The sequence below is a fragment of the Neolamprologus multifasciatus genome, chromosome 7, assembly GCF_963576455.1.
Source record: "Neolamprologus multifasciatus chromosome 7, fNeoMul1.2, whole genome shotgun sequence".
Taxonomy (NCBI): domain Eukaryota; kingdom Metazoa; phylum Chordata; class Actinopteri; order Cichliformes; family Cichlidae; genus Neolamprologus; species Neolamprologus multifasciatus.
In genome coordinates this window covers 40605380-40744852 of record NC_140445.1, presented here as the reverse complement: position 1 = coordinate 40744852, position 139473 = coordinate 40605380, and the positions used below count along the sequence as shown (strand labels likewise).

The 139473-nt window shown below is 40.7% G+C and overlaps 1 protein-coding gene across 3 annotated transcripts; it reads left to right on the top strand.

The window, feature by feature from the left end:
• The first annotated feature begins 43967 nt into the window (after positions 1-43967).
• Positions 43968-135884, top strand: LOC146514913 (receptor-type tyrosine-protein phosphatase zeta-like). Of its 3 annotated transcripts, XM_085169037.1 has the most exons (31): positions 43969-44237; positions 64032-64094; positions 72925-73104; positions 75424-75575; positions 76197-76292; positions 77819-77885; positions 77966-78123; positions 82236-82386; positions 90989-91173; positions 98857-98983; positions 101687-101727; positions 101819-102686; positions 103638-104156; positions 108498-108636; positions 114927-115009; positions 117943-118028; positions 118755-118775; positions 119783-119879; positions 122486-122568; positions 124598-124732; positions 124992-125126; positions 125516-125691; positions 125780-125915; positions 128325-128471; positions 128639-128732; positions 128825-128898; positions 129009-129125; positions 129496-129651; positions 129804-129946; positions 132315-132450; positions 134974-135884. In XM_085169037.1, the coding sequence occupies exons 1-31, from the start codon at positions 44177-44179 to the stop codon at positions 135124-135126; spliced, it is 4779 nt and encodes a 1592-aa protein (XP_085025163.1). In that variant the 5' UTR covers positions 43969-44176; the 3' UTR covers positions 135127-135884. The 3 variants fall into 3 exon arrangements, with proteins under 3 accessions (XP_085025162.1, XP_085025161.1, XP_085025163.1); XM_085169036.1 differs by having other exon boundaries at positions 43968-44237; positions 101819-104156; positions 124992-125117; XM_085169035.1 differs by having other exon boundaries at positions 43968-44237; positions 101819-104156.
• The last annotated feature ends 3589 nt before the right edge of the window (positions 135885-139473 follow it).

The following is a 139473-nucleotide window of genomic DNA, read 5'->3' as shown; positions in this document are numbered from 1 at the left end:
ACGGACAGAACTTGAACCAACAGTCTTTGCCTTTGACTTTTTTGGAGAGTGATAATGGTCTTTTATCCTTCCCTGCTCAGAGGGAGCAAAAAGGTTTTCCCAGTCCACATCATCATCCAGTAGAGAAACACAAAACCTATCTGTGCTGAGTCTATTGCTTGTTTTGTTTGTGGACTCAGGAGCAGAGTGTGAAAAACAGTCATAATCACCCACCACCAGGAGTTGCTCAGCGGAGTCCGTACGGCGACGGCATGAACGCTGCTTTCTCCGGGAAGTGGAAGCGAGCGGGGTAAACAGCTGAGCCTCTGGCGCGCAGAATGGTGACGCTGAGGCTGGAGCGTGAACATCCGAAGAAAGGCGGAGAATTCCTACAGCTTGGTGGGGGCTTTCGGTAGCTCTGGGGGACCACTCTGGGGGGCGCCAAGAGCCAGTCGAATTCCTCTGGAGTGCGCCACGGCCTCAAGTGGAGCTCCTCCTCCAGCTGGGCGATGGCTGCCTCCTGCCGCTCGTACAGCCTGCGGTCTGCTGGGTCCATGTTATTGTCAGAGGGTACTGTCACAGTTTGCAAGAAAAACAGAGTGTAGATTGAGAGGGATGTAGACAATGATGCAGGAGAGAATGTTTCGAACTGAAAACTTTATTTGTGACTGAAAAGAAACACTACAAAATGCCTGTGAAGGTTCTCAGTCATCCAGGTCATCGTAGTCTAAGGATCTTGGAAAGAAAAGCATGTGGACTTCTTTAAGTTGCTTGAAGACGTTTCACCTCTCATCCGAGAAGTCCCAGATTTAAGCCCTGTGGGAGTATCCCCCCAAGAGGGACAATGGACTCCCTGATGATCCCCTAATCACATGAGCCAAGGTGTGAAAACTGGTGTAGGTCACAATCAGCCAAGTTTTGTGTGAGTTCATTGTGAAACCTAGCCCCACCCCATCATGTGATTTCCTGAGGTAACACTGACTTGAAACTACACAGGGGAGATGGAGTACGAGAACCAAAACCTAAGAACTAGAGAAACAAAAACAGAAACCATCACAATAGGAATCAGATAACAACAAAGATCAATAATAATACAGAAACCAAAACACTGGGTCACCATCCCAGGACATTGACAGATGAGGACTAAGGCACGCAAGGCTTGGAGATGAGAGTAACTAAAGGAGAAATGTGGAACATAGGTAAGAAAACTAAAGACCAGCAATTATAAATATAACATGAGCAGAAAACAATTAGGAAAACCAAAATCATGAATGATACTAAATCTGAGAATATTAACAAAATCCCAAAACACATGAACACTGTACAAAAAAACGCTTGGACACTGCTAGCACGGGCGCCTACACAAACGCAAAGCAGGAGATGAAGCATCGCTGAATATGTTTCCAAACCAACTTCATTCTAAGCCAAAGACTAGAAAATATGGTGAAGCATATCTTCCCTTTGGCTTCACCTGCACATGTGCAAAGGTAGGTCTCCCCTGCAGAATTGGTTTTCCCTTCCTCGGGAGCAGCGCTGGGCTGTTGAAATCACAAACAAACAGTATCCCACATTCTTGATTTTTAGTTCATTACTTGTTGTAATGACTAACTACTCCTGACATTTTGGAGATGTTAGCTCTTTATACAGTAAAGTTACAGTGGGATACAAATAACATCAGGCTGATCCTGCCACAATTTGTTCCCCCTGCCTAAACCACGGACCAACAGTATCCCACAGCTGTTTATGTTTTTAAACCCATTTTGCACAGAGAGGCATTTTTTGATGTAATGTATGTATTGATAGCAATATCAAATATTATTACACAGGAAAAAACACAACTACATGTAAAATAATTACACCGTGACGCCTCTGCCTTTCTAAATGGAGGGACAGTAACTGCGTGTGTAAATGTAAGAGTGTAAAACCTGAAGATAGAGACAAAATACTGTTAATCTGACTATCTGCCATTATGCAATTCATCTCATGTAAACAATAACGTGGCGCACAGCGTGACATGTAAAAAGGCACATACCTTTGATGTTGCCTGATGAACTCTGTATTCCTCGTCCACACGTAAACGCAAAAAAGGAGTTTTAAAAAATCTCAGTTTTCGGTGATTCGAAACGCCGTTTACATGTGGACGAAACAGCTGCGTTTTCAAAAATACCCGTGTAGGTGTGGACGTAGCATAAAAGAGTTAGTAGTTTATTTTCTTACAACCTGTAATTTATTGCAGATTACGTGTATTTGCTCAATTGTTTACTAATGTTTGAGGTGTGAAATAAACTGCAATGGAGCAAAATATGGGTGTGTGTGTGGTTAAAGGATGTGTTTGTGCGCGTCCATGCACGCGCAGGGGGGGGGAACATTTTTCTTGTAAAACAATGAGGGGCCTTGCAAAAAAAGTTTGGGAACCACTGGTTTAATGAATAATGTGAATGTATGTAGCACAAATTCATAGGAACCCTTTTATTTAGTTATTAATTTTTATCGATAATTACTTGAGAGAGATTTAGGACATTGCTCTGCAGAATGGAAGATAGATCTTGCGTTTTCTGACATTAAACCTAAGACATAGAACGTTACTTGTGTAAACCCAAAACAGACTTATTTCTTCCACTGAAATCAGAATTTTATATATAGCCATTTTTTGCATTATTTCTGAAAGCTAATTGGTTCATGTTGATGACTGACTGCAGTAGCAAATAATGGCCATTTTACTTTTCACTTTTCTATGTCTCAATTTCTCTAGTAGGATCTGAGAGGATTACCAGAATAAGTTTATCTTGTGAAGCCTTGTGAAACGTGCTGACTCATTTAATTTATTCAGTCTCTTTCTTGTAAAGATGATGCTAATATCAAAACAAACACTGGTCCCCTGCTTTCAAAATCAGCTAGGTCTGATTTTAACAGCTGCCCTTCTGTTCCTTGTCTGGAGCCATTTCACATGACAAAATAGGAGTTTCTGCTTTTCCTTGAGTGGACAAGAGCAAAGTGAGCACTATGAAAGGCCCAGAGAGCTTCCATTTGATGACTGGCAGCCTCAGGTCTTGTATCTGGGTAATACTATGGGCCACTTTAAAAGCCGGCCTTTTTTCCTGCTGCAGAATAACACAGAGTAAAGAAGAGGTGGGACATGAAGAGAGGAGGGGGGATTTAGTGGAAAAACAGGGCCAGGGGGCCTAGCTTTTGAAATAAGACTGCTGCAGATGTCTGAGCAGAAGGATTAGGCTGCAGGCTTTGGCTATATTGTCCAGCTTCACTCGTCTTCAGTTGTGGCCCCTTGTAGCTCCTAGCAGCCTCGGGGTGGTAAGCTGTTGGTCAGAGTGCCAGCTGGCCTCACCGTGTACCCCAACAATGGTCGAGCAAGTCCCTCCAACTCACAATTCACTCATCCTCACTCTCTGTAACTCAACACATAGAGTATGTAATGCCAGTCAGATAACCATCTTGGTGTTGTTGGTCAGAATGTGTGTCAGTGGGGCCATAATCGTGTGAGAGCAACGGGGCTCTACACTCTATGAGGTCCATCAGTTTATTTTTCCCCCTTATCCAGTTCAACGTCTGGAGTCTATCATAGCTGTCATAGGGCAAGTGGCGCGATACATATTATATACTTCACTTCATTTTTTATTCACTTTATGCAGTCTCTCAATTAAATTTCTCCTCAGGCCATCCTCACATGAACATCTCTTTTACTCCATGAATACCTTTCTTTCATTAAATCATACATTTAAAAAGTAAGCTCACTCACTCATATCCTTCCTCACACAGAGCCTTCAAAGTCATTTCTACATGGGCCTCTTTGACAGAGGCCTATTTTCTAGTATAATTTCATCGATTATATTTTCTTATCAATCTCCTTGTGTTTCACCTTTTGTCTCCCTGTTTATCCCTGTTTCTCTGTCAAGGTCTTGTGTTTGTGTACTTTCTGTTTTACTTTGGCAGTCTTTAATCCCATGTTCAGTGTGCTTGTTTTTTCTTCCCTGTTCCGTCAGGTCTAATTTGTCCCAGCTGTGTTCCCATTTGTTTCCTCTTCCCAAATCACCCTTGTGTATTGTGTCAGTTTCCCCTTGTCCCTTGCTGGTGCGTCTGCAATCCCTCCTTGTGTCTCCAAGTTTCCTCATGTACAGGTTTTCTTATTACTTGAGTTTTAGCTTCTAAGTGAAGCAGGCTAAAAGATCTCAAGCAACACATCGTCCCACAATCTAAACTCCTTCCCTGCAAGGCTACTTTCCTTCCTTACCTGCAGCGTACAATACACCATGTTAGTTTCTATGTGCAATATTTCTCATATGCAATATTAGTTCTTGTCAATCCTTGTCACTACATTGCATGCCTGTCCATAATTACATATACACAGAGTTGTACATACATTTATATAGCCACACCTTACATAATATGCATAAAGTCTAGTTATACACACACACATCTATATCTACATATATATATATATATATATATATATGTATATATATGTGTGTGTGTGTATACACACACCAATATTTTTGAATACACGTGTCCATATTCATGTTTCCAGATTGTTTGTATAGTGCACTTTCTATGCCGTGCTCTTTGTACAGTTTTTATTTAGCTGCTTTTGTCTTGCACTGTCCACTTTTTTGCAATGACGATGCAGATTTTCCACTTGTGGGACAAATAAATGCAGATTTGCTGTGTGTGTATGTGTGTGTGTGTGTGTGTGTGTGTGTGTGTGTGTGTGTGTGTGTGTGTGTGTGTGCGCGCGTGCGTGCGTGTGTGTGTGTGCGTGCGTGTGTGTGTGTTTGTGCAACATTGGCATTTGTTTACTCAGATCCAAGGCAGGCCAAACCTCTGTGTTACAACCTACATACAAAAGACACACATTCACAATATATGGGTACACAAGTCTGTTTTATTTCAAAGTGTTTCAGACTTTACAGCGTTTGCAGACCCAGTGTCCATCATCCCTGCATTTGGTACAGGTGAATTTCTGACATGTTGCACAGGTAAACCTGCTGCGATTCCTGTTGCAGCTCTCTTGCACCTGGCTCTGCGTTGTCTTTACAGTCCCTGGCACAGCAGCTGCAGCAGCTTCAGCAGCCTGCCTCTGTGCTAATATTTCCTTGTGCTGCATGAATCGGCAACAAAGTTCCTTGGCTAGAAGACTCAGAAACAATCTTCTTTTGCCTGTCCACCCTGTACATGCCTTGTACAAAATGTAGGCATTCACCACCGCCAGGTCCAGCATATTGTAGAAAACCGCTACTAGCCACCTGCGTGTTGCTGCTCTTACGGAATACATCCACGCCATTTGGTCCAACACATCTACACCACACTGTAAAAGCAGAGAGAGAGAGAGTCATGAGTATGTTTTTTTTTCTATAGGCCTGTATAGCACACATCAGAAAACATTGTAGCACTGGTGTAAAATTGTACACACATCCACATACCTTCATGTGGTTATCGTCTCTTATCGTGTTGGGTTTCCTCTTTCTGTCGTCACCGATCATCACGTCTTGTTGCATGGAACTTAGAACACACACAGTCTTGTTTTTTTTAGGTGCATAAATTGTCAAGGAGACACTGCCACTTCTAAGCACTGAAGTGGAGAATACCTCTCGATTTGCAGTATCTTTTGCAAGTTGAGGAAGTTCACGCTGGACTTTATTCACCGTGCCCAGTAACTTGTTTTGCACTGCAGCAGTCTGTGCGACAGTAACAGTGAAGTAAACAAAGTAAATTGTCCGTTGTGACATTTCTCCCATCATCCAAAAACGGCTCCATCAGTTTCATGACCACGTTCTCTGCCTGCCTCTCTCCCTTCTGACGACTGGGGTCCTTTCCCAAGTAAGGAGATGCACTGCAGACATATTTGGTGTCCAAATCTGTGGCCATCCAGAACTTGATCCCAAATTTGTCTGGCTTGGCTGCAATATACTGTGTGAATGGACAGTGAAGTGAAGCACGAACAATTTGCTACTGCACTGGGCATTCCTCTTCTGTGGAGGCATGTTGGGTTCTTGTTCCGTCTCCTTTTCAGATTCTTCTGAGGAGGTATCAGTGGCCTGCTGGACAAATGAAACCTCTCCTCCATCAGAATCTGCTTCGTCCATTTTCTGAAGCAAGGCCAAAGCCTGTTGCGCGGAGAGGTTCTTCCTGCGTGGCAGTGATACGGAGGCCATCCTGATGTGCGTTCTCAGAAATGCGAACAAGAAATGATTCTCCCGTCTGGGTCGGTCTGCTTTTATGCACAGCACTGTGCTGTAGTCAAGCAATGCCACTTCCTCACATACACAGTGACAATGGAACAATGGAAGATCTGTGCTGAGAGTCAAGGAAGGTGTGAATGTGTGCCTTTTATATTTGCAGGTCAGTCAATGTGTGGGATATTTTGTATAGGTACGGCAGGCATTTCTGAAAGATGTAACACAGAGGTTTGGCCTGACTTGGATCTGAGCAACTCTGAGTGAGCAAATGCAAATGTGCCAGGCCTCAAGGATAATGGGTGGTTTGCACAACAAAAGTTGGAGGAGAAACGAGCTGATGACCTGTGAAAATCTCAGCAGGGGTGCTTAACACCTCAGGACTTGCACCAGAAAATAAAAAAGCCAGTAATTCTAGGGGGTGTTGGGTTTAGGGAAGTTACGCAAATTTGCGCAGGTTTAGTAAATCTAGTGCTAAAGATGGGAACCACCACCCCGGTCTGCCAATCCAGAGGTACTGCCTCTAGTCTCCACGCAACATTGTAGAGCCGGTTCAACCAAGAGTTCAACCAAGACAGCCCTACAACATCGAGAGCCTTCAGGAACTCAGGGCGGACCTCATCCACCCCCGGGTTTCTGCCATCAAGGAGTTGTTTAACTGCCTCAGTGACCTCTTTGACGGAAGACATGCCAGTGTGATTAAGGAGGTCCTCAAAGTATTCCTCTCACCCTCACGCACTAACTCACTCTCCTTCCCCACCAGAGAGGTGACATTCCTGCCATGAACTGTGTGTGGCAGGCAGGAATGGAGGACCCAAATGCACACTCCAGGTAAGAAAAAGTAAGAAAAGTAAATCAAAGCAGCTTTATTGCTGGACACAAGGGAAATTAACTAAACTGAGGATACAAAATAAGATAGGCAGGCTGGCAGGCAGAACACACAGCAGGGAACAAGGGAGATCGCGACACAGGACCAAGGGAGACGGTGACATAAATACGAGGGATAACAAGGTAATTGAGAACAGACGGGGAACACAGCTGACACGAATTAACATGACGCCACAGGGGAAGCATACCTAACATGGAAACACAAGACTTTCACAATAAAACAGGAAACGGGGGAAATAACCAGTGTTGGGCAAGTTACTATTAATTATAGTTACTAGTTACTAGGGATGGATATCGAAACCCGATTCTTGTTGAGAACCGGTTCCCACTGTTTCAATTCCTTGGAATTGTTTGCCATTTTTGCAAACGATTCCCTTATCGATTCCAGTCGCCCCGAATGACGTCACCACGTTGCGGAGCGTCATTTACCTGGCAGGAAACATGGCGGCTCAAACGCTCAAAAGTTTGGTTATACTTTACAAGAACAGATGACAACAGGGCAACTTGCAATACTTGCAAAGTAGATATTTCATTTAAGGGAGGAAACACTACGAATATGCAAAAGCATTTGCTCACAAAACACGCGAAAACCTTAAATGAATGTCGTGTTTTTAATTCCACTCCGGACTCGTGAATCTCAACCCAGCAGCAGCGGTAACGTTTGCCCGTCCTCTCCCGTTAATGCGGCAGATAAATAATCAACTAACAGTGCATATTATGTTAGCGCGATCTGCCTTATTACAAAACCTGCCATTACTGTGCATTTAGGTGACCATGATGAGAGAGACAGGCTGGCTGGCTCAGATGCTGGCAGTTGTCGCTGCAGTCTACCGGTAGCGTCTCCTTTCAGGCCAGGAATGACGAATGTCACCGAGCAGTGACTAAGTTTGTGGTCAAAGGCTTGCACCCATTTGCCACAGCAGATGCCCCCGATTTTCGGTAAGTGAATGTGTTCAATTGTAGGCAGGGAGATTACTGGATATTCTTGTGTAATTGCTACAGAATAATTTATGTTATACTTTGTTATTGCTACAGAAGAATATTTATTTTATTATTTTACATTTACAATTTTTTTTCCTGTGGACCCCGTGACACCCCATTGAAGAGTCGTAGGCTGTGGATCTCTTAAGTTCTGTAAGGCCATGTTACTCCTAAATTTCTATCTTGTTCAAAGAGAAGATATAAAACAAAGTTTTAAGCTATTCGACCTGAGTGTCCTCCTTTTTTTTAAAAAAGAATCAATAAGAGAATCAATAAAGAATTGAATTGTTAAACAGAATCGAAAATGGAATAGAAATCGTGAAAATCTTATCAATACCCATCCCTACTAGTTACTTTTTCAAAAAAGTAACTGAGTTAGTAACCGAGTTACAAGCTTCTAAAAGTTATTAATTACTTGAAAAGTAACTATTGCGTTACTTAAAAAAATGTTTAACCCTCTGGGGTCCAGGGTATAATTGGCCATTTTTAACTACTTTTGATTTTCAGTCTACATTTCACCTTTAAAAACAGTTTATTTGCCTTGTTTGGTATCATTCTTTTCAGCACAACTTCACGTGTCTGAATTTACAGTTATGTTTTCTTTTTGACATACTGTATTAACACAGTTGATGTAAAATCAGACAAAAAACATAAAATCAGAGTAGGAAAAGTTTTTATGAATCATACTTCATAACTTTAAATGCAAATATAAATTGTCAATTTTAAAATCATATGCACAAGTGGTACAATGGTGCATTTTTCCACCAACACGAAAGGGGTGTTTTTTTGGTTTTTTGGTCATAAGCAGAGAGTGCTTGCTAGCGCTGTCCTTAGAAAGTAAACGTGACGAAACTATTGAGGAAAAAAACGCTGCGTATATATTGTTTATCATAACTCTGGTTTTACGTTGCCTATCAACACAATTTAAAAACTGGTATATATCACCTTGTTGCTTTGTCATCTTGAAGTGGTCATGTGATTGGCTTACCACGCCTACTTTATTCTTCCTCAGTCAAACAGCAGCACTCATGCAATCGTTTTGCTCCCTTAGCTCCAGGTGTTGTGCCAAAAAGTGATCGTCAGGCAGAAAGTGATTGCAGTCCGTGGGAACGCGCGCAGCTGCTTTAAGCTGTAGTGGCAGGTGGCAGGTGGTCACGGCTCACAGGTGGCTGGGCCGATGTAGGATCAACTTGGCGGGGCCGTCACACAGCTCGCCCTCCGTCAAGCAGGCTCCCCTGGCATGGGGACCTTGGCCTTCTCTGGGCTGCTCCCAGCTGAAGCAGCCCCTCCACCTCCTGCAGGCACGGACCTTCACGCGTCTCCTTCACTACCGGCTGGAACAGCCCGTCACACACCTCTAGCAACAGCTTTGCAGGTTCCTCCCACACTCTCCGTGTGCTGACCTCCGGCCCGGGCTGAGCAGGTGGGTGAGCTGGTGGCGGGCCCAGCAGTTGCTCCACAGCCCTCCTCTGGCGAGCAGGGATGGGCGCAAGCCCCCACCGGGCACAGCCGCTCCCACCCAGCTGGTCGCAACCTGGGGGCCGGCACGGGCGCTGGAACAGTCGAGATCTCCTCCAACCCAGCGCCGTCAGGGAACGCCAGTGGGGGTGGCGGCGGTGTCAGCCAGGACCGGATTAGAGCTGCCAGGTGGTCCTCTGCAGGTGGTCCTCAGTCTGGTCCTGCAGCTCTTCCCGCCCGCGGCACCACACCCCCGCCTGCTACCACTGCGTGGCCGCCAGCTCATCCACCATTTGCGCCAGCTCCTACCTTTGCTGGTCCAGTCCTGGTTCTGCCATGTCTCCCCTCCTGGGTTTCGGCACCACTGTGAATGACCACGACAGACCTGGACACATTTTGATGAGCTTTATTAATACACACGGCCAGTTGGTCTGTAGAGCTGCAGCTCTCACACTGCCAGCTATACAGACCAACAACAACCCCAACCACCAGACCCAGTGCAATACTTAAGTCGGCAGGGCATGACCGTGGACACCCCGCCAAACAGGTCTTGGTAGCCAGGCCTCCGCTCCAAGCTGCCACCCGACAAACACTGCACCAGAGCGCCTCCTGCAGGTTGTGGGCCTACAGGAGGATGAGCCCATGTTCCTTTTTTGGGCTGTGCCCAGCCAGCAGACACTCGCCCTTGGACAAAAATACCCGACAACATAGCCCCTGGGATCCCTGGGACCCACAAAACCCCTCCACCACGAAAGGTAGTGATTCAAGCTTTATGCACTAGTGTGTGGTCATCTTGGAAAAGCAAGGAATAGGAACAGTTTACAACACAGTGCAGTCAGACAAGGATTGTTTTCTTTGCAACCATCAAACCCAGACTCATCCATCAAACTGCCAGACGCACAAGCGTCAGTAGTCACTTCAAAGAAGACATCTTCACTGCTCATTCCAGTGCCAATGTGCTTTACGCCACCGCATCCAGCACTTTGCATTCAGCCTGATGATGCAAGGTTTGGACGCAGTTGCTTGGCTGTGGAGACCCATTCCATAAAGCTTTCTACATGCTGTTCATGAGGTAATCTGAAGGCCACATAAAGTCTGTAGTGACTGTATCTGCCAAAAGCTTTTAACCTCTGCCTTAGCATCCACTGACCCTGCTCTGTGATTTTACGTGGTCTACCACTAAATGGTTGAGTTTCTGTCATTCCCAGTTGTTTCCACTTTGTTATAATATCAGTAAGAGTGGACTGTGGAACATTTAGTACTGAAGAAATTATATGACTCTTGCACAGGTGGCACTCTATCATGGTACCATGCTGGAATTCCCTTAGCTCCCAAAAGCTTTTTGTAGAAGCAGTCTGCATGCCTAGGTGCTTGATTTTTTTAACACTTTTTATACACCATATTGTTAATATGGTAAATGTGGTAATATCATAAATAGCTATATTTTTTTTTTTTATGACCACGGGCTGTAGGCCAGCAATACAACAACCACAACTTAAATTATACTCTGCTTTATCATCTGTTTTTGTTTAAGTACAACTATTTTTTATTAAATTAATATCATTCTATTAGACTTAAATTGACTAAAACCGCAAAATCAGTCAAATCAAGTCTTTTCTGATGTCAATAATCAAGTGAGCAGTAGTGTAATTTTTCTATAGAGTATCCAATCAAGAAACTTAACTTACTGAAAAAGCTTCAGCTGATCCAAAATGCCGCAGCAAGAGTACTGACAGGGACTAGAAAAAGAGCATATATTTCTCCCGTATTGGCTTTTCTTGATTGGATCTCTAGATTTGATTCTCCAGAATCAAATTTTAAATCCTTCTTCTCACATACACATAACCATTAGTTATAATTAATCGCTGGCTCTCTTTCACAGTGTGTCTTTTGTCCTCTCTTCCTCCCCTCACCATCAGTCAGTCATGACAGAGGGCTGCCCCTCCCTGAGCCTGGTTCTGCTGAAGAATTCTTCCGGTTAAAATGGAGCATTTCCTTCCCACTGTTGCTAAGTGCTTTTTGTATTATCGTACAGTCTTTACCTTACAACATAAAATGCCTTGAATTGACTGTTGTTGTGTCTTGATGTTATAAAGGTTCCTTTTTACTTGGCATGAGAATGAAAGGAGGGCAAGGCATTTCTGCACTGGTCTCACTTTTCAGGCTGTTAATTTTTTACATACAGTCTAGATTTATACAATTTTGTTTTTGTTTTTTTAAATCACTTCCTGGTCCTCACATTTCATCTTAATACATCACTGAAAGAAAAAGAGGGAAAGAGGGGAGGCACGTATTCTCAGAGTGAATTGTGGACAAGAATGCCATTGAATTTGGGTGTTTTTTCATGCAGCAGCCTCTTTTGTGTGCAGGCTAAGGAAGTCTATTGTGTGGGCAGACACTCTGGGAAAAAGGCGAGCTTGGAGCTGTTGTCTGCTGGTGCTTCTGCAGCGCCCAGGCCCTGAAAGGATCTGAATGAATCTTTGCCATTGGAAGCAGCCGGCCCATAACCAAGAGACAATACCACCAGAAAACTTTGAAGACCAGCAACAATTAAAAATGCTTCACTATATTAATTATGCATTCATGCTTTTGTCTTCATTCTTTTTTTTTCCTTTGGGAGACCAGAATAGGGGCGCTGTAAGGTTTAACATTCAACAGGTCTGAGTCTGAGAGAGCTTACAGTGAAGAAATTACACATGCAAACTGTGCTTCAAATGCTTCAGTTGAAAATTCAGTGAGAAAGAAAATTATGTTGCAGCATGCGAATTTCAAGTGATTATACTATGATGTTCACCTAATAAAATCAAGCTTCGGTAAAAACACAACAAAACAGGAGTGAAAAACAAAGATCAAGAAAGTTTGGTTCAGCTTCATCTTGCAGAGCATGTTGCTAGGAAACTCTGAGTTACAGCTTGGAGTTCCACTTTGCAGACTCTTTTTCTTTAGGGCCTTTCTACACTCTCCTTCTTGGTAGCCTGCAGAACACACATAAAGCAACTTTCTGAAAGCACTGAGGTGAAGTTCTACTGGCTGGCAGTCCTGTCAGGTGGCTCTGTTGTGCTCAAACATGCCAACACATAGCTCCATTTTCACCATTGGGAAGTTTTGTTTAGAAACAGCTTTGAAAAATCATTCTGTCATACTGAAAACTAAAGGACATGAAATCACAGTCACCCCCTGGTGGTCAAGATTTCTCTTTACTGGTGATTGTTACATTTTATACTAGAGGTGGGAATCACCATACATCCCACGATACAATATTATCACAATACTTAACGCACGATACGATATTATTGCAATTTTTTAAAATATTTTGCAATATTCAGATTCTGTACATAAAGGTAAACTTTATCAATATTCATTTTATCTAATATCAAAGTCTCACACTCAGTCTTTCTCTCATTTCAGTCAGTTTTATAAACTGAACGGTTTGTATTACAGTCTAGTCCAACTTAACTGAATGCAACCATCTGGTACATTTATATCTATTCTGAACTATGCAATTTATGAAAACTATGCAGCCCCTTCAGCAACTGAAGAATTTGAAAGTAAATTAAAACAAAATATAATTTTACATTAAATAAAAAAGTTTTAAACTTAATTAAAATAAAACATGTCTTAGATTAAAATAAGTAAACTGTCATGTTTATTGCTGCCATAAAAAAGTTAAACACATTTGGACAGTGAAGGAATGTCAGGATTCTTGCTCAGAAAAAGGATCAACATGCTCTGAAGTCAGAGCACAAAAACTTTTGTTGTAACAAAATATCGATTTCTGCTGTCCCTGTATTGATACATTATTAGCAAACAAAATATCACGATACTACACAGTATCGATTTTTCCCCCCACCCCTATTTTATACCCAAATTTCAGGTGGCACACTGGGGATCTCTGAGATATAAAAAAAAAATATTCAAGTATAATATTTGATCACTGAAACAAAAATTTTCTATTCAGAATGCAAGTCAATAACTGTAATTTGACATCTTAATCAAAGAATTATCCAAAGGTTGGATGTATGTTACATTTTTTTTCTGCCTTACTGTAAAAGAGAACTCAATTGTATTGTAAAAGAGAATTCATGGATAACATCAATAATTATATCTCAGTGTTAAAAATACATTTTAGATTAATGAGCTTGCGTTTAGTGGAGGATTACCTTTTACAAAAACAGAGTGGGTTGTCCCCATGAAAAACATATTATACCTTTTCTGCTGATGCTAAAAAGCTTATTATCCTATGAATCTTCTTTTGAGCTTTTGGTTACACAGGAGACGACACATCATGGTAATTGCTGCAACAGTAGAGTAACAGCTTTTGGTGGAGGCAGTATGATGGTGTGGGGTTGGATCTCACTCACTTGAAAAACAAGGCTTGTCATCATTGGAGGTAATCTCAGTACAGAGAGATCTTAAGATGACATTCTGCAACCAGTGGCAATCTCGAGATACTTGGTTTGGTCTGGGACCAAACTCCTTGTAGGATCAGTTTGGGCATGCTGTTCATGCCAGTGTGACCAACACAGCCACACTTGCTTACTTGATGAAAAATTGTATGCCATTCCACAGCAGTGTGTGACAAAGCTAGTTACCAGCCATTGAGCTACCAGGCTGCTTGTCATGGTCCTAGGTTTTTCTGGGTATTTTTGTTGTCTTTTCTCACTCCCTGCCACCAGGGCACAGTCAGAGTCTCATCCTCGCCTCAGTCCTCACCTGTGCAGCATCACTCACCTGCCGTCCATCACGTGTGATTACTTTTGTCCTACTTAAGGCCTTGGCGGAGTCTGATTCTTTGCTGGATCGTTTTGCTAACCATGGTATTCCTCTGTTTGTTGTCAGATTGTGTGTTCATCAACCCCTGTGAATCTCCCCCTGCGCTCCCATGTTTGCAGGTTTCAGGTTTTTCTAGTTCTTTGTCTCAGGTTTCAGGTTTTGTGTTTAGCTTTTCCAGGTGAGGTTTGTCTTTGTATTTCTCAGTTCCCCATTTGCCTCTTGTTTTGTAGTGTTTGTGCAGCCAATTCACTAGCTGGGCCCACGTCCTCATTTTATGTTTGACAGCGTTTTAGTAGGGTTAGGTTAAAGGTGAATGGCTTGGACATGAATTGAGCTGCAGTTTGGGAAAGGCCTCGAAGGAGACTGGCAACGGCTCCCAGGCCTGGAAGATCCCCATGTACTAAATAGAAGTGAAGAAGTTAAAGAATTGAAAAGGGGAGGGAGGGTGTGGCACGTGAGTGAGAATGAACAGCTTGTAGGACTGGGGAAGCTATATAGATGAGAACCGGAAGGAGCGTGTTTGGAGGTGTGGTCCCGCTCCTGAAATTCCGATACTTAAGCTCCAACAATAAAGGCTCGCGTTTTGTTAGACATTCACTTCCGTTTTGTGTGTCTGCATTTGGGTCCGCTCTCTTTCATCTCCAGTGGTAGTGCACAATGAAATCTTTCCCCAAGGTTATATATTAATTGAGGAGTTATCTTAGCCAAAAATGAACATCAAGTTGAAGGATCACCATTTTCACACACTGGAGGTGATACAGTACACATTACAAAGGCAAGAATACGACAGATATAATTGGACTAACAGTCAGAACGAAAAGGACCCAGAAATGCACAGCTAGATGATTTTGATCATGAGATTAGTCAAATTTAAATTGGGCAAGGGTTTTGATTTTTCCAGAACCCAGCATTTATTCATCCCTCCTTATAGATAATTTACCTCAGACACTCCCCTTTCTGGTCCTCATCATTGTCATCATAGATTGATCAGCATTTCATGGCAGCCATATACCGACCTTATTTCCAGTCAGCCCGTTCTCACTCCCGAGGCGTAACATGCCGACGTTTTGTCACGTCCCGCGGCGTTCCTGAAGAACGCAAAAGGAGACCTTCGGCGTTCTTATGGTACGCAGCGGGTTATGGCCGAAATCCAGTGCAATGACGCTCCCGCGGTAATAGACGTCCCAGCCCTGTATTCCAGCCCTAAACCTAACCTTATCCCTAGCCCTAACCATAACATTTTTCCTGAGGTTAACCAGGACTTTAATGATGTTAAATAGCGTGTTTGTAAGCGATTTGAAGAAAAAGAGCGAACATGTGTAGATTGAGTCCATACGGTTCTCATATTTCCTCGTCTTTCTGAGGTCGTCATTTAGGAACGTGGTGGGTAGCCGAAAACTAATATGTTGACGATTTGTCACCTAGCGTAAAATGTTACGCTTTGGGAGTGAGAACGTGTTGTTCCAGTGATGGATTTCTCCTAAAAACTCCATAGTAAACCATGCCATTTCCTTTGTAAAACTCACTGGCAGAGGTGCCTGGCTTTCAAAAGCTGACATTAGAAGTGCTTTCAAAGTCCTGCTAAGTCACCCTGACTTCTGGTGCTTGTTTGGAGTCAAGTAGAAGGATGCCTATTATTTTGCATTTTGGCTAACTTTTGATTGCAAAAGCAGCGCTAAACTGTTTGACTTACTCTCTGAAGCCTTGTGTTGAGTTCAATTCAATTCAATTCAATTTTATTTATATAGCGCCAAATCACAACAAATGTCACCTCAAGGCGCTTCATAGATACAGAGAAAAGCCCAACAATCATATGACCCCCTATGAGCAAGCACTTTGGCGACAGTGGGAAGGAAAAACTCCCTTTTAACAGGAAGAAACCTCCGGCAGAACCAGGCTCAGGGAGGGGCGGCCATCTGCTGCGACCGGTTGGGGTGAGAGAAGGAAGACAGGATAAAGACATGCTGTGGAAGAGAGACAGAGATTAATAACAGATACGATTCAATACAGAGAGGTCTGTTAATACATAGTGAGTGAGAAAGGTGACTGGAAAGGAAAAACTCAATGCATCATGGGAATCCCCCGGCAGCCTACATCTATTGCAGCATAACTAAGGGAGGATTTAGGGTCACCTGGTCCAGCCCTAACTATATGCTTTAGCAAAAAGGAAGGTTTTAAGCCTAATCTTAAAAGTAGAGATAGTGTCTGTCTCCTGAATCCAAACTGGAAGCTGGTTCCACAGAAGAGGGGCCTGAAAACTGAAGGCTCTCCCTCCCATTCTACTTTTAAATACTCTAGGAACAACAAGTAGGCCTGCAGAGCGAGAGCGAAGTGCTCTAATAGGGTAATATGGTACTACAAGGTCATTAAGATAAGATGGGGCCTGATTATTTAAGACCTTGTATGTGAGGAGCAGGATTTTGAATTCAATTCTGGATTTAACAGGAAGCCAATGAAGGGAAGCCAAAACAGGAGAAATATGCTCTCTCTTTCTAGTCCCTGTCAGTACTCTTGCTGCAGCATTTTGGATTAACTGAAGGCTTTTCAGTGAGTTTTTTGGACATCCTGATAATAATGAATTGCAGTAGTCTAGCCTGGAAGTAATAAATGCATGAACTAGTTTTTCAGCGTCACTCTGAGACAGGATATTTCTAATTTTAGAGATGTTGCGCAAATGGAATTTTAGAGATGTTGCGCAAATGGAGTCAATGGTTATTCTCTCCAATAACCATTGACTGCCATATCTGGTCCATCTTCTTGATGATTTTCTGGTCATATCTCCTCCCACATCACCTCCGAACTGAATAGGATCACTTTCTTGTATGATGATCAGCTACCCCCCCCGACGACGTTCATCTCTACACAGATGCTGCTCCTTCTGCTGACTTTGAGTGTTATTATTGCCGACGGTGGTTCTCTGCAGCAATTTCTCCTGGATTTTTCCAGTTCCAGTAGTCATTGCAGGCTTATTACTGGGCCATGAAAGATCAAAAAGACCATTCTCATCCACTCTGACAACTTGCTGTAGTATACATAATTAACAAACGCTGAAGCAATTCCCCTTCTATCATGCCTTTTGTGCGTCATCTCACATGGCTGTCAGTCACCCACCAGTTTTTACTCAGAGCAGAAGATATCCCAGACCATTATAATGCCATTGCTAACTCCCTGTGTTGTCTTGACCATTAAACAGTCAGAGCCTTTGCCCCTCATGCAGAGGTGCCCTGACACCAGTTCCTTGTCTTTGACACAGGCACCCATTCAACCCCACAACATCTGCCCCTAAATCTGGATCTTTTATCCTTCTGCATTTTCACACCCAGGCAGAAGTATGGTCACTACTACCTGCCACATTGCTACCAGAGCCTGGTTTCTGTCATGGTTCTCAAGATCTGGACAGGTCGTGGTGTGTGTGTTTTTTGTCTTCGCCTCTCCACCAGGGCAGAACTGGACCTTGATTCCCTGCCTCTGAACCCGCCCTGAACACACACCTGTGACTCATTCACACTGATCCTGGCAGACTACTTAAGATGGCAAGAGCGGCTGCTTCCTCGCTGGATCCTTACATTACCTAGCGTCAGTGTAGCGTAGCCTTTGGAAGTATTCCTTGTGATCACCTAGAGTTATCTCCTAACGTTGTTTTTCTCTGTGTACAGGCCTTCTAGATTCCCTGCCTGTCTTCCCTGCCGTCTGGATTTCTGTGGATGTGTGTGAGTGAGCGTGAGCATTTTGGAGTGGACATTCAGAGTGAGTTGTGGATTAAGTTGAAGAGGAGTGTATGAACCCCGCCTTGGACCTTCCCCTCAGACCCCCCTCCACCCCGTGAAGCCCCGTGTTATCTGTCTTACTGTATATATGTAGATATTCTCACTTGGTGCCACACTGTAAATAAATCCTCACCTTCTCTCTAAATTTCAGAGTCCTGCGAGTGAGTCCTCTGCCTAATAATCTGTGACAGATTCTTTCACATTTTCATCAAGTTCTCTAATTTTTCTGAATTTCTCCTAATCTTTTGTCTGGCCATTCCTTCCACATCCGTGCGGCAGCATCCACTTCTCGCAAAAGAATCCCTGACCGCTTAATCAAGCTCATGGGCCACTGGTCATCATAAGCCTACCAGTTATACATTTGCAACAATCTCCAAGACCTCTGCCATGCTCAATCAGTACTACTTCTAGGGGATGTTTTGATGCATGCTCAATCACCCAGCTAAGGATATCCCAAAAAGCTGATTCTGTCCATCTAGACGTAGCGTTTTCAGTGTGTACTGGAAATTTCTTTAGTTGATGTATTAATCACATCACTTTAGCAATAGTAGTAACACTTTCTGTACTCAGTATAGAAAGCTCAGTCTTGACATCAGTTGTATGCATGTGGAATGTGATCACAAGTGGGCCCAAGTTTTATTGCACCTTCACAGCAGACTCATTTTCCTCTTGAAGGCTGTAGACATCCTGTTGCAGAGGAGATGACAGTTGGTCTGAACCTTTCCTAGACTGAAAAGATAAGGATCTGCTAATAATTGATCTGCTGTGGAATGTTCTTTGTTTGGGAGGTATTAAAGGGCTCAGGGTGATGTCTTTCCCTCAGAAAAATGGGTTAGGTGTGTGATCTGAACATTTTCAGTGTTTTTCCTTTCTTTTTTAATAAACCTCACTTCAAAAGACAAGCTCGCCTGTTGGTTGCATTTTTATTCAAGATTTTCCATAACACGTGAAATTGGGAAATGTTTCATCACTCATCTAAGTGTCTTTTTCAGTCCAGGGTATGCACATCCTCATTATTGAAAGTATGGCCACTGATCTGTAGGTGTGAATAGACAGCAGAGTCTGTTGAGTTGTGCCATCTGCTTAGCCAGTGGATATTTGGTTTCCTCTCTGTATAAATCATGGTAAGTGTCCTGGCACTTAACAGTGTACACTATATTACTCTGTTTGTGTTGGCTGAACCAATCCTTGGGGATGGACCTATTTTTGGCATAGTGTTTTTTGGGGTTTAAAACCCACAGAGAAGCAGTGTTTAAAGAAAATGCATCTCTACTGTTCCAATACTCCTGACACATACAGGTTCACTAAGGGTTTTTGCTAAGACAGCAGTTGTCCTTCTCTCCTGTATCGGTTGGAGCTTTCTTTAGGTGCGTTCCCAGCTTTGATAAATGTCCAGCTGGGATAACCACATTCACTCAGGACCTTCTTGATATGATGTTCTTGATGATCAGTGGTCATGACAATTTGCATATTAATGATCAAGAAACGGACCTCACAGCCCATTGTTCTTCAGTGGAGCTGGTTTCAGTCATTATTCAAATGTGCTGTTTATAAGCGTGGGGAAACCTGCAGTCAGCTGAGACTGAAGAAGTCACTTGGATGAGTGACAAAATGTTTCTCCCACTGAAAACTTTACGTCCAGATGAACAGAATCAACTTTTTGGGTACTTCTAGAGGATGTTTCTCTCTTGTGATCTGCCTGCACCTGGAGCTACTGCCAGTCCCTGCAGCATCAGTTCATGATTCTCCATTCACCATTTTCAAATCTAAATAAGGATGTGGTCCCAGCTAATAAATTTTCCTTTTATTGCTTGGGAACTTCCATTCTCAAAAGAATTACACCTTAGGGTTAAATAATTATGCTTTTTGGGGTGGGAGATGAGTAAATGTACAGAAGTTCAAATTTACAACAAATCTCAACTCCCCAGCGGAAAATAAGCAAACAAAAAATACTAAACTTTCCAACCTTCCTGTCCCCAGTCACTTTCATTCAAACAGTTATGGTGCTGTGAAACTATGTGAAGTTATATGTTCACTTATGGCTTTTATTTAGACAAGAATTTGGTTTTTCGTATCAATTTGCTGCTGCAATTTTTCTCTTCCACAAAACAGATAAATCCCAGCAGTTATGCCAATGTTTTTTGGAGTTCAAAACAGGTCAGATTTCTTGTCTGTTGGCAGAGCCATATGTTTCAAATACAAGCTGGGTTATTGATTGCAAAGCTCATTGTTGCTGCAGGAGATGTTATGAGGAAAATCAGAGATTGTGTAGTTGGAGTGAATGCAGAAGTACCTCAACATGCTTCTGCCTCTTTAATAATGTCATCTGTGACCTAGGCTAGCACAAAATAGAAAGTTTTTCCATTGTGTTTCTGATAATGTGTGTGGTGGTCCCAGCCAATACATAACATATCAGCCCTCTTCTCTCCTAAAAAGGATCTTGTTGTCAGTTAAGAGACCACTTAGCGCTCTTATAATCTCATCAGAGTGCAGATAAAAGCAGATCAGACCTGCTGTTTCCTGAAGCCTCCTTCACTGGAGAGGCTGGAGAGGAGCGTTTTGTTTGCCTGTTGGTATGCAGAGAGCAGCCGAGGTGCACAAAAACGCTGGTAATAACAGTACATCTTTGTAAAGGTTCAAAGGCTGCCAAACAACCAGTCAACCCAACCAACTAACTGAGATTCAAATCTGTTGCAACAATGGCAGAGAAACATCAAAGTTGAAGGCAGAGCAAAGTGGCCAGTTCCCATCACCTAAATCAATAAAGACTGGGCACAAAGTAAACACAAAGTTAACAGAGGAAGCCACATTCACATGTTACTAACTGCTTGTTTGGAGTCAGGATGAAATGTATTTAATCAAACGCTTAGTAACTGTTTCGTGTAGGGGCTTGGATGGGCTTGGCTGACTTAGGGTGGCTGTAGCTCAGGAGGTAGAGCAGGTCATTAACAAATCTTTGGTGGTTGGTGGTTTGATCCCTGGCTGCTCCAGTCTGAATTCAAAATATCCAGATTAACCAGTCTAAAAGCAGAAAGAAAACAAATTAAACACAGAGAGTGAGAACAAAACATGGGATACAGAAGAGCTGCCTCAGGAAGTGTGATAGCAATGGCACAGATTAGAGGATGGAAGGGTAATAATCCATTTAATCTTGAAATAATGATAAGAAGTAAACTCACACAGAAAGTTGGGATCATATTATATGTGTAATTATATGGATGTACATGATCTGCAACAATGCTTAGGAAGATGCATCTCAGAGTAGCATCCACATGGATGGCAGAACCCAAGGTTTCAAGCAAAACAATGACCAAACATGAGACTGACTTCTTCCCATACTCGTGCTATGGGTGCTATGGGCCAGCCATGTAAAAAAATATGTGATTCATCAGACCAGACCACCTACTTCCACTGCTCTGTGGTTCAGTTCTGGTGCACAGGAAGAGGAACCCCCACACCGTCAATAACAATGTGCCAGAGGGACCAAGGCTTGGCAAGCCCCAGACCCAGGCCAAGACACACACAAGATCCCAGATCACCGGCCCCAGACAAGTTGTAGGAAACGGAGATGTAAGAAGACCCGCCTGCTCCCCTTACTGCTTATCAGTGTTAAATGTGAGTGTATGAGGTATAAAAAGTGAGAGGTGAAAACTAGAGTACCATTCAAACTGAGGGGACAGATGCAACACAAACACTAAAGCCCTGTGTATTTTGACCGCTTACTATATTTCCTTATGGGACTATTATGTGTGTGTGTGTGTGTGTGTGTGTGTGTGTGTGTGTGTGTGTGTGAGAGAGAGAGAGAGAGAGAGAGAGAGAGATTAGTTGACCTCACAAACACTTGTGATTTTGACCTGGCAAAATCAAAAGATCAAAATCTACAGGATGCTGCAAGTTCTATGTACATTCTCCACGTTTGTCCTTTAATATATTTGTTTAAATGTAAACATATGAGCTCTAACACTGAGTGTGCTCTGGTTTAAACTTTACCTCTGCGAATAAGCATAATTTTCAATACTGTAGTTCAAGGAAGATCACTACCTTTTAACCTGCATTCAGACTGCTACCAGCCACCGACCGACTTTTTCAAATGTAGTGTGAAACAAAGAATGACTGATCCCTCAGTTAGGAAAGGCTGGGGTAGGGGGGTTTACACAGTGAGTGGGGTTATACAGAAGGGGGGAGTATAATGACACCCAGTCTGGTTTGTGTGGCATGACCTATTTACCTCAATCCATGTATTCACTATAATTCAACTTCTGCTGTTGTTTGTCATTTTTAAAGCATCTGTACACTACAATTACAAATTCATTTAGGGAAGATTGCCTTTTCCCTTTCTGCCTTCTCAAGAAATATTTTCTATCACCATCTTATTTTCTTCCTTCTTCATCATTACAAATGTAATGTAGAATGAAACAGTTAAGACTGTGAACTAATCCAGGTGGACAAACAGCAAAAGTAACTGTATTGACCTGAATTAACCCGAGGTTAGGTGCAGGGGCAGAACAGTACAATGCTTGGATGAATTTCTATGCAACAGTAAAGCTTAAATACACATCAATAAAAACTGGATGAGCTTATCTGATGTCCTGAAAAAAGGACTGGAGAACCTTATCTCAAGAGATTCATTCAGTGACTGGTGCTTTTTCCCATGTAACATCATCTGTGGGTGGAACATTCCAGTAAATATGAAAAAAAAAAGCTCGAACAGATGACCTGGTCTGATTCAATCCCTAGACATCCCTAGACAATCCCTAGACATACCTACCTTCTACCTCACCCAGGTCTAGGTTGTGGGGCAGCAGTTTAAGCAGAGATGCCCGATGTTTAGCATCTGCTTGATGAAACCAACGGGACCACATCATCTGCAAAAAGCAGTTTCTGTTTCAGTAGTCTCAGACTGAAGCAAAAACCTGACAGAAGACATTCCTGTTGCATTCCAGTACCTACATAGTACACCAGTTTGACTCATCTGGGAATGCGACATAAAAAAATCTTGTATAAATCACCTTTTTCGAGGACAAGTCATCAAGTGAATGCAGAAAGAGATCTTTATAATCTAACTTTGTGCTTTCCTGTAAATTCACCGCAATGCTGCAGGCTAAGGTTATCACTTACATACTTCATTTTGTTTTGCAGGACTTTTCACAATATAAAAAACAGATTGCAAATGAAAATTTCCACTTCATTGAATGCCACTGAGCAGTCCTTACCTTTAAATAGAATCTCTCTTCTTCCTCTCCTGTATGGTCTTTCTTACATCTTTTTCCATCTCTGAATGCATCTTGCTCGCTTTTCTTTTCCCGGAAAATACAGCAGCTGTACCTTTTGCTGGCATACACACTGTGTGACAAAAAGTTTGTGTGTTTGCTGATATTTGTTAGGCTGGCTCACGTTGGAGGGGAAAAAATCACTCCCAGCAAATGCAGATTGCAGGAAAGTCACTGAAAAAGCACCCAAAAAATCCCTGAATGGTTGCTCTGCGGGGGTACAACTAATTTTATTAGCCTCCTTGGAAACATTCAGCCTAAGAAATGGAAAGAAGGTTCTGCATAAATCAAAGGTAATCCAGAGTAAATTATGCAAATATAATCAATGAGATAAAGAGGGGGTAGTGTGCTCATTTGTTGTGAGGTTAAAAAAAACAGTCAGTGGTTGAAACTGAATTGAGAAAACTTAAATGCTTTTAGGGGCTCAGCATTTTAGGAAACAACAGGGTGGTGTTGCATCGATTTTAACTCACTGAGACAATAACAAAAGAAAATCTGGTGAGAAAAAGCATACATAACAGGTGGGGTTTGTTGAAGTTATCCCACCTCTTTCTTTTCTTTTCTTTTTTTTAACACATATCCAGCAGTTTCAGTTCATTTCAAACAAAACTAACAATGCTTAGATTGTTTATGAGCTTTGTTAACTGATTAAAGTACATTTAAAAGTTCTATATAATTTATTTATTTAATATCGTTGTTATATTGCAGCTTCAATAATGATCATTAATTTTTTTTAACTTCAGGTCAGCTGAGAGAAGTAATGGATGGAGGGAATTTTATTTCAGTCATAGAAATACTAAACAAGGAGGAGGTCAGGTGTTAGACTGAAATGGCAGGTAAAACAAAAAAAATAAGATGTATTTAATTTTATACACTATGGGACAGATTTATTAAGCTGGCCAAATTATTGTCATGCTACAATCAGAAAATGATCTATCTGTAGTTCTACATGACTTTAGAGCTACTGGGACACACCCACGTAGGCAAAAGCAGAACTGCATTCCTTTGCCCTAAAGCCATCCTTTGAATGAGCTTAACTTGCACTTGCACCGGTTGTTTACATGGAGTATAGAAACAACATATGAGCACACCTCCTGCCCTTACAGGTCAAATTGCACTAATCCCTCCCTTTCCACAGCAACCCTGGCTGTCTGTGGTGGCTTCTTTAAACTATAGGGATGATTTACCTGACATCGGAAAAATACTTCAACTTTTTATTTATGATACAACATTAATGTGACAAATCATTACTACCAGAACTTTTCTGGCACTACACTGTAAATGCCCAAGTCAACTACATGGAAGAGTTACATGTGGTAGTTCGTTTAAGCTAGCTAGCTAGCTGATTCAGCTTTGCTTTAATGTTTAACAATTTCTTGTTCTTCATTAAATGATAATGCCAGTTTCTGAAATTTGTTCTGGAATTGTTATTTACATCTTTCAAAGTTTAACAGAATTTATATTCTAGTTCCCAAGTATGTTATTTTCTAGTATCTAGTTTGGTATTCATAGTTCTTGATTTCTGGCTTATTTATGTTTGCTCCCATTGAGTCTAGCCTGCCTCTGTCTCATCTCTGTCTCCAGTCATTAGTGTCCCAATTTTTCTTTACCCTCAATCTCCCCAGTAATGTACCCATGTCTGTCTGGTCTATCTGAGTTCTATCTCTGCAAATGCTTTTGTAGTCCTGTCCCTCTGTTTTCTCCCTGCCTGTTTCCATGTTCATCTCTCTGTGTTTTGTCCCTTTGCCCCCTCAGCCTGTCATGTTTCCATGTCTGTCTATCTCGAGTTCCAGTATCAGTTTCACGTGTGGTAGTCTGAGTATGAGTTTGAGAGCAGAGAGCATTGGGGAGGAGAGCGTGGGAGTATAGCCAGCGAGACTCGAGTTGGGCCTGGTAGAGTATGAAGCTTGAAATTTGAACGTTGCTAAAAGGGAGTTTTTCCTTCCCACTGTTGCCAAGTCCTTGCTCATACGGGGTTGTCTGATTGTTGGGAATCTTCTGTCTTTTATTCAACGGTCAATATAGAGGGCGTAGAGGTGAATGTTGTTGTGATTTGACCCTATATAAATAAAACTGAGTTGAAATAAACAAAAATGGGCTACACATAGTTCTGTATTTTCAGAGTGAAGTGGGATTTCTTTGTCATGTTAATGTTTTGGTCTCCATTTCAGTGCAAGGTGGAAGCATATTTCAGCAGTCAGGGGGACAGCAGCCCTGAGAACTCCGCCATCACACGATCAGCCATTCCAGTCAATTACTTATCACATTGTGTAAATGATTCTGTACCACTAAGTAACCACAAAGTGTCTCAACACACATGTGGAATATGATTCACTTTGCTCGTTCATTTACACTTGCTTTCACAGCACAGGCCTTTGTCTTTCAGACAAAGCTGCTCAGTTCAGCAAACTTCCAGCTGGCTCTAAAAACACCAGGGTCCCAGCGTATTATTGTGTAAAACAAGAGAGACACGATTAAATCCTGGCCTTGCCCTTAAACCCTATGCTCAAACCCTCATGCAATGGAGCCACTGCACTACTGCGTGGTCTGAACAGAGGGTGAATAATCATCCCAGAAGGTAACAGTGGAGAGAGTCAACAGTCTGCTGAATGGCCTGGCACTCCTCCACAGTGTTGTAGTGAGCATCTTGCTCGGACAGCTTACGAGTGATGTACAAAATCAGTTTTTCCTTCCCACTGTTGCCAAGTCCTTGCTCATTTGTCTGCAAAACAGAAGAGAGAGAAAAGTGTGATGGAGGTTTGTGTCTCCTGAATCCAAAGAGGGAGCTAGTTCCACATAAGAGAGGCCTGAAAGGTGAAAGCTCTGCTTCCTATTTTACTACTTATTGTAGGAACCACTACAGGTCAAATGTACAAGGCAGCAGCCTAAGAGAGCAAAGTGATCTATTGCGGGGATATGGTACTCTGAGCTCTGATGACGATGAATGGATTATGACACCATCCAGGTAACCAATCACAGCTTAGCATCCCTCTGGCAGGTCCAACCTAACATCAGCACCCTGGTCGAACAAACTGGATTTAACAACATGTGGGATTCCAGCAGCTGTGCTGCAAAGTAGGTTGATCTGGTGGTGATTAGTTAACTACAACACTTCAACAGCTGATTTAAGAAGCCTTGTTAAAAAGGAAATAAGGAAAGAACAGGTGAGGTGAGGAAAGCAGAGAAGGCGTTGCCTACTGTTGCTACTGCAGCAAACACAGAGCACGAGATAGCCAATAGCTTAGAAACTCAGGTGAATCAGAGGCTCTTGGCGCTTCTAAAGTGTTTACTGTTACTGCTGCCATCTCTGATAAACTAAGCTAGAGATTCACAAACTTCGCACACTCTGTCACACTACCATTTTCTTGATGAAACAAATTCACCTCTTATAACAAAGTTATCAAGAACATCAGCAGGACAGCGTCACAGATCTGTGACATTATAAGCATGAAACTATGCAGCTGCAGGATGGTTGCTCTCCTTTTCTTCTCTCAGATAGTCAACCAGGGCATGCACAATGGTGAGTAAGCATGGTTACAGGGGGGCACTCAGAAACTCTCATGATCCCCAGTAAAAGATCTCAGGTTATAATAGCCATGCAAAATTAATTATGTACCCAAAGACTAAAACCTAAAGACATATACTGTGAATATAGAGACATTTTAACAAGGGCAGTCCATCATTCCCTCCAGGTCTCACTGTCATTCCCCACATGAGCCTTGAAGTCTGTACACATCCTTACCAACAAGCTCAGCTCCATCAACTTTAGGAAGCCACTGTCCGCTGACAGCCTTGTCATAGTTGGATACTCAGGCTATGGTGGACTTGGGATGCAGTAGACTATGGTCCATGGTCCACCAAACTGTGGTTTGTCTGGGGGGCACTGCTGGAGGAACAGTAGGTGGAGGTCAGGTGTGTGTATTGGGACATTCATAAACATGAGAACGTGGAAGGTCATCTTTCACGTTCCTCAGGAACAGTGTTGGTCAAGTTACTTGAAAAAGTAATCAGTAACTAATTACTGATTACTTCCCCAAAAAAGTAATCCTGTTACTTTACTGATTACTTATTTTCAAAAGTAATTACTTAGTTACTTAGTTACTTTTTAAAAACACGATTTACAACCTGAATAGGTGATAAAGCGATAGATCTTTCAGCCCAATTCTACTTTTTCTACATAATCCATCATACAAAATGTAATCAAATGGAAAGGTCTCTTTTTAAAACTTGTTTTATTAGTTTTAATCTTTTAACTTAATGCATCAAGCAAAAATTTAATTATATGCAACATTCTCTGACTGGAATAAATTTTTTTAATATTTAAACCTATTTTCTGCACATTCCAGCACCTAAAATTTTTTTTGTGTGTGTTTACACTCACACTTTCAAATAGATGCAAGTAAAACACAGCACAAAATAAATAAAGTCAAAGACTAGCGGTCCTGTTACTCTATTTTCACCTGTAAAGCAAGAGTAGGGTAGGCGGAGGTTTACGCTGGTGCAGGTGTGCCACAGCAGTCAGTGGAAGAATCCGCGAGTTTCTCTGTGAATTTCCCATTACGTCGTTGCGCACTTGGTGCTTGCTTGGAAGTTTAGGGGTTTTTTTTCACTGTAAAAATAAGTTTTCTTCCCACGCACAACGGACGCTAATGTTTTTGTCACTTTTTATGGAATCAAACTCAAAATAAGGTCAGTACTTCCACGCTGCACACTCATACTCTCTCCTGCTGTCAGGAGTGTCGTGTGTGGAGGCGAGGAAGTGACCCAAACGCAGGACTCGTGGATAGTGACGAACTGAAGATGGTTTATTATGAATCGTGGATGAACAGGGCAGGAACGAAGGACTGACTGGCTGGCTGACTGACTGAAAGACTGGAAGGATGGCTGACTGACTGAACTGAACATACGTACGAGAGACGACATTAACATCAATGACACAACAGTGAAGGAGTAGAAACAGAAGACTTAAATACACAGACTGATGAGGATGATAATGAGAGACCGGTGAGTACACAGCTGAACACAATCTGGCTAATGGCACGAGACGAGCTGACACAGGAAAAGCAGGAAGTGAGAACATGGAAGTGGCAAAATAAACTGAACATGAACAAAACTGAAAGCACTGGGTCGACGACCCAGGAACCCTGACAGTACCCCCCCCCCCCCCCCCCCCCCCACCAAAGGCCGGCACCCGACGGCCAAAAGAAAGAAAAAACCAGAACAGGGCAGGCGGAGGGGGACCAGGACGGAGGGACGAGTCCAAAACAGAAACAGTTCAGGTGGGCGGCCACGTGGCCGGCGGCCGAGACAAGACAGTTCAGGTGGGCGGCCGCGAGGAAGGCGGCCGCGGCCGCGGCCACGAGGAAGACGGCGGCCGCCCACTGGACCTGCTCAGCGGGCGGCCGCTGAGCAGGTCCGGTGGGCGGCCGCGAGGAAGGCGGCGGCGGCCGCTAAGCAGGTCCGGAGGGCGGCCGCGAGCAAGGCGGCGGCGGCCGCTGAGCAGGTCCGGAGGGCGGCCACGCCGGCGATGACGTCCAGAACGTGGCAGGACCAGGCGAAGCAGAGGCTGACGCCGAGGCTGAGGCTGGCCCAGGCAAAGCGGAAGCTGAGGCTGAGGCTGAGGCTGGCCCAGGCGAAGCAGAAGCTGAGGCTGAGTCTGAGGCTGGACCAGGCGACGGCACTGGAGCCGGCGGTGACGGAGCCACAGCTGTAGAGCCAGCGGGCGCGGAAGCCCCTGGCTAGAGACAGGCAGGGCCAGCGGGCACGGAAGCCCCTGGCTGGAGAGCAGGAGGGCTCACAGCTGGCTCTGGGTGCTGTGGCTGCAGGTCCGGGAACTGAATAGGGTGGTGGATGAGTGACTGAACTGACTGGACTACAAAAGACTGGACAACAGACCGGACTGACTGGAGGACCGGAGACCGGGGGACAGGAGGAGACTGAACTACAGGGGACTTTAGGACAGGAGGAGACTGAACTACAGGGGACTGGAGTGAAGGCTGATGTAGAAATGTTTAGCTTATTTTAGAGTTTAGAAATGTGTTAACATAGAATTTAGAATTATTGTAGAGACACTGACACTGCCCTCAATGTGATAAAGGCCTGACTGTCATGAACTTAGGAGCAGAGTATAGGAGACCCTCCCCAGTTGAACTGTGAAAGTAAAACAGAGAGGAGTTAATCCTGAGAGGAAATTCCCCAGAGAATGTTTGGGTGGGGGTCTCAACATTTGACCTGGATAACTGTGGTCTGGAAGGGAAATGTGTTTTTTATGACCTCTAGGGAGTCACCTACACCCACAGTGTTTTAACTGTCACGCACACTCACTTACGTGCACACACATACACACAGGTATGCGTACACAGTCACGCACGAGCACTCACATAGACACAGACACAGAGTTTGCAGCACACCGTAGGGGGGTTTTATGATGGGGACGCCTCTATAAAGCTGGCTGTAACTAACAAAGGGGTGAAGATTTTGCAGAGGGACACACCGGCCTCGTCTTCCCTTCTAGAAGTGCATGCTTAAATGAAGATGAATAAAGATAAATAAAAGTTTTGTGAAAATGACTACTGAGTTCCGGTGCCGTCTCTGGAAGTTTCGACGAATAAAAGAACAGGGGTAAAACTGATTTCGCAACAGTTTTGGTGCCGAAACCCGGGATTCGCTTGAGGCGCAGAGAGGATGAATTGGCAGAGCTGAGATCGTGAAACGAGGCGAACAGAGAGCTAGCTCACATGATTAAAAGGTAAGCACGACCTGTTTATTTTCGAACCGTGCATATTGTTTAAAGCCTAAATTATCTGTTCGCTAAGTTGAACGTATCGCAGTGTAAATTCACTCAGTAGAAAAAAAGGCGGCTAGCGTCCGTCTCAGTGCGTTAAAGCAAGAGACTTTTGTAAGAACTCCAAGTTGATGTTTAGCGCCCCGTAAGAACATCTCAGTGCGTTAAAGCAGGAGACGTTTGTTACGGATTAGTAGAATCGGTGTTTCATCCGTCTTAGTTATTAGGAAAAAGTGGCGGTGATCCGTCCTCATGCGTTAAAGTAGGAAACTTGTGTTACTATTAGTTAGAAAGCGGGGTTTAAGGCCTCGTCACCGGCTGAGGGCCGTGTGTGCTCCGAGTTTGGCAACTCCACCCTCCTTCGGACGCGTCGTTGGGACCTGTGGGACAGGAGCCGGGGTGGTGACCTGGGCACCGGGGGCGCCTTAAATAACTAAAGCTAGGTGTTGGATCCTAGTCACGGTTGATAACCTGCATGAGAGTGGGGGCAAGTTGCTTTGTTAGTGAGAGAACGACTGCTTGGCTCAGCCCACTGACTGCAGTGTGTGTAGACTGTGTAGGTGTGTGAAAGCGCCGTTAGAGTCGGCGTCTCGTCTGAAGTACGGGAGTCAATTAAAGTAACAAAAAGAATTTGTGTCTAAAAGTGTGTGTTTGTGGTGTGCAGAAATTGCGGCAGGAGGCCGTGTCGCGAATTGTTGCAAGCTGTGAAGTCAATTGGGGGGTTTAATTTGGTTTTATTTTTTATGGGGAAGAGAAACTGCGGTATCCAGTCCGTGGCGCAGTTTGAATAATTCGTGAGGCAAATGTGGCGCGATCTGAAGATCGTGAGCCTAATTGTCCTAGTTAGGTTGAGGTGTATAAGAGTGGACGGCACCCGCTCTTTGTTCTGATTAGGGCGTTGTCCTGAATCAGCAGAAGTGTCTCGCAGAAGTTTGTATGGGACTGCGAGAAGTATGAAGTGTTTTTGAGCCAGCCTCGAGGGGCGGGTTCACAGGTGGAACGAACGAGGAGTAAAATGTTCGTGTGTGTGTGAGAGAGAAAGAAAAGGTGAGGGTGAGTGACCACCCTGTGAGTGTGTGTGAATTCCTTGATGACAAATAGGGAGACAAAGTAGATTAGTTGATTTTCTGTGAAATAGTAATAGTCAAGAAATTGTAGTGATCAAATAGGAGAAAATGAACTAAAGTAAATAAAGCAAATTAAAAAGTGGATTAGCGTTAAAGTAATGATAAATAAATTGATAAAATTAACAGTGACATTTAAAGGTGACCAAGTATTCAAGGATGAATGGAGAATTTGATTGCTGACTGTATGAGAGCTGTTGGGGTGAAAGGAAAATGAGGTTGGAGGAGTGAGTTAACAGGTTAATGTGTGGGTGTAAAGCAATAGGGTAAAAAAAAAGAGAGAGAGAGAGAGAAAGAAAATGATGAAAACAAAGAAAATAAAAAGTGTGGAAGTGTGAGTGGGAAATTGTCTCCAACTGGGGGAAGCAGTGACACTACAGGTCACCTTCTTCCCCTGCTGGACACAAAACAAAAACATAATTTGGAGTGTTGTGGATGAAAAGAATTAATAATAACATCAAGAAGATTTTTTGTGTTTGCAGTTAAGATCAAATAAAAAATTTCATTTTTGGGGTTTAAAGTCAGTAGAGTTCAAACAAAATAAGTAGAGATGTGTTGTTTTAGGAGTGATGAAAACATATGCAGTCACAGTGAATAATGAAAGTCTCTCAGTCTGTCGATTACAGGTGGGGAACGGACCTGGATCAATTCTCCATGGGCAGCAGTCGGAAGAAAATTATAGGTTAAAATCATTAGAAAAAATAGAAACACCCAGCCGGAATTTTTGGCTGAATTGTTTTGCAGCTTCCAGTCCTCATCCTGAACAAGCAAGCTCCAAGGAAGCTAATCTCTCCCTGAAGACACCGAGTGCACTTCCAGAAGCACGAGCATGAACATCAACAGTGGACAGCAGTCCAAAGAGACAATACCAGAGTTCTGAGCAGCGAGGTCCAGCAGCACTGTGGGCAAACGACATCAGAAAGAGAAGATCCACCATCTAGATTGGATGGATGGAGATGCGTTTCCAGCAAGCTGCAACCTCACTGTGTGTGAAGGACCTTTGACAAGACTGTCGGAGTTTGACATTTGCCATGTTTGGAGCGAGATGGCAATGAAAGAGACAGTGGGACAAAGAGATACACGGGACAAAGCTGAAGAGAACTGACTGTCATTGGACAGAAAAATGGGAGAGAAGAACGGAGAGAAAGGAGCAGAAGAGGACTGAGGCTGCTGTTTTAGTTTGGGGAATTAAATTGGGTTAAGGAATCCGGGGAGACAAACGACTGCCTGGAAGTGGAGGATTGACAGTGTCCAGACCACCACAAAAAGGGGAGGAAGACAAGCACTGAGGTATGCAAGAGTACTGTTAGAGAAAATGGAAAAGTGACACCACACATGCACATGATATGCACTAGAGATAACACAAATCATACACAAAGTGGCACACATCCAAAGAGGGTATTTTTAGAAGGGGTTAACAACACACAGCGTGGTTGCCGATGGTAACCTGCAAGTATTTGGGGTTTAGCGGTGCCTGACTAAGACAGAGTTTTTCATTTAGATGTTTCTGAAACAAAATTTGGAGTGAACAGAGTTTTGTTTCAGAAAAAAGGGGGAAGGTACATAAAAGGATACATAGAAATAGAAAATGTATTAACCCGACTAACACACACACACACACACACACACACACACACACACACACACACACACGTAATGAAGCTCATTAGGATCAAACACAATTTTAAGTAGGCAATACTGTTACCATCATCCTGTCTGGTTTATTGAGTGGGTTGAGAACTGATACATAGACGACTGAATCAGTATTATTTTGGGGAACATGATAGCAGGGGTGAACAGAATCCTGCAGCCAGAGTTTAAATGAGTGAAACTAGCAGATTTTTTGTTTTTGTTTTGTGTTGTTTTTGTTTCTGAACTATGGGGAAAGTTTTACCATGGCACCAAGTTTTAGATTTGGTGTTTTCTCACCTATAAGAGAAAGAATATTCTTTGACAAGTACTAAGACCGGGCTTCTGTATTTTTTATTTACTTTTGTTTTTCAGTTATATCTGTTATTTTTCATTTTATTTTTATTTTTTGAACAGTGCACTGATTTCTGTTTGTGAATTTCTTTTCTTTAAGCAGATCTGCACGTCGGGAATTAAAAGCACTACACGTCGTCGAGAAAATTGTTGAAAGTGAGTTTCTCCACATTAAAATGGGCTCTGGAGAAAGCCACTTATTTGGAACAATTAGAAAATGAGAGTCCCTGCCTAAAAAGGATTCAGCGAGGTAATCCGACCTAAAGTTCTTCTTTTTTCTTTTTGAAATGACGTCATTTTGCTGAGGGTGGAAATCAAATGCGGCGATAGTTTCCACTATCAGCAAAGAAAGAAAGAATGGATGAATGAACGAATGGAAATAAAAACAAACTGACTGACTGGTAAAAGCTGACAAGACTTGACCACGACTCAAAGTTAACCTCCACCTAGACAGGACAAAAGGGTGGATGAATTTATGTGTTTCTTTTTACAGGAGCAGAAAGATGACAGCAGCATCTGAGGTTGCGTGAGCTTTGGCCGTACCGATTTAACTTGTAAAGGCCACTTTCTGTGTTTGTGAATCTACCAGGGGTGTGTTATCCATGGGCTTGTGTTGCTCACAGAAGTTACTGTGAGAAAGTGTGTATACATCTGCGCAGCGCTAACATTTACATTTTCTTTTCTACAGCATTACAGTTCTTCATGTGATTTGATGATGTGATTTATAACAGAACGATTGGTTGATGTTTGTTTCTCTACTACAGGACTGATGATGCTGTTACACTGTGTTGTTGGGAAAATGTTGAAGGTTACTTTGACGATGTGAATAACGTGAGAAATTTCCTGTGTTGAAACCAGTGTCATTCCTTTTACAGCAGGCTTAATTTTATGGCCTTTTACGGCACCTCTGGAACCTATCGACCTGCGCCTGACCACCAGGATTGTCTATGTGTGCTCCTAATGTTTGTTTTTCTTTAAGAGTGGATGTAGAAGGTTCAGCAGAAAACAGACAAGTGACATGAGGAAACAAATAAGATGCAGTGTTTATGGAATAGTTGAATATGAGCTCATTAGCTGGCCACTACTGAGCTCATAGTGATAAAATGGGTGGAGTGATATTGTTTAAGGGAAGTCACAGATTAAATTGTGGAATAAATTGGGATGATTCATGATTTGGGACAAATTATGGTAATAATAGTGATTTAATGATTGGAGAAAACCTGCACATGATACTTGTCTTTTATGCTGAATACTTTATCACTCTTATGATCTACAGTTGGTTGCAAATGTGAAGTTTGATTTAACAGATTTGTCTTCCAGGATACAGGCTCCAGGTGGAGCTGGGAGTTAAATAAGCTGAACATGTAACTGCTGATTAATGTTTTTACACAGGGTTACAGGTTGGAGTATGGCTGCTCCAAGTGGGAAACCCTGGAGATTGTTTTAGAGAGAATGTGCAACATTCTTGTACATGTCTCATTGGGGAGTTGACACATGGTGGAAGCCATGTGGGGAGAGGAGTGTTATTTTTAATCTGTAGATGTCGTGAGGTGCCATGACGAGAAGGAGTGGCTGAGAGGATCGTCCACAAGATGGGAAGCTGGGGCCAGGATAGAGGCTTCAGGAGGATCAGAGATCATCTTCAGCACAGCAGACATCACACAGAGAGCTGTGCTACTGAGCTTCCAGGAGATCAAGAGGAGACTTCCCACAGCAAGATTTTAAATAAAATGAGAGATTCATCGTTGACATTGAGGAAGACAACTAAGGTGTACGACGTGCTCTGCCTTAAATCTTCAGCAGCGTTGGACGTGAGAACTCGAGGGATGGAGAGAGTGTGCCAAGCTCCAAAAGTGACAGCGCAGAGGAAGTCCAGTGATGGAATTGTGTTTCTGTGTGAGGCACAAATACTAGGAGATTGGGAAATAGTTGACACCACTTTTCCCAAGGATGAAGATCACCTAAAGTGTGTCACTTTGCCATGCAGATTTGATGCTCTGCAGAGAAGCCTTCTGCGAGGGAGAGATGTAAACAGATGAGCCTTTCATCTACATTTAATTCATGTCAACTTCTTTAGGCTGGTTGAGGGGGAATTGTAGAGAAACGGTAGTGTCAGGTGTGACTGTTGTAATTGTAACTGTGATTTTTTAAAAGTGAATTGCCCAGAGACAGATCTGAGTCCACTCCAGGGATACCACCATCACAGGCCACGGTGAAGTGAACCAAACGTAGTGAAACAGGTCAATCAGATGAGTGTTTTGATTATTACGGCGGTATAGAGTTGGACTACGTTAAAGGGTCCACAATCTCGTATACATTTGATCTTTGCGCTGTCATTAAATGTAAGGGCTTGCTGAACAGTTGGGTCCAACATCTTTAATGGCAGTACAAAATCGGATGGCGTTAGATATGTTGTTGGGAGAAAAAGGGGGCGTCTGCGCAATGTTTGGGGATATGTATTGTACTTTTATTCCAAATAACACAGTCCCCGACTGCTCTGTGACCCGAGTTCTGGAAGGCCTAAAGACGTTGTCCACCACAATGTATGAGCATTCGGGAGTGGATAACCCGTTGGAAGCGTGGATGACCTCTGTCTTTGGGCAATGAAAAGGTTTCATTATGTCAATTATGGTTTCTTTGTCTGTTTTTATTGCAGTATCAGTGACATGTGGGTGTTGTTGTGTGCCTTGTATCAGAGCCTTGTTCGTAAGACTCATCATGATGCCACTTTTGGGAAATGGGGAGTCACAGTATGAAAACATTATGGTGAAAGATTTAGTGTAGTTTTATCTGCCATAGGGCAGATAAAAAGGGGGATTTGTAGAAATGTTTAGCTTATTTTAGAGTTTAGAAATGTGTTAACATAGAATTTAGAATTATTGTAGAGACACTGACACTGCCCTCAATGTGATAAAGGCCTGACTGTCATGAACTTAGGAGCAGAGTATAGGAGACCCTCCCCAGTTGAACTGTGAAAGTAAAACAGAGAGGAGTTAATCCTGAGAGGAAATTCCCCAGAGAATGTTTGGGTGGGGGTCTCAACATTTGACCTGGATAACTGTGGTCTGGAAGGGAAATGTGTTTTTTATGACCTCTAGGGAGTCACCTACACCCACAGTGTTTTAACTGTCACGCACACTCACTTACGTGCACACACATACACACAGGTATGCGTACACAGTCACGCACGAGCACTCACATAGACACAGACACAGAGTTTGCAGCACACCGTAGGGGGGTTTTATGATGGGGACGCCTCTATAAAGCTGGCTGTAACTAACAAAGGGGTGAAGATTTTGCAGAGGGACACACCGGCCTCGTCTTCCCTTCTAGAAGTGCATGCTTAAATGAAGATGAATAAAGATAAATAAAAGTTTTGTGAAAATGACTACTGAGTTCCGGTGCCGTCTCTGGAAGTTTCGACGAATAAAAGAACAGGGGTAAAACTGATTTCGCAACACTGAACAGCAGGTGAGTGGACTGACTGGACAGAGGAAGTTAAGGGGTGAACGGAGGTTGGCGAGGCTAATGGCTGAGCTAATGACTGAGTTACTGAAGGGGATAAAACTGCGGCCTGGGCTAATAAAGCTGGTGCCTGAGCAGGGGACTGGTCAGCTAATCTAACTAGGGACAGTGCGAGGGCGTGAAAGGCTGGGTCAGGAGGTGGAGGAAGTGGTGAAGTAGCCGATGGACAAGTTAGGTATTCCATGCCTCCAGAGCGTGAGGGCGCAGGCTGGGGAGCCTCAGCTGAGTCTCTAGGGGGGTCAGGTCGGATCCTGGCCGCCGGGACAGGCACGGGAGGTGGCTGGACACCAGTCACCCCCACCCGAGAAACAGGAGCGGGTGTGGAGGTAGACTGGGTCACAGCTGCCCTCGTCCTGGGAGTTGGCACAGGTTTGGGTGTATGCTTACTGATAGGGGTGGAAATAAAGACTGGGTGGGTGATCCTGCCAAGTTTCTCAGGGATTATGCTGGTCCTTCTGCCACCACTATTTACAGTCTTTGGGGGAGCAGAGCAGAAAAACTCTTCCCAGTCCACATCCTCGTCTAGGAGGGAAACTCCCCATGAATCAGAAGTGAGTCTATTATGCGTTTTACGTGAATAATCAGATGAAGGATGTGGAAAACAGTTAGTGGAACTCACCACCGGGAGTTGCTGAAAATAGTCCGATTCATGACGGCGTGTGCGCCGCTTTCTCCGGGAAGAGGAAGCGGGCGGGGTAAACAACTGAGCCTCTGGCGCGGGAAGTAGGGCTGGGTATCTTCACTGATTTCTAGAATCGATTCAATTCCGATTCACAGGGTCCCGAATCGATTTGATCCACGATTCGATTTAATTCGATTCGATTTGATTTAATTCGATTCGATTCACTTTGATTTGAATCTGGGAAATTTTGACAGTCAGAAATATTATAATTCAGATCAGTACATTTACATATTTTTGTATCTATAAAAAGGAAGCTGACACACCAAGACTTTATCAAAGGTGTGAGCATCACAGCAGAGGCCTTTGTGTCAAAGTAGCTGAGGATAAAACACAGAAAAACATGAAGGTGATTTTCCTGTTCTGGGATTTTATAAAAATTTTCTGCAGTAGATCAAAAACGAAAGAAAACCATTAATCAACACATGAACATTACCTCTGAAGTTACAGCGGTTTTATTAGAGACAAGGCTGAGCGTTTTGCATTTTGCATAATTTTAAAAAGTTTAAATTTGTTCGGTATTGAACGGCAGAAATTAGGTTTTATTTTCGGAAGTATATAAAACGAGCGCTGTAAACAACGGTAGACTTGTGCGTAACAAGCAAGCGAATAATGCAGAAAACAGTACAGAGAGAGAGAGGGAGAGAGAGCGCGCAAGAGAGCGAGCATGCGAGAGAGAGAGCTGTGCATCGTGGTCGAAGCAAAACAAAAGTCAGAGTGAATTCATGACGTTGTTTATGTGAAGCCTAGTTTGGATCTTCTTTTGCTGCTGGTTCGGTCAATATTGTTTGGAGAGAGATAAAACTAACAGCTTTAGAATCAGCGCATAAAGGGCGTGAACACAAAGCGCGGACCCGCCGACAGATCAGAATCAGCGCGCTGTCGGCTTTCAGCCCCGACTGTGAGAAAGGCGACATCTCACTGATTCTGATCCGCGGTTGGGCTGTGTGTTTAAGTCTTTGTGCAGAATCCGTGTTCCTGCTCTCATTTACTGTCTTAGCTGTTTGGTGGTTGTTGAAATTTTGTGAGATTTCACCAGAGATTCTGGCATTTCGGGCAAAATAAATTTATATTAAAAAATCGATTCAGGATTTTAATGAATCGATTTTACGTTATCCAAGCCAGAATTGATTTTAATCGATAAATCGATTATAAAAACCCATCCCTAGCGGGAAGCTCCGTTGAGCCGAGGTTGGAGGCATAGCCGCTGTGCCGTGGCGAAGTGGAAGAGCCGGTGAGTGAAACGGCTGGCGGGCGAGCGAGGAGCGGAGCGGCGGGAGAGCGAGCGGCCGACGCTTGGCCTGTGATGCCCACTCTCCGCGGCGAACGCTCCGATGCAGGCTAGGCAGCAGGTGGAGGACCGCTGCGTCTCCGAGGCCCGCCCAGAGCCAGACGAGTCCCCTCAAAGACGTGCTCCCTCTCTGAGAAGAGCCGCTGTTTCCACCTGAGCTTCTCCGCCCAAACGGAGAGCGCTGCATCCTGCTGCTCGAAAAGGTCCGAGTCCGCTGGGTCAAAAGCGTGTCTTCTTGGCACGGGTCGTGTCATTCTGTCAGGAGTGTCGTGTGTGGAGGCGAGGAAGTGACTCAAACGCAGGACTCGTGGATAGTGACGAACTGAAGATGGTTTATTATGAATCGTGGATGAACAGGGCAGGAACGAAGGACTGACTGACTGAAAGACTGGAAGGATGGCTGGCTGACTGGACTGAACATACGTACGAGAGACGACATTAACATCAATGACATGACAGTGAAGGAGTAGAAACAGAAGACTTAAATACACAGACTGATGAGAATGATAATGAGAGACCGGTGAGTACACAGCTGAACATAATCTGGCTAATGGCACGAGACGAGCTGACACAGGAAAAGCAGGAAGTGAGAACATGGAAGTGGCAAAATAAACTGAACATGAACAAAACTGAAAGCACTGGGTCGACGACCCAGGAACCCTGACACCTGCACTCCATATATGATCCACTGTTGATCTGCACACAGCTGTTGTCACAAATGTTGCACTCGCTTACGTCACTGTCATGAGACATTCTCGCAAAAAAATCACGGTTTTAGTAACGCAATAACGTAGCATTCCTACGGGAAAGTAACGGTAATCTAATTACCGTTTTTGCAATAGTAATCCCTTACTTTACTCGTTACTTGAAAAAAGTAATCGGATTACAGTAACGCGCCCATCTCTGCTCAGGAACGCCTCAGGACTTGACAAATCGTCAGTATATTATGCCTTGGGAGTGAGAATGGGCTGGGCCAGCTGACCTAAGAGACCGACAAGGTGTGTAGGGATGAAGAAGCTCAGAGAGGTACGGCGGGGCAAGATTGTGAAAGCATTTAAAAACAAACATAAGAATTTTATAATGATGTCTAAAAGACACATTGTGACATCCTCTAAATGGACTTCAATACTGATTAATAGAAAACCACTGACTGTTCAGCAGATGTTAGGCTTTTTAGGGCTGCCTTTTTAGGCTGGTTAGAGTCTAAATCACAAATTATGTAAATATTACCCAACCTCTTTGTGACATTGTGGCACAAGCTTGCAACTGAAACTTGACAGCAACACTTATTTGGACAGTAAAGGGTGAAAATGTACTGATGTACTACAGTTCAAGACTGGACAACATGGAAAAGGCCAAGCTGGATACATTCAATACCTTGCAGCCCTAGTAAAAGCTATTGAAAAAAAACAAACCTAGCCACATTGTAATGTACCACCCACTAATAGTAAGCACAAATCACAGAGTGGTTACATTTCTCAGCTCATGTGCGTTCATTTTTTCCCCAGCCAGAAAACCCAGAATCTGCAGCATTTTGATAAAACCACACAACACCTATTGAACAGAAGGGATTAACATGGCAGTTGGAATGACTTCCAAAGAACATGAGCCATATGACTATGCTGAGGTGGCTGTAAAGGACATCAGATTGAGACCAGACCTGAGGACAGAGCCTTTAGAAGATCCTGATCTCACCTGATTGGGAGGGTGAGAAGGGGAACGTGGTCTCATTTGCAGTGGTACAACAATCCCCACTTGGGACACCGACTAAACCTACAGACATGAAGCTATGGCTCGACAATGGTAATTACGACAGAAACCTTACCACAACTCACTGAAGATAAGACATTATGGGAATACAGAAACAAGCAGGAGCCTATGAAATTAATGAATGGATAAAAAGGGGAGCTATACAGACGGATGGGCTCTTGTTCACATCATGGGAGAATAGTGGCACCAGTGAAACTTTGTCAGCCTCTGATCAAGCAAGCACATGGCCCTGTGCATGTCAGTAAAAAGTTAACTCAGAGAAATATGGAAGAATTGTGACGGTACCCACAAATGGGAGACATTTTGTAGAACTAAATTGCTCACTGTCTCAAGTGCAATGAGCACAACCCTTTCGTGGGAAAGTTTCCAGACGCCCCATTCAAAGACATTAGCATTGACTTCACTGTCATGGGAGCTGAACACAGAACAAAGGGATAAATATACTTACTGGTAATGGTGGACAGATTCGCTAAATGGGTGGAAGCAATTTTCTGACTGACTATGATAGGGAGTGCCAAGAATCATCAGGTCTGGCAAAGGGTCACATTTTAATAATAAGCACTTATCTGAGGGTGTGAGAGCTTTAGGAATAACACACCGATTCAGGGCAGTATATCATCTGGCATCTCAGGGTATTATAAAAAGAGCAACCAAAATGACATTAGCACGATTGGCATTAATATCCTCAACTGGCAGATAGGCTGTGATGAGCACATGACTGCTCTAACCAATCTGACTCGAGATAACTCTAAACATGTCCAGAAAGCTTAAAAGGAGGGAAGACCAGAGCCAACAGACTCCTGTGGTAAAGGTAGCTGACTGGGTGCGAGTAAAAGTTCCCAAAAGGACTTGGGCAGAGCCCAGATGGACTGGACCGCATTGAAGCCACTAGGTGCCTTCCCAGCTTTGACAGATGTCCAGCTGAGATTTTCCTAATTTGTCTATTGACAGTACAGGCTAGAACAAAAACAGGTTTTATGTCCAGTGTTGTAATTTTTGTTTTCATGGTGTTACAGTGAGGCAATGCTACTTTCACAGCATGGTTTGTCATTAATAGAATAAATAAGACTTTTGTTGTTGTGGCAGAAAGAAGACAAAAAGATAATTTTGCAACACAAATCAGTGATGCAGATTTAAAATGCACTTTAACTGAAATATAGCAAAAGTTCAAAATGTTCTGATAATGTGGGGACTTATAAAGTGTCTGCTTATTTCTATTTGTACTCTAGATTGCGAATATAAATAGCGACATTAGCTAATGTTGCAACCACTAGACGTTACTAGCTAATTTTAACTTTCTGATCCACTAGTCCATTGGTATAGTGTGAGCTTCCTGCTAAGAAGCTGATATACTGAACTTTACTTCCAAGGATCTAGACTTTCTTTTAATTTTTTTTAAATTGAGCAATTACCTTGAGCAATGGTTTTCCAGGCTTTCTGAAGGTCTTTCAGAGTTGTGGTTTATTTTACTGGCTTTTTTTCACTCAATTTCAGTCCAAGGGATCATCCAGTGTTGTATCTACACATAACAGACAACTTAGCAAAGAATCAATTTTTAACTAAACATCTGTAGGTACTAGCAGAAAGGTCCCTCAGAAAGTTCGTGCTGTGTTGAAGAATAAAGTTGCTCATACCAAATGTTGACTTCCAAGGTAATTAGTACAAACTCTGTTTTTACCTTATATATTGTATTTTCATGTTTGCTTGCATATTATAAATAAATCACTGCACCTATTTCCCTAGCAAAAACAAATAAATGGGTGGTTCAGTACTTTTGCACAACAGTTTCCAAAACATGTTTTTAACAAACTAAACTAGTTACCTCTATTTTTAGAATGATCTTAAACCAAATACTAAAGGGTGCTGGCTCCCGTCAGTCTTGTCCCAAAAGCTTATTTTTGACAGTCTTAGCCTTGTATGTTAATTTGTGTCCATTAAAATTCAAAAATATTGTTAAATCTGTATTTCAACTCTGGTGAATACGTTAAGTCCAAACAGCAGACCAGACATCTGTGCAGTGCTAGCCAACACAGTGAGGACCACCACAGCTAAATTAAAAAATTGCACTGCAACAAGACCATCCCCTTATGAACACACACGCACAGGCACACACATACACACACACACACACACACACAATGGTATATCATGTAAATGGAAAGTAATTATATGTGAGTTATTGCATATCTCAATGTCACCATGCATTGCATACAATATCCTCTAGTGGAGTCCAAGAATAATAATATGAACCTTAGTCTAAGCCTAAGTACATACATGTGCATCTGCTTAGAAATGTGTAAAACCTTACCTTGGATCAAAGAGTAAATGGTAAATGGACTGGTTCTTTTAAAGCACTTTTATACGCTGAGCACTCAAACCACTTTAGCGAGGCCAGGTGCAAGTGAGCAGATGAAGGGGACTCCTTTTTTTATGACATACTTCTAGTAAAGACAAGAACATTAAAACAAATTCTACTCTAACAGTTGTCTTTGGCCACTGGGGCCTGGCTTACATCCTCACCAAGTCTCAGTTATAGCATAGAGGCTAAGAGTAGTTAACAATAGAACACAAATGGATTTCCACAGTCTCTCTCTGTACGATAACTTTGAGAAAGCAAAATGTACCTGGAGTGGTATAGACTAAAGTGGTGGAACCTGGTCTGCTTTTCTGTGTAATGCCATGTATTTATTTACTCTTGTAGAGTCCAAAAATAAAACCGTGGAGCTGGAAATGAGCAGTTACTTTAACATTTCTGATCCTGGACCAGGATTTACTTGGCAATGAATCAATACCAAATTTAGTAGTATCACCCACCTCCATTTGATAAACACGGGAGCTTCTTGTTCCAGAAAATCAGATAATTCACAAAGAGGTTTGAAGTCCCTTGATCAGCCAATTAAATGCTAGACAGACCACTTATGCCTGAAGTGCACTTGTATAGGCGATAGGACAGGTCTCAGCAGGTTTGGGGGATCCCAAGAACAATCTATCCAGCTTACTCATCAACCCTATCATATAATTTTTACTAAACATAGTTTTCCCTTTTAATATTTCACTTAAATGCAAACACACAAATTCTTAAATAACTAGATCAAACGATATAATGATTAGATTAAATCAACTTATTTATGACCTTAGTTTTCTCATCTATTTACTGCTGTCATATCTTATTTCCATTTGCTGTGCCCCCTTTCCCTCTTAATATGTTTCCTTCAGTGTTTCCTAAGTTATGTATCTTCTTTAGTTCTTTTTTTTTCATTTTCTTCTCCCTTGTTTCATATCCTTATTACTTTCACTTCTTCTTAATCTTTCTCCCCAACCAAACCAAACTTTAAAATGTTTTTGTACATTTTTAAGTCCTATTCTACCCTGACACAAATATCAATTAATAAGTACAAAATTAACGGCTGAATGAAGTGTAATTGCCAGTGTCTCTATTAATCGTCGTGTGGAGGAATTGAGCCAGTGAAATGTGGGCGGCGCACCGCCTCGGTGTGGCCGCTCCTCTCCAGTCAGCCAGACTGCGTGAAGAACAACGGACAGAGCGAAACGGCGTCGCACACTGGGACCTGCGAACTGTACCACACATACGTAAATAGCCAACTCACAACCTGCATAGTACAATATGGAGCTGTGAGGGTCGTGGACCTACTCTCTCCCGCTCAGCATAAAAACACTACATTGTTTATTTTCCGTATTTACGAGTATTTTCCACCAACATGGAGACTACAGGCTTCTGGCTGCTACTGGCTGCACACTTTATCCTTATCTGCCAACAAGGTAAGGCATGTTGTAATTAATGTTAGTGTGTTATTCACAGAAACAGGTAATAGTGTTTCAAAAGTGCGGTGGCCTTTTACTTGCTGCGCCAACTTTTAGGTGATCACTAGCTTTAGGTAAGTTGAGCAGTACGCTCTCTCAAAAAACAAAAAACAAAAAAAAACCCCGAAAAAAATCTATTTGTAGTCTTTGTATTTTGTTAGCATTAGAAAGGGTTTTTTTTTGTCTGATCTATATATATTTATGAACTCATTTTCCTAACTGTGGCTGAGATGCCACACACACACTTATTTTCTTAATTACTCAGTGGGATCTCAGATTAAAATGTTCTGAGGCATAGAGTGTCACACATAAATTCTAAACTGGAGCTGTCAAGCATGAAAAGAGAGGTCTGGACACGGTCTAACTGGTTTATTAAGAGTGTCAGACGCTCTGTATTTATAAACAACAGCAATTGAAACCCAGTAACACATTACACAGTAACACATTATATATATAATGTGTGTGTATATATATATATAAAATTCATAAAACTCATGTACATAAAATATGATGTTTATATCAGAGATGTGACTTTTAGTTTTGTAGCTGTTAGTTTTTGTGGCTATGGAGACGTTTCCAATTTTTATTTATGTGTTATTTATTGATTTATTTTTTGACTGATGCCATGGGAACGTGCAATCATCATAAATGTTTAGGTTTAACTGTTTCAGTCTACTCGCACGCAAAAACTATACTTAACTGGCAAGTTAGTTGGCAGATCTATATTCGTCTTTCCACCAGAGGAACTCAGGGAGTCTAGAAGTTCCAGGCAGGCAGTTTTAAAAGCTTCTTGTAATATCTCAAGGTCTATGAACTTTTGAGGTGGGATTTTACAACTGTATTTAAAATGCAGTGAGATGGTGATCTGATGGCACACTGTTGGTGCACTGTTGCCTCATAGTAAGCGTGTCCAGACCCGTGTAGGATCCTTCTGTGTTGAGTTTGCATGTTCTAATCATGCTTGTGCTCCTTTCCTTCAAGAAGTCTAATTTTTTCTACCAGAAGAAAATATGAAAACTTATTTTTTCAACATTATTTTGACAAAGGGGCAGGCTTACAAGTGGAGTTGGTCCCTATGCATTGCACAGTGCTGGCCCACTGCTGCCAATGCTTAAGATGGGTTAGATGTGGCTATGCTATAAATATTAGTAAAAATTATATATTGTCTTAAAATATTAGCAAGGTCATTAAAAAGAAGTAACTCACAGCCAGTCTTTGTTTATTGATTTTCATTTGGTTTTGCTGTTAGTAGCATTTAGTAGCTCTTCTGGTACTTTAATCATTTTACAGGACCATCCACTGCAGGCAATGTTGTCTTTCAAGTTATTTGCTGAACCCTAGAATCAATTCCTCTGTGTTTATTAGCTGTTCTTTCAACACTTAAAAAAAGACTGATAAGTAGGTCCTTGTTCTGGTCTTCTTGTCTCCCCAAAAGGAGTTTGTTTCTTGCACCATCTCCCAGTACTTCCTGGGACATGGTGCAAATTCTAAGTTGCTTAAAGCTGCACTATATTTCAATACAAGTCAGTATATTAGAGTCAATTTATAGCTTCTATGATTACTGTTTTCATAAAAAATGGAAATACAAAAATGTCTTGTGTTATATTGGTACCTCTGCAAACTTTAAAATCTACTAGAATTTACAATTCCTCTGTGTGTGTGTGTGTGTGGGGGGGGGGGGGGGGGGGGTGTTTTTTGGTACTAATGGACACACTGGTAGGTCCTGCAGGGTTATGGAGCTTTAAAAGGTCATTGTAAATTAATTAGTTTTTTTCCTTAAATTTAAATTCTGGAAGAGCATGTTTTAAAATGTAGCTATGATGACATGTCAGGGCACAAAAAGACATTTTAGCTTTCTGAGAAGGCAGCACAGGAATGGTGGAAGAAAAGATGTACAAGGAGAAAACTCAGCACCATCTGTCCTCCCATAAGATACTTTTGAATGGGCAGTGCAAGCCCCGTGCCCTACTGTGTCTGGGCTCATAGAATCTCCTGCCCACTTATTGTCTAACAGGGAGTCTGCTGACAGATGGCGGTCACAGTCAGCCTGTCTGACACTAAGGCACATGGAGGAGGAAGCTGTGGAAATGATACTCATCACACACAGTGAAGATGCTCACTTCTGGTTAAAATAAATGCTGTTTTTAGTCTGTGCTCACATTTTGTATGAAAACAAATGCGTCAGTGCATTTTATTTTCGTATAGACTTTTATTTACTGAGTTACTGTATCAACTTCAATGGCCAATCAGTGTAAAGTTTGAGTGTGGAAAATGCTGGTGTTTTGATTCAACTCAAGTTTAACAATCAAATATTTTATAAAAGCCTAGATTCTGTTCTTTCTTTCTTTCAGGAAAGACATAAATGATCACCACAGACTACCTCCTGTTTGTCTTTCGTCTTTACATTAATGTTTTTCCCCCCTATTTATTTTATCCCTTGATATCTGTCCAGTGCTGCTTGGGGAGACTGGGAAGACATCCTTTGCTGCCCAACTGGTAGTCTGGAGAGAGGGATAAAAAGAGCAGATTTCCAGTTGTGACAGCGGGGATATTTGATGACCAGATTAGGTGGTATTAAGCGTTAACTCGGGCATACAGAGAAGCCATCGGTTTAAATCCTCCTGAGTCTCCCCTCTTTTCTTTCCATGGGCCCTTGGCTGAATGGTGGCTGGGGTTATTTGGGGAAACAAGCAGACGGGTATTTGGTGGAGGTCAGCTGAGGAGGCCAGTTGGTTGAGCTCAGCCCAGTGAATTATGCTGTGAGAGGGGAGATTTGTTTTGAAATAGCAGGAAAGGGGGCAATGACATACAGAAGAGAGGTCTAAGGGGTAGAATGAGGTGGAACGATGGGGTGCAGAGCAACACAGAACAGAAGAGGGTAATGGGTGTTTTTCTTCTTTTTTACAGGGGATGGGAAGGTGGGGAAGTGTGATTCACGATGGCAGTGTAATTTGTCCGAGTGGTGGTGAGGACGAGAGGGCACTGTCACACTGTGAAACTGGTGCTGAAGTGTGTGTTTGTTGTTAGGAGTGGGGAATAAAGTAAAGAGTAAATGCACACATTTGCCCTCCAGTACCACAAGATTGTAGGCTCACAGAGTGATAGAGCACAGGTTAAGCAGCTCTTCTTCCTTTGTTAAATTTTAACAGCTCCAGCAAAGCCCACTGTGCATTTTGGTTCTCCAGCCCCACTTTGTAGTCCACTTTTGTTGACTATAAAATATGTCTTGGCAAAAATGCCGAGGAAAGCCACATACATGCTTGTCTCTTTCTGCTCTTATGAAACAAATGAAATAACAAAACTGTGAAAAATGTGAGTAAAACAATACGTCGATTTACAAACACATATTCTTTTACAATATAATATATGTCGGTCTAGGTTTACAGTCGTCCAGATCATGGTAGTCTAAGGAGCTTGAAAAGAAAGTGACTGAACTTCTTTAAGTTTCTTGAAGATGCTTCATCTCTCATTTAAGAAGCTTCTTTAGTTCTAAAACCAAATGGTGGATTCCTAGGTATTTAAACCCTAGTGGGACTTGTCCTGTCGTGTCCTGATCATTGACCCAATATTGATCATGTGCCTCATCATATTAGCCAAGGTGTGAAAAAATGGCACAAGTTATTATCAGCAGAGGTTTTGGGTGAAACCTCTGTGAGACCTTGCCTCACCCTATCATGTGACTTATTGTGATCACCTGACACAAGATATGAGTGGGGGTTAATGTGCCTGGGAAGGGATCTTAAAACTGCATTGTAGCTGGCAGACAGTTGATGTCACCCTGTCAAAAATGTTCAAAGATGGTTGTTCACAGTGGATATAGATGGCCTCTTTCAAACCATGTCTCGTGTCCAAAATGTGAACATTGTCAACCTTGAACGAGTGATCTTTGACCTTTAGATGCAGCTGTACAGTTGTCTTGTCCTGTCAAGGTGGCTCTTCTATGTTGTCCCATGTGGAGCCGCTGTTTCATTTCTCTAGTGTCTGAGCAGTCCTCACTGCACTGCACAGTATACAACGTTTATAATATCCCAGTAAAGATTGGACGTCGGATGTGCAGGTCCATCGGTCCATGACCAATCCTGGACATGTATACAATGTGCAAACTTGGTCCACAATTTGGATCTCCAACCATGACCCAACTTGGACTTTGGGTCATTTTTTTTTAGATGTCATGTAGACATCTATGACAGGTGCAAGAAATTTACATAAATAATTTTTTTATTTTTTATTTTTTACAAATATCAACATTTTTTGTTATCAACATGATGCATAAGAATAGAGATCATTTATAAACAAACAAAGTTTATTATGTGCTAGCCTGTTGATTTACTCAGTACATGTGGGTATTTATTTATTTTTTTGTTATTTACATTTTTTCAGTTTTTCTTTAACTGGCTTATTTATTTCAATTAATCAACTTGTGTTTTTGTAACCAGGTTTAAACTGATTTTTTAAAAAGTTTTCTTTAAACATGTTGAAATCCATGTTAAAATGTAAAAATAATAATGATATTTAGTATTTAGAATTCTTTTTAAAATTTATTTTAAAAGGAGTACAATGTGTTTAATAAGTTTAAAAGAGCAGTATCCTATTTTACTGTGAAGAGCTTAGAAAGAGGAAGTGAATGTGGTTGTGATCGGTCGCAGGACTGGGAGAAGTTGTGATGGAAAGTATGAGAAGTTTGTAAAAGTGTTTATGTATGAACTGCACTATCTGCTCGACAGTCTTTATCAGTGCACACATTTTGCGAACTGCCTGTGAGAAGCTGGGGACATTTCTGCTCAATCTGCTGCTCAAATCCACCATGCAGCTGCTTACCTTTGTTTTAGCTTAAGAGCCCACGCCATCTTGGAGATCTCCACTGATTACGCTGCATTCCTTCACACATAACTGTTTCTGTACAGAAATCATGCTGCCCACCCTCTGGAAACATGTGACTACAGTGCCTATAGAAGCATAATAAAAATAAAAAAATGTCTAAAATGAGTTGAAGATTGACATTGAAACGATGTCCACAACAACCACATTTTATGGATACCAACACTAGATGTTCAGTAGATGCTGAAAAAAAAAGTTGCCTGGCATTACAAAACAACGATGTAGTGGGATAGAGAGCCACATACATACACTTAACTGTTTCATCCAGAGGTGTGCTGACTCTCCACAGGCAGAGTTCTTCATGTTTTATATTTGAGAAGCAGCCCCACATGCCTCCCCTTTTGTTGATTTGTTCATTGATGACTGACTTCTCAAATTGTCCTGTTTGGAAGATATCGTTTCATCTCTCAACGAGCTGAATTTCAAATTGCAAGGACAGCACAATAATGGCAACATGTTCTCACATTCCATAAGTCCCTGAAGCTATGGGTTGCATGACATAGACACCAAAACCATGTCTTGCACTGTGTTATAGGACAGAGAACAGTATAATGTTACTGATGCGGAAGGGAAAACATCTCATTGGGCTTATTCAGACACACTAGCTACGCCCATTCACAACTTTCATCACTATTTTTGAGTAGGGCTGCCACAAACGATTATTTTGATAGTCGACTAGTGGGTTGGGTTTGAAAACGATTGGGTTTGAAACGGCGGTGGGTTTGAAAACGATTTGCTGGGAGTCCGGTGCTCTCACGGGCTCTAGTGAGCCTTGCCCCCGGCTAGCTATCAAGCTAGTGGGTAACAGACGTCTCCGAAAACGTCGGAGCACTTTTGAAAATATGTGGTGTCTTGATAAACTGAACAGATATTTGAGGTTTACACAGTTACATTCTCGCCTGAAAATATGCTAAACGTTTATTTTGTGACCTAGAAAGAATAATAAGAGTAATATTAAAACTAACTAGCTGCCGCCATTGTTGTAAACTGAGCTGGGCCGCGCTATGAATTCTGGGACAGAGCTACTTCTTCGGGGTTTAACGGCAGCTGGCATCCTTGTACATACAGTGCTGCCATCTTCTGTTGCAGTCCATTATTACACTCTTAAATCCTACTACTTATTCCTGTGTCTTTTGGGATCTTCAAACGACGCGTCGACTATTAAATCAGTCGTTGACGATTTTGATAGTCGACGTAATCGTGACTAGTCGACTAATCGTGCAAGCCCTATTTTTGAGTGTCAGAAAATGGGTTCAAAATCCCTTTGAATTTGAAAGCGCGGAGGGGAAAAAGTAGAACTATTACAGCTGAGCAGTTACATGCTGAAGATGATGAAACAGTGGGCATATCACCATTAAAGACAAAGTCACCAGCAGAGATATTGAGCTATTAGGCAATAGCATGAGACTCTACTACCCACCAAGGGAAATCTAGATATAGTTTGTGATGTTCTCCATTCTGTCACTAGTAAACTGGAGATAATGTAACCCCATTTCATCTTCCTGAGTATAATCACACCTCTTTGGATCACTCTACCCTCATTCAGCTAGTGTGTTACATGTCCCACCGGAGACGATAAAACACTGACTTACTACACAAAAGATGCATATAGCTCATCTCTCCTGTGTATAAACATTTAGAACACAGGGAGCTTTCATCCACATTGTGTAAAGAAAACCTCTGAAGGACTGTTTTGATGCAACAATGTGGGGATTGCTTTGTGATGACCATGGAGAGGACATTGATTGTCTGGTGGATTGTGTAACAGACTACATTAATTTCTGTACAGATAATGGTGTAACCACCAGGACTGTACATCAGATTCTTGACATCAAGGGTGTTCTTAAGCAGAATAGGAGAGCCTTTTGAGTCAGGAAACAAAGAACAACTGAAGAGTATACAGAGATAGCTGAGGAGAGGCATTAGTGAGGGGAAAACACTTTTCCATTACTACCTACTCAGATCGACTTCCCAGGTTTGCCATGGTTCTCAGAGTTTTCCATTAGGTCATAGTACCTGGTACCTGGTATGACTTGAGATGCAAGGGGAAACTGTGTCTCGTTATCTTTAGCAAGATGCTTTAACCCATAATTTGCACACCCTGGTGAGGATGTGGCGCTGAAAAGGTGCACCTTCATCCAAAACTCTTGGGGCTCAATGTTAAGTGCGCCATTTTTCCACCATAAAAATCTTAAATAATCTGAAATTGGTGGAACATTTTTTTCAGCGTCACAACATAATTCAACTTGATGCCTTCTAAATCTGATGAGAACACCATTAAAATCTGGGCCTGACAGCAAATTATCATTGAGACTGTTACCTCTGTATTTTGCTGAGGCATCAAATACTACTCTGAGTTTGTCTGGTTTTTGGGGGTGATCTATCCTGTGGTGAGGAATATACCACTTTTCTCCTTCTTTTGCTTCACTGTGCACTTCCTCTGCATCACCCTTTTCTATGATTTCAATCAAACTTTATATGTTGTTCCTTGTACCTTTGGGTACAGTTTGGTTTGAGGCTTTGAAGCTGCACAGTGGCCATTTGCTTATTGTCTGGTAAGAGGGGTATCTCCTTAAATGGAAGTGGCATTTCATAATGTCCTTCAGTGTTTTTGTAAATCCCTTCCTTTTAACATGTTAAGAAAGAGAATGTCATCTTGAGACACTGACCTGTTATCCTTGTTCAAGTATCCCTCAAGTGATTTGCTGTTTAACTGTGGGCAACTGTGAGGTTTGTATGTTGTTTTGACAAAGCATGCATGGTGCTTTAACATTTGGACTGTTTTGTGTTTTCAGTCTCAGTTAACGACTGCATGTACAGGACACCGGAAGTGTTCTGTACATGCAGGCAAGGTTTGCAGAGTGGAGAGCCTGAAATGATGTGATCAGGTTGCACATGATCTTGGCTTCAGAAGACATGAACTTGGCAAAGTCCTTTAAAACTAGAAACTTCCCACTTTCTTTCATAAACTGAGTAGCTTGACGATTTCACCTTGCAGCTGCCCAGTTTGGTATCATTTGAACAAGTTTTTGGTTCTCCTCACAATCATCGAGAATGTTTAAGCCTTCCCCTGAATCCTGTGGAGTCATTTGCTTGGATCTTTGGCCAATTTGCCAGACTTTCTCTGAATGCTTTCTGTACATCAAATGGATGTTGTACAGTATGTCGGCCAGTTTCCACTGGAAATGCCTTTTGGTTAAACTGTCAGCAAGGAATTTGCATTTGCACTGTTACATCTTTATATAATATATATATAACTTTAATGCACATAAAAAACAGGTGCTTGTTTAAGTGAAAATACATTGATGGGTTTTTTTGCACTAATTAAGTTGTGGAGTTGTAAAGTATTTTGTCTAGTGTCAATTATATCGTCAGTTATATCGTTATCGCAAATTTTCAAAGGTATATCGTGATAAATATACACGAGTATATTACCAAGACTAACATTACCGAGTATATATCTACAGTAGATATATACTCGGTAATGTTAGGTTAGGAACAAAAGAAAGCCACATAATATATTGGAAATAAAAATTATTAAGCCAGAGTTCAAAGAAACAAACTGTCACAGAGGTGTTCTACTGGCTTTGGGTCAGGCAAACACAGGGGCCAGTCAGTGGTATCAGTTCCTTCATCCTCCAGGAACTGCCTGCAAACTCTCTGCACTGAGGGTGAGTATTGTCATGAACCAGGAGGAACTCAAAACCCACTGATCTTTCCAACCAGATACCTAATGGCAGTCAGGGACAGTCAGCCTGTAGAGGTCTGTGCATCCCTCCCCAGACCATCACTGACCCGCCACCAAGCCAGTCATGCTTAATAATGTAATTTTCTCCATACTGTTTCAGGTCTGTCACATGTGCTTAAGCTGAACTTTCTCTCATTTATAAAAACTGTAAAGCACAGGGACAACCAGAGGACACTGGGCTCTCAGACCACCTTCATGAAGCCTGTTTCCAATTGTTTGGTCAGAGACAATCACACCAGTGGCCTGCTGGAGTTCATTTTGTAGGGCTCTGACAATCTGCTTTTTCCTTGTAGTGGAAAAAGCTGACCACTGGTACCACTACAGCCCTGACAAGCTCTCCTAGAGCGCCTGTCTCCTGGAATCTCTTCCATGCTCTTGATACTGTGCTGGGACGAAACAGCAAACCTTTTGGCAATGGACTTTGACTGCCTGTGCAACCTCTGTAGGGTCCAGCTATCACCTCCTGCTACCACTGGTGACACCGACCCTAGCCAAATACAAAACTAGTTTTGAACAAACAAACAAACAAAACGCCAGAAAAGATAAAAAGGGGAAAATGTCAGTGGCTTCCAAGTGTAAAACCATTTCTGTTCAGGGGGTGGGGTTGTCTCGCTGTCATCCCTTCAAGTGTATGTTGTTAATTTCATTAACATCAAAGCAGCTGAAACCGATTAGCAGTCACCTCTGTTACTTAACGGACCAGATCAATATCCAAAACGTTTATGGGACTTGATGCTATACTTACAGTGGTTAAAAAGATGAAAGTATTACACCTGGTGATTAGGTATAAGTTGCAAACAGTTCCTTAGCACCAGGTTGATGAGGGAAAAAAGTTGGTATCAACGTTTTCGTAGATGTATACTTTGTTGTTTCCCAGTATAATAAAAGGATTGTGAACCAACCATTTGAGAGAACATCTTTTTAACCGGGGATGCTTCAATAGGAGCCTGACCCAAGCTGAAAAGAGCTCTATCCCAAACAGAGAAGGAGATCAACCCACGCTCAGCACTGTGGTCCCAGTGAGAGCCACTTCAAGGTTCCAGTTCCACAGCTCCAACCCAGGTTTTCTGGGATCCAATGGTCAACTACATTGCCCCGTAGGAGGAGGAGGCCCATAGAAAGGAAAAACGGCTTCTCAAAGTTTACGATGACTGGTAAAAACAAGTACGTACAACATGTGACCCAATACAATTCAATGAGTGGAAAGCTTCCTTTACTGCACTCATTGATAAAAAAGAACATCTCCCCTGTTAACAAACTGCACTACTTAAAGAAATACGTAGGAGGTCGAGCTTGACAAACGCTTGATGGCATCTTCTACAGAAATGACAGTCAAGCATACAGGGATGCATGTACTAGAGCAGGGCGATATGACCAAAAATATTTATCACGATATACCTTTGAAAATTTGCGATAACGATATAACTGACGATATAATTGACACTAGACAAAATACTTTACAACTCCACAACTTAATTAGTGCAAAAAAACCCATCAATGTATTTTCACTTAAACAAGCACCTGTTTTTTATGTGCATTAAAGTTATATATATATTATATAAAGATGTAACAGTGCAAATGCAAATTCCTTGCTGACAGTTTAACCAAAAGGCATTTCCAGTGGAAACTGGCCGACATACAGTGGGGCAAAAAAGTATTTAGTCAGCCACCGATTGTGCAAGTTCCCCCACTTAAAATGATGACAGAGGTCAGTAATTTTCACCAGAGGTACACTTCAACTGTGAGAGACAGAATGTGAAAAAAAAATCCATGAATTCACATGGAACAGACAGTATGCACATCTGTAACATTTCTGGAGAAGAGCAGTGTTAAATGGCAAATGGACTCATTCTAATATAGCGCTTTTCTACTCTCTTGAAGCACTCAAAACACTTTACACAATTCCTCATTCACCCATTCACACAAGCACTTTTCTGTATGGTTTTACATAAGTGCTTTCTATCTGACATTCACACACATTCATACTCTGATGGATGCTTCAGAGAGCAACTTGGGGAATCTTGCCCAAGGATATTTGGCATGCAGACTGGAGCAGCCAGTCTTGTGATCTTGTGCCAGCGGAACTGGTACAAAGTGGATAAAATTAAATAAAACAGTTCAAATGTGTTCAGCGTTTCAATAGGGCAATGATACACAACACAGATCAAAGCTGGTTGTGGAAAGGATAAAACAGACCGACATTTTTCCAAAGTGATTACCTCAAACCTGCCAAAACCAATAACTTTTAAAGTCAGCAGAAAAATTATGCTAAAAGCTTGTGTGCTTACCAAAGGTGTCTGATCAAGGGACATTATGCTAAGGGACATTTACAGTGGGGCAAAAAAGTATTTAGTCAGCCACCGATTGTGCAAGTTCCCCCACTTAAAATGATGACAGAGGTCAGTAATTTGCACCAGAGGTACACTTCAACTGTGAGAGACAGAATGTGAAAAAAAAATCCATGAATTCACATGGTAGGATTTGTAAAGAATTTATTCGTAAATCAGGGTGGAAAATAAGTATTTGGTCAATAACAAAAATACAACTCAATACTTTGTAACATAACCTTTGTTGGCAATAACAGAGGTCAAACGTTTACTATAGGTCTTTACCAGGTTTGCACACACAGTAGCTGGTATTTTGGCCCATTCCTCCATGCAGATCTTCTCAAGAGCAGTGATGTTTTGGGGCTGTCGCCGAGCAACACGGACTTTCAACTCCCGCCACAGATTTTCTATGGGGTTGAGGTCTGGAGACTGGCTAGGCCACTCCAGGACTTTCAAATGCTTCTTACGGAGCCACTCCTTTGTTGCCCGGGCGGTGTGTTTTGGATCATTGTCATGTTGGAAGACCCAGCCTCGTTTCATCTTCAAAGTTCTCACTGATGGAAGGAGGTTTTGGCTCAAAATCTCACGATACTTGGCCCCATTCATTCTGTCCTTAACACGGATCAGTCGTCCTGTCCCCTTGGCAGAAAAACAGCCCCATAGCATGATGTTACCAGGTATCAACCTCTCAAAGCAGCACTAACATCGCCTCTCACTCTAAGACAGCTGGGATTGGCTGCAGTCCCATCGCGAGTGGATAGGAAGGAAATGGCTTCATATTATATACAGTAAGCAGTAGGTTTCCATATAAATACACATAGAATTCTCTGTACCACTACAGCACAGTTTGGGGTAAACTCCACCCCTCCAAACTTCTTTGGAGCCACTAGAGCAAAAGTCATAGCACTTGGTAATCTCATCATGTGAAAAAAAAAGCTTATTTTTGTTTGTGTTTTACAGTCATCTAAATAATTATGGTTGTTCTCCTCCAGTTCAGATAAGTAGCCATTTAGAGAAAAAAAAATTAGAAAAATTAGAAAAAATTAAATCCCAAATAAATGTCATAATAGATGTCTTTCTGAAAGTGCTTATAATATAAAGTGCCTTGAGGTAAATGATTTGGTGCTATATAAATAACTGGGAATTGAGTATTGCAAGGTCACTTAAATCACAGTCCAGAATATCATTTTGCTCAAATATATGGTCAAGTTGTGATAAGAACAAACAGATTTTGCATGAGAAATAGAGGGAGAGAAATAAAAGGATTATTAAGAAATTGCAAGTAAATAAGAAATCACCAGACAGTGCTAAAGAGGGAAAATTAAATAGAAGTATGTCAAGGTTACGAGAGGACAAATCCATAATTTCCTCTGTGTCTGCCCCCTAGCTGCTAATTTAAATTAGGTCATCTCTTAAAATAGTCATGTGTGCCCAAGGTGTTGAGAGCAAATGCCCGCCTGTTAATGAGTCAGTGATTGTGTTATTGATGATGATCACACACATCACAATGGATATATGCAAGTAAAAAACCAATTGATGTTTGGCTGCAAACTTGCAGGCAGGGTTGCTGTGGCTGCCCCCTGCAGATGATGTAGCACTGAAATCTTTAGAAGGTCAGCGGGTAGGACGCCCTGCTTAGAACACTATGGACAGAAAACTCAATCATCTTTTTTCCTGTGAGACTGAACCCGTGTTTTTTCAAGTTGTGGTCTGTATTCATATGTCCATTGTATATGTTAAATTTCAAATTCCTTTTTGCAAACATACTTTTGAATGGCTCTTTACGCTAAAGCTGATTCAAACCTGTCCATTGAACCCTGATACTTTGCTCTTTACTGTAATGATATCATCACAATATCTTCTCAGTCAAATGTTGTTTTATTGGTGTTGTGCTGCCTTTGTTGGCATATTAATACAAAAATGGGTATTTTCAGTATTACATGTGTTCTATAGACACAATGTTCATTTTCAATTTATAAATATAACACAGTTATCAGTGAGTGGAAACTGCATACTGGACATCTGCGCATCAAAAGGACCCAGTCGAGGTGGTTCAGGAATCTGATTAGTATGCTTCCTGGGTGAGGTGTTCCCAGCATGTCCCGCAGGAAGGAGGCCCTGGGGCAGACCTAGGACACAGTGGAGAGATTGCATTCCATAATTTCCTCAGGTATTAATAAAGTATTCTGATTCTCTCAGCTGAAGATGGATGGATGAATGGAAATTTAATGACTGGACTTGTTGCACAGGTGGCATCCTATTATGGTGCCACACTGAGCTCCTGAAAGCCTCCCATTCTTTCACAAATGTTTGTAAAAGGAGTCCACGTGCCTAGGTGATTGATTTTTATACACCCGTGGCTGTGGAAGTTATTGAATTCAATGATTTGGATGAGTGATTGAATACTTTCAGCAGTATAGAAATAGACTTTATTTGATCACACATTGGGGAAATTCACTTGTTACAGTATCGCAGGGGACGTGGGACACAAGGTAAATTTGAGATATATTGGGAAAAAAAAATTTAAAACGGAAAAATATTTTTAAAATAGTATACAACAAAGAAAAATACTGTACGATACAATAGTACAATATACTATATAAAGATTGTTACTATATACAATAAGATACACCAAGAGTTTTATTTTTATATATGTATATAAAGTGCAGTGGGAGTGATAAAAATATGTATGTATTTTAAACAGTATTTATCCTGTGTGGATATTTTACAGTCTGAGCGCTTAAAATGAGGTTCTCATTCAACCTTGGTCTACTACTTTTGGTGGGTTACTTCAGTGTTTACTGCCCATTTTCCCTAGTTGGCAACTTGGAAATACTACATGCCTTGAATGCAGCATTCATTCATGAAGTAGTCTTTTGATTTGACTACATGCTCTAACCGACGTCCCTAGGCATACCATTTTCAATTGATTTACTCTCCAACTGAGGATTAAGTTGACAAAGTATTTAATCCAAGAAAGAGGGCTTTACATTCATCCTCACACATCCCTTCTCATTGTTGTTTCTGTGGGATACAGTGCTGGCATTCTGCTCCATCCATTTAAGTCCAGTGTTTAATTAAGTTGTTTTTCTGTTGAAGGAGCTTTTCTGGGGGCCTTTGACAAACTCTTTTGTCAGTGTGTGTACAATCAGATTAGAAGCACATCTGCTGAGAATCAAAACACCTCTAAGACATGCTTTATAAATAAGGAAATCTGCAAAAGAAGGTAATTCAGTGCTTAGTTTTGCAGGACTTATTAGACATTAGAAAAGGTAGAAATCTTGAGTAAATAAGACAACAAATATTTGCTTTATCTCAAAAGTTGGGCAGTTATTGCCTTTGAAATACTTTTTTTTAAACTTTTTTTTTAAATATTGGGGCAGTTTGTGTGTAAAACGATGTATGATGTTTACCTGGAAACACTTATGCAAAATACTAAACTACCTATTTTAAAAACATTATTTGCTTATAACTAAATGCTAAAAATCTGGCCCTCTTTAACAATCTATTAAGTTGTTTCCTTTTCCTCTCCATGCTGCTACCTCTCTAGCAGACAACTAGATAAAAGATAACAGAAGCCATCATAGTGTCATTAAAGATCCTTATTAAACTTCTGCACACTCCAAAAGACCTCAGCCTGCCCAGCAGATAAAGCCAACTTTGGCCCACCTTGTACAGAGCATAAGTGTTATGTGACTAGTCCTGTTTATTGTTTTGGTAAAGGGATTTGTACTTTAGTGTCCAAACCACAGTTATGCTGTCAATGAGCATTTTACTGGTGTTAATGAGCAGGTGTTGAGGTCACACCAGATGAAGTAGGCGATACTCTGGATCATCAGAGAACTTCTGGAGATGGCATTTTGTGGTGTTGTATCTGAAGTCCGAAGTATAGAGGATAAAGAGGAAGGGACAGAGGACCATCCCCTGAGGGTCCCCGATGCTGCATATCACCACTTCAGACACACAGACCTGAAGCCTCACGTACTGTAGTCTTTTGATGAGGTAGTCCATTGTCCATGCAGTCACAGTGCTTCTAGTACTCTACAGCTGTGAAAGTGATCTTGCCAAAAAGTAATTCTGTGGATTGCATCATCCACCCCAACATCAGGATGGTAAGCAAACAGCAGGGGTCCAGCAGCAAGAGAATGGAGGTTGTTGATCCCTTCCAGACTCTTCATCAAGTGGGAAAAGAAAAAACACAGGTCTAAAATGGTTAGGCTCCCTGGGGTATACAGTCTTTAGCACCAGAACGACACAGGAAGTTTTTTACTTTGGTGGGAGGAGTGGGAAAATTCAAAATCTTGTCCGAAGAGGGGGGAGTAGCACATTGGGAGTGGGGCTTGAATCAAAAGTCCCTTTTCCATTAGTACCTACTCAGGTCGACTCGCCATGGATCTACGTGACTCGACTCACATCGACTTGCTTTTCATTACAGCCCAGTAGTACCTTGTTTGTGTGCTTGTTGTCATTGCAATGAATCCGCACGTCCTGCGACGTAATTACTATTGACACGACTGCGACACACCAGTTGGTGGCATGCAGTCAGATGATGTCACATTTTAGTACCTGTTTTGATCAATTGGAACCCTAGCTGAGCAGGTACTAAAAAAGTGCCTGGTACCAGTTACTACGACCTAATGGAAAACCGTGGTGAACCGTGACAAGTCAATCTGAGTCAGTACTAATAGAAAAGGGGATAATCTATCTTTAAAAAAGGGATTCAGTTCACGATTGCTCTATTCTGTAGTCTGTATCCATAACCAGTTTTGTCAATACTCTGATTGAGGGTTGGTTCACGCTTATGCAGAAGTACAGTCAAGACAGAGCAGTTGGATAGGACTCCTTCTTTTGAGGTCCAGGGAAGCAGGACTGCCAGGCCTTCAGTTAATCATTCTGGGTATGTCTCATTCATTAGCAGCAGGTTAATTTGTGCAGCCGGGTGTTAATTACCCTCTGTGCAGCCTTCCTGCTCTTATTAGTGGCCCATCCATACCAAATACCCAGGCAGTAGGAGAGCACGCTCCACTGAGAAACATTAGAAGGCCAGCAGCAGCTTCTCATTAAGGTTATTCTTCCTTAGGACACGAAGGAAGTGCAGCTGTTGCTGGTCCTTCCTTACCAGGACGTTGGTGTTGTCAGTCAAGGTGAGATCAGTGGAGATGTGGGTGCCAGGAACCTGAAGGTAGAGACAGATTCGACCCTCAATCCATTTATAATGAGAGGGGATTGGACCTGTTCCTCCTGAAGTCCATTAGGAATTCTTTGTTTTAAGGACGTTCAGCTTCAGGTTGTTTTCTGAGCACCAGTGGGACAATTTCTCTACCTCCACCCTGTACGCTGTCTCATCTCCATCAGAGATGAGCCGAACCATGGTGGTGTCATCGGCATACTTTATGATGGTATTCAGTGCCTTCAACAAATGCACTGGGGCTTGGTTCCCAATCAATAACTTAGATGTAGAAAAAGGTGCTTCTATGAATGTGTGTGAACAGGTGACTGAGATGAGGCGTATTGCATAGTGCTTTGAGTACTATTTGAGTAGATTAAAAAAGTGCTATATAGTAATCAGTCGTTTACAATGGTTTGAGATCATCTTCAGAGTTTGTTAGTGTCTGTGTGTATGAAATAATTAATTTTTTTCCTGTTGTTTTTTCTTTCATTGGATTTTTGAAGAAATAAATAATTCATCCTGTATTTTTACCAGTAATTCATCCAATGAAAATATTACTAATACCACCCCCACCATGCTCAAATCCTCATTGGCATCAAGAGCTGAGGGTCAGGGATTCGGGTGGAAGTAGAGGGGAGGGGGTTGTTACACATTCTGGCATGAGCACCAGTTCTCACCCCACAGCCTGTAGATGTCCTGGCTCTCCCAGGGTTTAGCTAATCCTCTTATTCAGCTTCTGGCTGGAGGCTGCGGGGCTCCCACAGACCGGAGCACAGAGTCGGCCACTCTCCGCTGAATAAACACAGTGACACAGTTGTGGTCTTTTTCTATTTCGTACAGGCGCTGAGCAAGAATTCTCCATAGAATCTATTCTACTCCTTCACTCTTTTCCAGTAAGCATGTTAACCCACCACCCCCAATCATCAAGACCTGAATTACATCTCTCCTACTCAGTCACCCTCCCATGTTCACTTCTTTGTTCTTCTAAAATCAGCTTTTGTCTCTTGATCCCCTTTTGCTCTATAACAGAAACTTTTTTTTCTTCATTATTGATGGCCTCGGGAATATTTTCTCCAAACAGCACAACAAACACTAGCCACATTGTGTAGTGTGACATCATTTTATGCTCCCTCCACAGAGGTTCCCAAGGGCTTTGCTTGCCGAGTTTACTTAACAAAGAAAATTATGATTTGTCAAAAAACCTGAACATCATGGACTGTAAATGTGCTAATTGCCTCAAACTTAGCATAATGTCATCCATCCCAGTCACCTGTCCCAATCAATTTGGAAAATAAGGTTATTTTGTGCTTTCAGTTAGAGCACAAGTGATACCAGACTACCATTTAAAAAATGAATTTGAGGCATGGTTGCAAAAAAAAATCTTTCTCTTCACATGCTCATAGACTAAAAAGGAATCTGATGCTACTTCTGATCTATTAAACATGCTAAAATGTCTTTAAAGGAGCACAAATTCTCACAGCTTTCAGATATGTTTGTAAATTCAGAGACAACTGTCATTTTTAATTTGAGTTTACAAGCTTTGACTATTACAAAGTTAAAGCAAATATGGGAAAGTGTATAGATGTATATGTGATCTTTAAAACTTCAATTTAGTTGTTGGGTTCCTGTTAATATGCACTGCAAATAATAGTCTTATTATTTTACAAGAAGAGTGCTAGAGAGCATAATCATTTCTTGATTAAATTCTATTCACATTAATTGTCAAACATTTTGATTATTGGTTGTTTTTTATGATTATTTTTAAACAGATGTCCCTAACATGAACTTGTACCAGGTTATTAAATGCTAGTTATTAATTGTCTATGTTACAAAAATCCAAGTTTTTAAGTTTCTGATTGCAAGCCACACAAAAGATGAAATTTGAATGATTTGTTCTGTTGTGTTTTTTTAAACAGGCAATTCCTTTATTATGTAGAAATTGTAACCTTGTGGATATGTAGTGACACAAAAACTGAGAATTTTTAAAAGTATATTTGAATCATTTGAGAGGTTAAAAAATCTACAAACTCAACGAATAAAGTATGCGTAATCAAATTATCCAGACAAATTATTTGTCATTGGCCTGGGTTCCCAGCTTTGCCTTGTTGGTAATTAAGCTTAGAGTGTAACTTTGATAACCTGAAATTTAATCTAAAATGAAAACTTTAGTGCTCTAACACTTTCGTGACAGATTGTCAGCTAGGGAGAGTGTGATGCCAGTGTGTATATATGCACAGCGACATCTGCATACACAGGAACAGACTGTAATAAGCCCTTGTTGATATACTGGTTACAGAGAAAACAGGTGTTACATGTCAGAACTGCTTACTTACACTGTCTGGCTGACATTTCCAGCTTAAGAGAGACAGAGCTCACAATTTCCTGTCAGGGTTGGCCCTACTGACAGCACAGACCCCACACCCCAGACCTCGGCAGCATTTTAGCTTGTGTCTCCATCTTAACATGGCTTCTGTCTGTGACTGTGCCATGTTGGCTTGAGCACAACACCACACTGTCATTAAGTCTGCCACTTTTGCCAAAGAAAATCTTTTGGTAGAGGTATAATGTACAGCAAAAGTCTGCCATTTGAAGTTTATTTATTCTCATCCACAAATAGTAAATGCTTACATCTTTAGCAAAGATTTTTTTATTTGTCTGAAATATTTACATTGACTGGCATTTACTCACTTGCAGCACAGCCAGAAACCTCAGCACCCTCCCGAATTAATATGCCACACACTATAGAGCAAGTTCACGCTCACATCTCTGCCCTATTAAAAAAAATGGGGGTAAAAAAGTAGCAAAATTTTATCACTAACAAAAAATGGCACTATGACACACACCCCGGAACATACACGCACACACTGGCGTTATGTTTGGGCAGCAGCCCTTTTATTTGTGGCAACACAAATTTTCTGATATATCTGAGCAGTATTATCAGGTGCTTCTCAAGTGAGTCTCCTATCCTGCAGATGAGCTCCATTCAACAGCTTGAATTTAATTTGGTGGCAGTACCTCTTGTTCAGCCGTAGGACTTTAATAATATCCATGAAGTTCTCCACCTCCTGAAGGTTCTGGTTAAAATGACCCTTCAGCTCAAAGTAACAGTTTTCTTAAGTAGAGCAAAGACTCCTGACACGAGGTGCAGTCCATGATGGTGGAGCTTGAGTCCATTTCACAACAGCCTAGCCTATAGAGAGAAAATACATTAATGAAAAAAATAAGCTAAAAATGAATAATTACTCAAATATGTTGCAGAATATACTTGGGCTGCTTGCCCAAGTCAAATCTGTCACATCTGTGTATTTAAGAACAAACAAAAAGATCCCCATGAACTAAATAGAAGAGAAGAAGTTAAAGAATTGAAACTCGGAGGTAGGGTGGGGCACGTAAACGAGAATGAACAGCTTGCAGAACTGGGCGAACCTATATAGATGACAACTGGAAGGAGCGTGTTTGGAGGCGTGGCCCCGCTCCTGAAATTCCGATACTTAATCTCCAAATAAAATACCCACTGTTATTGTAGTGAACTTGGATATGTTAAATAATTTATGCAAATAGTTCTACTATTCATAGATAAAGAAACTGAATACTCTATGTGTTGGTGACCATTTGTTTCTGTCTTGCAGCTGAAGGATATGGATACAGGAATCAGCGCAAATTTTCAGAAGACATTGACTGGTCGTACGCAGGTGAGTCAACAATTACAGGTAACAAAACAAAAATGCTCAATCAACTTCTGTGCATTCAGAACATTCCTTCCCATGTGAAAGTAGAGCAACATGGTGTCAACAGATTTGGGAGGTCTTCATGTGTTTGTGTACACTGCTGTTTGGTAAGACTCTTGAGTGTATATATTCCCCTCTCGCCCCTGCGGGCACTCTTTATACTTCAAGCTTGGGTCCAATGCCAAAGGCCTGGGAGCTTAGAGGTCCTGTGTAGTATCTTTGCTGTTCTTAGGACTGTGCTCTTCTGGACAGAGATTTGTTCCTGGGATCTGCTGGAGTGACTCACCTAGCTTAGATGTCACTGCACTGAGTGCTCCAATTACCACTTGGAGAAGTATAAGAAGATGTGGAGATCTGTGCGGTTGTTAAGCCATCACCAGTTTGTGTGTCTATATCTGGAAGTTCCACAGGATCTTAGCTTGGTCATTCTCAACCATTTTGACCTCAGGTCTTCCTGAGGGGCATCCCAGCAAGAACCTGGGGTCTTGCCTGGTGTGGTAGACCGTGTGCTAAGAGCCTGTTCCTGTGCTGCCACAGTTAGTCCCATGATTAGTGTGGGTCTTTTGAAACTGAGTGGATGCTTGGTGTTGTGACGCAAGTCTTGGGACTCGTCTGCAAACTCCAGTCCACTTTTTGTGGTGGGGGAATAGGTGATACCCCGAACACGGTGGTGTTCTGGGGCATTGACATTGCTGGCCCTGGACTAACCTTTTCCTAACCCATGGCAGGTTGTGGGAGATGGGGGTGCCTACTGAGCCACAGGAGGTAGAGGATTACCCTCCTTCCGGGGGTAGTCCTCAACCTCTTGGTTTTACCTGTCCCATCCTTCCCTCCTCCACACTCCCTCATACAACACATCACTCACACACGTAGAGTGTTGAAGGGGGTGTCGTGGATTGCGTAGGTTAGTGTGTAAGGCCATGAAAGGGCCCCCTGTGTAACGGATATTCATGAATACACGGCTGCACCTTATGCCCCCCCCCCCCCCCCCCCCGTCCTCTTTTTTAATTACACACAGGGGTGCAGGAAGGGGGACATCTTCCTACACCCCTGTTTCACACACTCTGCCTCAGATCGGGGGCAACAAGCAGTTTGTGGTAGTTCAGGGCGACATCTGCTCACCAATACCATGGGGGGGGGGGGGGGGGGGGGGATTTTTGCACGTGTCTTTGTCTTTCTGTATGTCATCAGTTGGTAGATGAGGGCGAGTGAACAAAGTGTATGAGCGTGTGCGTGCATGGTGGGGTCTGGGTCTGGGGCTTGCTGGGCCTTGGCCCAAGTGGGACATGGTGACCAGGTCGTGTATACTTTTGGGAGCTGTCTGCCTTCAGGCTTCTGGGAGGCATCAATGCAGTTACCCTAATTATCAAGTACATTTGTGACAAAGACACAGTGACTGCGTGTGAGAATGCCTGACTCATACACTCTCTCCCCATCTCCTTCTCACACTGTCCTCTCTCTCACACACATACTATTGGAAAATTGTTGATTTATGTGTCTGTGTTTTTTCACATTTTTTGTGCTCCAGGTCTTGTATGTTTGTTTTTTGGGGTTTTGTTTTGTTTTGTTTTGTTTTTGTCTCTTACAGGTGCAGTAGTTGGAAATACATTGTGCATTTTATTTGTTTTATTTGTTTAAAGTTTGTGGCAAGCCTATTCATGCTGTTATGCATTAAGCAAACACAGAAAGAGTATAGTAGGTATAGAAGCTCTAGCTAAAATAAAGAGTCTCAGTGGCATGTAAAGGAACAAAGAGCAGAAAGATAAACCTAAAAGACTTCCACACCTAGTACTGGACATCACTACCAACAATACAGATTGCATTGCCCTTTAGCTGCTGTTACATTAATCTTGAAACGTGATTTTTAGGCGAGAGGTTTCTTCCCTTTATGTGTTCCTATTGATCAAATACGGGCCTATCAGACTGCCAGTTTTTGTTTTGAAAGATTCATGTTTCCAAAAAAGAAGGGGGGAAAAAAAGTCAAAACTGGTGATAAACTGACTTTTCTTCTGTCACCATCATATTTTGAGATTTTGGGTGATTGGATAGAACCACTGGATGAACTACTATATGTAGGAGTATTTAGAACTATGTTCCTAGGACTATGCTGTTTTAGACCTCAGATAAGACTGCAGAGATCTCAGATGACATTCCTAGAATCTACTGGAGCCAAACAAAGTTTGGGTGGGGGGGATGTTACTGCCCTGAGTGTTCCAGTTACCTCAGAGACCACTGTTGCTGTCATCTTCCACATCTTTTCTAGCTCCTCTTTCGACTCTTGACCCCTCGAGTTCCTTATGTTCCTACTTATTGATATTGTTGTTGCTTTGCTATTGCTACATCTATCTTTACAACCTATCTTTGCTTAAGCATCTTAAAACACTTGGTTTTAGAACTAAACAAGCCTCTGGGATGAGAGGTGCAGTGTCTTCATCAAAACTTCAAGTCCAAATCACTTTCTTTCCATGCTTCTTAAACTACTATGACCTAGATAAATGAGAACCTATGCAGACATACTTCCACGATGCTTCCCTTTCTTGCTCCTCTTTTTTCTCAGGTTTCTGAATCCCCGAGGGATTCACTAAGTACATGAGTACATCAGTTTGATGACATCTGATGTACTCATGGATCTTTGTATTTTTATTGTGGACAGTGGTTCTGATAGTGGCCATATAAATGATAGACAACTGTTAGATTGATAAATGTAAGGTTTTCCTACTTGATATTCAGTTTTTGTTGAAAAAAAAGGGTCAGTTTCAACAAAAAATCAAAATTTGTTTCAAAGAGGAGAATACAATGCTCTCACAGTTACCCCAAGATAAAAGGAGTGATATTCTGATGTTTTCATGAACGTGAACTGTGCTGAAAACTGCTTTTCTGACTGAGCAAACACAAATGAATTAAACAAGCATGTTCTGACTTCTCCGATCATTCTCTAAAGTGGAAATGACTTCTCTATATTTTTAAGTTGGTTTTTGTTATGAATTCAAAACGATGTCACAAATTGGGCAGATGTCTTAACAATCATTTTAGTAACATACTCTGGACTGCATACTTTTATAAACAGGATTTTAACAGTAATCTCAGGATCAATAAATATATGCAGTATATTCCAAATATTTTATAAATATTTTGTATTTAATTGTATTAAAAGACAAAACACATCAATAGCATTCACTAAGAAAGTTTTAGAGACTGGCTGAGATGGCGTGTTGCTTCTTCTCTGTAGAAAGCTCTTGCTTCACGATCTTTAAGAGGTGGAGATAGTTTCAATGTAATACAAATGAAGCGTGGCTGTGGAACATCAAGCACTTAATAAAAAAAGCAAAAAAAAACCTTCATTTTAACATTGTCATAAAGTTCAGGAAATACAAAGAGGAGAATTGTTTATATAATGGTGTTCTGTAAATACTTTGTCAATAATTCCTACACCTTTGACACACAGCATCACTTTCAGTCTTCCCACAGAGTTGACATTCGCATACCTGAAACAATGACTTGGTGATGTTCCAGGGTAGGATGAGAGCCCTCTTTTCAATTTCTTCCATGTACAAGTCGGCCACAATGGGAGAAATTGGGGAGCCCATGGCGTGTGTGTAGTACTGACCCTTGTATGTAAACTATGTGTAATGAAGAAAGTTCCAAAGGGAAACACACTTGGTTGATGCTGAGAGTAGTCCTGTTGCAGAGATTGAGGTCATCCTATAATCTCTTACAAACTACCTCCAACGCTTCCGTGACTGGAATACAAATAAAGACACATGTAACATCATATAAGGCCATTGTTTCATCTGCCCCTGTAATGACATCTCTCACCTTCTCAACAAAATCCAAGATGTTCTGGATGTGGTGTCCAGAGCTGCCTACCAAGGGGTTGAGAATCAAAGACAAAAGATTTTAAGATTTTAAGATGTCATAGGTGACGTAGTTGATTATACAGACAATTGGTCTTAAAGGTGCGCACTGTTTATCAATCTTCTGTAAACCATACAGACTTGGTGTAGATTCCCCTGGGTATAGCCCCTGGGTATGATGTCCAGTTAGTGTTGTGTTGTTCTAACTGTTTCAGACAATCTATCACCCTCTTCCTGTAACCACTTCCTGGGTTTCATTTCAGGGGTTCATAAGTATTTTTGTTACTGAGCAGTGGCAAAAGGATGTTCTAGTGAGTTCTATGCTAATCAAAGCCATAAAGGAATAAAGTTATATTGGACACTGACTCTGAAACTGATTAACTACCTAATCTGGTCTGCTACTTCAGCGGTCCCCACCCCCCGGGTCTCGGACCGGTACCGGTCCGTGAGTTGTTTGGTACTGGGCCGCGAGAGTTGAGGCTCAGGTGTGAAATGTATGGTTTTCAGGGTTTTTATCGTTTTTCAGCGTTATTTTGTTATCATTTTTATCGTTAACTTGGTTTTCCTGGGTCTTTTCACGTGTGTTATGAACAGTGTTGGGGAGTAACGGAATACATGTACCGCCGTTACGTATTTAAAATACAAAATATGAGTAACTGTATTCCGTTACAGTTACCGTTTAAAAAGGTGGTATTTAGAATACAGTTACTTTGTTGAAATAAATGGATTACACAGCGGTACTTCCCTGTTTCATATTGTGTCGGGTCAGGACTGTTTGGGTTTTGTTTGACAGCTACGTTCTGTATTTCCAGGTGGCAGCGTTACGGTTGCCATGGTTACAGGGTGACGCTCTCTCTCTGTGTGTTTCCTGGGTGAGAGAGGCCTTTTTGTTGTTGTTGTGCTAAGCTAATAGGCAGAATGCTACCGGTATAGCTCTAAAGAATGTAGCCTGATGGGCAGTGTAGTCCGTGCTGCAGGGAGAATGGACTGTCATACCCGTTATGTGTCTGTGAGCGAGGGAGGGAGAAAAAGGAAAAGGACGAGCTGTCATCGAGCAGAAACGGGAGCTGGAAGCATGTAAATATAATAATAACCACTGCAGCCAAGAAGAGTGCCTGACAAGCCCAGTTGTAAGTAAGCTATTAAGGCTCGACTGTACACCGTGTTTGTGTTTTCCTCTGAAACAATAAGTTCCATTGGAGCAGCCTTTCAACGCCTCTCTCTGTCTCTCGCAAGCAAAGTTGACCCAGACAACAAAGTAAAGCTAGTTTTCAGCTACGAGCGCGACACGAACCCGACGTATTAGCCAGAGGTCCCTTTACTACGGTTCGGAGCCGCTGACCTTCAGTAACAGTAATAAATCACAGCAATAGTACATTCACGTAGTTGTAAACAGCATGATAATATATTAAGTAATCCAAAGTATTCAGAATACGTTACTCTCATTGAGTAACGTAACGGAATACGTTACAGAATACATTTCGGGGCATGTATTCTGTAATCTGTAATGGAATACATTTTAAAAGTAACCTTCCCAACACTGGTTATGAATAAATCTTTTTTTTTTCGGTACCGGTACTAGTTTTATTTTGTTGTATTTATCCGCGACACCTTAAAGGCTGGTCCGTGAAAATATTGTCGGGCATAAACCTGTCCGTGGCGCAAAAAAGGTTGGGGACCGCTGTGCTACTTAACTGACGAGATCAATGTTACAAGTCAGTTAAACTTCAATATCACAGAAGTTTAACTGACTTGATGCTATACTATGATTAAAAAGTGTTCCTTTCATTTTTGTAAAACGTGCAGCGTGGGGCTGCACGGCGCATAAACACCTTGCATCCCCATGCACGGGGCGATCCGCGATAACTTGCTAACATAGATTTGCCACGTTAATGCGGTTATGGCGTTAACGTCATTTTAACGAGATTAACGCTGACAGCACTAGTATATATGGATAAAGTACACATCATTTGTGTATGTTTAATCTATGTTTACAGTGGGGCAAAAAAGTATTTAGTCAGCCACCGATTGTGCAAGTTCCCCCACTTAAAATGATGACAGAGGTCAGTAATTTGCACCAGAGGTACACTTCAACTGTGAGAGACAGAATGTGAAAAAAAAATCCATGAATTCACATGGTAGGATTTGTAAAGAATTTATTCGTAAATCAGGGTGGAAAATAAGTATTTGGTCACCTCAAACAAGGAAAATCCCTGGCTCTCACAGACCTGTAACGTCTTCTGTAAGAAGCTTTTCTGTCCCCCACTCGTTACCTGTATGAATGGCACCTGTTTGACCTCATCATCTGTATAAAAGACACCTGTCCACAGCCTCAACCAGTCAGACTCCAAACTCCGCCATGGCCAAGACCAAAGAGCTTTCGAAGGACACCAGGAAAATAATTGTAGACCTGCACCAGACTGGGAAGAGTGAATCTACAATAGGCAAGCAGCTTGGTGTGAAAAAATCAACTGTGGGAGCAATCATCAGAAAATGGAAGACATACAAGACCACTGATAATCTCCCTCGATCTGGGGCTCCACGCAAGATCTCATCCCGTGGGGTCAAAATGATCATGAGAACGGTGAGCAAAGATCCCAGAACCACACGGGGGGACCTGGTGAATGACCTGCAGAGAGCTGGGACCAAAGTAACAAAGGTCACCATCAGTAACACACTACAACGGCAGGGAATCAAATCCCGCAGTGCCAGACGTGTTCCGCTGCTGAAGCCAGTGCATGTCCAGGCCCGTCTGAAGTTTGCCAGAGAGCACATGGATGATACAGCAGAGGATTGGGAGAATGTCATGTGGTCAGATGAAACCAAAGTAGAACTTTTTGGTATAAACTCAACTCGTCGTGTTTGGAGGAAGAAGAATACTGAGTTGCATCCCAAGAACACCATACCTACTGTGAAGCATGGGGGTGGAAACATCATGCTATGGGGCTGTTTTTCTGCCAAGGGGACAGGACGACTGATCCGTGTTAAGGACAGAATGAATGGGGCCAAGTATCGTGAGATTTTGAGCCAAAACCTCCTTCCATCAGTGAGAACTTTGAAGATGAAACGAGGCTGGGTCTTCCAACATGACAATGATCCAAAACACACCGCCCGGGCAACAAAGGAGTGGCTCCGTAAGAAGCATTTGAAAGTCCTGGAGTGGCCTAGCCAGTCTCCAGACCTCAACCCCATAGAAAATCTGTGGCGGGAGTTGAAAGTCCGTGTTGCTCGGCGACAGCCCCAAAACATCACTGCTCTTGAGAAGATCTGCATGGAGGAATGGGCCAAAATACCAGCTACTGTGTGTGCAAACCTGGTAAAGACCTATAGTAAACGTTTGACCTCTGTTATTGCCAACAAAGGTTATGTTACAAAGTACTGAGTTGTATTTTTGTTATTGACCAAATACTTATTTTCCACCCTGATTTACGAATAAATTCTTTACAAATCCTACCATGTGAATTCATGGATTTTTTTTTCACATTCTGTCTCTCACAGTTGAAGTGTACCTCTGGTGCAAATTACTGACCTCTGTCATCATTTTAAGTGGGGGAACTTGCACAATCGGTGGCTGACTAAATACTTTTTTGCCCCACTGTAAATGTCCCTTAGCATAATGTCCCTTGATCAGACACCTTTGGTAAGCACACAAGCTTTTAGCATAATTTTTCTGCTGACTTTAAAAGTTATTGGTTTTGGCAGGTTTGAGGTAATCACTTTGGAAAAATGTCGGTCTGTTTTATCCTTTCCACAACCAGCTTTGATCTGTGTTGTGTATCATTGCCCTATTGAAACGCTGAACACATTTGAACTGTTTTATTTAATTTTATCCACTTTGTACCAGTTCCGCTGGCACAAGATCACAAGACTGGCTGCTCCAGTCTGCATGCCAAATATCCTTGGGCAAGATTCCCCAAGTTGCTCTCTGAAGCATCCATCAGAGTATGAATGTGTGTGAATGTCAGATAGAAAGCACTTATGTAAAACCATACAGAAAAGTGCTTGTGTGAATGGGTGAATGAGGAATTGTGTAAAGTGTTTTGAGTGCTTCAAGAGAGTAGAAAAGCGCTATATTAGAATGAGTCCATTTGCCATTTAACACTGCTCTTCTCCAGAAATGTTACAGATGTGCATACTGTCTGTTCTATCGCAGCATGTGGCTCACGTAATATTAAAGAAAAACCATTTTAAGTAAGTCTTGAGCTCTGCTTAAGCATTTGCATTTACTTTGTTTCTCCATTCATTTATCTTTGTTTTTCCAACAGTGCTCTCACTGGTTTAACTTAACTTCTACAAAAATCAGCAGAGAAATGAGAAGTGCTTCACGTATTTAATCAACCACAAAACTTCTTTACTTATTAAGTGCAAGATTTCTTATCATATTGCAAATTTCAGAAAAAAGTCATTGTAATTCATTTCCCAGATTAACTCTAATCATAAGGTATAAAATTTACATAAATTCACAAAAGGGTAAAATGTCAATTTTTTTGTATTGGAGTTTGCATTGTATTTTTTGTAGACATTTCTATATTAGATGGAGGAAAACAGGAATTTATTCTGTCATTTAACTGTTTATCTATTAGTTAATTACTTTGGTGTAGTATGAATGGACATGGGAGAGGTCTTTATTAATAGAAAAAGCTTGAAAATGTCTGAAAATCTAATTAAAGGTTTAAACTCTATGCCCTCCTTCACATTTTTGAAGCTGTTCAGTGGGGAGGGCCAATTCTGGGCCCCAGGCCTTACTTTTGTGACACCCCTGAACTCGAGAGAGTCACCTACTCAACTGAAAATTATTGAAAGTAACAACTTTCACTTTTCACTATTTTTTTTTTTAATTTAATTTGGGTTTGATTATTATTTGGTTGTCTTTCCACCAAGATCTACACCACCCCAAAAATGATTTATCTGAACACTAATTGTCTATATACACACTCCAGGAACATTAAACCAGAACAACTGGGCCAAGAAGTTTCCATCCTGCAGCAACGCCAAGCAGTCTCCCATCAACATAGAACAGAACCTGGCCCAGGTGAAACTACAGTACCAGAAGTTGAGCTTTGATGGCTGGGAGAATCTGACAACTAACAGAACAACAATCAAGAACGATGGCAAGACTGGTAATAACAGTAATGCTTTGGATTGATATTTTTTGTTGTTGTTGTTGTTGTTGTTTTCTAGAACATTGAGAATTTTGATCTAGTTTTGTCAGTTCTACGTATTCACATATACTTATATCTCAACTACTGTATGGAATAAAATAGACATTTTACACACATTATGATCGCCAGTGGAGGAGTCCTTTTCAGCCTAGCAACTGATTTTTTTTTTCTCCTCAGACAATAAAATTTAAATCTTGGAATATATTAACAGCATTTATTAGAGCACCAGCCAATGTAATTTTTAAGTCATAGCTCCTATAAATTAAGAGATTGGCACTATAACTACTATATCATTTTTTTTGTTTCTGTAAGGGTCACCTGTATGTGCAAGCTCAAAATTATATATTTATTGCTACATTATAATTATTGTTATCCATTAAATTTCAAATTGTCTTTTACAAAAAAGTAGAAAATAGTAAAGCACATTCTAATTTTTTAAAGTAATTATTTACTTCCATCACTGAACAGAAAAATGTATTTTTGTGGTTGAAAGATTCATTCATTTCTGACTTCTTAAGTCCACAAGCTGAAATTTTTAGATATAAAAATGTGAATTCAGTTAACTTGCCTAATAATAACTTATTATTGCAATATAATAATAATTGTAAGCAAGTTTGGCAGATTTGTATATATATATAATATATTATATATATATATATATATATATATATATATATATATATATATATATATATATATACAATATATTTGTGTTTCCTTTTTAAAAAAAAAATTAGGACAGGCTAATAAAAAAAGAAAAAAACTGTATACTTGTACAAGTCAACAAGAATAATCGGTGACTTAAAACAGGCTTAATATCATCAGTTCACAGTAAATAAATTATTATCACAGCAAAACCATAATTACATGACCGTGGCAACACGATGAAAACATGACCACTTTTGTGATCCATCCAAAGTAAGTTTCGATTCTTGAGGGTATCTTTTTAGCAAGTTAAAGAAAAGGCGACTTTTATTCAGGTCTGTTTTATGGTAGAGTGCAGGTGCTGCTAGAGTATTAAATAGAGAAGATCATCTTTTGATATTCTGTATGTTTCTAATCCATTGTTTTTAGGACATTTTCACTGTGTTGTGGTTGAGTCTTCAATGCAGTAGGCGAAGAATAAAACTGAAAAATCTGGGATATCAAAAACTTGAAGCAGATCTACAGTCATTGCCACAGCAACATCTTGTTTCTTTTCTTTTTGCCATTCTGTTATAGGGCTGTTCAATATAACGATATATATCGGTTTCGTATTACGCTATTGTTTGTTTCGTGGTGTCGCAAAATAAACAATTTAAACAAATAAGACAAAAGGGAATATTTTTTCAGCGTTTTGATGGTCACTGTAGTAGCTATATTAATTTCTTAAAGTTCTCTCTTTCTCTTATATTTAAAATAACCACACTACGCGACTGTTTTTACACGTTGTCGTTAGCAACAATGATGGTAAACCCATCGTGTGGCTCCACCTTTGCCTTGTTTATTTTCCACATAAACCTTTCACAATGGAGCTGAAGATCCTGTTGAGATTTTTCAAAATAAACTGAAATGATGACAAACAGAAGAACCAGTCAAAAGAAATCGAGGACCTTATTTCTAAACGAGGGGCTCTCTCTGTAGCATTGACATGGTTTGGTTATGAAAAGTGTGACACGGACCAGAAAACTGTACTATGCAAATTATGCATGAAACCGGTCCCCACCTCAGACTCAAACACGGCAAACCTCTTCTACCACCTACGCAAGAATCATGTGAAAGAGTATGGAGAGAGTTTATGGATGAGAAGCAAAAAAAAAAGCCGTCAGGTGCTGAAAATAAACCTTAGACTCAAACCTTTGAACAGGCTTTTCCATGTGCAATAAATAATCACAAAGAAAATTCCGTCCGTTACAACTAGTGTCTAAAAATGTACAGTTTCACGCATCGGTCAAAACACTCAACTCCAAGTGTACGACGCCCACCTAAAAACACTTCACGCAAGTCGAGTTACCCAAGATTCACAGAATTTACAGAAAATGTAAAATTTTTGTCATATATATCGTTGTCGGGACGATAAATGTCTTATATCGGGATATGAGATTTTGGTCATATCGCACATTCTGTTGTAGATTTACTAGTATGCTTTTGCCTGACCCAGTTTGGGTCACACTAGCTGTTGTACAAATGGCATCTCTCTTTATACATTAGTCTCAATGTAGCTTTTTAATAGCATTATAAAATAAAGAAAATTCAGTCTCACACGTGCCATTTTTTCTCACATCTCTTTTCTGTTAGTGACCGTCAATGTGGATGGTGACTTCTATGTCAGTGGAGCAGGTCTCAGGTCAAAGGTCAAGGTGGGGTGCATCACTTTCCACTGGGGGTGCTGCAATGCTTCTTCAGAGGGCTCAGAACATAGTCTGAATGGTGTCAAATACCCTCTAGAGGTGAGTCAGCTTATGTGACTAGTGTTGAGCTTGGTAATGACCTAAATGTTAAATATTACTTACAGACTCAAATTCATCTGTTATGATCAGGAGAATTCAAACTATATCTATAAATTCAGCTCTGTCCAGAAATTAAGCATTCAGCTATGTTAAACTCTAAGATCAATCTAAATATCATTAATTGCAGCTGTCTTTATTATTGTGTTTTCATCACAGGTTTGTTCTGTCTTTATTTAATGATAGATTAATTAGTATTATTTACTATTTTTTGTTTTACCTCTGCAACTTTTGTTCCATTTTTATAATTTTATTTTCATTTTATTTGCTCTACTTAATTTAGTTTTATATTATTTCTTGTATTGTTTTGTTTACTACTTGAGATGATGCATCTCAAGCCATTTACTTAAATATGATAAGAAAATAATGTTATAATATTATATAACATTATAACCAGAATTCTTATAAAGCAACAATAAAATATCATCCTAATTTAAAACAAAATCATTTAATATTTTTAAAAAAGACCTTTACAAAAAGAAATTCAGTGTCTGAATTAAACAATCTAACTGGACTGATAGACTCAACTTGTTGGTGTTTATTTTTTTCTGTTTACTCCTGTAGATGCAAATATACTGTTATGACCCACTTCGATTTGATTCTTTGGATGAAAGCATCAAGGCTGGAGGCAGAATCACAGCACTCGCTGTTCTATTTGAGGTTTGTGGTGTGTGCATGTGTTCACTACAAGGCATATTGTTATGTGCTGAGAACAGGTTTAGAGGTTTGTATGACTTGTGTGCTTAAAGAGTAAAGCATTGAAATTCAAAAAGCTATTCCATGCATGCGTGACAATAGAAGAAGAGAGGTATTAAAATAATTAAAATAAAATAAAAGTTAAGCTTGAATAAGTTACTCCAATCATTGAGGAGCTTAGCATGGAGCCGCTACTCCTCTGTTGAAAAGAGCTGATTGGGGGCTTTTTAATTCAAAACAGGTAAACAGATGTTCAAAGTGATACTGCCAGTGTATGTAGTACCGTGGCTTTGTCCTGTCTTCCTACCCTAACCCCATCCAGTCACAGCAGATGATCATTCTGAGCCTGGATCTGCTGTAGGTTTCTTACTGTTAAAAGTTGTGTTGAGAGGTTTTTCCTTCTCACTTCCACCAAAGCACTTGCTCATAGGGGGTCATATGACCGCTGGGGTTTTCTTTGCTTTGCACACAGACGGTCGTTTGATTCTTTGTATTATTGTAGGGTCTTTACCTTACAATATAAAATGCTTTGAGGAAATTGTTGTTGTGATTTGCCACTATATAAATAACATTGAATTGAATAGTAATGTTCAATCATTAGACTGAAGGTTTATTTTTATTGTTGGTTTATGATCATTGCTGTGTTCTTGTCTGTGTGCTTATGTTCAGTGTCAGGGTTCATACTGAGCATAGTAAATACTTTTTCTTAACATGCAGTTTGCTTTGTGCAGTCATGTTGCCTCTGGCCATGTTGGCATGTTAGAACTGTGAAAGGTCAGGTTGGAACAAATCTAAGACGAATGCCTCATGTGAAACAGCAGGAAATATCTGTGTGTCTTTCCAGCTAAAGCTTGGGCATAAAAACTACCAGTTAACTACCAGTTTTGTTTCTTGCCAGCAACTTTGGCAGTAACTGGGCCATAAATAATCTTCTTCTCATCGTTTTCTTTTTTTTTCTCTCAAAATTCAAAAAATGTGAACGCTTTGTTGGAAATAGTGAAAGCAGTGTAACCATAAAAGTTCTGGTTTTGAATATGTCCTATAGTCTTGTTTAATATTCCCTTTGTGTTCTTTTTGTTTTTCTTAACTTTATGGTAAAATAATAAATGGAGCACTTTGAAATATTTTCCTAACAGTGCAAGATCATACATATCTTTAGCAGAACCTATATCTGATTTCATGTTATGTTTAAAACATAAAATCCATGACATGATGTTATGTTTATAATTTGGAGAGGAAAGGGTTGTATGTTGTTTGTTTTATTTATTCCTTCATATTTTATTACTTTGTTAACTTACAAAGTTTCAGTCCATAGGAACTTATAGTTTTACAGTATACTGGCTGTCCTGTTTATTTGCTGGGTTTTTTTTTCTTTTCTCAATGGTATTAGTGTTGTTATATTTGTTAGTAAAGCTATTTTAAGATAGTCATTTGGAACCTGTATGTATATGTGTGATTTATCTGAAGTAATTATGTTTTCCTTTTCACAGATAAGCACTGAAGACAACATGAACTACGCTGCTATAATAGAAGGCATCAACAGTGTGAGCAGATATGGTACAGCAGGTGTTTTTTTTGTGTTTTCTCTTACCTTTTCTTGTGTTGTGTGTTTTTAAGCTGTCTTGTTTACTGTCCAGGAAAGAGTGCCAGGGTTTCACCCTTCACTCTGCAAGGTCTTCTGCCAAACTCCACTGAAAAATACTTTATCTATAATGGCTCTCTGACTACGCCACCTTGCGGCGAGATTGTTGAGTGGATTATCTTCAAGAACACAGTAGCCATCTCCGATGACCAGGTGACAAATCCAGTTCCAGTACATTTAAATTAAAATGTATACATTTTCACATCTGCTTCAAATCCTGCATTTTGTTTATTATTTTTATATTCTTGTTTTAAATTGTAACCTTCTTTATATTGATTTCTAAATGATTGCACCACTTTAGGCAATAAAATATGATGCTAGCTTTTACTGGAAACATACAGTAGAATTTAAACATAACTTTCTCAGTATAATAGAGGGGTCTTTTTGCCTTAAGTGGCTCAACAAAACCTAAAAGCCCAGTTGGAGATAATGGGTATCATGACGGAAGTTATCTGAAGTTTATATTAGGCCAGGCTTTCCCCTTCAGGGTCTGTGCATGCTCACTCTAAAAATACAATCGCTTGCAAAAGTATTCGGCCCCCTTGAACTTTCCCACATTTTGTCACATTACAGCCACAAACAGGAATCAATTTTATTGGAATTCCATGTGAAAGACCAATACAAAGTTGTGTACACGTGAGAAGTGGAACGAAAATCATACATGATTCCAAACATTTTTTACAAATAAATAACTGAAAAGTGGGGTGTGCGTAATTATTCAGCCCCCTGAGTCAATACTTTGTAGAACCACCTTTTGCTGCAATTACAGCTGCCAGTCTTTTAGGGTATGTCTCTACCAGCTTTGCACATCTAGAGACTGAAATCCTTGCCCATTCTTCTTTGCAAAACAGCTCCAGCTCAGTTAGATTACATGGACAGCGTTTTCAGATCTGGCCACAGATTCTTGATTGGATTTAGATCTGGACCTTGACTGGGCCATTCTAACACATGGATGTGTTTTGTTTTAAACCATTCCATTGTTGCCCTGGCTTTATGTTTAGGGTCGTTGTCCTGCTGGAAGGTGAACCTCCGCCCCAGTCTCAAGTCTTTTGCAGACTCCAAGAGGTTTTCTTCCAAGATTGCCCTGTATTTGGCTCCATCCATCTTCCCATCAACTCTGACCAGCTTCCCTGTCCCTGCTGAAGAGAAGCACCCCCAGAGCATGATGCTGCCACCACCATATTTGACAGTGGGGATGGTGTGTTCAGAGTGATGTGCAGTGTTAGTAGTCTGCCACACATAGCGTTTTGCATTTTGGCCAAAAAGTTCCATTTTGGTCTCATCTGACCTTCTTCCACATGTTTGCTGTGTCCCCCACATGGCTTGTGGCAAACTGCAAACGGGACTTCTTATGGTTTTCTGTTAACAATGGCTTTCTTCTTGCCATAAAGGCCAACTTTGTGCAGTGCACGACTAATAGTTGTACTATGGACAGATTCCCCCACATGAGCTGTAGATCTCTGCAGCTCATCCAGAGTCACCATGGGTCTCTTGGCTGCATTTCTGATCAGCGCTCTCCTTGTTTGGCCTGTGAGTTTAGGTGGACGGCCTTGTCTTGGTAGGTTTACAGTTGTGCCATACTCCTTCCATTTCTGAATGATTGCTTGAACAGTGCTCCGTGGGATGTTCAAGGCTTGGGAAATCTTTTTGTAGCGTAAGCCTGCTTTAAATTTCTCAATAACTTTATCCCTGACCTGTCTGGTGTGTCCTTTGGACTTCATGGTGTTGTTGCTCCCAATATTCTCTTAGACAACCTCTGAGGCCGTCACAGAGCAGCTGTATTTATACTGACATTAGATCACACACAGTTGCACTCTATTTAGTCATTAGCACTCATCAGGCAATGTCTATGGGCAACTGACTGCACTCAGACCAAAGGGGGCTGAATAATTACGCACACCCCACTTTTCAGTTATTTATTTGTAAAAGATGTTTGGAATCATGTATGATTTTCATTCCACTTCTCACGTGTACACCACTTTGTATTGGTCTTTCACGTGGATTTCCAATAAAATTGATTCATGTTTGTGGCTGTAATGTGACAAAATGTGGGAAAGTTTAAGGGGGCCGAATACTTTTGCAAGCCACTGTAGGTGTTTTGTGGTTCATGTAACTCTGTTTCCACACAGAATGAGCTTGGAGTCCTGTTGGCTATTTACATTTAAACATTAAAGATTACCATCCATTAACCTAACAAATTTTGGGCAATCGTGGCTCAAGAGTTGGGAGTTCGTCTTGTAATCGGAAGGTTGCCAGTTCGAGCCCCAGCTCGGACAGTCTCGGTCGTTGTGTCCTTGGGCAAGACACTTCACCTACCGCCTACTGGTGATGGCCAGAAGGGCCGATGGCGCGATATGGCAGCCTCGCTTCTGTCAGTCTGCCCCAGGGCAGCTGTGGCTACAACTGTAGCTTGCCTCCACCAGTGTGTGAATGTGAGAGTGAATGGGTGGATGACTGGATGTGTAAAGCGCTTTGGGGTCCCTAGGCGGGACTAGTAAAAAGCGCTATACAAATACAGGCCATTTACCATTTACCAAATAAAATTAAAAGACTGGGAAACAGTTTATTGGCAGATCATAGTGGAAATAAGTTTATTGCTTGAATAGACAGTATTGTTTTGTGTTTTGTGTTCTAAAAGCTGTAATTCCAACAGTGTAAAACACACACAGTTTGCATCACACTGGACAAATCACCACATTAAACAATAAACTGAAGTTGGTGTCATAAACACTACCAACCACATGGGGAAGGGGGCAGATGGGATGGACACTCACTGAAAACTGTGACTCGATAGAAGAATCGATAGTAATAATTGTTTTGGGGTTTTTTTCTATGTTCGTAAGCAACCCCTTAAAGAGATATTTAGGTTTCACAACAGAGAGGGACAAGAGAGAGAGAAAGGGCAAGACAGACAGAGCATGACTGAAACCCATATAGAAGCAGTCTTTGCTTCAAACAATTATTGGCTTACAGAAGGTTTCTGAGCTATTCAGACTTGATGAAGCACATTAGACCCACATAATTGCATGTACCTGCACAAACATGTAGATGCACACAAAAGGTTTTCAACAAAAACATTCCACCATGATCCCTGCTGAGGACCAGATGTCGTTTTCAACTTGACTGATTCACTTCAAACACAGCTACCATTAGATAGGTTTCACTCTGGTGAACTGGTGACTCAGCAATGCAAAAAGACCTGGATGTCCATGGAAGACAACAGTGCTGGGTGATCACAGAATCATTTCCATGGTGAAGAGAAACCCCTTCACAACAGCCAACCAAGTGAACAACACTCTCCAGGAGTCATATCAATATCCAAGTCTACCATAAAGAGAAGAGTGCTTGAAAGTAAATACAGAGGGTTCACTGGAAGGTGCAAGCCACTTATAAACTTTAAGGCTAGATTAGATTGTACTAAAACACATCTAAAGAGCACAGAATGATGGCAAGAAAAGAGTATGGAGAGGGCATGGAACAGCTCACAATCCAAAGCATATCCAGGCAATACGATGGCTTGGCCGTGCATGGCTGCCGAAGGCACTGTGACACTAGTGTCTGACATAGGACAGAAGCAGCCGAATGAATTCGGAGTTTTTCAGAGACATGCTGTCTGCTCACATCCAGGTAAATGCAGTCAAATTGATTGAGTTTCATAATACAGATGGACAATGACAATGACCCAAAACATACAGCCTAAGCAACATGGGAGTTTTTTAAAGCAAAGAATAGGAATATTGTTGAATGGCCAAGTCAGTCACCTGATCTCAACCCTTTTGAGCATTTCAATTGCTGAAGGCATCTCTGTGCAGAAGCCCCATGCTGACAGCTAATAATATTTAAAAAAGAAAAAAAAAGAAAGAGAGAGATTATTTGGAACTGTGAGTGATGCAAAGCTGATGTAGTAAAGTGCAAAAAAATGTTGGAAATTAGATTAGTGGGTCACCTTTGAGTCTTTAGTGGGGCATGTAGTCAGATATAGTTTTGAAGTTTGAATACCTTAGAATAATCTTTTATTGTTGCCCATTCTTTTTCAAAGACGTTCACAATCATAAAAATTTCGAGCAGTTGAAATATTTTTAGGCTACCTTTTCCTTTGTTTGTTTTATTCCCAAAGTCTTTTCTGTAAAAGAACTTGCTGAAATCACAACCCCACAGTTAGTGCAACCTCACAGTACAATCACTCCTAATTATTAGGTAACCAGTGTAATTCATGGCAGAGTGCTGAACTCATGTTTATAACTGTATTGATTCCTCTGTTGCAGCTGGTAATGTTCTGTGAGGTGATGACAATGCAGCAGGCTGGATATGTGATGCTGATGGACTACCTGCAGAACAACTACAGGGAGCAGCAGGAGCAATTTATGGGTCTGGTGTTCTCCTCTTATACGGGCACTGAGGAGATCTTCACACGGGGTTTGTATCCAGAGTTTTGTTTCTTAGGACAGTCATTTATACCAAGGGCTCTAGTCATCTGAATGAAATCATATTTGACTGATCGATACTGAAATATCGATTCCTCCGATACCAGTCATTTATGTTCTAGAATCAATTCTCACATTAAAATATCGATATTTTAGTAATTTAGGGTAAATTTGTAGTTTATCATTAACAGGAACATAGTGGAAAGAAACTATATCATTCGGATTGTCTACGTTGGAAAGAACTACTTCCTCTTCTGCCTTTCATAGTCATGTGCGAAATACGGCTGTGTAAATGTGTCGCAGCCCCTTGGCATGCGCACTCACAACAATGGCTGGGCGTAAATGGAGTCGTGTGCAGACATATTTTCCCTCCACAAACAGCCAAGACGCAGTTTGCGATACATGTGGCAATAACACTAACCTCGTCAAATACCTCACTGTAAATCATATCACAGAATATGACGAGCGTATGTTGAGGCGAACTAAAGAGGAGGAGAGGGGTAGGTGCCGCTAGGGCGAGACAGACGTCTCTCGCGGAGGCCTTTAGTGCTGCAGCCAGGCAACATGCTCAAATGGCACACAACTTCAGTTTTCTATATGGTAATTCTGCATTATTAAGTGATAAGAACAAGTAATCTGACGTCCTGTAATCATTATGAAGCTATAATTTGAGATACAATAAAAGATACAGTAAAAAAATACGTTTTTGTACAAAGTATCAGTATCGGATCAGTATCACTGATGCCACCCTGAATTTTACTTGGTATCGGATCGGAAAGGAAATCAGTGGTATCGCATATCACTACTGAAAGCAAATGTTTTCTCTGATTAAATACATCAGCTGGATTGTGTAGAATACATAGTGTTTGCCTTTTTAACCTAAAGACATATAAAGCTAGTATTTGCAGAATTTTAAATAATTTTAACTTTGTTATTTAAAATTGAAATCATGATATACTTTTTAGACTAAATCATATTCCATATACATGAAGCAGGTTGAAGCATTAGTTGAGGCAGAGCTACTAACAGAGGTTGACACTTGTAAATCTTTGGGCTGGATGTACCTGTCCTCATAAAATTATTATCTGAAATAAGTTAACACAAAAGTTGTTGGAGCATCCAAATAGACTGGTTTGCTTATTGTTTTTGGTGACAGACCTTGTTGGAAGCTGAGATGTGGCAGTCAAACTACTGAAAACTTAAAAAACGTAAATCCTCCACTTTAGCCATGATAGAAACTTTTTTCACATGGTATTGATTAGTTTGGAACAAGCAGCAACTGAAGAACAGGGCTTAAAAATGAATTTAGTGGCATTCAGTTTTCCAGTCAACCTTACTAGAATTACCATTTAACTTTCTTAAATATGGGGACCTGTGGCTCCAAAAAATGAACATAGCAGCAGCCAAAATGCTAGATGATGGCAGCACAGTGGCCACCTCCATCTTACATGTACAGTAATCCAGTAATTGTAAACAGTAATTGAACTCATAATCACAATTCTAGCTTACCTAAAGGACTTATTCAGATAAAATAATTATTGTGGGTGATTTTAACATCCATGTAGATGCTAAAAATGACAGCCTCAACATGGCATCTAATCTGTTATTAGACTCAATTGGCTTAATTCAAAATGTAATTGTGATTAAAGTGGTGGGTGGGTTACCCACCACTTTAATCACACTCTAGATCTTGTTTTAACATATGGCATAGAAACTGAACATTTAACAGTGTTTCCCGAAAACCCTCTCTTGTCTGTTCATTTCCTAAAAACATTTACATTTACAATATTGATTACACAGCAGTGGGGGGTAGACTTCATCACAGTAGATGTCTTTCTGAAAGTGTTGTAACTGACTTTAAGAATATAATATACCTGCTGTTATCTTCTTCAATGCCCTGTACCAACACAGAGCAGAGCAGCTACCTGAACACTACTCAAACAGAGGTCGATTATCTTGTTAATAATTTTACCTCCTCACTTTGTATGACTCCTGTGAAAAACAGCTGAAATCAGCTGAAATCAAATCAGAAGTACTTGACTCCTTGGTATAATTCTCAAACACATAGCTTAAAGCTGATAACTCGTAAGCTGGAGAGGAAATGGAGAGAAACCTTTTGGATGGTGCCAGTAGTATCCCATTAAGGAGTGATGGCCATCTTCAACCAAAATGCTGACACAAATGTGACACAGGAACTGTCAGTCATTAGTCTCTGTCCTGCCTCTTCCCTTTGATACATGGCTACAATGCAAAATCAGGGTTTCCAAAAAGTTGATTTTGTTCATCTGGACGTAGCGTTTTGTGGGAGAAACGTTTCGTCACTCATCCAAGTGACTTCTTCAGTCTCAGCTGACTGCAGGTTTCCCCAATCTTATAAACAGTACATTAGCATAATGACTGAAACCAGCCCACTGAAGGAACAATGGGCTGGGAGGTCAGTTCCTTAATCTTAATTATACAAATTCTCATGACCATTGATCAAAGACCACTGATCAATGGCCATGAGTACCATTCACAGAGAGTTGGGGAATGGCTGCAATCACAGCATTGTAAGATGGCGAAAGATGTACCCTTAGGCCCCCTCTTCAATTCAGAGATGGTCTTTCCCTTTTCACGTAAATGGCCTCCTTGACTCCGCGGTCAAACCAGCGTTCCTCCCTGTCCAGGATGTGTAGATCCTCATCCTTGAAAGAGTGTCCACTGGCCTGTAGCTGTAAATAGACTGCAGAGTCCTGGCCTGACGAGGTAGCTCTTCTGTGTTGTGCCATCTGCTTCGCCAGAGGTTGTTTGGTTTCCCCGATGTATAAATCCTGGCAATCCTCCTGGCACTTAACAGTGTACACTATGTTACTCTGTTTGTGTCGGGGGACCCGATCCTTGGGGTGGACCAATTTTTGGCGCAGCGTGTTTTGGGGTTTAAAAGCCACAGAGACCCGGTGTTTAGAAAAAATGCGTCTCAACTGCTCTGATACTCCTGACACATATGGGATCACTACAGGTTTTCGCTTGGGCAGCGGTTGTCCTTCTCTCCTGGATCAACTGGAGCTTTCTTTAGGTGCCTTTCCAGCTTTGACAAAAGTCCAGCTGGGATAACCACATTTACTCAGGGCCTTCTTGATGTGCTGTTCTTCTGCCTCCCTGGCCGCTGTGTTAGTGGGGATGGTGTTCGCTCTGTGTTGGAGCGTCCTGATGACACCCAGTTTGTGCTCCAGTGGATGATGAGAGTCAAACCTTAGATACTGATCTCTATGTGTAGGTTTATGGTACACGTCAGCTTTTAGATGTCCCCCATTACTGATGGAAATCTCACAGTCTAAGAAGGCTAACCTGCCACTTTTCATATCCTCCCTGGTGAATTTGATGTGTCGGTCCACCGAGTAATGTGATCCGTGAATTGCGGTACGTCCTGAGATTAGATTTTCACCCAGGTGTCATCCACATATCTGAACCAATGGCTTGGTGGTGTTCCAGGGTAGGATAGCAAAGCCCTCTTTTCCACTTCTTCCATGTACAAATTGGCCACGATGGGTGAAACTGGAGAGCCCATGGCACACCCATGTTTCTGCCTGTAGAACTGACCCTTGTATGTGAAGTAGGTGGAATGAAGACACAGTTCCAAAAGCAAACACACTTGGTGAATGCTGAGAGTGGTGCTGTTGCTGAGGTTGGTGTCAGCTGAGACTGAAGAAGTCACTTGGATGAGTGACAAAACGTTTCTCCCACAAAGCGCTACGTCCAGATGAACAGAATCAACTTTTTGGAGATTTACTTTCCTGGATGATTGAGAATGCATCAAGACAAAATCAGAGTTAAAAGTCTGAAAGGGAGGGAAAAAATGACCTGAAACTGAAAAAGGGGGTTTGAAACTGAAAAAAGGGAATTTGAAGCCCCCAAAAATTGAAACTGTAAATAAACTTAATTGCATAATTTTGTAGTAAACAAACGGCAGACACCGTTGAGCCATTACAACAGATTTTTGGGTTTCCCACCTCCTGAATCCCACTTTCCTACTCATTTTCCTGTTTAGAACCAAATTCACACTCTACAATTGGGAAAGGGAGCTAGAGTTTTGTTGTTGTTTTTTTCGCTGCTCATTTTCTACTTAACCGATTCAAGCTTAGTACATTTTTTAGAATTAAAAAAAAAAAGAATTAAAATTTCACCTACTTTTTTATTTTCTTATTTGAGTTCATTTCACAGCCAGTGCTTTTTCACTTTTACTTGAAAAAAGAAGTTGACACTTTTGCTGAAGTATTTTTAACACTAGTATATGTACTTCTAATTAAGTATAGAATGTCTGTACGTTTTCCACTTCTGTCTGGCTTACCTAAGCTCAAAGTGGGCGGCATGTGGTTCACAATGTAAAATGAATTTGTTATATATATTTGCTATATACTATTCCAAAAGCAATTCTCTTTTGCAATGTGAAGCTTATTATTACTGGGTGTTTAAATATAGGACTTTACATGACAGGTTTTTTTTTATATTTTTAACCAGCAAATACTCAAACACTATGTGTGTATCTGTCCCAAAGTACAGATCCTGATTCATTTTGATTATAAGAAAGGGTGAGAATTTCAGGCTTTTAAAAATCTGCCTCACATTTCAGTGTGCGGAAATAAAACAAAAAGGGTCTGAAAGTGGGTCGAAAGACCATTTTTCCAAAAATATATTTTCAAAATTATTTGACATATGAAGCTTAAATTTCATCATTCCATTCTATCATATATCTTAAAACTTTGGACCATAAAAGTTTTAGGTAAATTGAAGATGGTGAAGCAAAATATTCTAAAGTTCTGTTGATTTTTAGACAAATGATCATGATGTAAAAATAGAGCTGAAGTGACCTGAATAAAATGTCAGTGACAGACAGAGAATGGGGTGACTTGGGTACCAATTGATTTTAACACTGCATGTTGTTTCTACTCAATAACTGAGATTGATCTTTGGCTTTGGGGAGAGTTTGTTCTGATACCAGAGAAATATTTGATGTTGTTTTCAATTAATGTTCTAAAATATTCTTCAAACATTTGAGAAGCTGGTTTTGAATTGCCGTTGACTTTTGCCTCCACCAGTTAGTTTTGGAATATGCAACACTTTAGCATATTTTCTTGGAGTTAGCAGAAATTAATTTATTAGTTGTTACACACACATCTGTATATATTTTGGCAAAGGACAAAAACAATCTTCTCCATAATCAGTTCCATTTGTTTGTCTGTTTATCAGTCTAGTATCCACAGTTGTAAAGATATTTAAATATTGTGTGATGGTAGATATCAATAACAACTGAAGGTGATTTAATTTTGGTGAAAATTGTGTCAAGGTGATACCGAATGTGAAAAACAGTAAAAACTTTATATGACTTTTAAAGGATTGTCTTCAAAATTTACAATATCCTAGACCTTAGACAACTTGACTATCTAGCTTGGCTAAGCACACACTTTATTTTTTTAATATGACACACTACATCTGCTAACCTCAGCATGTTGTCATAAAAACATAAAACATTAAAGTTTTAGTAAGCTGTTAGGACACTAGGGCTGGGCGATAGGGCCTAAAATTCATATCGTGGTATAATTTGAAGCATGTGCGGTAACGATATATATCGCGATATATTTTTTTCTTCTGTATACCGTATTTTCTATACTTAAAATCCTTTAATTTTCTCAAAAATCGACAGTGCACCTTATAATCCGGTGCGCCTTATGTATGAATTCCGGTTGTGCTTATTGACCTCAAACAGATTTTATGTGGTACACGCTCAAAAATCGGTCAAAAATGTTTTAGTAGGACTTTGGTAAGCTATGAAGCTGCACCACTTGATGGACTGTTGGAGCATTATGGGTACCGTAGTCAGGAGCCTCGCTGAGTAACCTGGGTCCAAAACTCCGTCTGCTTCAGGTCCCAAAGTCAAACGATCACTGCGGCATCACTGAGAGTTAAAAACGGTCTAAATTCTTTCATCTTTAATAAAATGATCAGCGTTGATGCTTTACCATGTGTAATAATTAAGTTTAACATCCAGGCATCCATGAAAACAGAATTTATTAAATTAAACAGAGTTAGAAGTTAGCTCGCTCACTTCCACCTAAGCATGATATAGCATGTTCTGACTGAGAGATTTCTGAAAAAATTAAAACGTACGGCTCTGCTATCACTTCCAACATAAATGAAGACAGAAAACTAAACAGCAGTGACTTTTTTAGGGTTGCTGAAGTTGGGCTAGCTGGTATATAATGATGTGCTACATGATCACTAGCGACACAGCTATGTTAGCATAACATAAACACAGTGAAGCTGTAGGATGAACGCTAACTTTTTTCCACTCGATAAAAGTTAACATGAGGGTTCCTGATGGTTTGGGACAAATGCAATCGCATGGCAGGATGCTATGAAGGGACCAAACTTCAGTCAGGAGAACAACAACTTAATATACTGCAACAACATGGGAATAGAGCAGAATTCATTCATTAATGAATCAATGGTACGGAAGTGGAGGAAGCGCAGTTTTTGGCTTTCCTCATATTCCAAAACGTGCTTCGTCTCTTCGCTATTACTGTCGCCCGGCATAATTTGCAGATGATATTGCAGCCGCTGTGATGCTTTTGACCAAAACAGGCGCAGCTTGATGACGCCATCAACATGCACTATCAGGGTAGAGCGGTATAGTCAAAATCTCTACTATTGGCCAAATTCATATCATTTCTACCGAATACCGTTTATACCGAATACCGTTTATACCGCCCACCCCATAGGAATTCAGCCAGCAGCAAGTGGAAATACTCTCTGCTAAAAATGTGGGCCTCACAGAGTTTTGACGTTGGTGATCACTGAGGACATGACCAGACTTAAGGAAGAAAAAAGATCCAACTGTTATTGAACTCAGGCCTGCAACATGAGTGATAACCTCGTGTTACTGGGCCTTGCATCACAGAGAAGGCAGAAGAAGACCAAGTAACAAAGGTAAGACAGTTCATCCAAGACCCACGTGGAACTCCCAGACAACACGGTAAAAACCATCACCTTCCATCTTTTCAACCATCTGGAAGCAAATGGATGGACAAGCTGGGAGGAAAGGACTTTCTGCTGTTTTATATATTACTCTTTATGTCTTATCCTTTCTCTTTCTGCACTCAGCAGTATGTTTGATCTGCCTTCAGTCCTGCTCTTTAACTACAAAAACACATAAACACACATACACAACCCAACCAGTCAGTCAGTCAGTCAATCAGTCAAACCATGACCACACTGAGGTTTGCCACATGGAAACACATGGTCTGTTTTCCCTGACAGTTGGTTTCAGGGAAAAGAGACTAAAATTGGTGAGAGAGAGAGAGAGAGAGAGAGGTTTGTGCATTCTTTACCAAAGTTCTCGTGGTTGGCACTGCCCTCTAGTGGTCCAAGCGAAATATTTGTATTTATCAGCTTGTATTTATCTGTTCCCTCTTCTGCTGTTTGTAGCTAATGATATCAGGATTTTCACTTTGATCCCTCAGTGAACAGAGTTTAGACTGGTTAGAGCACTGAGCCTAGCTGAGATCCAGTGGAAAAGGAAATTTGCGAATGATTGGATAGAGTTTTCTGTCTGTCACCGCTAATCCTCAGCCTGCTTTAATCTGTGTTAATCCCAGACTTCATAGTGTCAGTCATCTGCATTGTCTCTGCACTACTAATCTCACCTCTGACCCAGAATCATACTTACAAACACAGACAGGAACCATTTCAACAGCCACAATTCACTTTACTCATCCATTGCTTACTTACCGGTAGTTAATAATTCAGTTCAATTTAATTAAATATTATATATACAGCGCCACATTGCAACAGCAGTCACCTCAAGGTAGTAACAAATAAATCAATAAACAAATAAAGGCACATCATGATGGGCGCTAGGACAGTTTATGGCCCACCAAAGTCAATTTTAAAGGTATAACTATGGCTTCACATCTAAATTGAATTAATTCTTGATTATGCTCTTCAATTTTATATTGAAGAGCACAATTTCACAGTTTTATGAAATTCAGCTTTGTAGTTTTTTGTGTAATTTTCCTAATCAGCAAACAAGCATTGAACACATTTCACCACTGAGTTGCTTCAAAAGAACAAGCTATAAAACATAATGTGATGTGATAACCTGCATTGAGGATCAAGAAAATTTTAAAAGCAAAATCATAAAATGTAATATTTTCCTTTTAATTGACTCTTTCTTTTTTTTTAATGTAGTCGATCATACATGATAATGTATCCAGTGTTCCCCTGTTCATCAACTCTACATAAAAGCTACTGAAATAATAAAAGTTACTATAATAGAAAATAAAGTCAAGGTAGATCTTAGTTTTGGTTAGAGTTTTGGTTCCTGTATTTGAATTTGTGTCCAAAAGTGCAGGCAAAAATGGAATATACACTGTAGAATGTGACAATCACTAATACCAAGCCAGCCACACTGTAATGAGTACAACATTTATTTATTTTTTAATCAGGATCTGAAATGACTGAGGAAATGTAAGCTGTAAACCATCTGCAGAACTCGTGAGTTTAAAAGAGTGCATCACAACATATTTTTAAAAAGAGAGGTTTTTATCTGTGTGTTTCAGTCTGCAGTTCAGAACCGGAGAACATCCAGGTGGCACCACATAACCTTAGCAGCCTGCTGGTGACATGGGAAAGGCCACGGGCAGTGTATGACTCCAGCATCGACAAGTACTCAGTCAACTACAGACTAGCTAGTACAGAGAATGCCGTCTCATCTGAATACCTGACTGACGGAGACCAGGATGTGGTGAGAAAGCAACCAACAGTTAATAATATAAAAAACATTTTCTCTTAAATTTTGTGATATTTTCCATCTGTCCGTCCATCCATCCATCCATCCATCCATCCATCCATCCATCCATCTTCTTCCACTGATCAGGGGCTGGGTCATGGGGGGCCAGACAAGGCAGAGAAGCCCAGACCTCCCTCTCCCCTACCACCTCCTCCAGCTTGTCCAAGGGAACACCAAGGCATTCCCAGGCCAACCGAGAGATATAATCTCTCCAGTGTGTCCTGGGTCTGCCCCGGGGCCTCCTCCCAGTGGGGCATACCTGGAACACCTCGCCTAGGATGCGCCCAAGAGGCATTCTTGTCAGATGCCCAAACCATCTCAACTGGCTCCTTTCATTGTGGAGGAGCAGTGAGTCTACTCTGAGCCCTTCCCAGATGGCTGAACTCCTCACCCTATCTCTAAGGGAAAGGCCAGCCAACCTTTGGAGGAAGCCCATTTGTGCTGCTAGTATCCGCACTACCCACAGCTTGTGACTGTAGATGAGGGTAGGGACGTGGATAAACCAGTAAATTAAGAGCTTCGTTTTTACATTATGCTCTATCTTCACCATAACAGACCAGTACAGTGTCTGCATCACTGCACCCGCAGCACCAATCCATCTGTTAATCTCTCACTCCCTTCTCTCATCACTTGTGAACAAGACCCCGAGATTTTAGTTTAATTCACTTGGGGTAGGAAGTTGTCCCTGACCCGCAGTGGGCAATCCACCCTTTTCCTTTTTTTTTTTTTTTTTTTTTTTTTTTTTTTTTTTTTTTCGCCTGTCCCATTTGGTTCTTTAGCCGTCAGAATTGTTGTCTGAAGACCAACAAGGATACCCAATGGATTTATTTTGCCAAATGGATCATCATGGCATTGCCGTATTGGTCCATTTGATCGACCTTTGTTTTTATTATTTATTTTATTTTCAGTTGTTACAGACGGGACAGACATGAGTGAGGGATAGGAAAGGGAGAAAGAAAGAGGAAGGAAAAGAAAAACAGAAGGGGAGAGGGACAGTGAGAAAGGGGGGAAGAAAAAATATCTCCGGGATCACCTGTTGAGAGAGAAAGAATAGAAAACAAGCAAAAAAAAAAAACAAAACAATGCAACATACTATACACAACACCATCGCATTAATCTAGCTAAGTGTAAACAGCAGTAAATACTAAATATTGAATGTTGTTGTGCAGCACGCAGGACATACAGCGCACAATGTGCTTTGAAGTAGCAGCCAAGAAAGGTGTGATTTAAGTCTACGAATAGTGAACACCCATGTGCACACCTGTGTGGATCGGCGCGCTTGTATTCAAATGGTTTCCCCATGTAATGGTCTGCTAGAGGATGTAGAGAGCCATAGCCCCGTCCCCCAGGGCATGAAGCAGGCATGGAGGAGATCCAGGCCCCAGACATCCAGAGGCCCCAGAGTGCAAGAGCCCAAGGAGGACCACCGGAGGGGCATCCGTGCCACCTTCATGGGAAGGGCTGAGGATCCCCAGATGAGGGGTCACCCAGTAGCCACCGGGCAGAAGCTAGAGGGGGCTGCACCGGCGTGCCCGCCGGCTCTGCCAGCAGCCAGCTGTGCCAGAGTGAACCAAGCCGCAGGCACAGAGGCCGGAGGCCCGAGGGCCCCCCGCGCCCCGGAAGAGGCCTGACCGAGCAGCAGGCGCCAGGCCCCGCCAAGTAGTCACCGGGAGTGAGCTGGTACATACCTGAGCGCCCAGCCCCGGACACCAAGAACCACCAACGCACCGACCCCTGAGGGCATCAGTCACCGGCAGGGAGTGTGGTGAGGGGAGATAGGCCTCCACACTTTGGAGGGCCTTGGAGTTCCCAGAGAGGTGAAGTCTAAGACCCGACCTGACATATAGACACAGACAAACAGGCACACACAGACACAGACATGCATTCCCACCCTCATGCACACATATACAAACACTCAGCACTCACCCAACGCAGGAATAAACGTAAATGGACATGTACACACAATCACACTCCCCAAACATACTCTGTATCCCGGGTCCAGGTATCCTCACCCCCAGAGATGGAAACGGCACCCAGACCCAAGAGATGTTACCCTTCCCTCCGGGGTGGAGGCAAGCAGACCGCCCCAGGCTCCGCAGCAGCAGGGAGGCCAATCGGACAGCCAGCATCTCTTCCCAGCCCCCCCGCCCCGATGGCTAGCAGAGAACAGGGGTGTGTTAAGACCCCATACCTCCCTCCTCCCGCTCAAGTGTAGTGTTGCTGCGTGTTGCTCTAAAGTGTATTTAAAACAAGGGAGAGCATGGTGCTGCTGCCAGAGAGCAGCAGGTGTTAGCACGGCCCCTCCCGAGAACCCTCAATGTCTACATGGATTTAAAATTGAGAGGTGGGCACCGGCGCCAGAGGCAGGTTTGAATACACAGACCGTCTACTGGACGCCGTTAACGTGCCCACCCTCAAGGCCCTATATATATATATATATGTGTGTGTTATGAGAGTGTAAGTAATGTGGATGTCTAAGTTGTGAGATAAAATTGAGGCACAGGTGGCCAGAAGAGGACAGAGGGGGGGGGAATGTCTCCCCTGCACCCTGGTGACATACCCGCACCCCAAAGCCCTACCTGTGTGGGTGGGTGTGGTGGAGCGTGAAGAGGGAGGCAGCCGGGGATGGGGAGGAAAAGAAGGGAGGGGAGGGTGTCCCTCCCTAGGGCCAGCTCCCCCGCTGACCCCAATATGCACCCCCGTCCTCTGGTATCCACCAAGGCAGGGGAGCCCAGGCCCATCCAGACCGGGGCCTACGGCAGCAACACCGCCAAGCCCCACAGGACCCGGGGCAGCCCACTCTACCCCACCGCAGAGGAAACTGTACCCACCCCAACATTCAATCATCTCCCAGACTACACAGGACACAGACACCCAGGTTAAGTTTATTCTCCACCTCTCCTATGTCTCTCCCCCACCTGCAGAGTGGACTCCTGCAAAGATGGAACAACCTCCCTGCCAGTTCAAGAGCCCCCCGGTTAGGCCGATGCACAAGAGGCCCCCTGCGCCAGGGCTGAGCCCCCGTGCACCCACCCGCCCACAACCTCGGCGACACACCGACGAGGACCGAAGCCCCCAAGGCCCAGCCAGAGCCCCAGCACGGAGGCGAAGCACCCCCGAACCCCAAACCCCCACGCCCGCCCCGGATCCACTCAGGGGCAGCCAGGCCACCAGGCCAGTAACCTACGTCCGCCAGCACAGACCATCCTCCAGCCCCGCTGCACGCGGCCACGAGGAGAACAACCTCTGAGAGCGACCAGAGCCACTAACCAGGTTATGAACACAACCCCCGGGTTAAGCCCTCCAGGGATAACGTCTCTAGGGGTCCTCCAGGTGCCCTAAGCCCATCCCAACCTCCACATCAACCACAATAGCCAAGGCGGGACCAAACCACGACCCCCCACCCCCGCTAGGTGATGGAGCCGATCAAAGGAGCCCAGAGGGATTGATCTAATGTGGTGGCAGAGGCTATATCGAGACTAATGTGATCTATTAGATAGTTTCTGTATTGGCTAGAATTAAGATTATTTTTATTTTTCCAGTTCATGAGGACCGTTTTCTTGGCGATGCATAGGGCAATAAAAACCATGTGGACTGTATTAATTTCTGTAGTGACATCATCCAAATTTCCCAACAAGCATACTAAAGGGGAGGTTGGAATTTTACATTTCAGACACTTTGATAAGTCCTCACATATCTCGTGCCAAAACTTCTGCACTGGTGGACAGAACCAAAGAGCGTGGATGTAACTGTCTGGTGTATTGCCTTGACAGTGTGAGCAGTTGTTGGCGGATGTAAAGCCCATCTTAAACATTCGATGACCTGTATAGTGCACTCTATGCAGTATTTTGTATTGTATTAATTGCAGATTGGGATTTTTAATAAATTTAAAGGTTTTTAAGCAAATCTGAGACCAGACGTTTTGGTCTAAGCTGACTGATAAATCTGCTTCCCACTTTGCAATAGGAAGGGATATTGATTCATCTATTTTAGAAAGTGTTCTGTATATTTTAGATAATAGTTTGGGGGATTTAAGAGTAATCCACCCTTTTCCGGCTGAGGGCCATGGCCTCAGATTTGGAGGTGCTGATTCTCATTTCCACTGCTTCACACTCTACTGCAAGCTGTTCCAGTGTGAGCTGGAAGCCATCATACATTAAGGCTAACAGAACCACATCATCTGCAAAAAGCAGAGATGTGATTCTGAGACCACCCAAGTGAAAGCCTCTCTCCACTTGGCTAGTTCTAGAAATTCTGTCCATAAAAAAGGGCCTGTTGCAATGGGTCAGACATCCCATACTCCTGAAGCACCTCCCACAGAACACTCTGAAGGACATGGTTGAATGCCTTCTCCAAGTCCACAAAATATATGTAGACTGGTTGGGCAAACTCCCATGCACCCTCAAGTATCGTTGAGAGGGTAAAGAGCTGGTCCAGTGTTCCACGACCAGGACGAAAGCCGCATTGTTCCTCCTGTATCCGAGGTTCAACTAAAGGACGGACTCGCCAGCACCATGGCATAGACTTTCCCAAGGAGGCTGAGGGTGTGATCCGCTATAGTTGGAGCACACCCTCCGGTCCCTCTTCTTAAGTATCCGTCGCATGACAGTTTGCCAGAATTTCTTCCTTTTCCATGGCCTCTCCAAACTCCTCTCACACCGGGTTTTTGCGTTAGTCACTGCCTGAGTCGCGTTCTGCTCGGCCTGTCAGTACCTCTCAGCTGCCTCTGAAGTCCCGCAAGCTGACCAAGCCCAATAGGACTCCTCCTTTAGCCTGGTGGCTCCCTTCACTTCTGGTGTCCCAACATTTGGTTCGGCAGTTACTACCACGACAGGCAGCAACCACCTTACAGCTGCAGCTCAGTGCAGTGGCTTCAGCAGTGGATGTGCTGAACATGGTCCATTCAGACTCAATGTCCCCAATCTCCCTTGGAATGCTGTTGAAGCTCTGCCTGAGGTGTGAGTTGAAGATCTTGCAGACCGGACCTCTGCCTGGCATTCCCAGCTCACCCTCATTATACATTTTGGTGCGTCAGGTCTGTCCAGCATCCTCCCCCCCACCACCTGATCCAACTCACCACCAGGTGGTGATCAGCTCAGCCCCTCTCTTCACCCAAAATATTTCCACAGGTCTGGTGATACAAAATCGATCATCAACCTGCGGCCTAGAGTGTCCTGGTACTACATGCACTCATTTACACCTTTATATTCGCACATGATGTTTGTTACAATTGCGGTTTGCACAGATATCCAGTAACAAAACACCACTCAGGTTCAGATCCGGGAGCCCATTCCTTCCAGTCACACCCCCTCCAGGTCTCACTGTCATTGCTTACATGAGCGTTGAAGTCTCCCAGTAGGACAACAGTCCCCATGTGGAGCACTCTCAAGCACCCAGGGACTCCAAGAAGGCTGGGTACTTTGAAGTAAACTGCGCATAAGCGGAGACGACAGTCAGGACCTGTTCTCTGACCCGAAGGTGCAGAGTGCAAGCCCTCTCGTCCAGAAACCCCAACATACAGGCAACAAGCCAAGGGGATACTAGAATACCCACCCCAGTCTGCTGCCTCTCAGCAAGGGCAACTCTAGACTGAGACAGAGTCTAGGCCCTCACCAGGACCCCAAGCCATGCATTGAGGTGAGCCCGACTATATCTAGCAGGTACCTCTCAACCTCATGTACTAGCCCAGACTCCTTCCCCACCAGAGAGGTCACATTCCATGTCCCAATCACTAGTTTTGGTAGTCAGGGTTTGGTCCGACAGGGCCTCTGCTCCTAGCCGGCACCCAAAGCACATTGTACCCAACACCTACGGCACCTCCTGTGGGTAGTGGGCCTACAGGAGGATAGGCCCATGTCCCTTTTTCGAACTGTGCCTGGCTGTGCCCCATGGATGCCAATCGGGCACCCTTCCCGGGCCTGGCTCCAGTGAGGGGCCCTGGAAGGGTGAACTGTTCCCTTGGACTTATTCGATTCAATTCAGTTTTATTTATATAGCACCAAATCACAACAACAGTCGCCTCAAGGCGCTTTATATTGTACAGTAGATCCTACAATAATACATACAGAGAAAAACCCAACAATCATATGACCCCCTATGAGCAAGCACTTTGGCGACAGTGGGAAGGAAAAACTCCCTTTTAACAGGAAGAAACCTCCGGCAGAACCAGGCTCAGGGAGGGGCGGCCATCTGCTACGACCGGTGACTTATACTCATAGGGGTCTTTTGAATTCCTCATTGTTTGGTCCCTTACCCAGGACCAATTTGCCATGCGAGACCCTACCAAGGGGGACAACATAGCCCCTGGAATCCCTGGAATACACAAACCCCCTCCACCACGTTAAGGTAGCGATTCACAGAGGGGGTGATATTTTTGCCAATTATATTAACCATTGACCTCTATGAAGCCTGAATAAGCAGCTGTTGCACAAATGATAATCACCGAACCTCTAAGAACTGTGCACTGTTTACTACTACTAAAAACTGTCTTCTCAAAAAGGTGTTCACTAGGCTGCTCAATGTTTTTGGTGTGGATTTAATGGTAAATAATTCTTAGCCATATTGTCATTCCATAGTCTAGGGAGTATGTTGAAGTTCACCTGTAGGCCAACACAAAAGTATCAGCCTGGATTTTATGTTAGACAATAAACTTTGTGTTGAAATAAAAGTTTTATGACACTTCCACAATATGTGCAAGATACTTGCCAAAAGTAAAATGTATTTTTTGACAAATGATGAATGTCTGCAACAACTTCTGTGGTGTTTAATCGCAAGGTAGCAAATTAAATAAGTCGTGGACACAGAAAATTTTCAGCATTAATATCATTAGGTGATGAGGTAAGGATGCTTACTTACACTCATTAGACACTTTGTTAGGTGCACCCGTTGAACTGCTAGATAATGCAAATATCTAGTCAACCAAATCACATTGCAAAAGATGAACATTTTCTCAAAACAGAAAATATCCAGAGAGTGGCATGTGTTTGGGTGAAAATGCTGTTAATGCCAGAGGTCAGAGGAGAATGGCTAGAATGCTTTGAGCTGATAGGATGGCAACAGTAATTTAAATATCTACTGGTTATAACCGAGGTATGCTTAAGAGCACAGCATGTTGAACCGTGAAGAAGATGTGTTACAGCAGCAACAGAAGAAGGCGACAATAGTTGCTGCTGTCAGCTAAGAACAGGACCCTGAGGCTATAACTTGTAGGGGATCACCAAAGTAGGACAACAACAGACTGGAAGAATGATGTTTGGTCTAATAAACGTAGATTTCTGCTGCAAAATTTGGATGGCAAAAATCCAAATTTGGTAACAACATGTACCTGCCATGTAAAAAGAGCCAGCAAATCTGTGGCAGCTGCATGATGCTGTCATGTCATATGGATCAAAATCTCTAAGAAATAGGTATAGGAATTTGTCTACAACAGCGGTCCCCAACCCCTGGGCCACGCACCGGTTCCGGTCCATGAGTCATTTGGTACCGGGCACTATCCTAGTTTTATGATAGCTGTAACATTCACTTGTACACTGTACTTTGACCATGATTTAACTCCTTGTGAGTGAAATAAAGACATGCAAATGACTGTAGAGAATGGAAGTAGGTAATCTTGGCACTGATGTGATATTCTTTCACCAGGGTGCGATACTTGATGACCTCTTGGCCAACACCAGTTATATGATCCAGGTTGTGGCGGTGTGCTCCAACGGTCTGTACGGACGTTCAAGCAACCCACTGATGGTTGTCATGCCCATTGACAACCCTGGTAAGAGCAAGCGTGCCCATCACCAGGCATAACCACAAAATCTATTAATTGTGAAATAGTAAGGCTAGTGCAAATTGTGACTTTATGACAAACCTGCAAGATAGCCAAACCTGTATATTATAAAATTAATTTGTATTGAACCTTTACAAAGTGTAAAATAATTGGTTAACACTTAGTAATGTTATTGGTCACATTACTATTACTAAGTCATCATTTGACCATATTTTAAATATATTCCAGTCACTTTTACATATTATTAATAATTAATAATTTCAATTTCCTCTAATAACATTTTTTTTATTTCATTCAACATTTTGGTTTGTTTTTATTTTCATCATTTTCTTTTGCTATTCGCTCTTTACATTTTTCTGTTGTTTTATGGTCATAAATGGAATAAACTGCATTAGAAGATAAAAGCTTATAAATTACCACACACTAACAAGGTCACTTTTGTAACGGAAACATCTGGATTTGGTTGAGGCTAGAGAACTTTTTTTTTTCCGTCTAAAAGGGTTTTGTTTAACCTTACTTAACACAAAGACCTGAAGCTGAGGAAAAACTGCTTCAGCCCTTCAAACTAACTAAATTGTTACTGAAATATGATCATTAGGGTGCAATTAATTAACTTTTTTGGTTTCTTACACATTTTTCTTTGTAAACAATTTATCCCAAATATTTGTCCTCGCCTAAATCCTGAATAAATATTTCTTGTGTTTTTCCTCATCTCCTTTTCACCCTACCCATTTTACCTTCCTTATGGTTGTACACATGTAACTGACTACATTTGATTTAACACACAAAAACATGTTTCATCTTGTCTGTGTTTTTAACTGTTTCTTTAGATTCTTAAAATATACTCTTCCTGTATTTAGAGTTAAACAATATACTTGGTTTAAAGAGTCATTTTTAGTGTTGCAAAGCTGCCATCTTTGTTTTGCTGTCATTCACATTCACATGGCATCTGTTCTGCTTCCCAAACCTTTTGTTTTTGCAGCCTTTTGTTTAGTGAGGACTGGATTGGCAGTTATAGTGACTTTGTATTTCAGCTGAATTTAATAATAAATAAACCGATATGTGTTCTTACAATCAAAAAGATGAAGTATCCTATTATCCTGTATCTTATTGTAACATTCTTCAATATTCATTAGATTTACATAAGTGAATTTTTCCTAACTTGGGTTTTGGATACATACTAACATTCTGGCAGTCATAGCTGCCTAGAAATAGTTCTGTCACAAAAAAACATAGAAATCGACATCGTACCAACACCTTATTATGTTAGTATTAGATTACTACTATTAGATTACTACTTATATTTAAGTAGCATTACCTTATTTTCAATTATATTGTAGGGTCTCTACCTTCTAAAGTGCCTTGAGGCAACTGTTGCTGTGATTTGGCACTATATGAATAAAACTGAATTGATTATGGCATTTACAAGATTGTGAGGAATAACTAACAAGGCAACGTTTACTCACCTTTAAAATTAGTCACTTTTAAAATTAAAAAAATATTTCAGACCGAGTAAAGTGTATAGCATAACTTTATTACTGGACTGGTTGCGCAGGTCCTATCATGCTACCACACTGGAATTCACTGAGCTCCTGAGAGCAAACCATACATGATTATAGTAGGAATTTTACGATCACCAAATGAAGTATGTTCAAAATACAATTCCTGTACAGAAATTTGCAAAAGTGTTATTTATGATCTATAATGATGATGATATGTGTTCTAGGAAAAAATACTGATGTGTATTTCATTTGTAAATGCCATGGTGCTAATGTTGATAAAGTTAACACACATATCATTTCCCTGAGTCTTCTCCATCAAGCCTGTTTCTTTAAACTTGTAAAACCTCACTTCATGCTTCACAAACAAGTCTGATCTGGTCCTTGTGGTGTGTCATTTAGCTTCAAACAGGTAAGAGCCACTAGCCCACCAATTACACACCTGCCCCCTTAAATCCCCACTGTGTGCTGTCTCTGAGTTCAGTCAGCTTGTGCAGCATTAGCAGATAACTCTCCTTATGAGTTTGTTTTATTCCCCTTAGGGAACAGGTAGATCCAGTCTGAAAACAAAAGTTTGAGACAATCGGAGTTAAAGAAGTAACTTGAAAGCTTTTTGTTCAGATTCCTTTCTGTAACTTGTCTAGTTTTACAAGGATGAAACAGGAAAAACTACAAGTTGCAAATGCTTTATGTGTTTGTGTCTTTTGGGGATAATTCCTGCATGCAGGTACCTGATATGTTGTCACCATTTGTTTTTTTCATAAATTGTCATTTTATCACATGTAGTTGTCTGAATAATCATCCTCTTTTTCATATTCTCCATATGGTTTTTTGTATTGTCCTTTTTTTCTATCCCGAGTGACACATTCCCATTCTGATTATTGGTCCTAGAATAACAAAACTAAATGAAAGGATTAATTGTCCAGGAGCTTACCTGTTCTTGTCTGAGATGTTTTCGTCTGTGTTTCCAATTTGTTATGACCTTTGTTACCTATTTCTGCTTTTTCAGCATTTTCTTTCTTTGAACATTGTTTTTAATTCTGGAAATTAAAAATAACATGAATATAAGTTGAAGGAAACTTAAAGCCATCCTGAAGAAAATTTAAGCTAGATTTATTTTGAAATCAAGTGATTTATTCTAGTTCTTGTTTGCATTGTATATAACTAATGTTGCATTCTGTTCCCTTTCTAGAAAATGCACTGGATCCAGCTTCTTATGAATATAGTAATGAGGTAAAAACAAAAATCCTTTTCCCCATCTCATTGTTTAATTGTAGAATTACTGTTACTTGTCAAAGTCTGTAAACCATACTTTTACCAACAGGTCAAGTATGATCCAGATCTTACCTGGGACGAAATAGGACAAACTAAGGACTACGATCTGGATTGGAGTGCAACAAACTTGCAGAGGACAACAACTTCTGAATCACCTTTTTTGCTTTTGCCTACTATTAGAACTACAACAGTAGAGTCGGGTCACAGGAAAGTTTCCAAGGATCCAGTTCCTCCTCTTAGATCCACTCAATCTGGTCAAGTGTTGAGCAATTCTGAAGAGATGCAACAACATAGTACCTCCATGTGGTCACTAAAAATGACCCTGCCACCAGAAACAAGGGGAAGAGCTAACTTCAATGCCAATGCTCTGTTTAATTTAACCAAAACAACCAAAGAAAACTCACTTCATACCACCACTGCTCCTTTGCATCGCACGATAAAAATAGATGGTGTTCATGGAGGCATTACCCTAAATGGAAAAGGCAAAATAAAGGGAGGTATAAGTACCACTGCTCCCACAGTCACCACTTCAAAGGCTGATTACATTAATAGAGAATTAAGTCAACAAGATTATTCTGGAAAAGTAACTACCACTACTCCTACAATTACCAGTGCAAAGACCAAAGAAGGTAATGTTTCTCAATCAGGCAACACTGCAACCAATGTCTTGTCTCATATAAGTAATGTGAGCAGCACAACATCGTCTTCTACATCCTTCATCCAAACCAAGACTGATCCACGTTTGTCACGCCCAACAAACAAAGACAACACCACTGATAGAAGTCTTTCTACTAAGCCCAGAGGTATTCCAGAGATCCAGGCAGAAAGCTCAACTTCCAAACCTTCCTCTTCACCTACCAAAACATCTGTCCAATTAAGCCACATTTTCGTGCAGACCACAAAGCCACTGTCCAATGGTGAGAGCCTATTTGTGTTTCCCTCAACTTCCTCCTCCTTCACCTCCTCTCCTTTGTGTGACGCCGTGGATTCCAGCTGTGCCTCTTCCACCTGCTTGCATGATCCTACCTCCTCTTGGCCTGTATTGTCTCCCTTGGACTCACAGCTTACTGCTACATCCCTGTCACCTGTCAAAGACCCAGTTTCCCAGGCTTCAGTCTTCACGCTATCGGCCTCTACCCTGCCTTACCTCCCTCACCCCTCACACTCCCTGTCTGGTTGGGCGACTGACCCTGTCTTTCATGGTGTTGGGTTTGATGATACTGATAGCAATGATGATGTGTTGTCTGGATCTTCAAGTAATCCCTCAGTATTTAGCAGTACACCTCCACTCCAAGCACTTCTAGACCCATCTGCTATTGTTTTCACCACCAAGCTCTCTGAATCTTCCTGGGATCAGTCTCTCTCAGCAGCATCTCTGTCTGTCATCCCCACCCTAGAACCTTCGGTTCATCTGTCTAGTAACCGCTTCCTTTTTGACCCTACCCTGGGATTATCTAGTTCTTTCTCATCTGTTTTTGACAATTCAAGATATGCCACAGGGAAAACAATAGAGACTTTTCTCAAAGAGGGCAGTGGTGACAGGTTTCCATTAGTTAGCGATGTGCATGCCCTGTGTGACTGCTCTTTGGAACCATCAGCATCCTCCCCTTGGTTGCATTTGTTAAATGTTGAATTGTCCTCCTCAGCCTGGGACTCTATAAGTTTAGAGCTTTACTCAAGTTTGGGCTTCCTTTCAGCCACTCATGTTGACTTTGACAATTTTCTACACTCTTTATCTGTGGTGGGCTCTGATGGTCTGTCCTTAGGTCAGCCACTGTCATCCCGTAGTGCTATCTTGCCTTCATCATCTTCTTCACACTCCCAGGTTCTCCAAGCCACCCAAAGTGACCTGCCAATTTCTGTTGCAGCCACAGCATCTGCCATCATGGAATCCTGGTTCTCTGTATCATCTGTGCTAACTCCTTCACCCACAGCCTCCCCCACCACTCTCGCTTCAGAGGGACAGGTGATAGACACCAGTACCAGTGCATCTGGCTCAGGCCTGTTCCCCGACTCCCAGGAGGGCATAGATCAGGAGTGGGACATGGTTCAAACTTCAACCTCTGGGGAGAACATGCTCCCTTACTCGATGAACGTTATTAGCAGTGCTTCCCCATCTAGCTCCTCAGAGGCTGGCCAGAACCCAGACGATCTGGATGAACACTCCTCAGCATTTTATTTTGAAAGTGAGAGTAGCAATGCATTGGGCTTCAAGGTAGGAGACACGACAACAGAAGCAGTAACCTCTGCTTCACATTGGTCGCTAGGTAGGGAGGAGGGGAGCAGCTCAGGGCAGAGTGAAAGCCTCTACGACAACGACACATCTTCTGACTTCAGTATCTCTGAGCACACAGAAAGGGAGTTGACAGAAGAGGAGCCAGTAGCAGGTAAAACAAAACAAAAAAAAAAGCTGCCAGTGCGCGGGGGACAAAAACTTCACTGCATTTGCAATTTTGCCCTGGAAACTAGGAAACACATGCTTTGTTAGAAAGAATTTTGAACATCCAAAAGACTAATCTACTTCTCTTCATTTTTAAGAGAAGAAAAAGAAAACGTCATTTATAATTTCAGTCTGTTAACCTCTTAAGCCCCAAGCCTACCTGATCTCCTGCCTTTTGCCCCCGTATCAGGGGGCGTTGGGGCTTAAGAGGTTAAAGCAAAATAAAGAAAATTCACTTAACTATACAGGCCCCTTAACTATAATGAACCTTTCATTACATTCTTCAATATTATTTCAGATATATTTATCTTAATAGACTGCATCCAGCCATATATTTTTTTTCAAACTGCATATCAGGGATGTAAATAGCTCCACTTCCATGTGAAGTATTTTTCTTATTTAATATAATTCTAATGGAGCCTCTCTGATGACATGTGAGGCAGTAAGATATTCATGTCCACTAATAAAGAAGAAGATGCGAAATAGCAGGAGCCCTAAACGCTGCACTACATTTGATGACAGAATAAAACCTTTTAAAGAGGCCACACTATCATGAGATAGAGACAGAAAGTTAAAGAATATCCTGACAACAACCAAAATTATTATTGTAATTTAAAAAAAAAATGATGACATGTTGTCTAGCTTTGGTCATCAAGGTTTAGTGATGCTCAAAAACCCTAAACACTGAAATGCCTTTTCAAATGTTGCTTGACATGGGCACCAGAGGGCAGCAGAGCTGTTTTGATCTTCAAAGTGGTTCACATATCTATATTATCTTTATATTGTTTCAGCTGCGCTATGTATAGGTTGTAAATATCAGTGAAAAGTGATTTAAAGTTGTAGTATTTACAAAGTAAATCAAGTAATGAATAACAGAGAAAGATTTTCCCTTCCTGACAGGCTTTGATTTTTAGTTTATTTAAATGAAATTCACATTGATCTTATTAAAATCTTGCTGCAGGTGGGTAATATCATAATTATTATTCCCGTTACTTCAAAGTTGCATAATAATAATAATAATTCTTTAAAAAACTTGAAATATATTTTTTTTGTTGGTTGGATTTTTCTTTTTTTTTTAAAATTTCATCCATAAAGCTTTGTTCGTCAAAGTGTCCTTGAAAATACCAAAATTCTATGATTAAAAAAAAAGTTTTCACATGGTCTTGTTGTAGAAGGTCTTGGTGTGTTACTGCACTAATAACAACAAAGGCCAAATGTTTGCAAATGGAAAATAAAAGTAGTGGGTCACACCTTTTATTTTATTTTTTTTTTCCAAAATAAGGCCTGCCTGGTAGCTAAATATATGTTAGGGGGAAACCTCCAACCTTTTTATTTATTATATTTGTTAAGAGGGGGTTTTAAGAGTGTTGGTTCCTTAACTCACATATTTGATTTGATTTGATTTTTAATTTTTTGAGTTTAGTCTTCTATTTCAATTTCCTCATTGAATTGACTAATATTTTTCCTCTTCTAGTAATTAGTCCAAGGTTTAAAACCGGCATAAAAAGGTGTGCTGGATGAATGATCTAGCGCACCACAAACTCGATATGAGCTGGTTAACAGGTCTGACCCACTCATTCATGACAGTACAGGGTCAGTCTGTGCAGGTCTAGCAAACATCTTTTCAGTCATGTGTAGTTCACACTATTGTTGTTTTTACAGGCTGTCAGAAAGGATGGTTTAGCGGCTAAATTCAATTCAATTTTATTTATACAGCGCCAAATTACAACAACAGTCACCTCAAGGCACTTTTATATTTTAAGGTAAATCTTACAATAATACAACAGACAAATGCAAGCGCTTTGGCAACAGTGAGAAGGAAAAACTCCCTTTTAACAGGAAGAAACCTCCCGCAGAGCCAGGCTCAGGGAGGGGCAGCCATCTGCTGCGACCAGTTGAGGTGAGGGGAGCTGCTGAGTGACCTCAGGTTCAGCCATCATAGGTTATGTACTTTGAGGAATCAGTGATGGACTTTTCATTAAAGGCTTTTGTGCCTCCCTGTGTTTCAAATGGTTTGGCAGGTGTTTTTATCGTGATTAATTTTGTATTTGTACAGCACATTAGTCAATTTTGAATGAGGGAGAGCATTGTGTTTTGAGCTATAAATGTGTTTTTTTTCTTCTAAAATAGATATTAGAGGTATGAGAATGTCCGACGTTGTTTCATCAACACTTTGAGTAAGCCAAGAAGAGCTCAGTTATATCTCAGTTGCTTCTTTTTTTTCTTGTAAGTCTTCAAATTATTAATTATTCTTCACGTTTTTGGGGTCACCATTAAATTTGTATGTGTTACCTGCCAAGATGATGAAGTACAAAGGGATAGTACTATAAGTTATAATTATTTTTGATAATAATTTATTTTGCAACAAGTTTGGAAGTTGGTCCACAACTTGTGTTTAATTAATCAGATGTGAAATTTCCATTTGAATCATGTTTCAGTTGAGTGAAATGTTGTTTAGGTCTTCCACAGTGTACATTTCTATCCACTTTTACAGGAAAGATGCACTGTGGGTATTTTTCATATATCATTAAAAATAATTAGTGAAAGCTCACAAAAATAATACCTAACACCTGGAAACAGAAGAGCACAGTGCAAAGAAATCTGTGTAACCTACGATGCTGTATTACCATTTTGCTACGTGCTCTAATGCAGCGGTCCCCATCCCCTGGGCCACGGACCGGTACCGGTTCATGAGTCGTTTGGTACCGGGCCGCAAGAGTTGAGGCTTGGGTGTGAAATTTATGCTTTTCAGGGTTTTATCCTTATTTTCTTTATCATTTTTATCATTAACTTGGTTTTTCTGGGTCTTTTCCCGTGTGTTATGAATAAATCTCTATTTTTTTTGGTACTGGTTTTGTTTTGTTGTATTTATCCGCGGCACCTTAAAGGCCAGTCCGTGAAAATATTGTCACACGTAAACTGGTCCGTGGTGCAAAAATGGTTGGGGACCGCTGCTCTAATATATAAATAAATAAATTACTTACATATTCACTTAAGTACAATGAAAAAAGTCGATACAACCCCACAAGAGAAAGGAAAGCCTATTATTCTTGGAGGCCTCATATTGAAGTTTTGCAAATGTGACATCAGAAAACCCTTTTGATGCTGATTTTTAATTCTTTCTTTTACATTGGACCATCTATGGTTGTTTTCCTATTTTCTTTCCTCTACTTTTAAATGTTCCATGCTTATATGCTCAAAGTTTCAAATATACTTCAGGCAAAGTTGTTCAATTGAACCAAGTGGGAGAGTAAGAATAGTTTGTTGACAAGACCTGATTGATAAAATTATGATTTGCTTGACTAAATATGTCTAAATCTGTGGGATGTAATATATTTTGAAAATGAAAGAGCAGTTAGCAAGCAAGCAGAGGACGTTATTTTTGGATTGGCAGTCGATAGTGTTACATTTGATATACAGATTTGCTGAAAATGCAGTAAAGTCTGAAGGCAGGTTATAGAGTTAAATTTTAACAGGTTTACAAAAAACTCAAGGCAAAAATGGCCTGGCCTGTATTTGTATAGCGCTTTACTAGTCCCTAAGGACCCCAAAGCGCTTTACACATTCAGTCATCCACCCATTCACACACTGGCGATGGCAAGCTACATTGTAGCCACAGCTGCCCTGGGGCGAGGCGAGAGGCGAGGCTGCCGGACACTGGCGCCACCGGCAAGGGCAACAATGCTCTATTTAAGGTTTCACAACATAAATTTACTATAAATTCACTAATCAGTGTACGACCATCTTGTATATATATTTTATGGATAGGAGGTCAGAAATATGGTGACTTTAGAGACTACACTTTGGATTCTACATGGGACCAATATTTTTATACTTTCTTTTGCATTATTTCCATTGATTCTAGATTGATGTTGACCCTGTGGTTACATTTCAGGCAAAATAAGCAAAAATTTAAATGCATATGCTGACTGTCACAAAAAACAAAAACAAAGGAAAAGCTGGTTAAATAGTGAAAAACATGTTTGAAATAGTCATATTCTACCTTTTGTTTCACCTAATATTTACAATTTAAATGTATAAAAATACCATGACTATAATGACTTTTTTGTAATTAAAAGTTAACGATATCCAGTTTAAACTGACAGGTTTAAAATATGACCCTGACTGGGTTTGTATGCCACTGGCATATAGTGTTTGTGGCTCTGTTGACCAATTTTATTATACTTATTGAGCCTTCATCTAAAAAGTAGGTGGGTTTTGACTTTTATTTCTGCTCTCCAGCAGCGTTTTTTTAGTTGCCAACTCTTTTGGTGTTATTTCTCTGCAGATGCTAGTAACAGCAGCCACGAGTCGAGAGTTGGTTCAATCAGGGAACAAGAGAGGAAGGCTGTGGTTCATTTGGCTGTCATCTCCACCCTCACCGTCCTCAGCCTGATTGCTCTCATCTGTGTTCTCGTCTACTGGCGGTAGGTACTGCCGGTAAATCTGCATATAATGGAAAACAGTTTATACATGCAGGATACATAGTACAATTTTATAATCCCCCATCTATTTAAAATTTACACTTTATGTAGTGAGATTCTTTTAACACATTTACACAGGTGGTTTAGTCCAAAGGTACGTGAGAGTTGTGAACAATATGGTTAAAACAAAGGCTTTTTTCTGCAGCCTGTTGTGCATTTACCATGAACATGGTGATGTGCGATAGAAGACCACTTCCCACCCAAATTGTGCTCCATGTGAGAATGATCCAGACAACTTGTTATCCATAGGAGGGTCATCCATCGTGGGTAATAATATCATGCAATTATTCTTGTACGTATGATACAAGATTAACATCAGGAAGAGACATGACATTGGAATATCATTTGAAATCATTGAAAAGTTCATTTTGCCTTTTCCTGTACCAGTTTTATGTCAAAAGTGCATTTTTGTTTACTGAAAATACTGAAAAACGCTAACACATTTAGCATCCGACTTATTGTCTAATCCAAATCCTCCTCCAATAATCTCATGATTTTTGTCACGTTTTCTTTTTCTAAAAGGTGTTAAGAATATATTCCTAGTATCTATTAAAAACACGTATGCATAATCCCCATCTCCACTGCCCGCCTTCTAACCCAACTACACTTCACATATATCTTCTGATGATCAACGTCAACCAGAAGATTTTCGCATTTTTCTGGGAAACCTAATCTCTTCAAACATGGCCTCAATCTTGATCATGCATCGTATTGTGTGTTTTTATTTGTGTTTTGGTGAGCAAATACACACACTTCACAAATAATACCTTCTGTTCATGCTGTTTTGCGGTTGCCAGCAAACTGAATGAAGCCTTTCATCTGTTACTGCAGCTCTCTGTTGATTCACTTTGGATAACCTTCAGAGATGCCATTTTTATTTATTTATGGAGACATATGAAATGCTCAATATGAAGCAAACTGAATTTTCTTTAAGGATTGTCGTAGTTTTTTGTTTGCATGCTTTGTTTTCTCCTCGTCACAAACCCCAAACTTTTTTTTTGTCTTGTTTTGACAACAAATCTTGAAAATCTTCCTGACTGTGAAATACCCAGCTCCAGAAATCCAATCAAAGACACGCTGTCAAATGCAGTGTAAACATTTTTAGTTATTTTTCACAGAGTACATTTGTCATCTGCCATGTTGAAGATAAACATATTGCTCTTGTTTGGCAATCAGCTTGTTGTTGTATCCCTAAGACTGAGCAGTGCTAAACTGGTAATAATCTGTAGAGCAGGAGGATTAATCCTTAATAAAGGATGTGATTTGGCTGCAGTGCTCTGAGCATCACTCAGAGGAGAGCGTCCTGGGAGGGCTGCAGGATCGAAAAGGACATCTGACTGATTATGTCGGATAGAAGGAATCGTATCAGCTTCTTGTAGGGCGAGCAGCAGGAGGTCAGACTGCACTAATCCTCCTGTTGTTGTGTCCTCCTTCACTAACTCACAACACGGTGCTCATTTGGCCACTGCTGCTGTGCATTTGAGATGAAGCAGGGTGAGAGGATTTCGATTGACTACAGAGTTGTGGCGAGGTGAGAGTTGTGCAGCAAATCAGGATATAGCTAAACAGTCTTTAAAGGTTTGGATATGCGCAATATTAATATTTATCCTACATCCAGGATGTGGATGGTAGCTGTTTTCAGTTCAGAGTGTGTGACTGTGTGTTAATGAGGTTGTTACTAAGCTGCAGCTCAGTTACTTAATTTAATCTGAGCTTCTCACAAGTTACTATAATCAATATCAGTATATAATCAATATAATTGCATTAAGTAATTTCTATGGTGTTATATGTATGTCAAAAGTCATGTGGGAGAAAAAATTATTTAATTGCACGAGTACTAATTGCTACTCGCGCAATTAAATTCTTGTAAATTCAATAATGCACACATACAACTCAGAAGCCATGCGTTGAAATAAGCAATCGGGTATGCAAGACTGCATTTGCGTGCGCTTCACGGTCTTACGGTTAGCTCTGTGCTCGAAGCTGAATCCTAATTGCTCCAACCAACTGACCTTTGGCCATTTGGAGGGCGGAGCCAAAGGAAAAGTAGCCCTAATATTAAATCCTAGTGTAGCAGTGGAAATTACATTACTGCTAAAGAAATCATTAAAACTAGAGTACTCAAAGAGAAGTTCTGAAGTCTCTGAACTCCTGTTTACATTACCACACACCTTTTAAGATAAAATAAAAATCATAATGAGTTTCTAAGAAAAGGAAAAATATTTTTTATTCTTTTATTCTTAATTAAATTCATTTTCCAAAATGTGAACAAATAAGGTGTGCTCCACATGCTGTGGGTCCAGGTTTCATTATTTAATCCAGGTGCTTTGAACAGAAAGTCTGTGGAGTAGACAGGAAAAAAACGATGTGACAGGCTGTCTTTTTACAACACAACACGACAGTAGTAAGTAGCTCATTTTCTGATCTGAATTAGTGGCCGATAAAACAGTTAAGGTTTTTACTATGATTTTGTGTAGCAACCTAAAGGGTCAAACTACACACCATCCTTGTAGCTGCTGTTTGCTATGTGGGCTAAGTTTTCATACTTTGTGGTCATGTCAGTCCACTACGTAAGAGTTTTACCATGTACCATGTTGTAGATCCTTAAATCTGGTGTCTTGCCCTGGACTTGCAGACCAAAGGGAAAGGCTATGCATCTGTCTGTTCGCACTGCTAAAATATTTGTACAAAATACTTGTACAATTGTCTTTTTAAAAATTATTTTAGTTTGATAAGTTTATATATTTATTAGTTGATATATTTATATACATAGTTTATAATTGTGTTCATAATAAAAGCAAGAAAATATTAAAGAACTAATTCTACTAGGTGGTTAGATTTGTGGTTATTAGTAAAATTATTATGATTTATAATATTAAATATTAATATAATTAGAATGAAACTTTTTGCAGTTGCGGAAGAAGTATCTATCCCAAATCCTATACTTAGATAAAAGTAGTCATACTACATTCTGTGAAAATAAACTTTTAATGAAGTGCAAATGTTCTGCATTAAAATATGTCAATCTCTATATAATTGTTTGTTTTTAACCTGTACTGTCAGGCAGGTTTAGCGACAGAATCATGGTCTGAATGCTTTGTTGTGCCAAACACATTTGCTTTTTCCAGGACGAGCGCTGTAGACTCTGGGGTTAATCGTTTTGTTTTTATAAATTGTGTTATTATCTGTGTGGGTATTATGCCAGAGTGGACAGTGGGTGAAGGCCAGGTTGCCGAAAGGCAAGAGGAGAAGGCGGAGGAACTGAAAAAGAAAAGGGACAGAAAGAAAGAGGGGTGGGGGATAATCAACGACCAGTTGGGAGGAGCAGGGAGAGGAACCACCCCCAACCCACCCCCAATAACGCCAGACATGCGTGTGTGCACCACAAGAAAACTGTTGATTAATTTAGCTATGCATTTTTATATTTTTGTCTTCCAGGTGCTGTATGGGGTTTGGGGTTTTTTGTTTCTTTTTTCTTCTCTTACAGGTGCAGCATTTGGCATCACATTTCTATTTGCACTCTATACTTATTATATTATATTATTATGTTTTTCCTGTTTTCTCCCCCCTTCCATTTTTCTTTCTTCTGCTGCCTGTCAACTTAGACAAGGTCATAATAAACTATATACTATATTACATATAACCTAATAACTAAAATAACACTAATAGAAAATGATAAATAAACAGATGAAAGAAACACATGAAGAAGAGGAGCCTATAGAGAATTTAGAGAGCTCATCTTAGAAAAGCAAAATGTGTTTGGCATATTTTTGGATTCAGATCATAATGCTAATTGCAAAACCTGCCAGACAGGACTGAATTTTGAAAAAATAAATAAATGGTAAATGGACTGGTTTTTATATAGCACTTCACATAAACACTCAAAGAGACTAGGGGTTGTTGTATCCCCTCGGATTGCTGCCAGTCCATTTAGGCTTTCGCCGCTTAATGAGGACGGGATTTGTTCCCAGTTCATTTGGGTCGGGGAGCAGGTACTGACTGTTGTTTGGCATAAAAGTCCAAGCAACAGTTTAGCCTTCTTGGAGTCCCTGAATGGGGTGATCAAGCTGCTACACCTCATTACTCTGTTGTCCTACTGGGAGACTTTAACCCTGATATAAGCAATGATAGTAAAACCTGGAGGAGTGTGACTGGCATGCACAGCCTTCCTCATCTGAAACACAGTGGTGTTTTGTTATTGCAAATCATAATTTGTCCATAATGAACACCATGTTTGAACATAATCTGCAAAGGGTGGACCAAAATCATAGTATACATATATGGAGGAGGCATATGGAACTGAAACTAATCCTTTTAGCTGCAATGCTGCCTAATGTACTATACAAAGTATTGTAGATCAATTAAATTTGTTGCTTTGGAATGTGTGAATAACCATTCAACTGCCCAATGCTGGGAACTATTGGAAGTCTACGTCAACCACTTGACTACCCTGAATTATGAACCCTCACTGATGCGACTGAGACCACTCAAGGACTCTGACTGGCATTAAAAGCGAAATCATTTAAGGGATACGGCTCCTATACTCCTTTCTGCTTATAGCTCCTGTTGACCTAAACTGTGTCATTTAAAAGAAAAAGAGAAATCTTTAATCTCGTAAAGATTCCATTTATCTGGATGCAGTGTTTTCAGTAGGAGAAATACTTTATCCGAGTGAATTAACAATCATGAAGCTGATTTTGTGGCTTATTGTTGCAGTGGTAGTAGTTTCAGTCATTGTGCATCTGTACTGTTCGGCAAACACTAGCAGTCATCTGAGACTAAAGATTTCCTTACCTTGAGTAAGTTGTAGAACAACTATCTTTAAAAAAAAAAAACCCTAGACTGAAGAATTAATATAGAAGTAGAATAAAGTAGAAATTATTCTGTTTGGTTTGGAAACTTGATGCAGGGCTAATTAGACTAGATTAGTGGACAGTGGGGTGCTGGCGTAAAAACCTCTAAGACCTGTTGTTTTTGTTAGTCAAAGTAGTTTCTCAACGTATTTGTCATTAATCTCCAGTGTTGGTCAAGTGTTGGTCAAAAGTAATCAGTAACTAATTACTTCCCCCCCAAAAGTAAACCCGTTACTTTACTGATTACTTATTTTCAAAAGTAATTAGTTACTTAGTTACTTTTTAAAAACACGATTTACAACCTGAATAGGTAATAAAGCGATAGATCTTTCAGCCCAATTCTACTTTTTCTGCATAATCCATCATACAAAATGTAATCAAATGAAAAAGTCTCTTTTTAAAATTTGTTTTAATCTTTTAACTTTATGCATCAAGCAAACATTAAATTAAATGCAACATTCTCTGACTGGAAGAAATTTTTTAACATTTAAGCCTATTTTCTACATATTCCAGCACATAAAATAAAAATTTTTGTGTTTACACTCACTCTTTCAAATAGATGCAGGTAAAACACAGCAGAAAATAAATAAAATCAAAGGCTCAGCAGTCCTGTTGCTCTATTTTCACCTGTATAGAAGGAGTGGGGCAGGTGGAAGTTTGCCCTGGTACAGGTCAGAGGAAGGATCTGGGAGTTTCACATTCCTGTGGCAGCGCACTCGGTGCTTGCTCGGAAGTTTAGGGGTTTTTTTCGCTGTAAAAAGAAGTTTTCTTCCCACGCAGTGAGCAGTGGACACTAATGTTTTTGTCACTTTTTACGGAATCAAACTCAAAGTAAGCTCAGTACTTCCACTCTTTAAACGCTGCACAGTCATATGCTCTCCCGCACTCGATATATTATCCATTGCTGATCTGCACGCAGCTGTTGCCATGACCGTCGCACTCGCTTACGTCATTGTCATGAGACACTCTCACAAAGAAATCACAGTTTTATTAACGCAGTAACGCAGCATGCTTATGGGAAAGTAACCGTAATCTAATTACCTTTTTTGCAATAGTAATCCCTTACTTTACTCGTTACTTGAAAAAAGTAATCGGATTACGCGTTACTGCCCATCTCTGTTAATCTCAGAGGTCAGCTCTGATTCAGGTTTTTTTCCCCATCTGTGAAAATCCCTGATGCCCATGTCTGGCCGAGACAGTAGAGAGGTGCTGTCATCTGTTTACAAACCTATTAACATCTTATTTACTGGTGTTATGGGGAGATTATTTTGTATTTTCTAAAATCTGGGCTAATGCTAAATCACGTGAAAGCAAAAAGCATTTCCTGCCTATCAGTGCAATGTTGATTGTCGTCTAAAAGAAGTGTTTGTTTTTCTGCAGGTTGTGTTTCCAGTCGGCTCACTTTTACATCCATGACAGCTGCTCAACCAGAGTCATCACAGCACCAGACACTGCTATATCTGGTAACATGCACACATCGTTTTGTGTGTGTCTGTGTGACATATTACATTGACATGAAGTTAAAACCCAAAATTAACATCTTAACAACGTAACATAAGCCATTTGAGGACTTACATACTAGAAAAATTGCCTTCATTTCAAAACCAATATTATACTCTCAATTTTTCTTAAATATCCTTTCCAGAAATTTAACAAACACCCCAAGTTGTCAATAAATCTCTTCACTTTGCATGAAAAACAGGTCCTTAATTTTAAAAAATGTTTTGTTTCTAAATTTTCCAGCCGACAGTGTAAAGATTTATTATCTAATTAATAAATCTTTATCTATTATAATAATATCTATTTATTATATAAAATTTACCAAAATGTCATTAGTTTATGGAGCTGTCCTCATTTTGCTGTAAAGTTCTCACTTGTTTAAAATATTGTTTGTTCTCAAAAAGTAATATTTTCACAAATGTAACAACTTTACATTCATCCATTCATCCATCCATTTTTTCCACTTATCTGGAGCCTAAGCAAAGAAGCCCAGACCTCCCTCTCCCCAGCCACCTCCTCCAGCTCCCTGGGGGAACACCAAGGCACTCCCAGGCCAGCTGAGAGCTATGATCTCTCCAGTGTTTCCTGGGACATGCCTGGAACACCTCCCATGTCATGCCCATGCCACCTCAACTGCCTCTACTCTGGGCCCTTTCCCAGATGGCTGAATGCTATCTTAGAGTGAAGCCAGCAACCCTTAGAGAAAGCACATTTTCGTTTCTTGTATCCGCAGTCCCATTCTTCGGTCACTACCCAAAGATCATGACCATATGTGAGGGTAGGGAGGTAGAACGACCAGTAAATTGAGAGTTTCGCTTTTACGCTCAGGTCTCTATTCATCACGATGAACTGGTACAGTGTCCACATCACTGCAGCCGCAGCACCAGTCTGTCTGCCAGTTCTCTGTTCCCCTCTCCCCTCACTCGTGAACAAGATGCCCGAGATACTTAAATAGACTTGGAGGTACTGATTCTCATTCCCACTGCTTCACACTTGTCTGCAAACCACACTCCAGTGCGAGCTAAAGGCCACCACCTGATGAAGCCAACAGAACCATATCATCTGCGAAAAGCAGAGACGAGATTCTGACACCACCCAAGTGGAAGCCTTCCGACACTTCGGCTTCCGAAATTCTGTCCATAAAAATTAAGAACTGAGTCAATCACAAAGGGCAACTCTTGTGGAGTCCAACACCCACTGGGAACGAATCAGAAGGATCGAATAGCTCATAGCAACAGGCCACACACCGCACACTTCCAAAGTACCACCCACAGAATACTCAGAGGGACATGGTCAAATGCCTTCTCCAAATCCACAAAACACATGTAGACGGGTTGAATAAACTCCCATGCACCCTCAGGTATCCTTGCTAGGGTAAAGAGCTGGTCCAGTGTTCTACGACCAAGCCAAAAACCGCATTGTTCCTGCTGGATCCAAGGTTCGGCTAATGGATGGACTCACACACTGTGTTAGGTTTCTTGTGCACCACAGAGGTGACATTCTATGTCCCATTCGCTAGTTTTGGTAGCCAGGGATCAGTCCACCAAGGTCTCTACCCTTGGCCACCACCCAGCACACATTGCATGCGACCCCTATGGCCCTTCTTCGGGCTGTGCCCTGCCGGCCCCCATGGGCAAAGGCCAGACACCACCAAGCACTTGCCGTCGTTCACCCTCCCCAGGATTGGTTCCAGGACGGGGCCCAGTATATCTATACTGGGGCCCCGGGATGATGGACTGTTCCCTAGGTTTCTGTGAATAGGCGTCTTTTGAATCGCTCTTTGCCTGGTCCTTCATCCAGGACCAGTTTGCCATGGGAGACCCTACCAGAGCACAAAAGCCCTCCTGACAACATAGCCCCTGGCATTCCTGGGACACACAAACCCCTCAACAGATTCACGGAGGGGTTATGCATTATATTCAAATATTTAAATACATTATCCTTGTTGTTGTTTTTTTCTAGATTTAGTTCAAATGTTTTTTTCCAAATTCAGTCTACTTGCTAGTTCCTATTAGTTTCCAGAGGTGCATATACGCGTGGCCTGCCTTGGCACTGTATCCCTCAGTTTCTCTTACTCGTCTCTTTTTTCCTGAGACTTGGTGTGCACTCTGTGATCTTAAGTTTGCACAAAGAGGGAAACTTTAACTTCTGTTTTCAACTTTAAAGCCAAATTTAAAGCCAAATGTCATTGTATTTTATTACATGTACAATGTGCAGGATCTAACCCAACAGTTTTCAAAAAAATTGGTTTCCAACATGCATGTTGCCTTTTCCAACATTCACAGGGCTCTGTTCCATGAATTCATCCTCCATAGTCATAATGTCAATGCGTGTGTGTATGAGGAAGAACCTTCTGGGAAAAAAAGGACCTGTACTGTGACCTTTACTGTGGTGGTCAGTAGGCCATCAAGCCCTGAAACACAACTAATTTTAGTGCCATTGCTGAGAGTGCACCCAATATTCACTGCCTAAAATAGGTGTGCCAAGCTTGTAATGACATACTCATAAATACTTAAGGGAGTAATTACTGCCAAAGGTGCTTCAACAAGGTATTGACCAAAGGCTATATTCATAGCCGGATTTATTATGTTCATATTCACATTGTTTTCATCATTTATTTTTAATAAATTTGCAAGAATTTGAAATTATGTTGAATTTTGAGTTTAAAATTAATTGAATAGGTTTTGTATAAAAGCTGTAGTGCATACTTTCTGGATGCATGGCATACCTGTTTATTTAGTTAAATGTGTTATTATCACAACCAAGAAGTCCAGAAACTTTCTTTTTTGTATTACATAATGGACAAAAAATTGTTATTTGGAACATTTGTTAGTTTTTTGTTTTGTTTTGTCTTTTGTCATTGTTGTTTTAGTTTTGTGGGGGTTTTGTTTCCTAGGTGAGCACAGGGCTTTTCCAGTGAAGGACTTTGTCAAGCATGTTGCTGAACTTCACCACACTCAAAGCTTCAAACGAGAGTTTGAGGTATGACAAAGATTCAATTAATAATACAATTTTACAGTGGTGCAATAGTTATAGCACAGAAAGACCGCTTTCATAGGGTGGATTCAAACCCAGGACCTTGTTGTTGAGCTCAGTTTGGATTTGATAAGCAGAAGATTGATGGAATTTTAGAAGTTTTATGTTTGAGTAGTTGTGTGAATGGTGTTAAGCTGGTTTTATGGTCCTCTCAAATGTGTCCATCCATGTACACTACTGGGGACAGAGGGGGAAAGGGCTTTTTCACTGTACTCAGTGGCTAACTGACTGACCAACAACAATGCAAGCAAGAGTGGCCCACAGACCAGTTTTACTCTCTACTCTCTACAGATCACAATGTCGTCTATAAACATAATCAGAATCTTGCCTAACCTCATCTGTCAACTTGTCCATTGGGAATGAATAAATAAATGAATACAGAAAACATTTGGGCAACCGTCATACTGACAGTTCGTGAAGTTGCTTTGAGGCACATCCTATAGTGCAACATCAAAAGTGTGATATGGGTTAACCCTAACAAATCAAAATGCTGATGGGAAAATATTTACAAACAGTTTAATTTGATTTCTCCTTCATGTTTGCAGGAGTTTTACTGTGACATAAAGCTATGTGGATCTGTAATTTGTAATTGTAATTTGCCCTTTTGCACTTCTCTGGTTTTTGTTACGGAATTGTCCTGCTTGTCTGCTGCTGATTCACCCTCAACCTTAGACACTGAAGCCCAGTTACGAGGTAAGCCCCTGTCATTTATTCATGTTGCTGCATACCACCAGATGTGTATCTGTTTTGTATTGCACGCTGTTTCTTTGTCATAGTATCAGTAAAGCACGTTTACTCTGTGGCAGCAGTAGAGGAATGCATGACTGCATTATGTGAGCGCAGAGTTATTACAAAGAGTAAAATGTGTGCATAAAGGTTGTTTCTAGTTTCAAGAAATCCAACCAAAATCTGTTGGAAATCTGTTAAAATCTCAAAATCTTTTCTTTTAACCATGAACTGTTTTGGAAAACTAGTTGTATGAAGTTTTAAAATACATACACTATATTGGCAAAAGTATCCACTCATCTGCCCTCACACGTATATGAGTGACATCCCATTATTAATCTGTAGAGTTTAATATGATATTGGCCCACCTTTTTGCAGCTAAAAAAGCTTCAGGTCTTTTTGGTAAGGCTTTCTACAAGGTTTAGCAGTGTGTTTATAGTCATTTTTGACCATGCTTCCAGAAGCACATTTGTGAGGTCAAACACGGATGTTGGATGAGAAGACTCTGCTCTAATTCATCTCAAAGGTATTCTTTCTAGTTGAGGTCAGGACTATCACAGTACCACGCTGAAATTCACTGAGCTCCTGAGCGTGACCCATTCTTTCACAAATTTTTGTAGAAGCAGTCTGTATGCCTAGATGCTTTATTTTGTACACCTGTTGCCTTGGAAGTGATTGCAACACCTGAATTTAATGTTTAGATGGGTGAATGAATACTTTTGGCAGTAAAGTGTATCTTAAAAGGGAATCTGATGCAATGTTTATCCTTGATGGTCTGATCCGCAGCTATTGCAACAGGTGTGTGGTAAGTGGTTTTGAGTAGAAAGGCGCTTTCTATCACAAGTTTATTTTACATTGTATGGAATGTAAATTGAAATCTGCCAGTGTGCAACTGTACTCACTTATGATACATTTACCGAGACTTTAAGTTACCTTTGAAGATTCTAAGCTTTGCTCTGTGTGCATGTTTCTAGGAGGCACATATGTGCACTGTGGACATAGTGATGTCTACTGACAACGCAAATCATCCAGACAGCAAGACTGAAAACAGACACAGCAACAATTCGGCCTGTAAGTACAGGTTCAGACAGTGTGATGTGCTTCATGTTCAAGATTCAGAACAGTTTCAGATTTCTAACTTTTACTAAAGGAGTTATTTTCATCTCTTAATCACAAATAAGATAGATAAAAGGCATAACATAGTTATGATTATGTTAGGTATTTTAGGATTGTTAAGATTTTGCTGAGCCTGTGTGCTCTGCTAGTGTTTATCAGATGCAAACTAATGTTTCTGTTGAGTTGAGGTTTTAAAAGATTGTTTTTCAGCCAAAGTTCTTTTCATTAACAGGTACACATAACTGTTATTCAGAAACACATACAGTTGTAAATACATGGTAAGGTATGTGTGGCCACAATACTCAACAGAGCACCACATATAGATTCTTCCATCACTGAAACTAGTCCCACAGTGCTATTGTTTATGACACACTGAACAAAACTATAAGGATTAGTAGTCACAAAATGCAGTTTTTAATTGATAGTTTCATTTATTAGAGAAAAAATCTACTTAACCTACCTGGCTCTATGTGAAAAAAGTAGTTGTCCCTTCTTGTTAAATCTTGACTTAACTATGATCAACACGTATTTTTTTCCAGCAAACGAGGGTCACATGATGTGGTCTTGTCCTAACCTGGACAATTACTGGGGAAATATATTCAAAGTATTATCTCACATCAGTGCGCAAAATTTAGTGCTTGATTTCCGCATTGGCATTTTTGGAGTTATGCCATCTCAATATGAAATTAGTACATCTCAGGAAAATTCCATAGCATTTGCTACATTGCTTGCCCGTAGACTCATTCTATTCCACTGGAAGTCTGATAAGGCTCCTTCATATATAAAGGAGGTGCTTTTCTTTTTACCACTGGAAAAACTTAGACACAGAGTTCTCTCATCACAACAAAAATTATCTGCGACTTGGAACCCATTTATTGACTATATAAAAACGTATTTTCCAGATGTGTGACGTACATTTTTTGTTTGTTTTGTTTTGTTTCTCTTGACATGAACCTCGGGTGGGGAGGGAGGGGGTTTCTTTTTTTTCTTTTTTTAACTGTGCTTTATTTTTTATGTATAATCGCAACATTTTCATTTTGTATTGTGACCATGATTTGTGTAAAGCGATTAAATTTAAAAAGTCAAAAAAAAAAAAAAGAAAGCTAGAATGCAGGCTAAAACTGGAGGTTTGTAATGCCCAATTTCTATTCTATCATTCCAGTTTTTTTCCTTTTTAAGTTGAATATGTAGGCGAAGTATTTCATACACAGCATTGCAGTCTTTTATGCAGCCAAAACATCAAGATTTAATTTGGAACAATAAAAAATATAACTTCTTTATCCACCAAAAAAAAAAAAAAGAATGAATACTGGTGCATTTGTTACACATTTATATCCAGATGCTGGTCCGGAGATTTAATTCTTCTTCATTTGCTGCACTTTCAGCTGTTGCTGCTTGTTCATTCCTGTCAAGACAGCAACTGGGTTTTCAATTCAGAGCCACAGTAATTAGTTGATTAAGAAGCCTAAAATCAACCAATGAATTAATAAAAATCTTCTGTAGCCTTATCAACACATGGGACTAAGATAAAGCATTGAGCTACAAATTTTGGTTTTGTATATGTAAATGAGTAATCCAACCACATAAAAAGAAAAAAGAAATTAAATGCAAATGAAGATTTAAGCCTGTATCCTGCTAGTAAAGCATTCAGAGTATAAAAACATGTATATAAAAGATGGGCACACACCATGACATCACTCTGTTCTGTGAACCTTTTTATCACTGTTTTAAGCTTTGATTTGAGCATTTTTGTGTCTTTTTTATTTGGAGTCACAAGTGACCAAGATTGTTAAATAAATTTGAAATAACATGTAATTTCAAACTTAAAAAAAAGGAAAAAAAAGAAATAGCTTAAGTAGAACAGAGACAGAGTAAAAGGTTAAAAGATCCCAGAAAGCAACACATCATATCGTAATGTAAAGAAACAGTTGAGAAACAAAGTCAGTGACATGAATTAGTCCAGAAAGAGAGAAAGGCTTTGGGACTCCAGCACAGTGTCTGAAACATACCACCTCTGAATGGCTCAAAACAACTAACTAACAAGTCATATTTAGGCAGCAATTAGTTTTTCACAGGTAATTTTGGGTACATTTTTCCCTTAATAAATAAAATCATGATTTAAAAACTGCCTTTTCTGTTTGGTAGGTTCTGTATTAAAATATGTTTACATTTAAGTGTGACAGATCAGCAAAAAAATAAGAAACTTGGTAGGGAGCAAATAGTTTTTAACAGCTCTAAACTCTATATGTTTATTTTTGTCAAAAGTAAAGTACAGTAGAGGATCTAGAGTAACTGGCCATTTCAGGACTTTCCTCCAGGATTACACCCCGAAGAGTTCAGGACCAGAATGTAACTGATAGTCATAAATTCTACACTCTATCAGGCGATGCTGAAGGAGAATGTCTCGTCATGCCCTAAAGTGTTTTAAATTTCAAAATTATATTTAATATCCATTTTATATGGAAGATGTCAAATTTGCTTACATGTCTTTATCTGATGTAAAATGAATGAATCTAATTTGTTATCTTTACTGTCTGTGTGTGTCTGTCTTTGCCTGTCAGATGATGATACCCAGGTACACCTCTCACTATTGGCCAACAAAAAAGGAAAAGCAATGGATTACATTAACGCAAGCTACGTGGATGTAAGGAAAACATTTTAATAAGCTACATACAAACTGAGGCCTTCATCCTCACTCTGAAGCTCATTTCTGTTTATTCAGCCTCTCAAACAAATAGTCTAAGGGTATTTTTATTCCCAGAGCCACTCAACACTTCCCTCTAGTCTTCCAAAACCAAGTCAAGTCTCCCTGCTGCATATTTCTAAACCTATTCACGAGAGGGGACCTGCGAAGCTCTCTATTATGCTAGTAACGGCACCAATAAAACCTTATTTCCAACATCTTGTTGTTTTGTGAAAAGCAGAAGCGACACAAAAAGACCTCTCTGCAGTCATGGCCTCTCTGGAGAGCCGGCATACAGGTTAGAGTTGGTAAAAGCACATTGAGAATCTCTACAACTCCTACTTTTGTCTGCTTTTGGCGCATTGACGACAACTTCATGCTGTCAGTCAACTGAAGGTTATCAAACTATTAAATGGAGTGATTGAACAGCGCTCTCTCCTGAGAACATGTGACAGTCTTTCCTAGGCTGGCCTTAACTAAACAAATCACCAGAATTCTGCCATCTTGACATTTTTGTTAAAAACACACACACACACACACACACATATACACACACACACACATATTGTCCTTGATGAGTTTTGTTTGATTTGGCAATTTAGTCTCCAATTTGAGCACCTATACAGGAGCTTTCTTGGGCCCTTTCTCAGTAGTAAAACAAATCTAGTAAATTTGAGTTGTGGGATTTAGATTGACTGTGAAGTGCATTTAAATGCTTCATTTTCAACAGGAGAACAAATAGGAGGCTCCAAGTGGACTTTGAGGAGAAAATATTTTTTGAGCACATTTTGTTTTTAAAAATCAACTACAACAAAAAAAACTTTATCATAAAAAAGCTACAAATTCTAGTGAAACAGGTTGAACTCGTATTAGACTGAACACACTGAAATATGCTGGTATTCCTGAACTAGCATCTCTTGTAGACTTGTTTCTAATTTTAGAGATATTGCACAAATCCTAAATATTGATTTAATATGAGCTTTGAGATATCCTGATCAAAAATGACTCCTAAGGTTTCTGAAGGCCAAGGCAAGTCATCTACATATTCGTCTCCATTTTAGAAGGAGGAAATTCAAAAGACATGCCTGAGTTTAACTACATGATGTGAATCATCTGGCTTCATGGATAGATAGAATTGGCTATCATCTGCATAGAAGTGAAATTGTATGTTATTTCTTCTAATAATATTGCCTATTATTTAAATATATAATGTCAATAGAATTGGTCCTTGACAAAAAGAAGACTCAGCATTTGCATGAACAACCTGGATAGATATAACTTAAACCACTGTGGTGCAATTTCTTTAAAAATTAATTAATTAAAAACTCTGTAGTAAAATATTGTGCTAAGTGTTATCAAATGCTGCACTGAAGTCTAGCAGGAGTCTGACAGTGTGTAAGCTCACTGTCAGAGGCCATAAGAGGTCATTAGTAACCTTTAGTAGTGCGGTTTCTCTTCTGTGATTCTGAATCCTGGCTGAAATTCTTCAAATGAACCGTTCCTCTGCAGATAATCAGTTAACTGGAGGATGTCATAAGGCCTTGAGGCAATCAGATGTAAAACACAATATTCATGAGTGTTTTAAATCATAAATTGGTCAGATCTGACCCGAACACGACAGGAAGGTGTGTGCAAATTCATGTTTCCTAAATTATTTTTTGCCTATTTTTGATTTCTAATATTGTAATAAGTTTTGGTTGGTTGGCCTTCACCTAAAGTTATTTATTAGTAATAATAAATCCAGATTCATAAAGGAATGGTGCAACTATACTTGAAATAGCTTTCAATGTGGTGTTTAAGCATTCAGAGCAAAAAATCTAATGAACAATCTTTTTATTATCTGCATTGTTTTTCACATTGCAATGTAAAAGTACATGAACACAACAAAGTCAGCAGAACAAATTTCCCATCTTGTACTTAGTACATCTTGCACATACACCTGTGACATTCTGATTTGCCAAAGATCATGTCAGCACTTTGTGTTTCTCAGGGTTTTAAGAAGCCACGGTTGTACATTGCTGCTGAGGGGCCTGTGAGGTCGAGCATTGAGGACTTCTGGAGGATGATATGGGAGCAGAACATCTGCATCATCGTCTTGATCAGCAACCTGGTGGAGAAAGGATGCGTAAGTGTCTCGTCATAGTTTCTGAAATTACATTTACATTTTTGAGTTGAAATATATATGAACATAATCTGATGACACATACAGAGTGAACTTGTGTTCACTCATGTTGGTCAGTAAAGAAGGAAATAATTCTGTAGCTTTAAAAAAATATATTTTTTACACTTTTACAGTGCTCTTTTATAAATATCGATCAACCAAAGAAGAATCTTTTCCATCACATTTCTTTTAGCATTATATGCATGTGTTTACTGTGTCTTAGAGAATATATGATCAGTACTGGCCACTAGAGGTGCAGGAGGAGTACGGCAGCTTTCTTGTGACTGTGAAGAGCACTAAAGTCCTCGCCTACTACACCCAGAGAACCTTCACCATCAGAAAAATCCAGGTAAAAAAGGTCAGCCTGTAGCAGTCACCCTTAAGTATCCTGTGTAATAACAGAATGTCAATTCATTTTCTTTTTTATAGCTCTAATTTGCAAAGATAGTCACTTCAAGAGAAATAAAGACCCTAAAATATTAGAAAGGAGTTCCCTTAATGGGAACCAGTTGGGGTGAGGGGAAAGAGAAGAGAGTAGAGAGACTGCACTACATACAATATATTTAGATTTTCATTATTATTGTAACTAGGCCAAGTACGAGTGGCAAGAAATTATTTTAGGGTGGCAGTACCGCAGTAGATCCATCCATGGATGGCACAAGTTGGAATTTCACAACTCGAGTGATGTCAGTGAGTCACTGTTGGTATCTTCCTGTTACTGACTGCTTTGTTCTTGTCCACCTGCAGAGTTCTCAGAAGGGGCGGGCCAAGGAGGGGGCCAATGAGCGGACTGTGACACAGTATCATTACACCCAGTGGCCTGACACTGGCGTTCCAGACTTAGCTCTGCCGTTCCTCTGCTTCATCTGCAAGTCGTCCAGAGCCAGGACAGATGACATGGGGCCACTGATGGTTCACTGCAGGTGGGAACTGCCAGAAAGAGTTAAAAATCTCATTTTCATTGGCAGCTGAATATATATGCTTAACTCTAATATTCTCTTTGCCACGCAGTGCTGGTGTTGGCCGAACGGGCACATACATTGTCCTGGACAGCATGCTGACGCAGATCCAAAATGAGGGCTCCGTCAACGTCATGGGCTTCCTTAAACACATTCAAACTCAGAGGAAATGCCTGGTGCAGACAGAGGTCACCCTCATTCCTGTCCATACACACCCACACCTATAGCCAGTCAACACACCATCCATTTACTACCATTAATAATACTACTAGCTAATAATAACGACTTCTTTGTGGATGGTAAATCCTGAGTCTCTACGTGGCAAGTTCAGTGTCATTGATCCGTGCACCCAGACTGGAACAACTGACATTAAATTGGAACCAAACACTGATGCAGCCCAGAAGATTAAAAAAATAAAAAACGAGAACCTCACTGGCAATACTTAGATTTTTCTTCAAGCAAACCCATGCCTTGGTATGCTGAAGCATTAGCGGTGCCTTTCACTGGAACTAAGGGGTTGAGCCCAACTCCTTAAAAGTAGCTCCATATCCACCAAACATTACACTTGACAGACTCATCCATCGGGCTGTCAGACGGAGAACCATGATTCATCACTTTTCACTGCATTACGCCGCTTAGATGCAGCTGCTCAGCGATGGAAACCCACCCCATGAAGCTCTTTATGCACTGTTCTTGAGCTAATCTGAAGGCACATGTGGTTTGAAGGTCTGTAGCCATTAACTGCTGAAGATGTTACACACTATCCACTTCAGCATCCGCTGACCCTGCTCTGTGGCTTTAGCGGACTACTACTTCAAGGCTAAGTTGCTGTCATGCCCAGTCTCTTCCACTCTGTGAACCGTAGTAGTGAGGAAATTTCCCAACTGGACTTGTTGCACAGGTGGAATCCTGTCACGGTAGCATACTGAAATTCACTTCAGTGCCTCAGACTGACCCATTCTTTCACAAATTTTTGTAGAAGCAGTCTAATAAAGGTGTCTGATTTGATATCCTGGTGGTCATGGAAGTGATCGGAACACCTGAATTCAATGGTCTGGATGAGTGAATGATTACTTTTAGTAATGTAGTGTAGCAGTATGATATAGAGGGGTTACAGTCATTTTCATCACTGTTGTATACACCCTCTACATTCATTCCCATAATGAGTGTATATAAACCTCTGACCACAACTGTAGACCTTTCTTTCAACCATATTTTGATTCTGTGTAGAATTAATAAAATAAATTGAAATGATTGCTACAGATCTTGTTAAATATAGCACTGAACAGAATATTCTTCTCACAAATACATTTTTAGTTTCTATCTATATTTTTCACTGGCAGGCAGAACTGGAATGCATTAACAACCTTTTTTTCACAAAAGTTTATCCTGATCCCGAAGTCACAGAAATAATCAACTTTTTGTGACTTGTTATTTTCCGACAGCCATCTTGTTTAATTCCATCTCCCATTTCTAACGCCCACTAGGGTTATGATGGTTTGTCAGTTTCTATTTCATGGCTAAAACTGTATCAGGTATAAATTTAGGACAAATAAACAGAGAAATAGGGAAATAAATTATGTTCCTCCTGCGACAACTTTGCCTCGCTGTTCTAAGCCCCTGCTATAAGATTAGCATGTGCACATGCTGAAGCCACACTGAAAATAAGTCTGTGATGCTTTTTGGCCTCAAACAGGTCAAAATCCAAAGCCTAGAGTAACCTGGATATAACATAAGGTGCTGCTCCCCACCCCAAGTTCAGCAACATGGAACAACAGAAGATGCCATCAGCAGTTTGTTTGCTTCAACAGGGAATAATGCCAAAACAACAAACAATCAGCAAACATTTTACAACAATTTTATCTGATCCTAACAGGACAGCTAGTCTGTACTTGCGGACAAGAGGTCAAATTTGTCCTCTCAAACGGAGTCTGCAACTGGAGGAATAAAAATTAAAGCTGTTGGGAGAAATTTATTTTAGAGTTTAATTTTAAAATATGCTGCAAGTGTCACATTTTCACTGATTCATTTATTTAAAGCACATTTTAAGTGTATTATAGATTTATTGGTGAGATGATGTTTTAGATGTGCAGCTCGTTAAACTGCACATATAAGAAACACTAAATGAGGCACAAACGATGTGTTACATCGTGACAGGAATGTCTGGGTATTAATATGGTGATTCAGAAAATGTATGAAATGATTGTATGTCTGAGTGTCTTTACATTACTGGAATTGTGGCTACTAGAACAAAGACCACTCACCAAAAAGACCTTCTTAATTAATCGGATTAATTTGACATTCATCTGCATCAGACTGTCAAACTCCACATCTCCTTTATTAGACAGTAAGATTTTTTTAATGTTCAAATGAATAGAGTTCAATGTTTAACATTTTAAACTTCCTACCTGGCTCAGCCAACACACACACAAACACACACACACAGCGGAGAGAGAAAAAAAAACACACTGAGAAAAACATAACAACAACAACATGTTGTGATCAACATAATCCTGAATCATAACAGTCTCCTGTTATGAGACTGTTAAAAAAGTTTCAATGACAAATTTAAACTTCTTGTTTTTTTCTTTCTGCAGGAACAGTATGTTTTTATCCACAATGCCCTGGTGGAAGCCATCTTGTCTGGTGAGACAGAGGTGGCAGTGGCTCAACTGCATACGTACGTGGACAAGCTGATGACCCCAGGGCCTGATGGAGGAACAGGGATGGACAAACAGTTCAAGGTAAGCCTTACTTTCAATATGTTTCACTGAGACAGACACAGTCTCAGACAGTCTTCATATTAGTTAGTATGAAACTATTATCATACTTATTATCAGACATCTTTTAATGGAAGATGGGTTTTTTTAGTTGTTTACAGTTGTTTACGGGTTTTTGATGTTTTCCACAGATGGTTTGTTACACCAATCTGAAGCACTGTGACTATTCCACAGCTCTGCAGGACTGCAACCACAACAAGAACAGAAACTGCTCGGTGATACCCAGTGAGTCTGACACACTCGTCAGCTGCAGCTGAAAATACTGCACATACACAAAAACATCTGTCTGCACAAACATGTTCTATCTCATATTGCAGTTGAGAGGTCACGAGTGCATTTGCCAACAACAGCAGGGGAAACATCAGACTACATTAATGCATCATATATCGCAGTAAGTCATATATATATATATGACTCTGTGTGTATGTGTATATAATTCATCAGTAACAGCCACCGTTTCAAGTAATGAGGTCAGTAAGTGTGGCTGACATGTTCCTCCAGGGTTACAGGCACACCAAGGAGTTCATCATTACCCAGAAACCCTTGCCTGTCACCGTAAAGGACTTCTGGACAATGATGTGGGACCACAACGCTCAAGTCATTTTGTCACTGCCTGGGGTGAGGAACCGTTCTTTTTAAAGACATCCCTGAAAGAATCTTGTGACTAAATCCTCCTGGGGCTCTTTGTACCTGTTTGTTCCTTTAATTCAAATGTTATTTTAATATTTATTTTATATCTCAAAAAATCTTTTCTGATTTAATATTTTAATGTTTTGTGGAAAATGTATTGAGGTTTTCTTGATGTGTTAGCCCAGACTAGCAATCTGTTCAGAGTGCACCATGACCTTTTGGAGAAAGTTATGCTCTCTCTACAGTATCATGGTACATACTGTAATTACAAGTAGCCAGATTGGAAAAAATGTAGTTGCAAGTTGGAGATATCTGTGAATTGTCACAAATGCAATGTAATGATTTCCTGTGTTGGTAGATGGAGGAAGAAGCAGAGCCATTTGTTTTCTGGCCTTATAAAGGGCAGCTGATCAGCTATGAGATGTTCACTGTCACTCAAAAGAGTGAGACTCATGTTTGTCTGTCCAACGAGGACCTGCTGGTAGTTCAGGACTACATACTGAAAGCTACAAAGGTTAGTAACATGGCAGTTTGAATTCCCTCTAAAAAATTTATCTTACTTTAATTTAAAACCCACGCCCATAAGAATAGTTGTCATGTGGACATGAAAACTCACTCTCATGGCCGACTGTGACTGATGTTTGCTGTCTTTTCTTATCTTAATAGGATGACTACGTTCTTGAGGTGAGACACTATCGTGCTCCCAACTGGCCAAACCCAGACAGTCCTCTCACTTCCACCTTTGAACTTCTCAAACTGATGAAGGAAGAGATCCTCACAAAGAACAGCCCTACTGTGGTCCACGATAAGTAAGACCCTTGGACTACTTACAATACTGTTGTCTGGTCTGATACTTGTTTTGTAATCTTTATATTATTTACGATCCATATCTATACATCTGTCTGTCTGTGTACCTACCTACTCAGGCCTTCTTGTCCAACCTCTTGACCTCTCTGTCAGGGTGCTGGTTCAGCATTTTGAGTTTATTCTGTTTTGTGATTCTTTGTATTATTGGTTTAGGATCAAGTTTTATTCCTTGAGTTTAGTTCCTTTTATGTTTTGAGTTTTTTTGTTGTTTATTTTTCAGTTTACCTGTTTTTATTCATGTTTGTTAGCAGCCAAAATACAGTGAGGAACATAAGTATTTGAACACCCTGCGATTTTCGAAGTTCTCCCGCTTAGAAATCATGGAGGGATCTGAAATTCACATTGTAGGTGCATTCCCACTTTAAAAAAAAAAAAAAAACAGTTAGGAAATAACATTGTATGATTTTTAAAGAATGTATTTGGACACCTGAGAAAAGCAGTGTTAATATTTGATACAAAAGCCTTTGTTTGCAATTACAAAGGTCAAATGTTTCCTATAGTTCTTGACCAGGTTTGCACACACTGCAACAGGGATTACGGCCCACTCCTCCACACAGATCTCCTCTAGATCTGTCAGGTTTTGGGGCTGTTGCTCAGCAACATGGAGTTTCAGCTCCCTCCAAAGATTTTTTATTGGATTTAGGTCTGGAGACTGGCTAGGCCAGTGGACAGGTGTCTTTAAAGAGCTCAGACAGGTGCTAATAATTTACATTAATAAAGGCATAGTAACAGGTCTTTGAGAGCCAGAATTCTTGCTGATTGCCAGGTGTTCAAATTTTTATGTGCAGCAGTGCAATACAAATAAATTCTTTAAAAATCATACAATGTGATTTCCTGAATTGTTTTTTAAATGCTGTTGCTCACAGTGGCAATGCACCTACAATGTGAATTTCAGACCCCTCAATGATTTCTAAGTGGGAGAACTTCGAAAATCGCAGGGTGTTCAAATTCTTATGCTACTCACTGTAAATGGTTACACTTTTTGTTAAAAATCAATTTTTGCCTTTGATTGTCTGCATTTGGGTCCTCATAAAAAGCTGCATGGTCTGCAGCCACAGACCGCGGCACTCCCAAATGCACTTCTAGAAGAATGGTCAAACATTCCCATAAACATTCAGTTGAAGCTGCAAAGTGTGGGCCGACAGAATATTTACCCTGTGAATGAAGACAAGACAAGAATGGGATGTTTCTCAAATTGATATGCATGCAAAGGCAGACAAGCAAATACTTTTGGCAATATAGTGTATATAGTGGAGATGGAAGTTGTGGGTGTGTTTGTGTATGTATATAGATAAGATAGATATAGATATATAGAGAGAGACGTTGGATGTCGGACTGGAGAATAATAAAAAGGCCGCTAGAAAAGCTGCAGCCACCAAATATCAGCAGAGAATAACCTAAGTCCTAAGGCGTCAGCTGAATCGGAAGAACAAGATCCGTGCAATCAACACATACGCCCTGCCAGCTTATTATCGGACATCAATAAGGGCCCAAGGGAGAAGATAGAAGCCATTGACATCAAGACAATCAAGCTCCTTACCATGTATGGAGGGTTTCACCTCAAATCCAGCACCCTGAGACTGTATGCTAAGCAGAAGGAAGGTGGCCAAGGACTAGTGAGTGTCAGAACTACTATCTAGGATGACACAACAAAGATCCATGAGTACATCAGGAAGATGGGCACATAGTATTGCTTAGTGAATACCTCAGGCAGCAGAAACCGGAGAAAGAAGAAGAGCAAGAGCTCCCATGATGACAGACCCGCATGTACCACCGACAAACAGAAGAAGGGATATTGAGAAATCCCACCAGTAGCTAGCTAGACTGAAAGACATCACAGAGGCAGTAATCATGGCAACAAAGGAACAAGCTCTAAGCACAAGATCCATACAGGCTGGGGTCTAACACACCAGGCAAGACCCGAGGTGCAAAGATGCCCCTGAGACAATCCAGCATAACTGCAGGGTATAAGATGCTAGCAGGCAGGGCATAGATGGAACGCCATAACCAAGTGGCGGCCTAGTCCACAAGAACATGTACTGAGTATGGCCTAGAACTCCCATGGTCAAAATGGGAGACGCTCCCCAAGGTGGCTGAGAATGACCAGGCTAAGCTCTTGTGGGACTTCCAGATACAAACAGACAAACTGGTAATGGCTAACCAACCGGACATAGTGGCAGACAAACAGAGGACCACAGCTGTAGTGATAGATGTAGCTATGCCAAGTAGTAGCAAAATCAGGAAAAAAGAAAACACAAGTTGGAGCCACTTGCCCATATAATTTTATTTATTTTGTTTTTTGTTTTTTAGTGTGGGTGGGTTTACAGCAGGACTGTTCTGTGCTCTTTCGTCTCTGACTCGCCAGTTGGATGTCGAAGCGTCAGTGGATGTCTTCCAAGTAGCCAGGCTGATGAATCTCATGAGACCTGGAACCTTCAACAACATCGTAAGTTTGTCTGTCTCACAATAATTTTATTGTAATGTAATGTTGTAAAGTGTACCTCATTAAATTAGAATATTTAAAAAATATATAATTAGCATCAAAACAACAAGGCAGCTGTTTTTATTGTAATAGGCTCGTTATATGTTGGGTTTTTTCTGTTTGTTTAAGGGTATAATATGCCTTAATGGCTGTGGTCTTTTTCAGTAGGAAGACAACAGTGAAACAGCAAGAAGCACGACAATGAGTTTGAGGTGTTGACTTCACCTCCAAATTCTCAGTCTAATCAAGCATAAGCAATTGTTTTTTTCCAGCACTTATTTTGTACTGGACAAAAAAAGTCTGATCCATGGAGATACCTTCAAGGGTCTAGTGGAGTTCATGCTGTTTTGGTGGCAAAAGGGGTACCAACATGTCAATTCATTCATCAATTGTCAATTCATTTAATGTTATTGCCACCTTGAGGTGGCAACAATCCCTTCAAGTTTTATATTGTAAAGTAAAGATCCTACAATTATGCATAAAAGATCCCAAGCGCTTGGCAAGAGTGGGAAGAAAAAACTCCCTCGAGCAGTGGAAGACAGAAAGAAAGACAAGCTGTGCAGGAAAAAAAAATCAGTTTCATTTCATAATAAATCCCACCCCACACATTCTTAATTTGAAATTCTAACTTTCTCAATCAGAATATTCAGAATCATATACATATTAAGTTATAAAATTTTCCCCTGATGCCTACTGATTGCTAACTACAGAATTTGACCTTTAATCAAATTGTAAAATTGAGTTTCAGGAACTGCAAATTTGCCTACCTTTTTAATTAGTGCCCATTTTCTCTCACAAGCAACCAATTCTGGTCAGTTCAGAATATCTGGCATACTTAAAACTCAGATTCTGTTCACCAATGGTGTTCATCTACTCAAATCAATCAAGCCCCACGTTGAGTGCGCCAAATTGTGGGGGGTTTTATGAGAAAGAAGATAAATATGGTCCAATTATAACTGGAGCATATGCATATATATATAATTATACACATAAAAATAAATATACTTTTTGACCTGGAGCCATTTGTTTCAGACGAATGCCATTCTGTGCTCCCATTCACTCTTATTCACTAATTTCTCCAACCAGTTTTGGAGAGAAAGAAAATAACCTCAGTTTTTAACTTGCTCTCCTGACCTCGATTTAAGCACCACACATACCAAAAACCCACACATATGGACAGCAACTTGTCAGGATGCTCACAGTTTTTAAAACACATCAATATCACATTTGATCTGAATGTGATATGGAGAAGCCTCATTTTAAAGCCATTTTGTGAGAGGAGTGCAAAGCGCTTCTCTTACAGGCATGACAGAGAGAAAAGGGGCCATTTTCTCATGTCACGCCTCCCTCATTTTAATATCAATTGTGGATTGGTTGGCCTGTGTCATAGTCCTGCTCCCTTACCCCTAAGGGGCACACCTACCACTGGCTGTCATGTGTTTTGTCAGGAAGTCTGTCAGTGGCTTACAGTCTGCACTTTTACTTCTCTTGTACTGACAATTTTGGATGCAAGGGACATATTTCTCTCTTTTTTTAACATCTGACAACTTTCAGTATGTTTAAAACAAACAAACCACTTTTACAGTGTCTGCCACTTTATTAGGCACACTTGTTTTCACTGTACACAAACAAGCTATTTATCTTTTATTCTGGATTTAACAGGGAGTCAATGTTAAAAAAAAAAGAAGAAAAAAAAGAAGAAAAAAAAAAGAAAAGCCAATATGAGAAAAATATGCTCTTTTTTGTCAGTACTTTTGCTGCAGTATTTTGGATCAAGTAAAATAGATTTTTTTGCAGAGTCCTATAATAATGAGTTACAATAGCCCAGCCTACAAATGTATGAACTGGTTTTTCAGGAAAAACTTTTTTCAGCAAGGCAGCATGGTGGTTTGGTGTTTAGCACTGTTGCTTCACAGCAAGAATATCCAGAGTTCAACTACACCATTTAGCCAGAGCCTTTGTGTGGAGTTTGCATGTTCTCCTTGTGTTTGTGTGGGTTCTCTCTGGGTACTCCAGATCCTCCCACAGTCCACAGACATGCAGTTAGTGGGGTAAGATTAAGTGATGATTTTAAATTGCCTATAGGTGTGAATGTGAGTGGTTGTCTCTGTGCATCAAATTGGATCTCCAGGGTATCCCACCTCTCCCACTGTAGTAGCTGGGATAGGCTCCAGCACTACCTCCTGAGCCACCTCGCAAATGTACAGGTCATCTAGTAATTAGAAGGTTGATGGTTCAATCCCTGGCTACTCCAGTCTGCATGCCAAATATTCTTTCGCAAGATAACCCCAAGTTGCTTTCCAATGTATCTATTGTGTGTGTAAATGTTAGATAGAAAGCGCAGAAAAAGAAATGGATCGGTGATTGTGGCAGGTTGTAAAAAGCACTGTGAGTGGTAAGGTAGAGTAGAAAAATATGCACAGCAGGTCAGTTAAACACACAAAACTGTACTATGAACATATAATGAGTTGTTTACCCATTTTTTAGGAGCAGTACCAGTTCTTGTACAAAGCCATGCTGAGTCTCATCGGGACACAAGAAGACAAGAAAACTCAGTCCTTTGACGCTAACGGGACCATCGTGACAGAAACCACCAGCATGGCTGAAAGCATTGATTCCCTGGTGCCAACGAATAAATAAAACCAACAAAAAAATACTACACTTTTACAAATGAGCAACAGCATTTCGTCCCTTCCCTGAAACCACCAACAGAGCTGCTAGTGAATCCAGACTCTCGCTACAATCACTCAAGAAATCTTGTCATTCAAGACTCTGCCTTTTGTAGATTGAGACTGGTATGAGTTTCCTCTATACAGTTTTGTAATGTGTGCCTTTTTGCTCATCTTGGATTTCTAACTGTGATATGAGCTGTAGACTAATTGTTCAATGTTTTTAATGCTGTACTGCCCTGAGACTAACTGTCAACGCCAATCTTATATTTATTGGCGCTGAGCCAAATGTGGGGAAAAAGGGAAAAGCTGCATCTTTTGACATCAAATGTTAAGGTCAAAGGAAAGACTCTTTGTCAGACTCTTTCAATATTGATTTTGTTAATGTGTCTTTAACAGAGTACTTGCTCTGTTAAATGTAAATTCTGTTTAAATTGGTGTAGCGTGCTGAAGTCAAATATAAAATAAGGGTATCGAATAGTAGATTAATGTACTGTAAATAATATTATAATAATACCCTGAATGGACCAAATTTCTATTTATGCTTTTCACCTTTTCTTTTATTTTTGAAAGGTTTAATTCTAATTGCCTAGCTGCTTTTATACTATGGATTTTGTAACAGTCATGCATGGGTACTGACCTTTTTGTTTTTTTGGTTTGTTTTTTAGCTATAAAGGAATCGCTGCTGGCTTATTAGCTAAGGGATTAAATAAGGGAAGGAACACCAAAGAGAGCCTGTGAGAGTGTTTTGTTACTGTGTGTTGAACCACAAATATACCTGCAAAGATGCAACAGACACATGAACTATTAGAGGTTTGCTCAGAAGTTAGTTAAATACACTGTTTTGCATACAAGTGATGTTGGAAATTTCCAATTTAAACATTTGGTACCAAGATGATGTATTAAGTCCATTGTAGACAGCAATTAGCAAAACTGTAGATTAGCAGAATGAGTTTCAGCTCATTAATATGCAGAGAACCAACAGGAGGCAGGTCAAAGGTCACAAGGTCCAGACAAAAGGAACAAAAATGAGGAGAAACGGCCTTCTGTGAGCCTGAGAGGGGAGAGATGTTACTGAATCAAGAAACACCGAAAATGGAGACATACCCAATTCCATTTCTAATAATGATTCTTGTCTGTGGATTATACAATTCCCTTAACAGAGTCATGGACTAATCCCTGGTTATTTCAGTTGATTTTTGCATGTGTTAATCCAGGCTAAGACACTGTAAGAAATGTGCCTTTTCAGGACAGAAAATAGGTCAGTGTCCAGACGTTGTATCCACATTTTAATTTGCATTTTTGACTTTTCATGAATACAAACTTAATTGTTCTCTGCTTGGTGCCCTACTTTATATAACTGCCTTTAAATCAAGAAGGAGCAAAAACGCTGATCATCTTTTTCTGAAGAGTTGAGCTCAACTAATTAAGTGATCAGAACCATGTCACAAATATAAAGGTCACAAAAAGCAATACAGGTGCAAAGGTCTGTATTACGCAATAACTGTTTTTAATATCTTAAAGCTTTGTGCTAACAACTACCAGCCATAATTGTGAACATGTACATACTGTGTATTGATGCAAAAGAAATTTTGTGCTGCAGCCTTTATCATTATTTGGCCTCTTTTGGTGTCAAGATGATATATTAAGTCCATTCTAGGCACCAATTAGCAAAGCGGTAGATTAGCAGAATGATTTTCAGCTCACTGATATCCAGCCTTACAGGGAACCAATGGGAGGTAGATAAGTAAGTAATCAATAAAAAGATAAGTAAGGGAGAACTAGTGCGTGAAATGGACAAATCAAGAGTGTGGAAAGTTCTGAAGATAACAAGGAAACTGATTGCAGCTGTAGACCGTCATAATTCTCTTCCATTTGGGTCTGTGGGTGATATGTTCCTGTTGTGGTTGGGAAGTGAAGGACTATAGCATAATAACAATTATATTTATTATATTGTGCATTTTAGGACACAGTATAAGGTACGTCTGTGTGTTTTTGAATTTTGCTGGTAGTGCACTTCATTCTTGATTCATTTCTATTGGAATTTAATTCAAATCTTTATTCTGAGCTTTCTCAACAAATTCTATTGAATATAATGATATCCCTAAAATTCATTAAAAAAAAATCATCCTGGCTAGTTGACATTAAATTCTCAGTGGATGGATTCTCAATTGATTTAAATGTTAGCACATTTGCAATTAAATTATTGCACTGTTTGCACTAAGATCCAAGCATTACGAACACCAAGGCCTCAAAGTTACAACACCAATGAATAAGGAAATCTTGTGGAGAAAAGGTCTTCTGCAAAATGTTGGAAGCTTAAAAAATGCTCAGAATGGAGGAAAAGATTCAGTTTACCCAAATACCTTGCAAACAAGAGAATTCCACCTACCTGCACGGCTTTGCTATGAACATGGCTGAATTCGATGGATTCTGTAGTGCTCTAAGCTTAAAAATAAAATTAAAAAAAGCTTAAAAAATAAAAAAGGTCAGTTATGGATATAGTAAAAAATCCAATGAAGAAGAAATTAAAAATATCAGACTATTACATTTATAATTTAAATGTGACAATCCGAATCTATAAATAATGAATGAGAAATACTTCACATAATAATTTTATTCATGCAACCATTATTTTATAAATCAAAATATCAGAACCATCTGATTGTTTTTTACTAATCAAATCTTTGATTATTGTGAAGGTCAATCAAAAAGACAAATAAAAACCATTTGTTATTATTCAGTGTCATATTCTTGTTACTAACAGATTTAACATGAACACATGAAACTGAACCACCTTAAAAATACCACCTAAAAATACCATGTGGTACTTCTAGCTCGCACTACAGAGGACGAGCGACTCTAAATCTTAAACATTGCATATTGTGGCTCCGTGCACCACAGGGAACATGGTAGACCATTAAAACTGATCTTATAGTATGAGATCTCTCTCTCATATATATATATATATATATATACACACACACACACACACACACACACACACACACACACCTGCCTGCAGAACACTACTTTAACTACTGATTATACTCACTTTTCTGTTTAGGTTTACAGAAAAAAAAAAAAACAATAAAAAAACATAAAACATGTCATTTAGTGTATTGTCTGATAGTAACGTCTAATTTAACTAGAACACATGAAACCGAATCACATTAAAAATGACAATCTGAGTTTGCTGTGGATGCAAAATCAAAGTTCTACAGGCCAAACAACAAAATGCTGTTTTTAAAGCCTTGTCAACACCTATCACTAACACAAATATATAATAGACACAAATACCTCTCAGGTCAATGTGAAATCTACCTACCTTACAGGAAGGACCTCTGCTGCTGAGGATAAATTCATCCGAATCACCAGCCTCAGAAATGACAAGTTAACAGCATCTCAGATTAGAGCCCAGATAAATGCCACACAGCAGACACATCTCTACATCAACTGTTCAAAAGAGACTATACGATTCAGGCATTTATGGTCAAATGAAACCTCTACCAAGGAAAAGCAACAAGCAGAAGAGATTTGTTGGCGCCAAGAAACACAAGGCATGGACATTAGACCAGTGGAAATCTGTGCTTTGGTCTGATGAGTCCAAATTTGAGATCTTTGGTTCCACCAGCCGTGTCTTTGTGTGACACAGAAAAGGTGAGTGGATATTCTCTACATGCATGATTTAAACAGTGAAGCATGGAGGTGTTTTGGTGTGGGGGTGCTTTGCTGTTGGGGATTTATTTAAAAGTGAAGGCACACTGAACCAGCATGGCTACCACAGCATCCTACAGCAACATGCCATCCCATCCAGTTTGTGTTTAGTTGGACCGTCATTTATTTTCCAACAGCAAAGTGACCCCAAACACACCTCCAGGCTGTGTAAGGGCTGTTTGACCAAGAAGGATAGAGTGCTGCGCCTGATGGCCTGGCCTCCATAGTCACAGTCGTTTGAAAACGCTCCACATCCACACTAGCGTTTTCAGTCGTTTTCACAGAGTTGTGCGTCCACATTGAAACGCCTGAAAACGCTCACGTTCCAGTACTGTGCATGCGTGAAACGCAAGACGATTTGGCCTGCCTCATTTCTGTCAGCCATTTATTTACTTTCCAGCTCTTTGAAACATCGCGGCAAAATGTCAAAGAAAAGCACTGAGTTTTTTAATTGGACTAACAATGAGGTGGAGTTGTTGCTGCGAGTAACACAAAAGTACAAAGTTGCAAAAGCGAGTGAGAATTAAAGAATTTGAAGAAAAGCTATCTGGAGCATGTACAAAACTGACATTAATCTTTAATAGGGCTGTCAAAATTAAGA

What these genes read in the sequence shown, in the direction of transcription:
- LOC146514913 (XM_085169035.1), top strand. Translation starts at nt 44,177, where the DNA reads ATGGAGACTACAGGCTTCTGGCTGCTACTGGCTGCACACTTTATCCTT. An exon ending in AATGCCTGGTGCAGACAGAG is followed by an intron (nt 125,916 to 128,324) that starts GTCACCCTCATT and finishes TTCTTTCTGCAG; the next exon opens with GAACAGTATGTTTTTATCCA. An exon ending in ACATACTGAAAGCTACAAAG is followed by an intron (nt 129,652 to 129,803) that starts GTTAGTAACATG and finishes TTATCTTAATAG; the next exon opens with GATGACTACGTTCTTGAGGT.